This window comes from Macrobrachium rosenbergii, chromosome 14 (genome assembly GCF_040412425.1).
Source record: "Macrobrachium rosenbergii isolate ZJJX-2024 chromosome 14, ASM4041242v1, whole genome shotgun sequence".
NCBI classification, from domain to species: domain Eukaryota; kingdom Metazoa; phylum Arthropoda; class Malacostraca; order Decapoda; family Palaemonidae; genus Macrobrachium; species Macrobrachium rosenbergii.
In genome coordinates, this window is record NC_089754.1 from 47,712,271 (window position 1) to 47,837,270 (window position 125,000).

Below are 125,000 nucleotides of genomic sequence, written 5' to 3' on the forward strand. Positions count from 1 at the left end.
TTTTGATTATCTATCGCTGGAATATTGTGCTAGTTACATTCGAAATATAAAATTTTAAACATGAAAATGGATATCATCGAAATATGATTTTTGTCACTAGAGGTTACTGAAAAAATTGCATTTTATGATTTATTTCTCCTAATTTCTATGTATTTTTATATATTTTATTGCTTTTTTCTATTTATTTGTGATTTTCATCTTTATTCTATTTTCCACTTCACTTGGCTTTGTTCTTATTGTGTGTGTATAATACATATATACAGTATAAATATAAACATACACAAATATGTATATACTGTATATGTTGTATAACTGAATCACGACGATATGGAACGTGATGAATGTGTAAATAAAGGCAAATATCACGAAGGAAAAAGTGAAACAACGACGGATTGGTTGCCAGGCCTTTCGACTTACTGTCCTATACTTAGCCAGTAAAGGACAGTAAGTCGAAAGGCCTAGCAACCACTACGTTATTTCACTTTTACCCTCGTGGTATTTTTTACTATACATACATACATACATATATATATATATATATATATATATATATATATATATATATATATATATATATATATATATATATATACATAAGTTAAAGTATACCTTAGTTTAACCAGACCACTAGCTGATTAATATAGGATTATTTATTTTACTGGCTAGAACCAACTGGTTATATATATGGAATAATACATTACAGCGAGAAATATTTCTATCACCAGAAGTGAATTCTCTAATTATTCATGTATAGCTGAGAGAACGGTATATCCAATGATATATATATATATATATAATATATATTTATATATATATATATATATATATATATATATATATATATATATATATTCATTTCTGTGAAAGGTTACTCACGCAGTCAGTGACAATTATGGAACACCAAATGACGGCCACTAGGAAAGCCCCTAAAATTAGCATCGATATGAAATTAACAGGATGTCTATTATACACTTAGCTTAGTGTTGTTGCAGTTTTTTTTTTTTTATTAAAAGGTACATGAGAGAAATCTTGTCTATATCACAAAATAGAGATTTGTTCCTATTTTCATTAAATTTTAAAAAGATAATGAAGTAGTTTAGGATTCAGTTTTTAATTTCATTAATTTAACAATGTATTTTCCCACGCAGTTAAATACTAACTTTCATATCACTACACTTTTGAAGTTGCATTTTGTAAAGTTACAAACGACAGTTTCCTATTCAATTAAATATCGCATCATATACTGTCACATTTTCTTTCAATTTCTATTTTCTAAAGTTACAAAAACGGATACATTTCTATATAACAATAACGCCTTCAGCCGTAGCCAGGGTTACGGGGAACATCCCCAGGACACTGGAACGCCTCCTGAACGGCTAATTACCAAAAGGTGGACTAATTTCTTGCAGACCTCACCACGGTCGGCAGAGCGTGATCCCCGAAGCGTGGAGCATAAGGTCTCTGCTCGTTCCGAGCTCTCTCTCTCTCTCTCTCTCTCTCTCTCTCTCTCTCTCTCTCTCTCTCTCTCAATCTGCTGTTCGTTCGTCACGGCGGATGGTGACAACTTTATGAGTGGAAGCATGTTGTGGTTTGCGTAGGCCTAAAGTTCTCCCCGTCGTCGTTCCCTCCGAGTTATAATGGAGAGGGGAATATTTATGTGGCTGACCGCATGACGGTTATCCAGTGTAGTTTTCATCTCGGGTGGATGCTCAAGTTCATCTTTTCGGTTCTTTCTTCATCCTAATAAAATTTATTATTGAAAAAAAAAGTGTTGGTTTTATGATAAAAACCTGGAGAGGAAATTTTTGTGATTTATTTGCTGAAATGAAGTATGAGGCCTTTTTCTTGTCTTACTGCTATATTGAGAAGTTTTCGAAGGCAGTCCCATTAATGCTATACAGCTGCAAATATCCGGTATATAGCATACTTTACATGACGTCACAGACTATCACGTAAATACAATGTATAAATATTGCCTCTTTTTTTAAAAGACTATATATATATATATATATATATATATATATATATATATATATATATATATATATATATATATATATATATATATATATATATATATATATATATATATATATATATATATATATATGTATATATATATATATATATATATTACGGTAACTATGTACAGAACCTTTATGAGGAACGTGTATCATTGTTTGTACCTACATGCAACATATATATTAGAGAAAACATTTCTCTGCAAATACTGTACGATTATTCCCATCCCTCTCTATATGGAAAAATCACCGAATCTGGAGTACTGCATTAAAATCTTAAATTACATTTCACCATAAGATCTCTTTTGGCTCGTATATCCGTCAATTACCTGATTTATTTCACGTCGCATTAATGCGTCATGCCACGTTATATAGAATGCCAAACTTACTCTCAGACTTTCCACCGCCTAATTAGGATTTCTCTGGCGCCAAGGAGAAGAACAGCGTGAAGGAGAATTCCACGCCCATTTAGGTCACAATTGACCTTCCTCTCCACTCGACCACAATGCATACACAAGATCCATCGATGGTTAATGCCATACGAAATGGCGGCCTTCTTAACGGAACTCCGGGCCAATGAGAATTCGCAGAATCGAAAAGTATTCGCAGAAAGGCCAATCAGAATTCGAAGGCAGGTTTGTTTACGCATGTGTGACAAATAAGGAACCTGTACCTGCCGAGCGCATTAATCAATTGGATGTGTCTGCTCACTGGAGCTGATTACCGCAGCGATAACAATTACGTGAATCTGATGTTTTATGATTATTGTGGTTTCAGAAGGCCAAGGTTTCCCACTGCCTTTACTTTCTAGAGTGAGCGCTTGTTTCTTAGTGTATTCAGTTTTCTTCCTTATTTGGGTTTCGTCCACCCAGTGTTAAGATAGGGGTTTTATTTTTTTATATATCTTTTTGGCAAGCGCTGTTTCATCCGATTTTATTTAACTCAGTTTTGATGCATTCAGCTAATCCTTTTCTGAAACTGACAGGCGTATCTAAGATTTTTCTGTGTTATCACTTTGCATGATCACAGACAAGAGGAAGGACATTTTATTTAATTTGGAGAAAAATTATTACTTCCCCATATGAGAATACGCTTTTTTTATAAGCTTGAACAGTGCAACAATGGCTGCATTTTCAAAATAATAAGCTTTCTTTCCCCAATTTCTTTTTGACACGAGAACTGGCCTCGTTCTGAAACAGGAAACAAGCAGTGAAAAAAAATGAAAGGAAAGGAAAATAAAAGGGTCAGGGATATATACGAAATTAATGAAAATATAAAATAAACAAAGGAGATACTGAGAGACAGTAGTGAGCCAAGAGCAAATGATAATTTTACAAACGTTAATGATGTGTAAAGAAGGCCCTTAATAACTAATCAGTTATTATTATTATTATTATTATTATTATTATTATTATTATTATTATTATTATTATTATTACCACACAACATGCTCTGATATCAGCTTTCCAAGAAGCAATTAACTCGGAAAGAAGCCAAGTTAGCGTTCAAGCTAGAGCTCGTTAGGATGCTATTAAAATTCAGAATGTTCGCTCACTCTTACAGACCAAGTCGAAAGGTCATCCGCTTGACCATAAAACTTCCACCAAATGAGATACCAAGATATAATACAAGGAAAAGGGATGAGAGAGTAGGACGTGAGAGTAAAATTAAATACAGATAAGATTAGTAACATTCAGAGAACAATGCTCGTTCACACTCTCACTCCACTGGATTGTTGGACTTCTTTGTGACCCCATCGTGAAGTTTCAATCCAGCATGAAAGAACATCTTCAGTATTAAGCAGATGTATTATCACTCGAAAACGAATGGCCATAAGCTGAGAAAGTGTAAGTGAGATTTCTTCTACGCAAGAGGAACTAAACGTAACTGAAGATTGAGAGCTGACTCACGCAAGGGAACTAAAAAATAATTGGGTCTGAGGGTCCACCGAAGAAAAGACACTGAACATAACTGGAGGTTTGTGAGCATAATTATCCAAAGAAGGAACCTAAATATAACAGATTTTTTTAGTACACTTAATCAAAGAAACTGGACGTAACTGGGGTGTGAGATGCACTCATTAAAATGAACTAAAAATAAATGGGATTACAGGGCGCGCCCAAGCAGTGGAATCGACCACAACCGAGGTTTTGCGAACGCACCCTGAAGGAGAATTAAGCATAGCTTTGATATGAAACCACATCCATAGAAGGAAAATAACATTAAAATACCATAACTGGCGTTTGAGAATGAACGAAAGCAAAGGAATTGGCTTAACTGGGATTTAAGCGTACACCCATGAAAGAAAAGTAAGAATATCTGGACTTGCAAGCCCATCAGTGCAAGAGAACCAAATCATTTTTATTATACTCAAGCAAGGAAACTAAACATTACTGAGGTTTGACCATCTATCCAAGCATAGGATCTATACAAAAAGGGAGTTTGATAGTACAGCCAAGCAAAGAGCTAAACGTAACAAATGTCTGACAACATACCCAAACAAGGAAACTAAACTTAACCGAGGTCTGACGATACATTCAAGCAATGGAATTGAACATAACAAGGATTTGATCACAATCTCGAACTGTTCAGTATTTCTGCAAAAGGTCATTTCTATGTGTACAGTTAATAAACAACTAAATAGCAAGGCTATCCTACCACGCCACTCCTGACGGATTTCTAGCAAAACGAGACCTACCCGCTTTTCAGGTTTGACTGACAGTTCTTTGAAAAGAATGGGAAATGTATATCAGGTCCAAGGACAGTCAACTTTTCCTATTCATTAAGACTGATAGTTACCCGTTGAAGGCTAACAATTAGAAAATTTTGTTTTACAAGATTTCTGTTTTCATAAGGTGAAAAATTATTGTGTGATAGTTATACAAAATTATGAAGAATCAGACAAGTACATAAAACGGGAACTGATGTTTTTTAAATAGCTGCTATCAAAATGTCTCGAAACGGCAAGAAAATCATCACCTTCACAAACAACAATGTCAGTCTGAAATGAGATACCAGACTTGCCAAATAAACTAATTAAAAGAATGAATGCTCATTTGAAAGCGAGATCTACCTTATAATTGTGTCAAACTGGCGTCACAGTAACAAAGGTCACTGAAGATGGTTCACCGATAGCTAATGTTGACGCATTGCAACCGGGGAAATACTGACTCTTATAACTCCATCATGTTTCCTAAAAATGGGTAGTTGGTAAAATTACAGATACGAATTCGGTAGGCCCGCTGGGATTCCCCATTATAAGCTGTAGTAGACGAGATTCCATGCCTTATGTCTTCAAAAGCTGAGTGGATAGTGTTAGCCTGGCTTATAAATCACAGGTCATCAGTTCAAATCCTCAAGTTGGAGGTTTGATTTCTCAGCAACAACAACAACAACAATAATAATTATAATAATAATAATAATCACAATAATAATAATAATAATAATAATAATAATAATAATAATAATCACAATAATAATAATAATAATAATAATAATCACAATAATAATAATAATAACAATAATAATAATTTGCCACCAAATATATATTTCACATTCTACTGAGAGCCTTTGAAAGCCTGTTCTGCTCTCATTATCAAATCTAGGTAGCAAAATTAATGTACAATATATACTAAAGTAATATAGATGACAATAAAACCTATGTATTTTTTAATGACCTTTCTTGTTTTCTGCAATAAAGAAAGGAGACTCAGCAAATATTGGTTTCCCAATTATAAATTATATACGTCTTGCCCGACGACTTAGTAAACAACGAAAGTAAATAGCCGAATAAGCGTCACAAATGACTCTTAATCAAATCATTATGAGCTGGTGTGTCCGGGTGCTTGTGCACCTAACTTATTGGGCGTGTCTCTGCGATTGTATATTTGTCTCCTCTTTTTCGCTTTCTCTATATGTATATATATATATATATATATATATATATATATATATATATTAAATATATTTTATATTTATATATATATATATATAAATATATATATATATATATATATATATATATATATATATATATATATATATGTGTGTGTGTGTGTGTGTACCTATGTTTTAGTATGTATGTATGTAAGAAAATATATACATACATACATACATATATATATATATATATATATATATATATATATATATATATATATATAGTGTGTGTGCGTTACCAAGTAATCTAGCTGTCATCAGAGACATGCCAACAAGGTCATTAAACTGCAAACCAAACTTCCAAAGAACAGCATGCCAGTTTATGAACGCGACGGAAAATAAGCGGAAAAAATAATCAGTTCCGGAGAAAAACCTAGACAACGTTCGCTGCTATGTTCGTGCTTTAAATACTCAACGAAGGAGAAACTCTCACTGCTAAGAAATCGGCAACTTTGCATATTTTCATAGATGATTCAACAACCACCTAAAAGTAATGGGAATTTCATGTCTATTTTCTTGCAATGTCTCACTCAAATATATGTACATGTACATGTACATATATATATATATATATATATATATATATATATATATATATATATATATATATATATACACACACACATATAATGCACACATCTATATATATGCATATATATATATATATATATATATATATATATATATATATATATATATATATATATATATATATATATATAGCTATATAAAGGAGAGAGACAGACAGAAAGACAATATGTGTACACGTGCGCGTGTGCCTGCGTGCGTGTGCGTGTGTGTGTGTGTGTACGTACACTCAGACTGCTATCATTTACCCTAAATGCTAAATAGGAGGGGCGCAGTCAAAAGTCGCACTGACGTCATAGCAGAAACAATTGCCGTGGTTATAATGAATGAGTCAAGTTATTCGATGACGTCACCTGCCTCGATTTCACACCTCCAGTGACGTCTGAAGAAAATACTTGTCATTCCGCTTATCGAGGTTATTTTTCAACCGAAAGTCTTCGGTTTACTAGATTTGTTTGTTTCCGGCTCTTGAAGGATTATTTGATGGTTGGCACCTGCTGTGCTCTATTTCACAGATTCACGAGAATCAGGAAGTACAAAGTTGAGAGAGAGAGAGAGAGAGAGAGAGAGAGAGAGAGAGAGAGAGAGGGAGAGAGAGAGGGAGTAACTCCATCATAGCAAATGCACCTAGCTGTGTTTAGCAGTGATGCCATCAAGTTATTTGACTTCCTGGTGCCAATGGCTTTAGGATACACACACTTTGGCACACACACACGCGCACACACACACACGCGCACACACACACATATATATATATATATATATACATATATATATATATATATATATATATATATATATATAGTATATATAGATACAAGATATATAATATATTATATATTTATATAAACATATTACATATATATGTATATACATACATATAATATACTTATATACGTATATATATATATATATATATATATATATATATATATATATATATATATATATATATATATATATATATATATATATATATATATATATATATATATATATATAGAGAGAGAGAGAGAGAGAGAGAGAGAGAGAGAGAGAGAGAGAGAGAGAGAGAGAGATTGACCCGGTACTCGACAGACGACGTCGCGCTCAACCGAAAACGGAAATTCTTCAGAGTAAGTTTCCAGGAAGGTTCTTCAGAGTCGCGAAACTCCTATAATTAAGCAGTCGTCGAGAGAGGAATAACCGGTCCGTCTTGGGGATAATTTCCCCTTTCCCCTGTTCATATTTCTTCCGTGAAAGAAGAGAAGGAAAGCACATAAAGAAAGATGAGAGATAAAAGGTCCCTCTGAGAACCTTTTTCGTACCGGGCGATAAAGGGGAATGTTTCCTCATCATGTGGCTTAATCAACTCTAGAGGAGTGAAATTGTTTCCAAAAATTATGTTTGGAATATGGATACAGCAACGTTCTGCAAATGGCAGCTTGGTTCAGGATAAACGTTTTATATAATAATAATAATAATAATAATAATAATAATAATAATAATAATAATAATAATAACAGACCAGAAAACTAGAAAACACATGACAATACACAAAGCACTACACCCAAGAGCAAATACAGACAGACTATGCATAACACGAAAGGAAGGGGGGAGAGGACTACTAAGCATAGACGACTGCTTCAACATCGAGAGCAGAACACTGGGGCAATATCTGAAAACCAGTGAAGACGAGTGGCTAAGGAGTGCATGGGAAGAAGGACTGATGAAAGTAGACGAAGACTCAGCAATATACAGTGACAGGAGAGTGAAAAACATAACAGAGGAATGGCACAACAAACCAATGACAGTACTTGAGACAGACAAAAGCAACTGGCCAGAGATGAAACATGGCAATGGCTACAGAGGGGAGAACTCAAGAAGGAAACAGAAGGAATGCTAACAGCGGCACAAGATCAGGCCCTAAGAACCAGGTATGTCCAAAGAACAATAGATGGCAATAACATCTCACCCATATGCAGGAAGTGCAATATGAAAGACGAGACCATAAACCACATAGCAAGCTAATGCCCTGCGCTTGCACAGAACCAGTACAAAAAGAGGCATGACTCAGTAGCAAAAGCCCTCCACTAGAGCCTGTGCAAGAAACACCAGCTAGCTTGCAGTAATAAGTGGTATGAACACCAACCTGAGGGAGTGATAGAAAACGATCAGGCAAAGATCCTCTGGGACTATGGTATCAGAACAGAAAGGGTGATACGTGCCAATAGACCAGACGTGACGCTGATTGACAAAATCAAGAAGAAAGTATCACTCATTGATGTCGCAATACCATGGGACACCAGAGTAGATGAGAAAAAAGAGAAAAAATTGATAAGTATCAAGACCTGAAAATCGAAATAAGAGGGATATGGAATATGCCAGTGGAAATTGTACCCATAATCATAGGAACACTAGGCACGATCCCAAGATTCCTGAAAAGGAACCTGGAAAAACTTGATGCCGAAGCAGCTCCAGGACTCATGCAGAAAAGTGTGCTACTAGAGACAGCGCTCATAGTGAGAAAAGTGATGGACTCCTAAGGAGGCAGGATGCAACCCGAAACCCCACACTATAAAAAAAAACACCCAGTCGAATAGGATGACTGTGATTGACCAAAAAATAATAATAATAATAATAATAATAATAATAATAATTATTATTATTATTATTATTATTATTATTATTATTATTAGTAGTAGTATTAGTAGTATTTAATACGATGATGATACCAAGGAGTAATACAGCTAAGAGGATAAAAATGATTAAATTCTGCTTTGCATCTTGAAATATATTCATAAGACTTTTCTGAATTAAGGAAAAATCTCAATCGCCTATGCACCATTTCCTTTTCCCTTTCCTTAGTCACCAGTTTGTCTTCACTTCCTTCCTATATCAGACTATTTCTTGGAATCATGAATCCCTCGTCTTGCTGACACTTTATGATGGGTTTTCAAAGTCTCCTTATTTTTCGTAATACTGACTAACGCATTCCGTTCCGTTCTTCTGACGGAGGTTATAGAAAATGCCCTTTTTGACCCTGAAAACTACCCGGAAATCGGTAAGAGCCTAGCGCGGCCTATGGGGACTTCACAGCATCCTTTCAGGGCCCGGTACTCTCTCTCTCTCTATATATATATATATATATATATATATATACATATATATATATATATATATATATATATATATATATATATATATACATACATATATATATATATATATATATATATATATATATATATATATATATATATATATCATATATCCTCTGTCTGTCTGTCTGTCTTGTTTCTCTCTCTCTTCTCTCTCTCTCTCTCTCTCTCTCTCTCTCTCTCTCTCTCTGTGTTATGATAAGTTACAGAGTGTAATGACACTAGTATAGTCTTGTCAAAAATAAATTCCTTGTTTTCCTATCCTACATATCCAACTCTCCAGCCCATACCATACACTTTCGTTATTACCTGACATTAATTGCATACTTGCAAAACGAGACAATAAAAATCTTGTTGCCGGGAAGGGAGACCCATATTACGAGAAACGAGAGCAGTGATAACCCCACCTTGCATTTGACGGTGTATGACGTCATCGACTCTGCAAAAGCACCCCCCTCCTAACTCAAACGTCTTCTTAGAAAACGGGAGCTGCAGGATGTTTGCGAGTCGAAATTGCTTCCTTGAAAAGGATCACCTAATCTCATCATGCTGATATTGCCAAGACGTCACATACGTACACATCTCTCTTATTGCCATAAATTCATTTCCTTCCTGTTTGTTATTTGTTTAGATCGAGTTCTGGCAAACTTCGTGTGAATACAATGGATTTGTATTCGCATTCAACTCAGTAAGCTGTACAGTGACTGTTTCTGTGGTTTTCCTGCCAAACGTTAATATTTTAATTGGGTCCCAAAAACGAAACTGGGAGAAAGAAACCGGAAACTAAGCCGCGATTTCATCATTTCCTTCTGGGTGTAGCCCTGGAATGACACTAATGGGGTTCTCAAAAAACATTTCAGCTCACGTTTCTGTAATTATACAGCTCATAAAACGGTTATATTTAGATAACTAACAGACACATTCATAATTAGGTGATTACACACACACACACATATATATATACCTGCATATATATGTATGTGTGTGTTTGTGTATGTGTGTGTGTGTGAAACTAGGGAGTTTCACGAAATCCTTGAAATTTTCAGGGAATTCGTGAAATCACCAATTCACTTAGGAACATATGATCCCCGAGGGGCTAGTACTAAACACGGCGAAACAGTAATTCATCTACAGTGTTTCGCCGTGTATTTGATCCCCTAGGGATTAGTACTGAACACGGCGAAACACATTTGATCCCCGAGGAGCTAGTACTAAACACGGCGAAACAGTGTAGATGAATCACTGTTACGCCGTGTTTAGTACTAGCACCTCGGCGATCAAATGTCCCTAAGTGAATTGGTCATTTCAGGAATTCCCAGAAAACTTCAGGGATTTCGTGAAATCCCTGGTTTCACAGTTTTACTGTAACATACATATACATATACACACATATACATACATATATATGTATATATATGTATGTACATATGCAATTTTAACTAAAGGGTCATTTCCCTTTGATCCCCATTTCAGTCAGCAAGTTCCCTCAACTGGTTTATATCTGTAAACAAACAATGTGTTCAGATTAGCCTATATAAAAGGGATCATACTTCATGTCTGTTATTATTACCCTGTGCTTTTAAAACTTTTCTAATCACAACATTAGACAGACAGACAAACAGATAGATAGATAGATACACTGAAGAGTAGGGTATGATATAAAGCAACTTGCCCTGACAGTACTATCGCATAAACTAATTTAACACGACCTTTTATTTCACTTAGATGCTACATCATCAACTCCCCCTTAACCTTTGGATTTAAAATATGATTTGAAAAGGAAGAGAGGGGGGAAGGGAAATGATGATGATAAGGTTGGAGAGGGGTTCAAGATAAGGCGTAGGAGTAGCAGGAATGCTCTCTAGACTATTGTTGTCTTTGAGCGTATTTTGCAAGAAAACAATTGCGTATTGTCAAAACTGCGCAAAAAAGGGTGGCGTGGCAACAAACGGAGACAAATCTCAGGCGACCGAATAAACTCGCAGTGCTAGAAGTTTTCATTCTAGATAAGAAGCTTTATTCTTTAAATTATTTACGCAGTGAAGAGTCATCTACAGCTCTGAGTATGACTGTACAAATACTGTATAAAGGAGTTCAGGATACAATAGAATAGAATATAAGATGCAGGCCAAAGCCAAGCGCTGGGACCTATAAGGTTATTCAGTGCTGAACCGGAAATTGACAGTAAAAATGTTTGAGAGGTGTAAAAGGAGGAAAACCTCTAGTTGCATTACGAATCAATTAAGTGGATAGTAAAGTGGAAGATAAGGTGGAAGAAAGAGATTATGAACGGAGGTAGAGTAAAAGAAATGGAAGGGGTTGCAGCAAGGGGCCGAGGGGGCGCTGCTGCAAAGAACCTTATCGTAATGCCTACAGTGCACAGCATGAGGCGCACTGACGGCTCTAACCACCCCCACCAAGGGGATAAACGAGTTCAGAGCCAAGTTACAGTACATTTCAACACGTGACTCATGCACGGCCATCTTGAAAGGCGAATTCATTGTCGCAAGTGTCTGGTTGCAGAGTTTAATTGCGCTCAGACAACATCATCTTGCGTCTGTTAACTTCTCTCACGTACGCAAGTGGTTCCCTTCAGTCTTCTTTTTTTTTTTCTGTGTTCACAACGGCTCTTGTTCGTTGATAATTGCATCTTTTAACATTCAGTACAAAGCTGTAATGTTATCCAGGTACGGTAGATGAATTGAGAAATGACGCTGCCATTTCTTGATGCAAATGTGGCAAGAAATCCGTCTCGTATATTGCGACATAACTTCTCTCTCTCTCTCTCTCTCTCTCTCTCTCTCATATATATATATATATATATATATATATACATATATATATACATAAATATATATATATATATATATACATATAAATACATATATACATATATATATATATATATATATATATATATATATATATATATATATATATATATATCAATAGAAGAATCCACAGTGATACTCTTGTTTAGCAAGAAGAATGTATTTGCAGAAATATTTACAAAGCTTGAAGCTTTCGTCCATCTTCCTGTGGACTTGATCTAACTGAGAAGCACGATACGGTGTTTTTATATTTCATATATATATATATATATATATATATATATATATATATATATATATATATATATATATATAATTCATATATAAATATATATGTATATATATATATATATATATATATATATATATATATATATATATATTATATATATATATATATATATATATATATATATATATATATATATATATATATATATATATATATATATAATGCGTGAATAAAAATCGTTCTCAATAAAGTTTATCCAAGAATGTGTAACTCTTCCTCTGTTAGTTAAGATTTTGGGATTAAGAGGCAGGCCTATCGTACACTTCGTAATGAAGCCTAACCATTAGCATTTCTCCTTTTTCATTTGCCTTGGTTTCTCCTGGCCTGGGCTAGAAAAAGGCATCAGTGTGCTTCCAAAGTGTAAAAAAAAAAAAAAGAAAGTGAAGACAATTGGAAAGTTTTACAAGATAAACTGAAAATAATAGTATTTCATGCGGTGCACTGTAGGCATTACTTACTTAAGGTACTTTGCAGCATGCCTTCGGCCCCTAGCTGCAACCCCGTTCGTTCCTTTTACTGTACCTCTTTTCATATTCTCTTTCTTTCGTCTTAATTTCCACCGTCTCCTAACAATAGATTCACAGTACAACTGCTTTGAGGTTTTCCTCCTCTTACACCTTTCAAACCTTTTACTGTCAATTTCCGTTTCAGCGCTGAATGACTTCATAGGTCCCCCTGCTTGGCCTTTAGCCTAAATTCTATATTCAATTCAATTCAATTCAATTCACATGTTTTTATTGAGTAGGCCCACTTGAGTCTCCTTCCACAGTTTCAGTTATTTTACCTTATTTTCTTTTCTTTCTCATTGCACTTGCATAGTTTATTATTCACTTCTCTCTTTGCTTTCCTGTTCCGTGCTGCTTTGCCTTTTTGGATCCGCTGAACTTGTAGCATACTGCTTTTCCATCTACAGTGGCAGCTCTACTACTACTACTACTACTACTACTACTACTACTACTACTACTACTAATAATAATAATAATAATAATAATAATAATAATAATAATAATAATAATAAAGACAAACTTCCTATCTGGGGATTGCAACCCTGACCTTTCATTTACTAATCCTGTACGATATCCACTCATTCGCAAGTGGAATAAAAAGGTGCACCAGTTATGCTGCTGCATACACTTTGGGGGCCTACTGTACCCACTCCTTGCCCCAAGGGAGATTGCCCGCTTGCGAGATTGCCCGCTTCTTATAATAATAATAATAATAATAATAATAATAATAATAATAATAATAATAATAATAATAATAATAATTATTATTATTATTATTATTATTATTATTATTATTATTATTGTTGTTGTTGTTGTTGTTCTTGCCCTCAGGATTAAAATTTTTAGCATTCCCTCGTTATCTCTTCTGCAAAAGTCTCTCCCTCTCATCCGAAGACTGCAATAATAAATAAAAATAATGATAATAATTGTTGTTCTTGCCCTTATTAGCATTCCATCGTTATCTTTTATACAAAAGTCTCTCCCTCTGTCCTTGAAGTATTCATATAACATTTTGTTTCTCAATATCTCCGTTGTTCTGGGAATTCGCTGAGTTGTACTGGCTCGATCATTATAAGACTTATTTTCGACAACTCTTCCCGGACAAACTTTCCTCCAACATATTGTTTAAACTTCGCCCCCCAAGGACCTTCTCACCGACAAAATCACGCAGGAAGCAAGCGCCCAAAATGAGAAGCATTTAACCATGACCCTCTCTCCCACGGACCTATTTTCCTGCTCCCACAGTGATCTTCTGCGTATTACCAAAACCGTCTTCCAAGTACATGTAAATTTCAAGTGACTGGATGACATTACTCATCAAAAGTGGGAAACTTATGGATCACGATTAAACTTAAGAACGTGCCAAGTTGATGCATTAGCTCAAACCCTACGAAACTAACGTTTATGCTTTGATATAATGGGCTTTATAAATTGCATAACTGTGAGAATCTAACAGGAACATCTAGATATTTATTGCTTGCTTTTCAACAGAATTTAAGTGAATAAAAAAACGAGAAAATAAACTATATACAACCAGTCTTCACAAAGGAACGAAAACGGAAACGATAGAAGTGACGGAAAAATAGCAGAAGATAACTATACATAAACTAAGAACATATATACAAGTATTTTACGTGAAATGCTTGACTCATAGGAAAATTCAGCATTTATTCTCGGGTTGGTTTTCCCTGTCGCGTTGAAATTTCCCCGAACATATCATCTGCACCCTACCAGGAACGGCGAATAGAAGACCCGATCATGGCAATCGTAACACAGTAATCGACTGCCGTTGTTTTTTAACGTATTTTTGCTAGCAAGTATTTCTCAAGGTTTTATATTATTGCTCTGCGAGAAATATCCTCAGCGATGCCGTCTAAAAAAACACATTCGAAACTTTTCAACAGTATCATTTATTTATTTTTTCTTTACTAGTTTTAACATTAATTCGTATATGCGTAGAAGTACTAAAAAAGCTCGTATTTATTTGAACGTTCCTTGCTCTAAGTGGAAACAGAATAGCAGTATTTACAGGAAGCATGGTATAAAAAAATAAAAACTTCGAAGACTATTTGCAAGTAGCATGTACTCTACATATGCATACTTCTTTATTACTTCACTCTATAGGTAAAGGCAGAATAATAAAAAGTTGAGAAGAAATTAATTTTTGATTGGTAATTTAAAGACAGCTTCAAATGTTATCTATCAGTATTTCGTATTTTATTTAGGTTCTTTATATTAAAAAAATTCTAGTAACATAAAAAATACAATAAAAAAATACAATAAAATCACCGTCTGTGAGACCCTTCGCAACAAGAATTTTACCAATGGTGAGGAAAAAGAGAAACCCTTGAACGCAAAAAAAGAGAAAAAAGTCCTTGTGAGGGGAAAAAATGAAATAAATGAAGGTGCCAGGTCGTGGGAATGTAATGCTTAAGTCACGGGGAATAAAACGTTTGTCTTTTGTTTTCGTGGCCTCTGTGTAAAGCATTTTTCCTATTATTTATGTAGTAACAGTAGAAAATACAACGAAATTGGTACGCGAAGTAGGTGGCAATTATATGATATTTTAGGACCCAAAGAATTCTCCAGGAGAGAACAGCCTTGTGCTACTTTGATGGAATAGAAAGAGTTTTCAATGACCCCTGCCCTTCTGATTCTTCCAAAGTATACCACTCATTAATTAACATAATTTACTATCAATTAACGTAATTTTGGGGCGGCTTAACAATATCATGCAAAAATTACCGCATGATTCAAGCAACTGAAATACAGAACTACTCTCGTATGACACAGGAAGAGAAAGGTTAAAATTAACCAAGATATGTCATTATTTTTGTTCAACGGGTGATGTAATGTGATTGTGGTTTACCTAAGAAATCGTGCAGTTATTACCTTGTCCTTGCAGATGGTCACAGGCATAAATGAGAGAAAATTCAAGATGAACTGAAATTAAGAAGACGAATTCGAGAGATGAACTGGTGAATTAAGCATGAAATTTACCACAGCTCATTCCACGGGCGAGATCCAGACCAGACTGAAGCCTTGGCTGGTGTAATACTGAGGCCATGCTTAACTTTTCCATTATTATTATTATTATTATTATTATTATTATTATTATTATTATTATTATTATTGGTGACGAGATAAACAGCGGTGTAAGTGTGTTTATATTAGAAATATATACACTAACGAGAGCTTTCGAGAACCCGCTCGATTCTCCTCAATATCAATCGAGCTGTTTCTCGAAAGCTCTCTTTTGTATGTATATTTCTGTATTCACACTTACACCACTGTGGATTTCTTCACCATTTTAGTGACTCATGGTATGAGATTTTTATGGATGATGATGATGATGATGATGATGATGATGATGATGATGATGATGATGATGATGATGATGATGATTATTATTATTATTATTATTATTATTATTATTATTATTATTATTATTATTATTATTATTATTATTATTAACAAGGATTCATTCTCATGGAAACAGCCAAAATCCAGAACAGGATACTCTCATATGAAAATCCAAACTAGAAGAAACAAACCAAATGGAACTAAACTTAAATATGAAGAGTTACTAACACATTAAAGAATGACTGATGAATAAATGAATCATTTATGAATAAATAAACAAACAAATGAGAATGTGCATGCGTGGACCCTAAAGCAAGAAGGTCAAAAGCGAGTCTGCAGTGCCACGGTACAGAGACTGTCGCCCCGTCCTAATTCAAAACATCATTTGTCACTCGCCGGCGTTAAACAAGCAAATGTGACACTCAAGGACAATTATAAGCCAAAACTAACAGTGTATATATAATGCAGTCGATTAATACTACTTAAAGTCGCCAAAAAAAGGGGAGTTTTTTTCCCCTAAGAAAACATATCCAAAGCGAGGCAGATTTTAATGATTAGGATTTTCGCATTCGAGAAAAACCAACGACTCAAGGAATAATTATTAAAACATTAAAGGAATAAAAATCTCATTTTTGAAAGGGACCTACTGTAGTCTTCCCCAACCCTTATCGCCTAAGATATCTGATATCTCTGTGTTTGTGTGTACTGATATGAGTAACAAAGAAACATGTGTATATAAGACGAACGGTTGCAAACAAGGTCTTCGTCGAATGACATTCATTCTGAAACGCACAATATACAAAATGATGTTGCTAGCAGAAAGGTTATATTGAATATAGAATTTAGGCCAAAGACCAAGCACTGGGACCTATGAGGTCATTCAGAGCTGAAACGGAAATTAACAGTAAAAGGTTTGAAAGTGTAACAGGGGAAAACCTCGCAGTTGCACTATGAAACAAATGTTACGAGAGGGTGGAAAGTAAGATGGAAGAGAGAGAATATGAAAAGAGGTGCAGTAATAGGAACGAAGGGGCTGCAGCTATGTGCCAAAGACACGCTGCAGAGAACCTAAGTAATGCCTACTCACTGACGGCACTAACCCCCCCTACGGGGGAGGGGCAGAAAGCTTATAACGCACTGGGGGAATTGCGACACTCTACACGAAGTCTTTAATGCAGAGACGCATTATTTTCTTATTTGCGTTATTGACAGATAACTATATAGGCTATAATGCACTGTAGAAACGAGAATACTGTAAAAAAGAAACCCTTAGCGAATAACCTTTGTGTTAATGATAGAAAACTACATGTAAAGCAATGCTGAAACGAGAATACTATAAAAAAAAAAAACCTGTTAGAGAATAACCTTTGCGTTAATGATAGAAAACTATAAGTAAAGCAATGCAGAAACGTGAATACTGTAAATCCCCGTTTATAGAATATTCTTTGCGTTAATTGATAACTATAAAAAAACAATGTAGAAACGATAATACATTAAATCCCCCTTCGAGAATAACCTTGCATTTGTATTATGTAGAATTTGCTGAATAACATTTATGCGGGATAATCTGCAATTATTGAGATCGGAATAAAACTCAAAATTGGACGATCACGAAGAAAACATTTACGGCTTTGGATAAACTTTTTTTGTGTGTGTTGATACGCATCATACAAAGAAATCGTACAGGCTAGTGTCTCTTAGTAGAATATGATTGCTAATGATATTGGCAAAATGTTAAAACATATCCTACTTGCAAAAAAAAAAAAAAAAACACATGCACAAGAATCGTCAGGACTTATGCCTCAGAGATTTATGGATGTGCTTGACTGTGCGTGCATGGGAATAATAGAGAACATTTATGACCTGGGGGTCTCTTCTCGGACATTTTACTACATACTTCTCTCATAAATCTCTCTATCTCTCTCTCTTTCTCTCTTCTCAGAACGTACTGATGTGATTCATATTCGCCACTAAAACGGAGGTAATTGAAGGAAGATGCACACAAAGAATAAGACAAGTCGCGGGAAAGGTGGTGTATCAAGGGTCGTGGTAGAATTATTATTATTATTATTATTATTATTATTATTATTATTATTATTATTATTATTATTATTATACACATTTTACCTAGCCTTTATTCCTTAGAAGAGCACTTCACCAGCTTGGAACATCTTTTAATGTCTCTCCATAAAACCTCCCCATTAATATTTTTTAGAATTGAAGTTTCTGGATAAAAATTAAAAACGTACAATATCAATTCAGATTCTGTTACCAGATTCATGGACAGTTTGCAGTTAACCTTTTATTAGAATAACGATTGTTCCTACGGAGATGTTTCATTTCATTACATTTATCCAATGAGCTGAATGCTGCCTTCATGAAAAGCAGTCGAAACGCTCCAACATATTATAGAAATTTAGACAATTCACCGAGTTCACATATGCACGGTAATCTCCTTTTCTATACATAGCAACTGAAGAGCTATTGAAAGTAGGGTTCTCACTCAATTTTCCACTGAAGGAAAACACACCAAGTGGGATTCTAATCTAAACATAACAGGTTCTTGAATTCTACGGCTGTTCTGAGATACTTTTAACGGTAAATTAAGAAAGCTCTTTTTCAAAAAAAAATAAACACTACACCAGCATTCAAATGAATTTCCAGCGAACACCACCAAAAGAAGAAGAAGAGGAAGAAGAAGAAACCCCACGTCAATATCTACTTCCCAACGCCCTTGAATCTTTCGGCCCTCCCTCCCACTTCCCGCAAGAAAAGCCCCTGTTTAAATACACATCACAGCCGCAATTTGACAGGCAATGAATACTTTTGCACCTACTGGCTCACAACTACCTTTCCCCAAGCAATCCTTACCACACCACCCCCAAAGACACCCACCCCTCACCTTTATCAGCAAAAGCAACCCTGGCATTAAGTCAGCAAAGGAAGTAAAAAAAAAAAAAAAAAAAAAAGCGACAGCAGGAGTGGCAGGCGCAACGAGAAGCCGATGAATTCGCCCTTGGATATACAAAGGGATGACGGCAAATGCTTGGAACATGCAAGCCTGATAAGCAGGTCCGAGAAGAGATGCTATCGCGTTTCTATTATTGGGGGTTATTGCACGATTTGGGTTTAATCTGGCGTGATTGCTTGACGGGAGTTTAACGGTTATGTTCATCATGATGTTCTTTCAAACGTTCTTAGAGTCTTTCTTTTTTTTTTTTGGCATAGGAATTCCATCCGACTGTTCGATTTAATTCTAAAAGTCACATTCTTGAATTATTCTAACTTGGTTCACATGTCCAGTTCTCGAATAAAAGTTTAGTTCAAATAATCAGATCAAGTTTGAAAGTTACGTTTTTTAATAAAAACTCAGATTCAAATGTTTCGAATTACGCTACGTACTTAAAACAAAGTTTTTGAGTCAAAATTACGATCCAAATGTCTTTATCAAGTTGGCAAAGAGAATTCCCGAGTCAAATTTCCGATTGGTGTTCGAATCAAGTCTGCAGGTTCAAATGTCAAATGAAAATTTTGAGCCAAATGGTGAACTAAAGTATGCGATACATCGTTTACGGAATTATGTATACATACATGCATGCAAACATACATGCATGCATACATACATACATACATATATACATGTGTATATATATACAGTAGTATATATATATATATATACAATGTGTGTGTGTTAACGAAAATGCCCAAGCAGAAAAAGTGTGCATACACACGTCTGTCTACTCACACGAGCTATGCGTGACGTGGACTTCGCAAGCATTTTGTTTTCAAAAGAAGCGTTCGTAATTGGCGTGACACATTTACCGTGAGACAGAAAATAGTTTCTTTTTCTTTTCTTTTTTTCTTGCTTGCTTGCAAACCCTTTCTCGCGTTTCGTACATCCGGTAAGCATTTATGACTCCTTTGAAGCACGCTCGTAACCGCAGCTGGAAATCATAAACCTATATTCCACTATGGGGACCTTGAAGAAAATAGCAAGGAGGACATATTTCCTACTCTTATTGTTTGGGTTATTTCTTATAATTTTAATATGATTGTAATATTGATGATGTACATTAGTGTTATCATCATTCGGAAGGAGGAAAAGAAGAACTGGCCATTTTTAAAAGAATTGCCACATCCACATACGTAAAAGTTTAGTAATCATGACAAAGAAAAGAAAATATACTTTAAGAAAAGTAAAAATAAAAAAACCTCAAAAGCAATTGCAAAAGCAACTATTTAAGCTCAAGGGATTGGTTGCGTCACTGCATTGTTTGAAAGCAATACAGGTTTAACCCCCACCAAGTTATGGTAAAGGTTAATATTACAAATTTTATTTAAGCTGTTAGAAGAAACTGTATATCGGTTTTATGTGAAAGAACGACTAGCTTCTTCAGGGTGGCTCTAGATACCCGACTACATATTGTGATGTAAATACAGTTTATTTGTCCCTGTATGTTCAGAGAGAGAGAGAGAGAGAGAGAGAGAGAGAGAGAGAGAGAGAGAGAATCATGGTTGCAAGTGCAGCTGGAGTATAATTCTTTATTTTCAAATTCACCAAGCAATTTTTTTTTCAAATTTCTAAGCAAGACTTGCAACGTCTACACAATTCCTACACTCCTCAGTGAGAGAGAGAGAGAGAGAGAGAGAGAGAGAGAGAGAGAGAGAGAGAGAGAGAGAGAATCATTGTTGTAAATGCAACTGGATTACAATTCCCTATTTTCAAATTCCTCAAATACCGAATCTGTTTACAATTATAAGTTACTTTTGCAACGTCTAGACAATTCCTACACTCCTCAGTGAGAGAGAGAGAGAGAGAGAGAGAGAGAGAGAGAGAGAGAGAGAGAGAGAGAGAGAGAGAGAGAATCATTGCTGCAAATGCGACTGGATTATAATTCCATATTTTCAAATTCCTCAAATAACGAACCTGTTTACAATTATAAGTTACTTTTGCAACGTCTAGACAATTCCTAAACTCCTCAGCATTATCATCACAGCCAATCTAAATCTAGGCATGAAACAAGACTGGGCGTATTCCAGTTAAAGAGTCTCTTCCCCCCCGCCCCACTCCAGCACCTGCACATTCATCTTCTCAAAACACATTCAGTCACCCACACGCCCGGGAGTTTCATCAAGAGGGGATGACCCGCTGAGACGCCCGTGGCTGGCTGGCTGGTGGAGCTTGGACTGTCGGGCAGGCGGCGGCGGCTGCTGTCATGCACTGACCTTGAATTCAATTGTTGGTGTCGTCCGTCTGGTTGCGAGTTGCAACCTGCCTCCTTCACAGCCACTGACTGCAGCGATTCTCTCTCTCTCTCTCTCTCTCTCTCTCTCTCTCTCACTGAGGAGTGTAGGAATTGTGCAGACTTGCAAGTCTTGCTTAGAAATTGAAAAAAAAATTATTTGAGGAATTTGAAAATAAGGAATTATAGTCCAGTTGCATATGCAACAATGATCTCTCTCTCTTTCTCTCTCCCCATTTTCCATCATTTCTCTTGTATCTCCAATCTTCCCCTCTCCTCAGTTATCTTCAGTCTCTCTCTCTCTCTCTCTCTCTCTCCATTTTCCACCATTTCTCTTGTATCTCCACTCTTGCTCTCTCTCCTCAGTTATCTTCAGTTTTTATCTCTCTCTCTCTCATCTCTCTCTCTCTCTCTCTCACTCTCTCTCTCTCTCCATTTTCTGATATGTTTTAATCTCTCCTTTTCTGGTTGATTTACCCACTCCATTTTCTGACCTGGCTCTCTCTCTCTCTCTCTCTCTCTCACTCTCTCTCTCTCTCTCTCTCTCTCTCTCTCTCTCACACACACACACACACCCATACATACAGTATTTTCCTACTTTATCCTATCCACCACTGTGTCCATACAACAACTCGTATGACTTGATATAAAACAGGGTTTTTCTTCTGGCTTTGAAGTATTTTGACATTCAAATCTAACGGTTTAAAAAATATAATTATTTTCCATTTTTTTTTTTACTTCCGTCTACGAAACAAGAAAAGAATTCATTTCAACTCCAGCTGTTACTCTACTACAACAACAACCTCTCCTACAGGAACAATAAAACTGATGTAAATGATGTATTCATCCAGGCCGGTTATGTAAAGGACAAAGCTGACATTCTTTTATAGCCAATCCCAAAATCACGTAAAGACTTCGCTTATGGGTCGATTCATTCTTATCAAGACGTACTCTTTTTAAACAAAAATAACTGCTGGAAGGAAATGCTGCTCTATAAAGCGGAGTAATCTGACGTTCTCCCGGAATCTCCGGATGAGGATAGTCAAGTACAAAGAAACTGGATATGAATAGATAATGATTCCTACGAAGAACTGGACCGGAATAGATCATTCTGAATAAAAAAAAGACAGCTTCCAGAACCAGGTAATCAAGGGTACAGAGGCACCGACCAGAAATAGATACGTAGACTCCTGTGGGTACAAAGCCACTGGACAGAAACAGATAATCTCTGGTATAAAAAGAAGCTGGAATGTGATGGCGAATAACCTTAAGTTACAGATACGACTCTAGATAACGGCAGTATGGAAGAGGGAGGATGCAAATGCACCTAACAGGTGGCAGAGCGTTACACGGGGATACGGGGATACTACTACTACTACTACTACTGTACAACGCTGTGACGTAGGTGGTTTGCGAACACAAAAGGACTCCATTGCAAGGAATGTTTGCCGCGCGCCATTGTCTAAAACATTTCTGCATGAAGAACAATGAAGGGACTCTTTCATAACTACAGGCTGTCATTTGTAAGCGAAGTGCTGAAATAGAGAGCCACAGTGTGGTGTCTAAGCTGCGGATGAAATTCATGATTTATATGTATAAGATATAGTTAATGGTTATTTTTGATGACTAAATGCAAAGCGTTCGTGCATGTAATCTTTTAATACCTGCTTAGCCATCATATGCTTGTATAAATAGAATGTGAGTGCGCACACACATGCCCATGCATATGTATGTGTGTGTGTGTGTGTGTGTGAAATAATGCCAAAGCATGATACATTCAGTTATGGAATATTAGGACAAGAACTGTGGAAATGACATCACTGTAGAAAAGAGAAAATACATCGTCATTCCTTAAGGAGGAAAATGTGTCAATGTGACCAGTCATGAATGTACATAAAAGTAAAAAGAAATTGCAAATGAAGACTAACGCGAAAAACAAGGACGGGAATGTTAAGGATGAAGCAATGAATTCAGCTGAGAAGAAAAAAAAAAATCAAGAGAAGCAGAATTAAAAGAACAATATATAAATGAGTTATAATATCAGGGTCAGAAACGAAGTCGAAGGAGAAAAATATAAATGTGTTTTTCATAAAAATATTCAAAGCGCAGTTGATATATACATGTTGTACATAGAATATACAATTAAAGCTGAAGCCCAAGCGCTGGGACCTATGAGGTCATTCAGCGCTGAGAGGAAAATTGAGACTAAGAGTTTTAAAAGGTGTATTTAGAGAAAACCTCGCAGTTGCACTATGAAACAATTGGTAGAAGAGGGAAAAGAAGATGGAAGAAAGAATATGAATGGCGGTACAGTAAAAGGAATGAAAGGGGGTGCAGCTAGCGGCCGCAGGGACGCTGCAAAGAACCTCAAGTTATGCCTACAACATCGACAGATGCGAAGGCTACTTTTCCAGAAAGAAAGAGAGAAAAGAAAAAAAAAGAGAGAAGTAATCCGTGCGTCAAACCGGAGATGGAGTCTGACATAATGACACCTGTTAAATCATTATGACGTCAGTAACTGAGGCCACAACTTGACTTCCCAATTGTCATGATGATGAGGATGTTCCCTGAAGTATCTTTAATCAAGGGCCTTCAGATGGTTACTGATGTTGATATGCGAGAATATACTTGTTTCTTTCACGGGCATTTCTGTACTGCTGTGTGTTTCCAAGCAGGTGTTTTTATGTACAGTATGTATGTATGGATATATATATATATATATATATATATATATATATATATATATATATATATATATATATATATATATATATACATATATATAGATATAATCATATACATATAAACATAAATATATAGTATATAATATATATATATATATATATATATATATATATATATATATATATATATATATATATATATATATATATATATATATATATATATATATATATATATATATATATACTCACAATAATTTGGTGCATAAACATTTTCATACATTGGGATACCCATTTCTTAAAACAAGGGCATGAAAATCTACTTACAAATATGGAAACAAGACATTATACAATTCACGCTCATTTCCAAACTTAATGATTCCATACACGGCACCTTGATGCATAAACCTATTCAATTATAACATCAAGTAATACATGAGAAGAAAGCTGATATCATCTAGAATAACCTTCTAAAGGAGAAAGCGGAAGGTATACGAGGCGTGTATAAGTACGTCCTTCGTATGGTTTGCTGTGTCAGTGCTCAAACAGTCTTACAAAGTATGTTTATTTACAGTAACCTTCTAAATGACAGAGCGAAAAATAATTGCTTAAAAAAATAAATAAGTAAGAGTAACGGATAAGAAGGAAAAATAACATGTTCATAATGAAAGAGTCTTCATTAAATCTGAGAACAAACTTGGTGTGCGCATCAGAGGAGATTCTGTTTACAAGGCCACCCAAGATTTTTTTACCCCACCCTATAGCGGCTTCTTTACCAGCTTTTGATGAAAATGGCGCGATGTACCACAAAGAGGTCTTTGCTAAGACAGCAGATTAATCTATAAGATTCGCAAGACGTTCACTAATAACTGCAGCAAATGATTACAAAGCCAACTTGAAAGACTAACACCATATGGTTCGGGACACTTGTCACTCCTCCAAAAATAACGAAGTCAGTTTAGAAAATATCAAACTAAATTATCCAGTCACTTCAAGGACTATTGTTTGCTCAATGCTTCCTTGAACTTAGGAAAAATTCGGTCGCGCCTAACCTTCAGGATTTTTTTCGGAAGTTCTACAATTAACTAGAATCATTTACTGGCTGATGGGACAAGTCGCTCTCAATCATACTGAGATGAACCCGAGACTGTTCTTATAACAATAGTTCCCGATCCAGCATATTTATTTCATTATTTTTTTTTGTTTAATATTTCAGCTATCAGGTGCAAGTACTTGATATAATTATTTTATGTTTTAGTCATCTCACTTACCTCTGATCCACCTTGCGAATCTGTTTTGCCTACTGCTGTAGTACTAAAAGCAATGAAATAAAAAATAATCTCCCACTGACTTGCTTGCCCAAAAAAAAGTTAGGGTATCGTAAAGCCATCCCTATTACACTGTAGAGAAAAATCAGTGACGCTATCAACCAAGCATATCATATTCCCGTTATACTCCCTTGTTTAAAAAATTAAGTAAATATTAAATAGAATTTTCATGAAAGCAGACCAGCAAGAATGCTCCTTATAAGCTAATGATATAAAAGCTGTTTTTGTGTGTTTGTTTTGACGTGAGTGAGTGTTTGGGATTACTGATATGGATTCATACATCAGTTTATTTACTCTCACTTGCTGCCTTACCCTTTATTTGCTTTAGTTAGTTTATTTGCAATTGAATGATATAGATCTATCTACCTACCTATCTATAATATATATATATATATATATATATATATATATATATATTAGAACTATAAATTAACGCGTTATACGTATAAATCATCAAAAATTTTCTCGGAAACATAATGTGTTTGCGCGGTTTAAAATATGAATTCGAGCACACTCTCTCACACACACACAACGGCATAAAAAAATAATTCCTTTCTCCCAACTTCGATGGCGGATAATGTGAAGAGAAAGCTTGCGACCTCGGTACTGGCAATCTGCAGATTCAATTGTCAACATTGCATCGATAAAAATGGAACGAGCAGTTGGGAGGAAAATCAATCGAACATTGTTCCAGAATAGACTGCACTTTCCATTGCATTCCAAACCCAAATTGACCTTACTGCACTTTTCTGAATTATTTGCAATTTCTTGGTATGTGTGTTGGTGAAATCACGGTTGTATGTTGTTACCCTTGTTCACAGTAATATATGTAGGTTTATTTGGTTGTATGAGTGTGTCTATGCAACGTACCAACTACGAACTAGGCCTACATGCAACTGTTAACTGTTTATTTGTTGTATGCGCGTACCTATTTGTATTTTAATAAACAATCGTTAACTAATCGGAATATATGTGTTAAACAGCGATGTGTATTAGTTTACTTAGTTACAAGTTAGCGCTCATGCGCGCGCTCGAATGTTCATATCAATATATGAGGGTTTACCGGTCAACGCTAGTCTACACAATGATGTACCGACTAGGTTACCGAGTTCTATGTGTGATTTTGTTCTCAGTATTTGCTGCCTGAATGTTAGTGTAATCTCGGAACCAAGATAATATACTCAAGAGGAACGCGAAGGGAAAACCCAGAAATGAAACGAATTTTCATAAACATTTCAAAACTGTTAAAAAATACTGAATCACGTATTTCCTGTCTCTCGCGGTCGGTCGGCTGAGACGTGGGAAACCGGTACGAATTAATATTTGGCAAACCATTTTGCTCCTAGTATAATATGCACCTCTGCATTTACCGTTGAATCAATTTGAAATTGTGTGTGTGTGTGTGTGTGTGTGTGTGTGTGTGTGTGTGTGTGTGTGTGTATGCCCTGTTGCCAAAGGTACCAAACAATATGCGGTTAGATACGAGTGAGTATGCTCAAGTTCTGCCAAAAAACAATACCATGTTTATTGTAATTTTTCGCTTTCATTTAATTTTTGTTTGTATTACTCTCCAGGCTTTCTCTTGGATCTACAGTATTGACAGAGATAATGACAAGGTAAAACAGCATAAGACAGAAGTAAAAGTAGGAAAAATGCGGACAGATGAACGGGGCGAAAGCAAGTGAATTAGCAAGTGAAAAAGACTCGGGTTGATAGGCTACAATGGACGAGCGCTAGACCGATGGAAACCTCGACCAGAGAGAGAGTGAGGGCACAAGGGAAGAGGATGAGAAGCACATTCTAAACCGGCTGATGAAAAAATGTGGACGTTGTTAACCTTCGGATTTCTTACCGTCGGGCCTGCTTAGAGGAACCTCGCCCCGATACATCTTAGGCATGACAGATAGGATTATGATGATTATGATCCAGGATTAAAATATTTGCTCCGTCTCTCATGTCTCTGTTCTTTAAGGGATACGGGACACTAATGCTACTGATACTGGTACTATTACGCATTTTCAACTATTTTTGTTCAAATTGTATAAGCTCTCCTATGTATCCCACAAAGCACTAGAATAGCAAGCCTCTACCGTAAAAAAATTCCCATACGTAGAAAAAGAAGAAAAATAAATAAGAGGAGCATGAATAAATACTTATATCAAATAATGAATAGTCTGGCTATGATCAATCAATATATCAAGAAATGAAATTAAATATATGCAAATTATTAACGGGTAACAAGAAAAATTTAACAAATACATCAAGAAAACTGTGCTGGAGTGTATTAACAAGGAAACCTAAATCCAAAACTTGTGGAAGGTCGTGGAACAAAGCCTACTCCTTAAGCCAAGTTTTTGAGAACACCGCTTACAGGTCACCAGCGTGCGTAAGCTAAGCTGAAGGAGGCACAAACACCGTAGTCACAAATAACAACACACATACTCAATCAATCAAGTAAAGCATTGAAATGTAAGTATGAAGAGCTGGCACCAATTACCCTGCCACCGATGTGCAAGTCCGTTATGTGTAAATACTGGGGACAAAAATTACGGTATCAAAAGCTGTTTGGTAACGAAGAACGTTTCACCAAGGATATTTCAATCTACTCTGTATTGTTTCCTTGTTTAAACCAGGAAACAAGATAGAGTAAGGCGAGTTGCCTCGCAGGCTTCCGAGACGACGGTTGTGTTAAGTCAAGTCACTTGGTAGAGAGGGTGCTGACGCCTTTGGCTTTAAGCACAGTATTTATGAATATTACGCTGATTTCATCATGAACTCAGCAGTAAAATACAAATACAATATAATGAAAATAAAAGCCAAAATTAGATGTCATATGCACGAGAAACGTTCTAGTATCACCCCACCCGCTCCTCTCTCTCTCTCTCTCTCTCAATCACTTGTTACTAAATTGTCCCTTTCTTCACATTTAAGACATACAGCATGCCTATTTATCTGCAAGAAAAACCTTTTATAAAATTTTCCATTTTCATTGGCTGATATTACTTTCCGCTTTCCTTAACCCCACTCACAAATACTAAGCCTACTGAACTGAATATAGAATTATGCCAAAGGCCAAGCACTGAGACCTATGGGGTCATTCTGCGCTGAAACGGGAACTGACAGTGAAAGGGTTGAAAGGTATAACAGGAGGGAAACCTCGCAGTTGCACCATGAATCAACTGTTAGGAGAGGGTGGAAAGTAAGATGGAAGAAAGAGCATATGAGAGGAGGTACAGTAAAAAGAACGAAAGAGGGTGCAGCTAGGGGCTGAAGGCACACACTGCAAAGAACCTTAACTAATGCCTACCGTGTACTGCATGAGGTGCACTGACAGCACTAACCCCCTACGGAATACTAGGCCTATTCAAACACCCGAAAACAATTATAGTAAAATTTGCTCTCCCTCTCTGTCTCTAATGTGGTGACTCCCACTGTCCCTTTCCTCACCATAAAAAAAAAAAAAGTTCAGTACGCGTTTTCACATGCAATGAAAATTTTTTTGTAAAAATTTTCACTGATGGTTGACACCATTTCCCCTTCTATACACCCTCCCCAAGCACAAATACTAGGTCTACTTTATGGAAAGAAGAATAGATTAAAATTTGCTCTCTCTCTCTTTCTCATGCGTTGACTAGCATTTCCTCTTTGCAGTTGACCTTAACTACCACATAGGCCTAATGCCAATCTTAACCATTCGTAGCCTACATGGTCTGCCATCATTGAGGAATCGAGTGAATGTAAACAATTCTGTTCAATTGACAGAGGTATCCAAACAGGCCTATGGTTTATGCGCTTATCCAAAACGCTATACGCAACAGGTAAACCAAACTAACCTGAATCAACAGTACCGCCATTGTACAGGTGTCGATATAGGTCAAGTATGGCGTCTTGAAGTTAACGTTATCACCCCTGCGTACTTTCACCCAATTCCTGCTTGGTCTGGAATCCACGGGCAAACCATAAATATCACATATTACCATTGTAGTTACGTAATGAACCGTTAAAACATTATCACTTGTCGCCAAACGTGTTCTTTGCAAGCCAAGGACACAGGATTACTACTTCTGGGTACGAAATGACACCATGCGCAGAAGAATAAAACTGGGACCTCTGCGCATGTCTGCTTATTCCATCTTACCGCCAATATGTGTACGGCGGCACAGTTATGACAGTTACGGTTTGTGACGAGTTCCAGTTACCGAATATCACAGAAGAAATTGATGCTTTATTCGTGTACATTAAAATGACATGCCATGTACGTTTCCACCTCTGCGCAAATCTCCTCAGTCCATCTTGCCGCCAATGTGTGAAAGGCGGAAAAGCACTGGAACAGTTAAGACCGTCCTGATCTGACAAGTTTCATTTACAGAGTAGCATAGCAGAAATTGTTGATTATTTATTTGTGTACATTAAAATAATGGAATATGCAATGTTTTCAAGCCTAACGGCTCAGACTCATAAAAGCATGCTGTATGATTTACCGGGTCAACGCCGAGATATGTGGTAAAGTGGTGTTTATTAGAGTTTTTAGAAGATCTTGGTTGTACTTCCTCTGTTAGGGGTGGGGAAGGTGTTTAAAGAGCTATTAGTGTTCAGCTACCCAGAGTGGAACCTGATTTACGGTGTTTAATAGGAAGGTCGGAAAAGGTCTAGCCAATAGGAAAAATAAAGAGAGAAGTGCATCCCGAAGGCTTATAGACAGGTATGATTATTTGTACATTCTTCTTTATGTACTTACTGTATGTGCGTCTAAAACGGATACCTTTTTTTTTTGGTTAACTGGGGATTTGGGTCACCGGTAAATGCTTAATTACATCAGAATTTAAGCTCCTTTGGTTCGTAAAACTGGTTTTTAATGCAGCAATTCGTTCGTAAAACGGTCTATTTAAGAAACTATTCGTTCGTAATGCGTGAACTGATCAGATTGATTAAAATGCAAGCGTAAACTGGCGAAGAATTTATTTTACGTGATTCTATTAAATACCGTTTTTTTTTTAATTTATATAACTATCCATCATGGAAGGTAAACCCCTGCAAATAAGGGGAAGTTTTTCATTACGCACAGAATCCCACCAACCCTTTTATCTTTATCTTTATGCGCTAGTGGGTAGGATTAAAAAAGGGGGGGGTTGGTTGTGTCTGCTCTTCTTTCCCCTCTTGTGGCGACGTCACAAACACTCACCAACACTTTAGATCTAAAGTACATCAAGTGCTGTTTCGGTTATTCAAGATATACCAGCGGTCTGGGCTTCGTTATTACTTTTTTTTCTTTATTTCATTCTTCAGACTCGAAGATCCGGGTCATCTGAAAAAAAAATGGAAGGTGGTTGTCTCAACCGGCTTAAGCATGTCAACTAAAATGTAATATAATTTAGGATATTTGGAAACTAATTCAGCCTTGCGCTTTCACTAAGCTTTTTTTTAAATCTTGTGTATATGGATTTGGAGGCACCGGCAACACAAAGGACAGTGATGAGATTAAAGAAAGGTGATTGTTATATTTACAAATGTGCTTTACTTACCCGATACACAAAACACTAGTCTCATGTATAGTTAATGAAACTTGTCGTTGTTAAATTAAGGCCGGCCTTATGCCAGCAATATTGTTTTTCCCCCTTTTAGTCGATATACTTGTGAATAAAATGAGTTTTTTGTACACATTATTATAGTTAAAATAACTGATGATCTGTAATATACCTGAAGTTTCCCATTTGTTATTTCACAAAGACGTAGGCCTATGTCATGGTCTACGCGACAACACTACATACAGTAGTTGGATAAAAATACATTTTTTTTTTTAAATTGAAGAGACTATGAGGTGCACAGCTAACCAAACCACCTCAGCCACTGCATATACACGGAGGGATGAAGAGCACTTCATATTCTCTTATGAAGGTATGACGTGGTGCAATATGATTGAGGAAGTAACGGCGGCTTACGATCTGGAAGCTCTTGTAAACAAAGCCGATAGATTTTCTTTAGTACAATGATACAAAATAGTTTATGGATTGCTTTCATCCATGAAATTTGTTGTTAAGGTGATACTATAAATCATTGTTAATGTTTAGGAATCAAATAAAGGAACTTACGTAACGGAGAAAAGGGTGGATTTTCCAGCAAACCAAACTTGCGTCGAAAGATAAACGCCTCTCCTAATCAGTTCTACCTGAATGGTTTTAAACCTGTTCGTTCTTCTCCGTTCGCATCCCCCTTCGTTCGCGCCTTTCATATTTCTCTCTTTCGCTTTTCAGACCGAAAAACAAACCGCTAAGATAGATGTAATCTTTAAAAAAACAACTGCCACGCTACAACAACTCATCAGATCTGTCCGTCTCTCCCCTCATCCAAAAGTATCGATGGCAGGGATAGGACGATGTTATTCCCCATCACAGTAACAAGAAACTCCTTTTTTTTTTCGATCAAACAGGGGAAGGGGGTTATCTCGCTTCGAGGGCTTCCCCCGTCGATATAGAATGACGACGATGCTCATCCCCCAACATACACCCGGGCCCCTCGTGCACGTCCTGATCAGACACCTCGATTGTCGTCCTGTATCTTCTTCCTCGTCTTCTTCTTCTTCTTCTTCTTCTTCTTCTTCTTCAGAAGGCTACGCGGCTGATGCCCTCAGGACAGAGAGGCCTCACAAGCGGTGAAAAGTCGAGAGCGTAACCTGAGCATGATGCGGTGGGTGGAACAGAAGGCGATCGTATCTCCGAGCACATTTCAGTTGGCGTTGGGGTAATGGCCATACGTAGACGGTGCTTGTCTGTGTTACATTTAACTTAAGACAGGAGTTTCAACTTTCAAGTTTACTTAGGTTTCTGTGAATTTGGGCAACTTTATAAGGCAAGCTACCAAAACCAGAAGTTTGTTTACGTTCCCCTGAATCAACAATAATTGTCCTCCAACAAACTAAAGCGAATTTGTCAAAAACACCCAAGAAAATAAACCATCTCTCTCTCTCTCTCTCTCTCTCTCTCTCTCTCTCTCTCTCTCTCTCATTCGAGGTCACAGTCTCCAATTTTTAGCACAGGGAAGAGGAAATATGATCTTGGTACCACACCGCTATCTTAGCTGTCCTGGTTTTTACCACGAGTCTTGAAAAATACGATGAACCCTACGGTATAACTTTGCGTTGATAGGATCGTATGCATTTGGTAAACCGATATATTCGGGGTATCAACTTTGTTACGAAACATTGCTGCAAATGATACTGCTATGAGTCATGGCAAAAATAAGATAAACAAGAATTTTCCTTATAGACGGATTGCTTCATGTTCATTGTGGGATACACCCAAAATGGAATATTGCCTGTTGCTATTATCAGAGGAAACATCTCACAGACCTGTCAGAACATTAGCTGCTGCTGTTAGATCGCCTGCACCATTTTAACTGTGGACTAAACTAAGTAGAAAATGTTTTTAAGCCGGATTTTTATGGGCTTTTTAGGGACGGAAACACAACGGAGTGAAAAACAGACACTTGTATTAGAGCTATAAACCAAAGCTACCAGTCTTTGCTGGATCATTCTTTAACACAAAATTAAATTGAACAGGAATATAAACCAGTAGAGTATAACCTAATTAAGAATTCCTTTGCCTCAGTGTAGAATAAATATAGCTCCACTATTTTTAAACTGATTTTTGGGGATTTGCAGCAAAGGAAGCTCACCGAAATGACAACACTCTTGACTGAAGGGTGTTACTTTTAGACCTGTACATCATAGCTACCAGTCTTTGCTAGACATCAGGATCACTCTTTAACACAGGATTAAATGGAGCAGAAATATAAACCAGTACAGTATAGTCCAATGAAGATTCTCCTGCTCAGTGTAGAATAATATAGCCCCGACTCTTTTTAAACTGATTTTTTGGGCTTTGCAGTAAAGAAAACACACCGAAATGAAAAAGACGCTTGACTGAAGGGCGTTCATATTAGTCCTATACACCACAGCTCCCAGCCTTTGCTGGACACCAGGATCATTATTTGACGCAAAATTAAATCAAGCAAGAATATAAACCAGTATAACCTAATGAAGATTCCCTTGCTCAGTGTAGAATAAATATAGCACGAACACTGACCACATTCATACAGCATCTGCTTAACACAACGACTAATCCATCACGCGCTCAAGCATACAAGGGATCGCCTTTCGGTAACCCTTGACTCAGACACTCTTATTGCAGATGATGGAACCTCTCGAATTAGATCGATCGATTCTACGAGACTGAAAAGGAGAAACTAGGCTCGCGTTGGTGCATAAATGTTTATCTTTGATGAAACCTCTGGTGCCAAGTGGTACGCACCGGTTTACCTCAGTTGTTCCCTGTCGAGTAATCGAGTTGTCAGCTCACGTATTCATTAGTTATCTTGAAAGAGATGATGTAAGAATCACAGTAATTATGAAATAGCGATTTGATCAACAAATAAAAAGCTATTAAGACCTAGTAACAATATAAAAAAGAATGTACTTGGCAAACCAGCGTTGTAGAGCATTGAGTCTAGGGTAAGCTGGATATATGCCAGCATGGGATATTGCTCCTAGGCATCCAGTATATAGAGCATTATATAGTTGCTCAAGTAGGCAGAGTGAATCTTCTTATAGTGAGGACTCTCTTGAATGGACTGGGTATCGATGTTCTTGTTTACGGTAGTTACCGTAGCCATCTCTGTAGCACATTCTCAACATTTGTTGATGATTTCACTCATCACTGTACCCAACTTGGCTGCTTATCACCACATCTACCTACAGTATAAAGTGGCACACTTGAAGATTGCCACTGTCAAAAAGGCTTATGCTTCGAGAACCTCTCGTCAAATCAAAAAATAACATTAGCGGCAACCCTGGAGAGCATCTGCTCAACATTTCACCAAGGCACTTCATGGCACCTCTTACTAACCAAACAGAAACTCCCCCTGCCCCTATATTCCCCCTCCCCCTTCCATCCACCGCTAGCTCTTCTCACACTCCTGAAAACAAACCGTATTTTCGTTCACGAGGAGGAAATTTATTCATCACCTCGAAAGGCTGAACAGAAAAGAATCTATATCGGTTTCAGTTTGCCTTTAAAGCCCAGGGCATCGTGGGAGGTTTTCAATGGACGACTCCTCTCTAGTCTGAGGGAAATCAAAGGATGTAGATCAAGTGTAAATGTCACGAGGATGATTGACGAAAAGCCGATGTTGTTTTTATATTAAACTGGCCTTTTCCCAATAAGGACATTTTCTTTTTTTATAAGCAGATTGTAAAACAAGAGGGACCACAGGCCTTTTAACCGTCATTCAAAACACGTCGATAGCTCCAGGATAAAATAGTATCAATCCGATAGCATTTTAGGCTTACTAATAATAATAATAATAATAATAATAATAATAATAATAATAATAATAATAATAATAATAATAATAATAATAGCTAAGCAAATACACAATTATGTATATGTACATATATTTAAAGATAAATTTATGTACATATACATAACTGTGGATTTGCTTCTCCATTCTAAGACTCATGCTACTATGAATATTGTTTAATAATCATAATTATAATAATCTCTAATTTTACAAAATTCGGGCAGCATGGCTTCAGTTAATGATGGTGTTAACGTTTTAATGATGGTATCTTTTCAACAATCAAGGTATCTTTTCAACAATCAAGGTACCTTTTCAACAATCAACATTTCCTTCAACAATCTGGAAAGTTTGTTCAGCAAGTCCTCCCATCTGGTCTTTCCTTCAGAAATATTGACTTCCAGACTTCACTCCATGGCCAGTACATTTTCTCTACTCTACACTTTACTCTTATTTTTTTTTATTGAATATTAAAGCAATATATAATATACGATGCAGTAAGACTCGTAGGTAAATGACCACTTAAACGGTAGTGAAATAAAATATTTTTCATTGAAAAGGACTAGGTATCCTATTAGAGAAGCCGATTAGCCAGCCGGTGTTCACTGGGGTTAATTCATTTTCTAAAGATAAGTCTTAAAAGCTGAAAGCATCTGGGACTGAGCAATGACCTCCAAAAAGGGAGTTTAAAAAATAAAAATTGACCAGAACCGTATTGAATGCCGCGTGCAGGGACGCCTAGGCTCATTGAACACAATGTTAAGGAATCAGAAGTTTTCTCTCTCTCTCTCTCTCTCTCTCTCTCTCTCTCTCTCTCTCTCTCTCTCTCAAACTGCCAATCTCCTTTGCCGTCGAATAAATATTAAGATTTGTCAGGAGCCCAGCTGACACTATCACGTGATATTCTGCCAGTTAATAAAAATTTCTTTCACGTATAGGCCTATATATATATATATATATATATATATATATATATATATATATATATATATATATATATATATATATATATGGATAGATATAACTTCTCTTTCAAAACGTATATAAGAAGCAACAAGGACGTGATTGACTGGTGCCTTGAGATTCTGCTCATAAAAGAAAGAGATAAAAATAGTTTGCAGAATTGCTAGCACATTGATTCCACCCTACCAAGGATAGCGGATTACCTCGTCGCTGCCTGTATCAGTGTAGATTCGGTTATTATCTGTAACGGGGACTGAAAGAAACGATGACAGATTTGGCTTAGGAATTTGAATTGGAATGGAAACCTTTACTGAGACTGGTAAACTGATCGGTGACATCACGTCTTTGTTCGTCTGGCAGGGTGCTATTAATCCTGACGGCAGGATATCCAAGGGCTTATCTAAATTATTCATAAATATATGCGTTGATATGGTGATGATAATGTGCAATGTAGGAGATAATTCCATAGTTTCGAGGCCATGTTTGCGAATGTTTGCGAATGACAGAGCACGAGCATTCTCGGGTGGATTACGAGAGACAGTTGGAGTGCAAGGTCTCGTTGGGGTGGAGAACAAACGGCGCGAGATCTAAGCAAATTTTTCCGGTTTCAGGAGATGTACTTTCTGCTGTGTGAGCTGACCATACGAGGTCGTCAGAGATGATGACGGCTCCAAGGTCTTTGACTTGAAGATTGGTAGAAGTCAGTATTTAGGAATCCTTGATCGTAATGTTGGTGGTTCCATCTGGATTAAGACCTCGAATGAAATACCGCGAATTTCTTCCAAAATATTGTTTTTCTCAGATATCTCCCTACTAAGACCACTTTGCTCTTTTACGGTCAAGGGTAAATTGCTTGTTGTCTAGATCATTTTGAAACTGTTCCTGGTTTTCTTGCGAGTAAGATATGATTGAAAATCGAGGAGAGATAAATGAGCTTAGCAGGTATCTGTTAGGGAGAGGAGGAGTCCTTTCAGATATCCCCCCAAAAAAGGAACAAGTTCCTCTTAAAAATGATCCTTTCCTCCCAATTTCCATCTCCAAGACACCTCACGGAGAACCCCCATACCACAACAACAAGATTTACTATAACCTACACACACACACACACACACACACACACAAGCCCACCTTTCCTCTTCAGTGAGAGAAAGCCACACAGAGAAAGATAAGCCAGACAATGGTGTCCCAGGAGAAAGAGAGAGGAATTCTGAAAGCGACACCAGTCATGGATTAATTAACGTTAGGGCTAAACTCCGGTTAAGCCCAACAAGTACTATAAATAGTTCAGCCTACGCAGGACACGCATGTCCTCCGTTCTCTCAGATGGAGACAAATATGGAAATTAGTATTTTTTTTTTTTTTTTGTGGGGCCCTCCCAAAAGCTGCTTTATTGGACAACACCCTCGCGTCCTTTATGAATCGTAGCATTAGTGTCATGGGCTGATTATCAACTTCTGAAGGGCCTCCTTCCAAAAGCGCCCTTAGCAATTTATCGGCTAATTGTGAGGTTGTGATCCAAAACGTCTACTCACTAATTACAGGTATAGTCTATAGTTTCGATTGGATATGGTCTACCTGTAATAGAGTGATAATTGGATGCTTCCCATAATGATTACACAACACTCAGAAAATTCTCCCACGCTAGACTACGTCCCCGCTCCTCCACCTCCCCCTCCCCCGTCTCACCCAGTCCCTCAATCTTGGCTAGAAAATGTCGCTATAAAAGTTATAAAAATACCTCCTTACCTAACCTAACCTCACCTGGGACGACAGGCATCCTCCTTTAATTTGCGGAATTATGGAATAGGCCTAAGTAAATTTTAGGAGCACTGGGATCGACTGGTGCCAGGAGACTCCTTTTCGGAGATCTTTTGTATTATAAATTGAAAGATGGCATTGATTTCACACCTGTAGAAAATAAGGATCATGTGCACTTCATCCCATTATCTGCTAACTCCTGTCATCGTTTTTTTTTATCGTGGAATATATCGAACGATAAATTGTAATTTACAATATTTTGATATTTTTTCCTTACATAATATAACTAAAAAGTATTCGTTTGCAAAAAGTCACGCGTCTTCAATACACTATAATAGTTAGTATATACCGCATGCATTGGTCTAAATCACCGTCATTGTTAGTGTTATTATTATGAATTACGCTAATTGTTATTTCGTCCTCTTTTTACGAATATCAGGAAAAGCCCGGAATGTTCTCAAATAACATATACCATACTGTAAAAAAATAACATAACTGAAATTTAGGTCTCGGTTTGATAACACGAACAACCACTTAGCCTAAACAGCATCATGGAAGAGGGCAGCCAGTGGAACGGTACTCAAGTTCCTGGACTGAGCCCAAGTGTAGTACAAACAGGAGATCTGAGAGAGAGAGAGAGGTTGGGGGTGGATTTAAGGACAGGTAAGAATGGGGGAGTTATGATGTTTTTGAAAGGAAAGAGGGATGATGTTATACAAAAGGAAAGATTTTAGAGAGAGAGAGAGAAATGGGGGTTGGATATAGGGACTGGTAAGAATGGTGGAGTTATGACATTTGTGAAAGGAAAGAGGAATGATGTTATAGAAATTTCTTAGAGAGAGAGATAGATACAGGCAGAGAGAGGGAGAGAATGTTGAAACAAGAAGAGAAGGATTGTTGGAGTTACGGCGATTGTGAAAGAAGGGACGGAGCAATAGACCAAAGGAGGAGGGGTAGAGGGAGAACGGGATTTAGGGGGTGGGGAGGGCTTATGTTGAGGACGGTTAGGGGTGGGGGGACCCGTCTGTATGCTGAACCAATAGCTTTGCGGTCAACCAGGTGCGACAGCGACTGAAAATCGCCGTCGTGATCCTTGTGTACAATGTACAGGCATACCAACCGACACCTATAACTCCAAATAGATTTTATGAGGACATGCGCGATTGCTGGCCTTAGAGCCACGGGGTACAAGGTGTTGCAAGGATTAGTTATAAAATAGTTTACGTTTATTAGCTTCGACGTTAGGTTTACTGTTTTTTATACTATTGCCGTTTTTTTCTGCACGAGGGTATTCTCTTCTTTGAAAGATTGCATATTGAATGATTGAACTTTTGATTGGTGCCATCTTCTGAATAATCTTCTGAATAATAATAATAATAATAATAATAATAATAATAATAATAATAATAATAATAATAACAATAATAATAATATCGATCAAAATCCACAACTGAAAATGATAGCTATGCGAGACATAGACAAGTGAGTCTTCCAGATATATAAAGACATTTTTCCAAGACCACACAAGAGGGACAAGGGGCGTAACTAAAGAAAAGGGGGCCCGGTAGAAAGGTGAGAAGAAATTCTGGAGGAGAAAAAGTGTCTCGGGAGAGGTCGTTCAGACAAAGAAGAGAGAGAGAGAGAGAAAGGAAAGAAAATCCTGGCCGTATACCTCAGCGGGAGGCTTCTCTTCCGACATTCCTGAAGGATTTTCGTCGCCTTCCTAAGGGATGTTGGAAGTTTGTGTGTGTGTGTGGATGTTTGTTCGTGTAAGGATTTAAAAGGCTTGAAAGATATAACGTGCACTTAAGTACATGAAAATACAGAATATAAATAAGACAAGCAAAGAAACCAAACAGAAAGACTTACAGAAACCAAAATATAACAAAAGGTGATGGTCCTTATTTTCTGAAATGGAAAGCTTGTCGAATGGCACCTGTGGGTAATAGTAGACGTCGTCTTATCACCTTACCTGCGCTTTGCCTACCTGTAGATTTATAATGGTCGTCAGAGATAAGTGAGATTACTTATGGGTTCTAGGATCATAAACATCTTATAGACCAACGCCCGCCATATAGACTGTATCTATACTCTCTAGACCTTGGATTGCATGTCCCATATTCCACGACTTCCTAAGAGAATCATTTTTAATCGCAAATGATCTGAGAAAAATTTCCGGCAATCCTTATATTATTGATATATTTGTCACTAGACACAAAGATCCGAAAGTCTTTAGGAAACATATGCGATCAAATGAAAGATTTTTCCGTCGTATTTTACTGAGGAGTTCAAATAAAGTATTTTATTTTAAGACAGTCAGCGCCCATTTTAATCTTAGGGAACACTAGCGTTAACTGTGAAAAAAAAAATAGGTTAAAGAAAAATTTGACTCGGGAAAGAGTCACGAAAGAACGTTTCAACATTATTAAAACATTATGTAAACAAGTCGATAAGAACAACAACAACAACAGCTGTTAATAACAAACAAATAACATTTTCTGATAAAAATAGTAATTTTGGACTTGTTAGCTGAAGCAGACTAGTAGATTTTTTTATCTAATCTGGATATCCCAGAACAAGGTATTGGTAGGACCAACAAAACAAGCATGGGAATTATTAGAGAGACCTCGTATATATTTATTTAACGTAAAAAAAATGGGATGAACCACTAGTGGGATAAAATAAGTATATTTTTTTTAGAATTACATATTTTCCATTTGTGATTGTAACACAATGGTCAGAAAGTTAGATGGTGGCTGAGAAGGTCCTTGAAAATTTCCAGTTGCATAATTTTTAAGTCTGCCAGTTGTATTATTATTATAATTATTATAAATCAATGTAATCTAATGCTTTGCCTAATCACTGGTCTCAGCACTGAGCGAACTTGCCAAGGAGCAAGAGCCCGTGCAAAAGAAAAACTCATTTTAAGCTACAGTAGCAAATCCCAGCATGCCAGAAGCTCTGTTTCTAGATAAAACTAGTAGTCAAACGGTTGACTAGAAAGTCCCAGGAGGAAATCCCCTATGAATCATTATTTCCTTCGCAGTGTAAAAATGAACCGTCACATTCCGTAGTACTGACATAATTAGTCACACTAGCTATTGTTTAGAAAAGCAGACATAATAAAACTTTGCTTATACGTACAAGTATGAAGGTATGCAAAATAGATCATAAAACTTTAATAGCAATGTCTCTGGACAATATTTCTCTCTCTCTCTCTCTCTCTCTCTCTCTCTCTCTCTCTCTCTCTCTCTCTCTCTCTTTGTGTGTAGAAAAAGTATGCAGATAGATATAAACTTTATCAGCAATGTCTATTCTCTCTCTCTCTCTCTCTCTCTCTCTCTCTCTCTCTCTCTCTCTCTATATATCTATCTCTCTCTCTGTGTAGAAAAGGTATGCAGATAGATTACAAAGTTTTATCAGCAATGTCTTTGGACAACATTCTCTCTCTCTCTCTCTCTCTCTAGACCCACAAAACTGTATCAGCAATGTCTCTGGACAACATTCTCTCTCTTTCTCTCTCTCTCTCTCTCTCTGCGTGTGCATGTTTGTGACTGGATAAACCTAAAAATTTGCCCATTAAACAGGTAAATACAAGTAGGAAACAGAGCTTCCGGAAGACGGTTACATTGGATATGGAATGGTTTAAGGGCGGTGTGTACCAGATCTTCAGATGCGACACGGATGGGAGGCGAGATTTACTGGGAAAGCATGAAAGTGGTAAAGGGGAGTGGCAACATCTCTAAGTATACTGAGGCGAAAGTTTGTTTTGATCGTTTGACCTTGGGGAGTTTTTTTTGTTTTAGTTTACTGTAAAAGGAAACTATTGAGATGGCTATTTGTCTGTCCGTCCGCACTTTTTCCTCTCCGCCCTCAGATCTTAAAACTACTGAGGCTAGAGGGCTGCAAATTCGTATGTTGATCATCCACCCTATAATCATCAAGCATACCAAATTGCAGCCCTCTAGCCTCAGTAGTTTTATTTTATTTAAGGTTAAGGTTAGCCGTGGATCGTGCGTCTGGCAGCGGTTTCCGGAGGCGTCACATACGCACCTTCATTTGACCGCAACTGGGGAGTAACCGAGCGCTGCCCGGTCGTAGCTGAGAGTTTCATGCAGCATTATACGCTGTAAAGAAAAAGCATTTTATTTTTTTTTGCGTAGGCATCAAGGAAACAAATTTACTCCAACCATCTCTCGTATTTCTGTAATTACTGGGTTTTATAGTGGTTTTTAATGAGGTGCGGTTTCATTTGACCCGTTTTAAGCAAAATTTAGATTTAAATTCTACTAAGATAAACTGGATATGTTTTGTTTTTATTTGCTTATCGATAACTTTCCCTCCGTTACATTTTTATTGATACTATCATCTAATCTTAGTTTTTCTTGGCAGATTAATGAAAAACAAGTAAAAAATCATTTTAAACGATTCCTAAAAGTAGAAAGCGTTCAAATATACTGGACATATTTTGTTTTCATTTGCTTATCGATAAATTTTCCCCCCTCTACATTTTTATTGATACTATCTTCTAATTTTAAGTTTTCTTGACTGGTTTAAAGAAAAAAACATATAAAAAAATTTAACCGAAGCCTACAACGAGAAATCGTTACGAACAGAGATTGCTAAAGGAACAGAAGCACGTGCATGCAAGATTGATTTCATTCTAACAACAATAAGAAGCTTATATGTTGCAACAAAGCTGGGATTCTCGCAAGATCCTGCCGATCCTGCGCAGGAAGTGACTTCCACAGTATCGGAGTAAATTGCCAATAATGAGAGGCCAAATAGATTTCAGTCATCATTCTCTGTCTCTGTCTGTCTCTCTCTCTCTCGCTCGCTCGCTCTCTCTCTCTCTCTCTCTCTCTCTCTCTCTCTCTCTCTCTCTCTCTCTCTCTCTCTCTCTCTCGCCGTTTTCTTATAGCAATTTTTTTTATGGAGCCCTCGCCAGACAGAGAGAGAGAGAGAGAGAGGGTAGGGGGGGGCGGGGCAATGCCACCTTTGTCAGCCCAAAAGGACATAAAGACACTAAATCAAACAAACACTGTTTACTTTAGAAATTATTACAGAACTGAGAGACAACAATATTATATAACAATATTATATATATATATATATATATATATATATATATATATATATATATACATGAATACATATATGTATTTATATATATACACATATATTCATACATATTTATTAATAATATATTTATTTATTTATTTATTTATTTATTTATTTATTTATTTATAAAGAGCTTGGCAGTAACTCGGCATTTTACTTTTATACTGCAAAGCTTCAGACGAAAAACTTCAACACAAAACTCCAGCGACAAATAAAAGGACAGATAAATAACCTGTTCAAGGTCACTGCAGTGCAAAACAATAGCTAATGCTGACGTCTGTGAGATATACTCACAAGCTTCCTGCAACAAGGAGTCAGAGATTCATTAAATAGGTGAATATTTATAACAGATGCATGCATAAATTATATATATGATATTTATTGTTCTATAGGATTTATATATATATATATATATATATATATATATATATATATATATATATATATATATATAATATATATATAAAATAATATAAATATAAACACAGCTATATAAAAATTGATAAATTAAAGACAAGCATAGTATGTTGATGAATTGAAATAAATACAGTGTATGTATGAACTGAAATATACATACAGTGATTAATACACCATTATACATATTCATATATGATTAATTCATATATATATACATATTATATATATATGTATATATATATATATATATATATATACATATATTTGATAGCAAGAATATGATAGCATGTAATGTTTTTTCAAACTCTTCACTTCACTCTCTCCAACTCACTACCAAACATGAACGAATTTTTTTTTTATTTACTTTTTATTAAAAGGATTAAACTTATATTATTTACAGTACAATATTCACAGTATGATTACATTATAATATATAGGCAGAACGAATTAGGATGAGATGGACAGCATTTTCGAATGATTCGCAAACCTTCTTTAAAGCGAGAAATGATAAGTCGAATGGGGAAGTGACATCCTGCCACCATATCTCTCTCTCTCTCTCTCTCTCTCTCTCTCTCTCTCTCTCTCTCTCTCTCTCTCTCTCTCTCTCTCTCTCCAAAGTTCCGCCATTTTACAGCGAATTCGGTCGTTGTCACTCTGAAAGTGCAATAATCATAAAAATAGGAGCAATAAATACACGATGGCTTTATGTAATGCAACGCCCTCTGGGGCATAACTATTGTTTTATTATTTCCTATTAATTTATTTCTCTTCCCGTATTTCCTTTTGGTTGTTGTTTTTTCTCTTTTAATATATTTCTCTTGCTGTAATCCCTTTTGGTTATTGTTCTATCATTTGCTTCTTTCAATTTATTTCTGTTTCCCGTTTGAATTTAAAATATTTTTTTTATTTTCTTCTTTCAATTTTATTTCTATTCACTTATTCCAGTTTATGATACCCTTTCAGTTATTGCTATTTTTCTTTATCTTGAAATTTCTTTATGTTCCATTTTTTCCCATTTTTCCCTCCTTTCACTCATTTCTCCTCCTGCATTCCTTTTCATGATGCGCTTTCAGTTATTCCTTCTTTTTATTATTGATTTATTGTGTAAATATTCTTTTTAATTTTCCATTCCTGTACTGCCTTCTAAGTACATTGTACTTTCCTTTTCTCAGGAATAATAATAATAATAATAATAATAATAATAATAATAATAATAATAGCATGAGGAAAATCAATCACAGAGAATAATTCCAAATTCGTATTAATACTACATTTAAATGAATATATTAAAAGCTCTAGCAGCTGACAAATTCCACAGCGTTGACATAATGAATAGATATCTATAACTGAGATAAATTATACGAAATTCCTTTCAAAAATGAGGAAATTATGCCACCTGCCCTCGCTATCCGCTGCACACATAAAATCTGAAGGCGAGTCTTTAAAAATAAAAAAAGTAAAATAAAAAAATGAATAAAAAAGTACGCCCGAGGGCACCGTTGACAATACCATCTGATCTTGACGCGCTGAGCGATGGAGAGCGAAAGTCTGACTCGAGGTTTCGTCATACTTCTCACCTGTACAGGTCCCCGCAGAGGCACCTCACTGTACGCATTACTTTAAACTTTAAAGGGTCTTTGCAGCGTCCCTTCGGCCCCTAGCTGCAACCTCTTTCATTCATTTTACTGTACCTCCTTTCATATTTTCTTTCTTCCATCTGACTTTCGACCCTCTCCGAGCAATTGTTTCACAGTGTAACTGGGAGGTTTTCCTCCTGTTACACCTTTAAAACCCTCTTACTGTCAATTTCCCCTCCAGCGCTGAACGACCTCATAGGTCCCAGCGCTTTGGCATTTTGCCTAAATTTCTATATTCTGTTCTATTCTGTTCACCTGTACTGGTGAGCCTATAACAGGACGGGCCCCTCCTGTAACTGTAAAAAGTGCAGCAGACACCACCTGCAACTTGTTCCATTTCCCCGTTCACACGACCACGCACCTCTTGAACCGCTATGCTATAATAACCGAACTGCCTTGTTACAGATTGATCCGGGTTTGGCGTACATTCAGTCAGTTGGTTTTTACTATAGGCTGCTATGGTTTGTTGAAAGCTCCAACGACGTTTGATTATTCCTTCTCTTTTATCCGGTCTTGGGACCGACTTGAGTTTTAATTCCAGCCTTTACAAATCGATGAGGGAAAGGTTGCGGATGAAAACATGTTAGTTCCTTCTCTTTTAGTCGGTCTTGGGACCGACTTGAGTTTATAAATTCTCATGTCAGAGTTGTTACGTCAGTGCCCTGACTATAAATGAGCATACTAGATTTAATCCTTACAAACTGAAGACGGAAGCCTTGGAAGTAACTTTTTACGTTTTTACTTTAAAAACATAAGAGAAATCAGTACATAAACGTCACTTTTGATTTACAAGAATATGGGCACAGAACTCTAAAATATATAGGGGAATATAAAATATATATATATATATATATATATATATATATATATATATATATATATATATATATATATATATATATATATATATATATATATATATATATATATATATATATATATATATATATATATATATATATATATATATATATATATATATATATATATATACATACACATTCATTGTAATGCAAATTCAGAAATAACGCAGACTGCATATTAACCCAGAAAAACAATACAGAAATTAATTTTAGAAAGTAATTTCTGACCTATAAGACTTGGCAATGAACTTAGACGGTCATAATTACAGTTTAGTTTTTTCCTTGGATGTAAAAACGGGAAAAATATAATCTCTTAACGAGCCTCGTTAATTTGTCAATGTCAGCAATACATGTAAGCAAGTGCTTTAGGATGAGATTATATATATATATACCACATATATTGTATATATATATAATATTTACAATATATATATATATATATATATATATATATATGTAATACAATATAGGCTATATATATATATTATATATATATATATATATATATATATATATATATATATATATATATATATATATGTGTGTGCATCATCATAAAGTGAGAACAGGTACCTCCATAATTACCTGTTTTTCCGATTTTTCTTTGATTGAAATTCGTTTTATTTAAATCTTTATTGGAGATCCATTCATTATTTCATTTCCTTATACATTATCCTCTGCTCATTTCATTTTACCAGCTATTTAGAAACTGTTTTGTCTTCTCTGAAAAGTGTATCCTAGTTAGAAGTAATCAGTAACCCTAGCAATTTACAGTAGCATTTTTTTATTATATCAAGAAAATAACTGACATTCAATTCGAAATAACGATGCCGCAGACTACATGAAAACAGTACGACACTGTGCCCGGGCATAATGACAGACGTCACGCGTGGGCGGGGCGTCAAGCTGCGGAGTCATCAGGGTTGGTCTTTCTGTGAATTACCTATTGTGTACTTGCAAAAGACTATGACCTTGCAGTAAAGCTCGGAAGCAAAATGGAAGGAGTTGGCGGGTATTTTCGGCTAAAATTCGTGCTAGAAAGTTCTAAAGTTCTCTCTTGGCCTTCGAAATTATGGTTGGTAAACATGATTCGCCTTCGGCATCGTTGACCTCTGCCCTTGCGATGCCAGTTTGTTTTCTCTAATCAACCATATACAAGTGATTAACGAGAGCGTGCGTGCGGTTCGGTTATGGCAACGCCATACGTGTGAAAGTTGTACGGAGGTATCGTCTGTCGCTGGGCGTGAAAACTGGCTTCGCCTTTGGTACATATCGCAAATAAGGGAGAGAATAATTTGTAGATTATGTGAGTCATTCCTTCGAAGAATCGGCTTTGAGATCGGAAATGCTGCTCCGATTTTCCACTGAAGGGAGTTACAGCAGGCCTGCTGGTAAAATCTAATGTTTAGGAAAATTTAAAACATGAGTGGCTTTTTAAAACTAACCGATTTTCCACTGAAACAGGATTGCTGGTGAAATCCGATGTTTAGGAGAAATGTAATGCATGAGTGGCTTTTCGAACCTCCGATTTTCCACTGAAATTGGACTAACGGTGGAATCCAATGTTTAGGAAATATATAATACACGGGCGGCTTTTTAAAACACCGATTTTCCACTGAAATAGGACCAGCAGTGGAATTCAGTGTTTAGGAAATACGTAATACGCGAGTAGCTTTTCAAAACTCACTGAAGAAGTTCTGCGCAAGAAATGGCGACTTGTGGTCAAAATATAACTGAGAATATATCAGTTAGCTCAAATAAACTGCCTAAAAACCAGAGCAAATTTGTATAGAAAACGATTACTTTTTAGTTTTCTATACAGGAAAATTATTTTTCCGACTTTGTCCGTCCGTCCGCCCTCAGATCTTCAAAACTACTTAGGCTAGAGGGTTGCAAATTGGTATGTTGATCATCCACCCTCCAATCATCAAACATACCAAATTGCAGCCCTCTAGCCTCAGTAGTTTTCATTTTATTTAAGGTTAAAGTTAGCCAATAATCGTACTTCTGGCAGCGCTATAGGTACCAGCATAGGCCACCACCGGACCGTGCTGAGTTTCATGGGCCGTGGCTGAGGCCACCACAGAACAGAAAAAACTCTCTCTCTCTCTCTCTCTCTCTCTCTCTCTCTCTCTCTCTCTCTCTCTCTCTCTCTCTCTCTCTCTCTCTGTAATTACGATCGTATCTGTTGATTCAACGTTAGAGTGAAATAAGCATTGGTCCCACTTCGTTCTTGTTACACGGATCATTTTACAACCAGCTGATGTTTAGGGCATCGAATATACGCCAGGTTTCCTGAGCGTTTATCAATTTAGTTACTGCAGAAACTTGCAACAACGCAAGATTAGGTACCTTCGATATTATTATTATTATTATTATTATTATTATTATTATTATTATTATTATTATTATTATTATTATTATTCACAAGATGAACCCTATTCTTATGGAGCAAGCCCACAGGGGCCATTGACTTGAAATTCGACATTGAATTATTTTATTATTAATTATTATTATTACTACTACTATTATTATTATTATTATTATTATTATTATTATTATTATTATTATTAAAAGACTGAACCCTATCCATATGGAGCAAGCCCACAGGGGCCATTGGCTTGAAATTCAAGCTTCCAAAGAATGTGGTGTTCATTAGAAAGAAGCAACATTAGATAAAGGGAAATACAGAAAAAAAGGATCACTTATTAAAAAGGTAAAAGATAAATTAACAAGTTGATAAAGGAATAGATAAAAAATTTAAGTAAATTATTAAGATACGAGAATTGTATTAGGGTAGTAATGCATTGCATCTTCGCTTGAACTTAGGAGACTCTTCCACAGTCCAACGGTGTGAGAACACATCCGTATTGCAACTCACCCCGGATGATAAATTTCAATATGATGAAGTTGTAAAATTGAAATAATGTCTATATTAAATTGGAAATCATGTTGATTCTAAAAGATGCCAACGTACCTTAGCGCAGGGGATCTGGGGTCACGGAGCACACATATCAACAAACAAGAGATTATTCTGAGCGTGTCCAGTTGTAGTATTTTTCTTCTTTGCTTTATAAAATCGTTGTGTAGGTCCCATTGTTTCACGACGATCGCGATTCGGTTACTATGACAGTGCACTGCAGGCATTACTTAAGGTTCTTCGAAGCATTCCATTGGCCCCTAGCTGTAACCCCTTAACATTCCTTTTACTGTACGCCTCCGTTCATATTCTTTCTTCCATCTTCCTTTCCTCCCTCGCTAACACTTGATATATAGTGCGACTGCGAGGTTTTCCTCCTGTTACATCTTTCAAACCTTTTTAATGTCAATTTCCATTTCAGCGCTAAATGACCTCATAGGTCCCAGCGCTTGGCCTTTGGCCTAAATCCTATATTCTATTATTTTATTCTATTCTAGAACATCGAACAATAGATACTCTTTGAGATCCAAGCTCTTGCAGAGTCCCATATACACTACTCGAACGCATAAGAGGCCGGGCTGTCATAAGGCCTGCTTAACTAACTGCAATAACGATAGTAAAATGGCTCAGATTTCACGACATTCAAAAAGTCAACTAGACAGGCTACTCGGTGGCCAACGACGATGCGACACCTGTCTCATAAGGCTAATGAAATCACTCTGCATGCATGCCTTCATTTTTATTTCAATTTTGCAAAACAATTTTCAGTTCTCCACGGCTTTACTCTGACTCAAACCATCTTAGCGGAACGACGAAGTCTACTGAAGTATATGACAGCTTTTGGATCCTAAAAGAAAGTCATGTGTCTGAAACACCTTCATTATTCGAAGACCGCCATTACATTCATGACACCGTAATTCACTGGTTCTCCGTCGAGTCATGTCATTTATTACAGAGGAAGCACGACTGTTACAGCGCGAAACCCATTGCCATTCCTGAATGACAGAGGGCTTTGAATTGTATGCTTGCAAGCACTACTAGTCAAAAGACAGAGTAAGTGCAAGTTGCTTTTATGAAGACAGTAGTATTTACAGCACAAAGCTGACCTGTAATGCTTGTAATAATGAGTCTATACTTATAAGCCCTCCCCCCAACACACACCCTGAGAGGGGAGTTACTGACCCTTGTCCTCACCTCACGGTGCGACCCACAACAATCGACTTGGCATAAGGTCTCGAATTCACTGCTCAACTCGATTAAGACACGATGTGCTCCTCAGGAAACGGACCAAAATGGCTCTCTCTCTCTCTCTCTCTCTCTCTCTCTCTCTCTCTCTCTCTCTCTCTCTCTCTCTCTCTCTCTAGCCCTTTTAGACTGAAGGTCAACACCCGAAGATGTTAATCCAATTCCAGGTATTATTATACAGGGGAAAGGTTATCAGCCCCTGACTCCAGTTGACAAATTCTCTCTAGCTACCAGCACCATCTAAGGATCGAAGGTGGGCTCCCATATAAGTTAGCTCTCTTCGCCTATCGAACGGCGGGAGCGTATTATAAATGTTATAGATGACGACAACACACACACACACATATAATAAAGTTTATTTGTGTCCAGATTTGCACATATGAGTACAATGGAAGTCATACGTCAAGTATAAGCAACAATGAAAAAATCGACAGATTCTGGAGTTTGCAAACAATGGAAACACAGAGGAAAAAAAAAATAAGTTAATTAGCTTATTTTCTTTTTCCCTTGTGTTTACGTTCCTCGTAGAAGTCCAGAGTCTGTTGGTTTTTTATCATTGCTTCAACTTTAGTGTATGACTGCCATTGTACATGTAGCCTATGTGTAAATCTAAACAAAGAAACTATATTATATGTATGCGTAATATAATGTATATATGTGTGTGTGTATATATATATATATATATATATATATATATATATATATATATATATATATATATATATATATATATATATATATATATATATATATATATACATATATATATATATATATATATATATATATATATATATATATATATGTTGAAGTTAACTATAACACTTTTATCATACTCTCCCACCGTTCGACATATGAAGAGGAAAGAGACAGAAGTTTCCCTTAACAGAACAACACACACAAAGAGGTCAAAAACAAGCATTAAAAGGAGGAAGAACGAGTAAATATAAAACAAAAAAAAAAAAAACAAGAAATCGTAATCCTTGAAAAGGGAGAGGAAAGACTTCTTGGACACCGAAGGACCGACCTTCCATATAACCTTTCATTAAGGTTCGCATAACCGTGAGCAAGACACACATAGACAATCGCCTTTGCAGAAAATCTAGATGATACTGAACGGAGCTGAATCATTGGACGGAAAATTGCATCGTTGTTTATGACAACGGTGCTGAGTGCGGAATTGCGATTTTTCCCCCCTCTTTATTTTTGCTGACAAAGTCATTATTGCGAAAAAGACAAAGCTAGTTTCAGTAAGGGCGTTTCTCTCTCTCTCTCTCTCTCTCTCTCTCTCTCTCTCTCTCTCTCTCTCTCTCTCTCTCTCCTTTACACGCGCGCGCGCGCACACAAACATTTATATGTATTATATATACAAATACACACACATATATATATACTTATATATTATATATACATATATTATTATATATATATATATATGTATACTGTGTGTATGTATATATATATATATATATATATATATATATATATATATATATATATATATATATATATATATACACACATTCAAACTAACAGCTTTCTTAGCTACGTAAGATATGTAGACTCACTACATACGTACATGTGCATATGCGCATGCGTTCTTCTTCACCAGAAAAAAAGGGAAAAATAACACGGGCAATTGTTATTCATTTCACGTACGAAATCACTCGAGCCGAAAGACAGCGATTCCAAGGGCCTATTCCAATAGGTGCGCGATGGAGCGCGGATGCGCGCTTGATCGTGAAGTCTAACAGCTGACGTTCGACGTAGAAAGAAACTAGAATTAAGAGACGCCAAGGGAGACTTTAAAAGTTGAAAGAAACGTGAATTAAAAGAGACCAAGAGAGAAGTACGTCTACGTCGCTTGCATGAAGGTTGCTTTCTTCTCTCTGTTGTGCTTGGTAGCGTGTTGTGTTTTCCATCTTGGATGTTTCTGCTTTTATGTGCAACATAAGTAAATGATTCATAGCCAGGTGCAACGTATGTAAATACTTCCTGAGTTTAGAAAAATTCAATGCATAAGAGATATATAATGATTTACCGTTGTGATGCATAAGAGATATATAATGGGTCCATGTCAAGGGTTCGCGTCCCATATAATTTCATTTTATATATATTCCCCTTCAGTGATAATTCTAAATGTATGTATTTGATATTAAACGACATAGCTTCATGATTGTATATAAATATGATAAAAAATTTATATTTACTTATATATACAGTAAATGTATGTACATATAAATATATATATATATATATATATATATATATATATATATATACAGTAAATGTATATGTATGTATATATATATATATGTGTATATGTATGTATATGTATATATATATATATATATATATATATATATATATATATATATATATATATATATATATATATATACATACAATTACGAGAGGACACGTCTCTTGCTCTTGTATGTGATTTCCAAGTCAGAATCTCATGGAATCTTTAAGACAATTTAGACTTATAAACACATGCCGAATCTAGCCTAACCTCCGATAAAATGTAGTGGTTAAAGTTAATGCCTCTTGTTACCTTATTTTAATGATTAATTTATTCGTGATAGCTGCTATCTGTAGCCAATGGGTCAATCTCATAACATTTCTGTGTCTTGGACTCAGATTTTGGGCGGGCCATAGCCTCTGTACTAAGATGCTGCTTAGTCTAGATTGAGTTCCTTTTGAGTTCCCTTGTCTTTCACCAGCGTTTTCAACTGTAACATAAAATATTTTTTATAGCAAGTTGAGTAGAAAAGCAGAGAGAAAGTTTGATGAGAAAGGCAGCAGGAGCTGTACAGAAGATATGGAATGAAAGATGTATGACATGAGCTGTGTTAACGGATATTAATTTACTATAAGCATGTGGCATCGCGGTAACATCAAAATAATTCTGTTACAAAGTGTAACATCTTTCATTGTCGGTAGTGCTGCTGTTGCAACTAATGAGAGAGACAGAGAGAGATAGTTCAATGATATTCACAACATGCAAAATTACAGGTGGCCCAAGGACGGACTAAAAGCATGATCAGTCATAGTTGGCACTGACGACACTCAAAGCATTCATATCTTTGTTGGCAGTCACGCCCTCGGATGCCCTATGTACACATAGTTATTGTTACAACCTTCCGCATGAATAAAACATCTCGAAATTGAGCCTTTACTCTAACTCTCTCTGGCTCCTCTGTAGTCGAGGCAGGCGGAAAGAACAGTTCGGTATTCTGAGGTTCAATTTCGAGTCATTTCTTCAGGTGATGGTTGGTTTGGCGTTCCTCAGGGTCGGCGGCTCTTGCCCTTCTTTGTCGAAGGCTTTTTCGCAACGAAGTCCTTCCCCTCCATTCTTATCTTAGTACAAAAGGAAACTGGTTTGGTTCGGTTCTTCGCCGCTGCGTGAAGGAAATGAAACTGAATCTAGCCATTAATCTCGGCAGGAAAGAGAAAATAGGAGAGTCATCGAGACTGGGAGCCTTTAGTTACGTTCAAGGCTGAAGTCGAAATCATTACCCCTGTAGCAATAGTACTAGTAGTAGTCTCAGTAACAGCTATGATATTAACAACAATAGCTGACATATGACCCACACGTTTCACGCACATCCAACCTTTTCTGTACTGCACTGACTTTACTACTGCGAGACTACCTTCATGTGCTAATGAGACTGGCTTCGTGTGGTTTTATTTTAACTCTTTTTAATTTCCGATTGCCATTCGCTTCAGCTCACACCCCATTAGCACTATCTTTATGCTCTATAAAGTTTGACTGCATGCGTCTTGCGCATGTGCGTACTCAAAGCCAGCCGTAACAGATACATTTGCCAAGTCAGCTTGACGGGAATCTAAACGTGAATTCCTAACAGAAATCAAAAGGGAATATAAAGGTTTTAATTAGTGAATAACTTAGCTATATGGTGTATATTTTGAAATTAATCACTTGAAAGGCGATGTGTGCAGAATCTATGCAGTGTTTATATTTAAAGGTAATATTCAGGGTCAAATACCCCGCCCCCAACCCCCGATCAGAGTTGCCAAGGACACCGGACGAACATATGATAAAATGCTCATGTAAGTATGATTCTTGATGCTACGGTTAAAGAGGACACTCTGATCCCTCGAAGGCCATTTCGTTTTGTTACCGGATATGGGCTGTTCAAGGGAGCAAGAGCCTACGCTGGCGTAAGGATGGAGCTTAATCTAGCAACAAGTTCTATTGGCGTTTTACGAGGGTGTTTGCTATCTAGGATTTTGTTGAGTGGTACTGAAACTTATGATAAAGAATTTGATGTAGGTGTATAGTATAATATGATTAGTATCTGAAAAGGACAGAGGAAGAGAGAGAGTTTTCTGTTATTGACCACATTTGAGTAAATACAATTTAACCATCAAGAAAAAGCAATTAATTATCCTAATAAATTCAAAACAGACAGAACCCATAAAGACCAATGAATACCTTACTAAATCAGATGATATAGTAATTACATTGACCTTTCAGCAGTCACTATGGAACTTTGAAACTTGTAATTAAAGTACTTGATCTAATTAACATAATACAACTTTAAGAAAAGGGGAGAGAGAGAGAGAGAGAGAGAGAGAGAGTTTTCAGCATGAAACACATTTAGAGTAAATTCAACCAAATAATGTGATTTTTAGAAAAGAGGAGAGAGAGAAAGAGTTTTCAATATGGAAAAAACAATTTCAAGAAAAACCAGACAACCCTAAAATACAACACTAAAATATTCCCTGCACGATTTTTAGAAAAGGGAGAGAGCTCCAACCAAGAGTTTCATATTCTCTTTCTTCCATCTTACTTTCCACCCTCTCCTAACAATTGATTCATAGTGCACTTGAGAGATTTCCTCCTGTTACACCTTTCAAACCTTTTACTGTCAGTTTCCGTTTCGGCGCTGAATGACCTCATTGGTCCCAGTGCTTGGCCTTTGGCCTAAATTCTGTATTCAGTTTAATTCAAGGAAAACCAGTCAGAGCCCTGAAACACCAATGAATGCCTCACTAAATCATATGGCAGAGTTATTACACTTACCTTTCAGTAGGTCCTTTTGGTCGGGAGACCTCTGCAACGACGGTCGTCGCCGTCTGCGGTCTTAAATAAACTTCAAGGCTAAAAAATTATGGTTATCATCATCAATTACGGATGATATTTCAGACTCCCGCGGCGACTCTGAAGTTCTTGTAATCCTTTTTGTCGTACTCCAGGATCCTCAAGTTTCATACTAGATTTCCCTCGCGTCCTCCAAACGCCCTATTGAAAAAAGGTAAAGAAGAAACAGACTCACGTTTAGTGGTACCTTTCGGCAAAAGAAACAAGTAATAATGCGCCGAAGTTTCTTCGGCGCAAGTCGACCTTTCTGTACAGCCGCTACAGCGTATAATCAAGGCCACCGAAAATAGATCAATCTTTCGGGGTCTCGGTATAATGCTGTATGACCCGCGGCCCATGAAACCGTAACCACGGCCCGGTGGTAGCCTGTCCCATATCGTTGCCAGATGCGCGATTATAGCTAACTTTAACTTTGAAAAAAATAAAAACTATTGAGGAGGCTAGAGAGCTGCAATTTGGTATGTCTGATGACAGGATGGTGGATGATCAACATACCAATTTGCAGCCCTCTAGCCTCAGTAGTTTTTAAGATCTGAGGGCGGACAGAATAAAGTGAGGACGGACAGACAAAGCCGGCACAAAAGTTCCCCTTTACAGAAAACTAAAAAGGGAAAAGACCCATGCTGATTGCTACCTCGCAAGAAATATCGAAGAAATTAGACGCAATTGTTCCAGTCTCTGAGATTCTTCCTGCTCGCCTAAGCACAATGGGACTCCGTCTATAAAACCGGCACTTGTACCGACAATCACGTACTAATTACGTATTATTCGTACTTAGGCAAACAAGGCATGAGTTTAACCACCTGTGAGCAGAAGGCGGAAACTGCAATCATTGGGCGTTTAGAGGTTATCCTAAATGAGTGAATAATGGGCATGTGCCCCCCACGCCCCACCTCCAAAGAACGTTTAGGTCGCGACTCAAATTACCGAGAGAAAAGTGGCTTCGATGGTCGATGCGACTACGGGTCTTAAAACCCAAAACCGACCCATTTGCGCTAAGTGGGCGGCTGTTCGGAAGATCCAGGACCCACTAAAATCGGAATGTCTGTATTTATACCATCCGGGATGAGAGGTAACGCAAACACTGGGTTGGCGTAGTGGGTTTTATTTATTATTTTTTTTTTATGCTTAAATTTTGCGGCGAGAAACCAAAATCAAGATTGTGATGTTCATCAACGCGGTGGAGAACAAAATGCCGAATATTGAAACTACTGCTGATGCCTGGCTCTCTCTCTCTCTCTCTCTCTCTGTATATATATATATATATATATATATATATATATATATACAGAGAGATATATATATATATTTATATACATATATATATATATGCTTATACTATATATATTTATATAAATATATATATATATATATATATATATATATATATATATATATATATATATTATATATATATATATATATATATTTATTATACATATGTATGTATATATATATAATTATATATATATATATATATATATATATATATATATATATATATATATATATATATATATATATATATAGAGAGAGAGAGAGAGAGAGAGAGAGAGAGAGAGAGAGAGAGAGAGAGAGAGAGAGAGAGAACGGTCCATTCAGTCATGCAGACAAGTCACAAGAACAGCCATCGGATGACTGACTACCAACAAAGAGAGAATCTCGGCGAGGAATTGAAAAACAAAAGCTCCCTTTCTTTTCTAAGTCTCTTCCTGAACAAATTCTAAAAGTCTTCACGCACAGTTATTTTACTTTTTTTTATTTTTTTTTAGGGTTTGCGGTAACCCCAGGCAATGTTCAGACGTACTGACATATTCATGTGTGGTACACGTGTGTCGTCAGACATAGAAATTCCACACAGTATGTAGGTTAGGAATCGGAAGGGTAATTCTCTCTCTCTCTCTCTCTCTCTCTCTCTCTCTCTCTCTCTCTCTCTCTATATATATATATATATATATATATATATATATATATATATATATATATATATATTATATATATTTATTTATATATATATGTGTGTGTGCATATGTATGTATGTGCGTGTGTTTGTGTGCAGAGTATGCGTGATGGCATGGACACCCTCATTGTAATTCACTGAAAAATGTACCAGGAACCTGGTACACTTAGAAAGAGAAACAGAAAGAGAGAGATAAAAAAACTTCAAACAGAACTTTGCAATTTAAAGAGAGAGAGGGAGAGAGAACCTCCAAACAGAACTTCTCACACTTCGATTTACAGAGAGAGGGAGAGAAAACTTCAAAAAGAACTTCGTATACTTAGAGAGAGAGCGAATTTCAAACAGGATCTCGCGCACTTAGAGAGAGAGAGAACTTCAGACAGAACCTGGTACACTTAGACAGGCAGGAGAGAGAGAGAGAGAGAGAGAGAGAGAGAGAACTTCAAACAGAACCTCGCGCACTTAGAGAGAGAGAGAGAGAGAGAGAGAGAGAGAACTTCAAGCAGAAACACGTGCACTTAAACTTAGAGAGAGAGAAAGAGAACTTCAAACAGAAATACGTACACTTAGAGAGAGAGAGAAAAAGAGAGAGAACTTCAAACAGAACTCCTACACTTAGAGAGAGAGAGAGAAATCCCCAAACATTCTTGCGTAGCCTAGACTGACACAAGTGCTCAAAGTGCACGCAAAGAAAGCATGCTCTTAAGCAATCAGCCTCATGGAGTTAAAGTGACGAGGCACAGCAGAAAGTGAGGTTGCAAGTGTTCACTTAGGGTTAAAAGGAAAGAAGATGAAGAAGAAGGAGAAACGGTCAATTAGATAATCGCGTGAGAACGTCGCTCTGGGAGAAGAGACTATGGCAATGGCACCATCAGACTCTCTCTCTCTCTCTCTCTCTCTCTCTCTCTCTCTCTCTCTCTCTCTCTCTCTTCAAATGATGCGTCAGTGAACTACTTTTTTCCATCTCTTAATTGCTGATGTTATATGTGAAATTATTATTATTATTATTATTATTATTATTATTATTATTATTATTATTATTATTATAGCTGCACACTGAGTGTAATGCAATGTGATTCTCTCTCTCTCTCTCTCTCTCTCTCTCTCTCTCTCTCTCTCTCTCTCTCTCTCTCTCTCTCTTCAAACGGCGCGTCAGTGAACCAATTCTTTTCATCCCCTTTTAGATGCTGATGTTATTCGTGAAATTATTATTTTAATTATTATTATTATTACTGTTACTATTATTAAATGTGATATTATTCGTAGTGTAGCTTAAATAATTATAATAATAATACAATTAATATTATTATTATTATTATTATTATTATTATTATTATTATTATTATTATTATTATTATTATTATTATACATGATAAACTCTAGACATTGATCATAAAAAAAATTCGACCATTTCGAAGACATTCATAATCATAGAATCATAGTGATAATCAAAGGATCATAGTGATAAACGAAAGCCTCTTAGTTACCTGTGTCACTTCAGCACAAGTGGGTCCACCCCACCCCCAAAAAAAAAAATGAAGCCGTGTAACTTAGACAATACTCAGATATCGAAAGATGGTATTTATGCCCAGTTCTTGGCTATGTAACTGTAAAAAAATACGCGTGTTTATATACATACATATATGTGTATATATATGTATATATAATGTGTATAAATATATATATTTATATAACTATATGTATATACATAAATATATATAAATTTCTGACACATCAGGATCGAACCCAGTTCTTTCAATTGAAAGGCAAGGGCGCTGGCCTCTAGGCCATACAAGTCATTCAGGATCGAACCCAGGTCTTCCAATTGAAAGACCTGGGTTCGATCCTGATGTGAGTCAGAAATTTATTTCTGTTCCACACGTGATTGTGTGTTGATTTTATATATATATATATATATATATATATATATATATATATATATATATATATATATATATATATATATATATATATATATACTGTATTTGTGTGTGAGAGAGAGAGAAAGAGAGCAATGCATGCATATACAAAGGACAACATTCAAGCCCCCGTATAAAAAAAAAAAGCAAGACAAATAACTCTGAGAAGTAAAACAAGCGATAAGAACGCCTTGAAATCTGGGTTTACAAGAGTAATGGCATATTTACATACGTGTCAACGCAAGACTTTCTCCTCTCTTCAGAAGAGGTCACAGTTCTTTCCTCCTTCTCTACAATTACCCTTTTAATGAGGCCGGCGTCCTCACGTACCATTTCATACGCCGGAATTTTATACGTCGGAGCGAAAGAAAAAAAATGCGTAAGAGCCCGTATTCCGGGGCAATAATTGCCTCAAATTGCGGTAACAAAACCCCGATAAAAAAAAAAAAATTTAATCACTTTCGCCCACTTATCGTTTTGGTCTGAAGGCGACCCGGCGCTTCTGCTATCTTTCGAAATTGTCGCAGGAAATTAAGTACTTTCTTTATGGCTTCGGCGCACAATTTCATCACTCTTTTTGGCTTTCAGCTTCATTGATGACGCATTTTCGTTCGCCGCAGATACCTAAGGTTTGTTGCGACGTCCCTTTTTCATTTGAAATTGGGGCTGAAACGGGTTCACAATCTTTCACAGTACAATTCTCCTCTTTCGACAAAATCACAGGAGACATGTACACACACACACACACACACATATATATATATATATATATATATATATATATATATATATATATATATATATATATATATATATATATATATATGTATATATTAGTTAAGGTTAAAGTCCTCCTGGGCCTCTACAGGCTCATAGGGCAGGCGTTGATCTCCTATCTCCTGTTTCTTAGGGCGACAGCCAGTTGGAGACAGGTCCCATAATATATATATATATATATATATATATATATATATATATATATATATATATATATATATATATATATATATATATATATATATATATATACATACATAGATATGTATATATACATATACATATATATGTGTGTGTGTGAATGATCCCCAGGTGGAACAAGGAGAAGGCACATTTAGAGAAAACATATCTTTCCATATTTACATTACCTTCAGTCGATTTAGTCAGTTCTATGTACATTTACATCTGTCACAAAAGGATGCTACGTATCTCCTAATTAGTCCAGTTTCGTATCACTTAGGACAATAATTGTATTACCGTTTGTGAACAATACGTAACAACATGACAGAAATTGTCATTAGGGTTTCCTAATTGTGTTATTAAGTCGCAGGAGCACTAATTAGGAGATGAGGTGTGTAATCAACATAAAATGTAAAATGCCACAGAAAGATAAAAAGATATTCAAACTAAGAGAGAAAATGAGACAAATAGCAGATAATTTTCTTTGAAAATATGTAAGGAGTATTAAATATCTGTAAGATTTGTTGCCGGTAATAGCCGTTATTTACATAGCATGGCATAATTGTTGGTAATTGTTACCATCGCAGGAGACATGTACTTTTACGAACACTCACACGAACACTCACACACACACACACACACACACACACACATATATATATATATGTATGTGTATATATATATATAGTGTGTATATATATTATATATATATATATATATACATATATATATATATATATATATATATATATATATATATATATATATATATATATATATATATATATATATATATATATCAAAGTGACAAATTGCTTTGAAATACTTATATCTTAGACAAGAGTTTCATCACTTAAACAGCCAACTTATAAGTCAGAATACTAACAATCAAATATTGCAACACCGCAAAGATTCTACTGGACGTGATAATGCACACACCCTAAGAAACACGACCCTTGTGTCGTAACTAGTCTTTATCTAGTGACCTAGATGCCCTAGGGCCTTAACGAAGTGTCACTTGGCACTTGTTGCAAGTGCTCTAGTGGTCCATTTGCACATAAAGGAACCTATTATGGGTCCACCATACTTCTGCTGGTAGCCTTCGTATGGACTCTGTCCATACACATAAACACACATACACACACAGGTATATATAAATATATATACTATATATGTATATATATATATACATATATATTATATTATATATGTATATATATATATATATATATATATATATATATATATATATATATATATATATATATATATATATATATATATATATATATATATATGTATATATATATATATATATTATATATATATGTGTGTGTGTGTGTGTGTGTGTTTATGTATGTATGAATAGGTGTGTTCAGTTATACTTTTTCATTCAGATTGCGCTTTGTATACTATTTGTACAATAAGATAACAGACATATCTGCACCCAAGTATACTTGCTTCAACAGGGGTATACAAGAAGAAATGACGCATCAGCTGTAGAGTCTTCGTTTTATGAAAATCTCAAACAGTCTCCAGTCAAGTTCATCAGCTGAGAGTCATGTCCAATTAAGCATGAAGCATCATTAACTTAATCATTTTCCAGTCATTTTTCATACGCTCAATCATCCATGATATAGAAGACCTTCCGTTCTGTTACCCTGTCAATGAACACTTTCACTGCGTCTTTAATTTTCTGAAAAGAAAACTATTGTGCCGGCTTTGTCTGTCCGACCGCACTTTTTTCTGTCCGCCCTCAGATCTTAAAAACTACTGAGTCTAGAGGGCTGCAAATTGGTGTGGTGATCATCCACCCTCCAGTCATCAAACATACCAAATTGCAGCCCTCTAGCCTCAGTAGTTTTTGTTTTATTTAAGGTTAAAATTAGCCATAATCGTGCACCTGGCAACGATATAGGCCAGGCCACCAACGGACCAGTGGTTAAAATTTCATGGGCCGCGGCTCATACAGCATTATACCTAGACCACCGAAAGATTTGATCTATTTTCTGTGGCCTTGATTATACGATGTACAGAAAACTCGATTGCGCAAAAGAGACTTCGGCGCATTTTTTATGTTTCTTTCTGCTTCCCAAAACGCCTCATTTTTCAATCAGCACTAAACAGTGATGGAAACATGACACAACTTCATCCGAGACCTGTTTTCACGTCGAACTAGACATCCACACACGCACAAACACCCAAGCGCTTATTTGTATGTATTCATTTTATTAGAAGAACGGAAGTTGTGCATTTTTCACCAGCTCTTAATCATGAAATTAAATCCGTTACTTTTCGCTTTAAAAGTTAAGTCTACCTTAGTTTAACCAGACCACTGAGTTGATTAACAGCTCTCCTAGGGCTGGCCCGAAGGATTAGACTTATTTTACGTGGCTAAGAACCAATTGGTTACCTAGCGACGGGACCTACAGCTTATTGTGGAATCCGAACCACATTATAGCGAGAAATTAATTTCTATCACTAAAAATAAATTCCTCTAATTTCATTGGCCGTCCGGAGAATCGAGCGCGGGCCTAGCAGAATGCTAGCCGAGTACGATATCGACCCGCGTCCAAGTTCCCTATTTTCGCTTTAAAAACGAAAATAGGGAACTACAGAAAAACAAATACAGAAAATAGGAAAATAAAACACGACGAACGACGTCATACTCATAATAACAAAATCATTACGAGCGTGCTTTCGAAAAGGCCCCGAAGGGGTTTCCCGTTTAGGCTGGAAAAGTGCCCGCCGAAAGGACAACCGGAAACGCAGTATTGATTGACAGCTTCCGGCGTGCGGGGGAAAGGACGCGGGGATTTCTCGGGGCGGGGGGCGGGGCGGGGCGTTGGAGGAGGAGGGGTCGGGTGGGTGGAGATAGGGTGAAAGATACGTAATGGCGGAAGTTTCGGTATGAAAGCGAAAAGGATAACGGAGTTGGAATAACCACAGCGGAGTCAGTATCTTATTAGTATATTGAGTTCATCTCATTCTGAGCGGGAATTTGATGCTGTAACATTGCTGTACAGCATTGCTGAAAAAGCAGCAATGAAGTAACGTGTTTATATCTTTTGAAAATCTGCTAGTCTTCAAATAACTGCTTTAACATTTATCTTATTAGTATATTGAGTTCATCTCATTCTGAGCGGGAATTTGATGCTGTAACATTGCTATATAGCATTGCTGAAATAGCAGCAATGAAGTAACGTGTTTATATCTTTTGAAAATCTACTAATCTTCAAATAACTACTTTAACATTTATCTTATTAGTATATTGAGTTCATCTCATTCTGAGCGGGAATTTGATGCTGTAACATTGCTGTACAGCATTGCTGAAACAGCAGCAATGAAGTAACGTGTTTGTATCTTTTGAAAATCTACTAATCTTCAAATAATTGCTTCAACATTTAGTTACCAGCGAATACTGTTATTGCCAGTATGTGCAATACAACACCTTTAACCGGTATGAGCAAACAGTAGGATCTTTTGTTGATGCTAATCCACGTTCATTCCGGCTTTTATCATTAAGAAAAGAAATATACAATACATATATTTTTATCCTTGAAAATAGTAACGTATATACGTAACATGTGCCAAAATTTCTCTTCTCTCTCTCTCTCTCTCTCTCTCTCTCTCTCTCTCTCTCTCTCTCTCTATATATATATATATATATATATATATATATATATATATATATATATATATATATATATATATATATATATATATTTATATATATATATATATATATATATATATATATATATATATATATATATATATATATATATATATATATATTATGTGGGTGTGTGGCTGTGGGTGTGGCTGTGTCCTATATATGCGTGGGTTTGAGTGAGAATGAAAGAAATGACGTGGCAAAGTTAATATTAAATATTCTGTACGATACACAAAAAATATACTGTACAAATCACCGACCTCAGACGCTTCTTAAATCTTTTTTATTTCGTACAATTCTTGTTTATTATTTTTTAATGCCAACACAATAAAGAAAAAACATTAAAACCCTTCCCCAAACAGCTAGAATGGATTTACGATACCCAATAAAAGGGATACTTTCGTGGCTGTGAGCAAAGCAGTTTATGGGGATGGGAATAAAGACGGCGGGATTTAAATTAGCCAACCCTTCCCCACCCCTCCCCCACAACATTCTCTCTCTCTCTCTCTCTCTCTCTCTCTCTCTCTCTCTCTCTCTCTCTCTCTCTCTCTCTCTCTATATATATATATATATATATATATATATATATATATATATATATATATATATATATATATATATATATATATATATTTATTTAGTGTTTGAGTTGCATTCGTCTCCCATCCTCTCTCCTGATGTTCAAGTCTCTCTCTCTCTCTCTCTCTCTCTCTCTCTCTCTCTCTCTCTGACGTGAGAATTCATTGTACCTTTGTTTTGCCAATATTAATAAATAAACAAAACGAAACACCCTCGCACCATGGAGTACGAGGTAAGAAACTAGTGAAATATGGAAACGGCGATGAAATCAAATATCTGACTGATCTGAATTCCACTTACCACACAAAACCTACAAGATGTCTAGTATTTCACATTTCATAACTAGAGAGAAAAATAAAATAAAAGAAAAGCTAGTTGAAATTTTACGCGAACTTCACACGAGGAAAAGATACAGCAGTTTCCAATGGCTGTACAAAAGCGAACGACCTATTTACCAAGAATGACAATCGGCGTAGATAGCCTAGACGGCCAAGGAAATGCAAATCTATTAGTCTAGCATATGACGATGGTGGGGATAAGCAAGCGTAAGCTAAAGCGAAGAAACGTCGATAAAAGACGGAAGATCCGCAGGGGTAAGTATCATTTGGGAACGGGAAAATTATCTGAGGTTATAATGACAGATTCTGAGAACCTGTATTTGACTGTCCTCATAAGTGTTGCTCTAGAAAGCGTCGTGTATCCTTTATATAGTATAGTGAACTCTCTCATAAATAAAAATGAAGGTTGGGGATCGTCGTTTTAAAGTAAATCTAGCTATAGCAGTCAGCGAAGGAGTTTAATAACAGTAGCCTTTGGCTTGAAGATGTCATTGACACTGCAGACAGAGTTCATATGTATGCGCATATACCGTCGGTACCACTCTTAATGGTTGGCTGTTTATATCGAATTTTAATATTCGTACACTTTTATTTATTCCAAAGGGTGCCAAGAATAACGTAAAAAAAACTAGCCATGTAAATTGCTCGCTGAAGGTGGTTAGTTTCAAAAACCATACATCGATTTGAAAAAAAAAAAAAAAAAAAAAAAAAAATATATATATATATATATATATATATATATATATATATATATATATATATATATATATATATATATATATATATATATATATATATATACACACACAGTGTTAAGGCCTGTAGCATGCAAGATTCCACCACAGATAACGTGAAAAATACAATTGCAATACTGGGACAAAAGTTCTTAGAGCAAATCACCCTTTTGTTGTTCGTTGAAACACTCGTGTGTCAAAATGTTTTCATGACAGTGTACATGGGAAATGAAATACTTCACAAATAACAGCTACTTAACATGTGAAATGACTGAATATGAGAAACAAGTTTATCAAATTCAGTAGATATATAATACATTTTTATTTTTCACTGAAGACCTCAAGTTTTTCATTTTCTGTTTTCCTTTTCTCCACGCAACGAGGAAGTAATCCAATACATTCCGTGCTCCATTAAGTCATTTACACTCGACGAGAGAAGCTAATATTTGGCTTTTGTGATTTTTTTCCTCGTGGTAAAGAGAATGATGAGCTGCAATTTTACTTGAGTGGCGACCAGCTGGCTATCCTTGAGTCATGTGAACCGAAGTTTGATAAAGTGCCTTACTTGCAAAATACAATAAGTGAGTATGTTTTACGTATTTTTTTTTAAATTCGAGAATGAAATAAGCTGAAGTGATATGAAATGAATCTACCCCTTTGTTAAAAACTCCTTAGGTCTTATTTTGTTTCTTTATTGGTTTGCGAGATGGGCGATTTTCCGTGGCTCTTCAAAGAAGCTTACTTTTTGTTTATCAGATGTTGTTAGTGGTTTCAACACATGATAATGAAGTGCTGTATTTTAAACCTTCATCTTAATACTCTGACTTGATTTAATTACAAATACGTTAGTCGAGAGTTTAAGATAATGTATAAAATGCAGCAGCCGTTCGTCTCTCCCAAAAATCTCAGTCAAGTTTTGCTGAGGGTTTTAAATCACAGACAGCATCTGAAGCTGAACCAAAAAACCTATCTTATTTTAAAGCCCTATGTTTATGGCAATTTTATTTATGCCATCATGCATTAGATAAAATATGTTTCAATAAAAATCATTGTTAACATTTTTAAAATTTATTTTCTGTGATTTATGACATAGGAGACGCCATGGCTGTTAGGAAGCTTTTCTTGATAGACCAACAGCGCGACTTAAATCGAGCCTTCCCTTCGCCTCCAAGGACACTCCTGACTCCAGACGAAGAGAAAACAGTTCATGAAAGTCAGACCTGCGATAAGGAACTAATAAATCCATTTCTTATTCCGCTGAACTCTGAGAAATGTTCCCAACCAAACCCTGGCCTCTTCGGGGCACTAGATATATGCCTGGGTGTACCCGATACGTGCTTGGACCCTAACCTAATTCAGGAGATGCCACCGAAATGGGAGGAAACTCGGCTACCAACCAAACTCGGTCTAAATTTACAACCAAGCCCTACAGGTAATAGTGAAGAAGAATGAAGAATGACTCACAAGGACTGTACTTGCAAACCAACCAATTTGGAAGCGGTTCCTTTGGCGTTTTTTTAAGAGATGGGAATCAGGATCTTCCTAGTATTCCATAAAATATTGAAACCTTAGAATATCAGGCCAGAGAAAAGTACGCAAGTCCTACAAAGCATCCGTATTGCAAATGTTTATGTTCCTTAGCGCTATTTTGCAACTCTAAATAGTAAGCATAAGCAGAATTTATAAGATCTCATCTTCACTTGTAAGTCAGTCATGTACCATCTCTGTACCAGTACTATACATATGAAAATGTATGAAAGAAACACTCATTTTCCCACCAGTTTAAGTGACTATTCGCCAACCTCTTACATTGCTACATATGTATACAATTAGGTGAAACGCAAGAATGTGTTATCTAGTTTTTTCAGAATTATACCTTTTCTTTATATGTTTTGAGACTTAATTGATATTTATTTTCAGTGGCATCTTTTTGTTATGTATGTGTAATAAATAAAAGAGATTTCAAACTAAGTTTTCTGTTACGTCATAAGACTCTTGAGAGTTTTAAGATTATTGTCATCTTAACTGCTTTATGTCAGCCAGAAGAAATGACCATAAATTGTTCTCCTGTTGTTTCCTTTATCGTCTAATCCTCGATGCTGAATAATTTACAAAGGTCGAAGGATAAAATGCTGAAATCAAGTATATGACTCTTAGAAATTAGTAAGGAAGGGAAAATCTTGAAGAAAGTTGAGAAGTGTCTACTCGAAAAAGCATAACAGAAATATTTTCCAACTTCATGGTAATGGTAAAAAATTTCATGCTTCAGCACTTGCCTGGAAAACCACCTCATTTGAGTTACAAATGAGTGGTTAAAGTTGACCAATGGTGACGTGTTTAATGCAACAAATTAATCCCAATTGCAGAAGAGCTCCGATACCCATTTCCTGTAAACAATAAACTTAACATTTCAGTGCTTCTGAAAGATTCTATTGGTGTTTCCCCCTCCCGCCCTCCCCCTGTGTGCCTAGTAGCATCGACAAGGAAGCGCCATTAGCTACATGGCCCTTGTTATCTCTCAAGTTCTTACTTCCGCCCCTTTTTGATTAAAGGGGACTATCAAGAAATTAGTCCTGTTAAGTAGGTGCTCATTGCTACAGATTGTGTGGTAACCGAATTGTGTTTAAATTTGCACTTCCTTCCACCACAATCATCTTAGCGACAACAAACATTATATTTCAAACTACGCCAACAACCCCCACCCCTTTTCTTTCTCTCTTCGCCCCAAAAAATTAATTTTCGGGATTTTTTGTGGCCCGTTGCTACTTGCATCAGGCTCTATAGTCGGTTGCGAGTTTCAGTGCACTGTTTTATATGTAGGATTGTTAACGTACTTTTAATTTTTATTTTATCTGGACATGGAACGAGCAAGAGGGGCTGACTCCCCCTTCCAGACCCCGCATAAGGGGCCCCAGTCGACAAATGCGAAAAAGGAAACTGAGGTTGTAATGAACATAAAAGAAAACAATTCAAAAATTAGGATATATAAAAAAAATATTGCTCTTCAGGAACAACTTAAAATCATTCACACCAACACTGCATTTTTTTATACGAGATATTTACAAAACTATTTTTTACAACTATATATATACAGCATATACATAAATTTATATATATATATATATATATATATATTATTTATTTATTTATTTACCTGTTTGTGTGTGGATGGAGTTCTCATATGCCGCTGGTATTGCACTTCAAGAATGCTGTGCTCGTCAAAATTTCTACGTGGTATTAAAGAAAATGACAAAAACGACGTCCTTGAAAAATTTCGAATTGCACAGAGCGTTAAGAAGGGATTTTGAACTTCCCACCTTGTCTACGAATACAAGGGGGTAAGGAGGGTAAAACCCCAAAGTACCCTTTGACGTGACAAGACAGCAAACGGTCAAATGAGAAACAAGATACTGTTCAACAATCCGGTTGGGAAATCTTTCGATAGTTAACGACAGTTGCTCTCTTAAAACCTATTTTTGTAATCAAGAGAAAAAGCGGAGAAGTAAAAATGCGCACTGATTCTTAAGAGGCATTTTAGTTACTTACTTACTTGCTAAGTATAACGACGTGTTAGCCATGGGCAACAAACCTGGGTACCACAGAGTGAGTACAGACGGGAAGACTGATGACGCTGAAAGTAAGTTCTTGCTGGATTTGGTTTATTGTCTAGCTGTTGCCTGTCTCTTTCGTTTGATGTTCTTCTTTTGTTGGTGTTTTATAGTTAGTTGTGTTTACCGCCATCCTTAGTATGTGTAATTTTATATTTTGACTGAATTTTACTTAATAATACTTTAAAGTTTAAACCGTCAATGGAGAGAGAATAAATACATTTTTTCCTTGGTCTGTGAAGATCCTTGAAGGAATATTTTCTGCAATGCGTTCTACTCGTATTTCAGAGACTCGCAAACTTTACTGATTAAACTAAATACTTGTTTGATTATATGAACCGGCATAAGGGCTCCATTATCAAAAGTGCCTGAGATCACATTTTTCTGTTTACTGTGGCAAACCACTGTTATTGTACAGTACACACCACCTTCCGCCATTTAGCCTGATTTAACCTTACATATTTCAAAAATCTCTGTGGGACCATTGGAGGAGCTTCATTCTACTCCTTCAAATCATTACCTATAATGAATTTAACTTAAGATCATTATTAGTGGGTTTTTACGAAAATGTATTCTTGATTAATCCGCAGAAACGCCACTTGCCCCAGAAATTACAGAGTCTACAGAGTCTACTCAAAGTTGCAGCACAGCTGTAGAGGACCAGACAGTGGGGAGCCAAGTGAGGCCCCATGCCAGGCCAAAGGTCATTCTTGGGGAAAATTCCAGGAGTAAGTTAACGAATAGCTTAATTCGTAGTAGTAGGCCATTTCTAGTGATAGGCGTACTGGATGGTATCTGGTTATATTTAGAAAACTGTACGTATCTGTTTGTAAAGTGGAAAAATTTTGAGATTCTGCAGTGGAAGGGTTCATCCCTTCCTGAATGAATTGTCTTCAATATGCTCATTTTTATTGCAAAAACTACAATGAAGTTGCACGTCAAAGCATTCAAGCACATCGGACTTAATTTTGCCTTCTTCCATGTTCTTGATTATTTCAAAACTGATGTAGCTTCTCCTATGTCAAAGCATTCAAACTCAGTGGGTTTTTTCCCCTCAGCGCGCCACAGCTCGGCTAATACCCCGCTGCAAGATATTGAAAGCAGATTACCCCCCTTGTCCACCTCACATTCAGCATCCGCAGTGCCGGTAAGATCTCGGCACGCTTCTCTCCATTCTGACAGAGGGGCACCTAGGCCTGTTTTTGCTGACGAAACTCCTTTAGCAAGTCTGCAAGGAACAAGCCTAGTTGTACCTGCATATTCCCAGCTTCCTACAGTGGATGCCACTCCAGCGATGCGGTTTATCAGGCACTGCAGAAAATCAGAATCGCCAAAGAAAGACAAGAGCGTGGATTTGCCTGCCCGACGGCCATCACGAAGTCCTCCATCATTTGATCCTCCACTGACCGCGTCCTCCGAACTTGAGGAAGACACGGATCTTCTCCGGGAAAGCGAAGGGGCCAAAGGCGCCAAAAAGAAGCGGAAAGTTAACCGTCCAGGAAGCGCTCCTTATGGGGACTTGAATCCTGATTCCAGTGAAGGAGGCGGCGTCTCGTCAATGGCAGTGCCATGGCATTAGGCGGTTGTTTCAAAGGCAGTGAAGTTCACTGCCTTCATTACAGAGTACAAAGATTGGCTACAGCGTCAGATTTTACACTGTCCGAAACTTTTTAATGTCGATTCTTGTTTTTTAATTTTGTTTAGTTATTAAGTTTTACTTATTTTACATTTTGAATTTTTGAACGTTGAACATTCAAAGTTAGGCTTTATATTTGTATATATTTATACACTTAAAGTTGGTCTAAGTTGCTCAAGGTTACCCAGTTGTTATTAGGGCGTTTTTACCGTATCAGACAAGTATAAGGTTCTTATTTTTCAATGTTGACACTAACAGTGTTTTATTATGGGATCATCCGAACTGATTCCTTTTTAAAAGTTATTTGGCATTAATTTGCACATTAATTTCCTTTGAGCCGAAACGAGTTTCAAAACAACGTCTGCAATTAATTTACATTAAGCACAATCTTCGATCTAAGGGAATTAAGCAATATTTTTGGGATAGACCTATTCCTTATATATTTGTAACCTGTATTTGATTTTTTTTTAGATGGCCAAATGATGTTTGTGATTATTTAGAAAGTTTTAACCTTTGCATCAAAGACAAAAGTCTTTTGAAGTACTGTAGAATATTTTTTCTGGTAACTGTGGGTATACGATTTAAACATTGAAAGGCGAGCTTTGTGATGTCTTACATTGTTGCACATGTTAATGACCTTATTTGAATATAACTAATGTCTTAACCGTATTTTGTTTCATTTTAAGAATATTTATGAACGGTAATGGTTGTCAGTCGAGTAATACCATGACCCTAAAAGCGAGTGTGTCATCCCCTAAATTTAGCCATACTTGATACCGAGCAAAATATTCTTATAAAAACTCGTTTTTTGTGAAGCAAAGACAACGTTTGTATACTAAAGATCTAAGTGTATCCTATGAGGAAAGCTGCTTCGACCCCCTAGATCAAGACATCGAGAGACTTGAGACGCTTATTGGGAGTATAATTATTTGAATTATTGAAAGAAACAGGTGTTAAAAGGACAAAAATTTTGCTAAATAAAAGAATGATGTTATAAAAATTACTGCAATACAAATATGGCAATTACAGTCGATAACTCCGTATGGTTCTTGAAAATAACACAACAGCCGCTAGTAAACTTTGGGATCGGTAATTATTATTGTCAGAGGCATAGGATTCCCTCGCTTCATTTGTGCAAGACTTAAGGAACTGGATGTTGAATGATTTGGCATCTCTGCAGATGTGGTTGTTGATGCCCCGCAAGGCGAGCAACCTGGGCCTTATTTTAGTCACTAAATCCAAGAACAGGCGGACTGTCGAAACACACATTACGTGACTTCGGCTGTTTACTCTTACGTGTGATGAGGTTGTTTGTCCATGAAATACAATTTCAACAATGAAGTTCGTTGTTTTGTGTGTACACCCCAAATGCACAACTGAGATGTTGCTAATCAACAGGAACATATCACTAGGTAATGCAGTCAATGAGGCATGAAACGACTTTGTAAGACTTGGGATTTCATCGTCCGTTGTCAAAGATGTATGTAGCAAGACCGGTGTAACTTAGTAAGGGACCCCGTAGGGGGATAATGTCGTCAGGGCACCTCATGCGGTGCACTGTAGGCATTACTTGAATGTTCTTTGCAGCGTGCCTTCGGCCCCAAGCTGCAACCCCTTTCATTCATTTTGCTGTACCTCCGGATTAATATCTTTCTTCCATCTTGCTATCCACCCTCTCCTAACAATTAATTTATAGTGCAACTGCGAGGTTTTCCTCCTGTTAAACCTTTCAGACCTCCTGTCAATTTCCATTTCAGCGCTGAATGACCTCAGAGATCCCAGTACTTGGCCTTTGGCCTAAATTATCTATTCAATTCAATTCCATTCAACTTAGTAAGGGAGAATTAAATGAAAGATCACGAGGTAGACTGACTTCCCCCTCCAGTCTGTTTTGCAACTGTTTGTATTGCATAGGGATTAGTAGGTGTATGTAAATTGATGAATGGAATGGAATGGATTATAGAGTTTAGGCCAAAGGCCAAGCACTGGGACCTATGAGGTCATTCAGCGTTGGAAAGGAAATTGAGAGTAAAAGGTTTGAAAGGTGTAACGGGAGGAAAACCTCGCAGTTGCACTATGAATCAATTATTAGGAGAGAGTGGATAGGAAGATGGAAGAATGATAATATGAATGGAAGAACAGTAAAAGGTACGATAGGGGGGCCGAAGGGACGCTGCAAAGAACCTTTAGTAGTGCCTACAGTGCATTCCGTGAGGTGCACTGACGGCACTAACCACCCCTGTGGGGAAAATTGATGAACAATCTTTTGTCTGCTTAAAGGTAAGCTGAACTGTTGTAGATGGTGATTGAAATCTGTGTATGGAAATGAAACAAACATTTATAACTGATGTTTTTATCACTATCTTCAATTTTATCAATGGTAATATAAACGTTTTGGTTACTTTATATGTAAATTGATGCCATTTGTAAAGCATATCAACCAAAAAAGAAAGTTTGCTTTGCATAAACAACACCATATTCGATTATTTGGTGTTAAACCTGTCCAGCCAGTCTGTGTTTTTCATGTTACTATAAAAGCTACATCTGGTGCTTCCGGTAAACTGAGTATGTTTCAGAAAACTTCCAGTGTCTAAAGCAGTGGTTCTCAATCTTTTTTTTTTTTTAGTGATGGCACCCTAACTAATATAATCATTATTGTGGCACCCATTCTTCACCATCTCACCATATCATTGAGATGATTTAGCCAAGACAAAATTCATGACAATCTCGCGGCACCCCTGGGCACTGTCTGTGGCACCCAGTTCGAGAATCACTGTTAAAAGGATAATGGTGTTAAGGATAAGTGCTTCGTGTCCTTTCGTTTACTGTTGTTGCAACGCTGGTCGTCATTCCAGGTATTCGCAGCCTTGCTGGATCATTTGTTTTTTAAGACAAGGCTACTCGGAATACCAGTTACCTTTTGGAATGGAATGGAATATAGAATTTAGGCCAAAGGCCAAGCGCTGGGACCTATAAAGTCATTCAGCGCTGAAAGGGAAATTGACAGTAGAAAGGACTGAAAGGTGTAACAGGGAGGAAAACCTCGCAGTTACACTATGAAATAATTGTTAGGAGAGGGTGGACAGCAAGACGGAAGAAAGGGTTTATGAACGGAGGTAAAGTAAAAGGAATGAAATGGGTTGCAGCTAGGGGCCGAAGGCACGCTGCAAAAAACCGTTAGTAATGCCTACAGTGCACCACCTGAGGTGCTCTGACGGTAGTGAATATGTTTTAGACAATCACTGAAAGGTATTCTGTGATGTCATCTTTCACAAGCTCTCTTTATGCACGAAATTAACATTATTAATGTCGTGTGCTTTGAAAAAGATAAACAATCTCAGTCTGTCCAGGTGCCACATTGCCGGGAACTTGTAGATTGATTGACTGATTTGTTTATGTTAAACTTGCGTTACCACAGCCGTAGTTATATAACCGCCTAGAATATATATGCATATATTGGTCTAGCAGACTTCCTGTTGTTAAACAATGCATTGAACAGAAACTCATAATTGGCAAATATGAATTTCCTGGAAGCTGAATGATAAATTTCTAATTCGTAGCCACTATTTTTAGCCAAATGTACGCCGTTTCAAAAGTATATTCAGAAATTGAGTCTACAGTTCCGGCGCTGAAGCCGACTCAATATGGGAACGTTGTAAAATGGTTTACTAATAAACCAAATATATCTACAGAACAACAAAGGAATAATTATTGTGGTATGAACGAAAGATTTTGACTTCAGTTCCTGTCAATTGTCTTCAAATTATTTGTTAAAATAAGCAAATGTCTCATTGGCATCTCCAAGGCTGCAATTTACAAAATTACTTAAAATCTTATGCAAACAAAAAGACTGTCCAGACCCGAAGCCTCCAGCGTACGTAACCACGCGTTGCACTGCAAAACCAACATCAATTATACAGATTTTAAAATCATATCTTCCACGCAAGAAGAGGAGGAGCTATTTAAGAGTCCATCATAATGAAAACTCATCCCCTCGTTAAACACTCAGAGAGCCTCCACACAGCTATTTCTAGCATAACTAGTCGCTTGTTTATATTTTGGTCTGCGCTTCAACTTTTACTTAGCTTCTTTTTCAGATGTTTTAGTTTCTTTTTTAACTCAGTTTAGGTAGGTTATGTCTGTCTTTGTAGTGATTTTTTAATCATTTTACTTTTCCCACGCTCTTGTATAAGATATTAAATGCTTTTGTAAATTGCGGCCTTGAAGATGCAGTGAGATATTCCTAAACGCCGTTGGCAAAATAAACTCTTGTTTTTTTTATATACATGCTGCCTTTTCCTGGATGCCCCCTTGATAGTAACTATGAAGCTTACAGCTATATGACCTGTATATACTGTATATAGTGTTCAGATTATATACACCACAATAAGCTGTAAGTCCCGTTGCTAAGTAACCAATTGGTTCTTAGCCACGTTAAATAAGTCTAATCCTTCGGACCATAGGAGAGCTGTTAATCAGTTCAGTGGTCTGGTAAAACTAAGGTATACTTTACACCGAGACTGCTTAGGTAATGCTATTCTTCCTACCTATAGAACATAACAAAGCGATGGTTGTTTCTTCCTGTAGTGAATGATTCAATGGTTGTTTAAGGGTCGTTACGGCAAAACAGCAACAAAACTTCTGCTCAAAGTTTCATTCGAGGAACCAAGTCAGTAGGAGGCGAGATTCCTATAGGTGTGTTTATAAAAAGTCTCTGTAAATAGTAATGCTTAATCAGCATCTATCTGATGCTTTTGAGTTTTAGTTTTTATCCTAGTGTTTTATCGTTGTTTTTAGTGTATAAGATTTAATTGCTTTTTAAAATGGCGGAAGATCCTTCCGACGACAGTTTTGAATTTACTGCGTTGTTGCGAGGTAAGTTTCATGTTACTTGTTTGTAATCTTAGTTTTACCATATTTTCCTTATTTATTGCTCCCTGTCTCAACCTGATGGCCTAAGGGAATGGCAGATAACCTTAGTGTAATGCGAATATCGGATCATGTCAAGATTACCGAAGCCAACAACTCCATGTCGAGTACATCGAACCCAATGATCCCCATGTAAAGAATGGCCAACCCTTTCCGGTCCGAACTCCAATTCCACATGAGGGCTAGTACTAAACACGGCGAAACAGTGATTTATCTACACTGTTTCGCTGTGTTTAGTACTAACCCCTGGGGGTCAAATGTATTTCGCCTTGTTTAGTACTAGCCCCTGGGTGATCAAATGTCTGGTACCGAAGTGTTCATGTCTAGAAGAGCGAACCCGATTATTCCCATGTAAAGAACAATGAACCCAATAATCTTCTTGTAAAGAATAGCGAACCCTGCTGCGAGTGGGTTCGCTAATCTTGACATGATCCTGAAAATCTGGTCTTAACTAATAAACAAAAATCTAGGGCACCTAATGGGAAAGGTTAATTTCGAATCACAATACAATTTCGTTTGAATTTTTGGGTAACGGTCTTCAATTTGGGGGGAAATCGGAATGAATTTAAGTATTAGTGAGACTTTTAGAGGCGATTACGTGTGTTCAGTAACTTACATACAGCAGTATTAAGCCTTCCCAGAAGCACGTAAGAATTTAAATTCATACTTCGACGAATGAACCACGTGTCTCATTAGTTGTCATCATAAAACGATGTTTATCAGTACTACATTACAAATTCTACCTTATGAAGATTGTATAGTCTTAGCGTAACAGTGAAATCAAACTTAGAACGTTATAATGACTATAAATCACCGTGCTTACTAGTGCTACAGTGCAGGATCTACTGTGTGAATATTGTATAGTCGTAGCATAATAGTGAAATTAAGCCTATACTGAAACTGACATGAATGATCAGGGCTGGGGCATTTTCAGTCATAAAGCCTGGAAGAATATTAATTTTTGCATTCTCCACCAGAACTGTTGGAACATGACTGGGAAATTGATTCATTATCTGGCATTGAAGAAAGTGATCCTCAGTCAGTTACTGAGCCACTGGATGAAAAAGGTATACATGAAGTATTGAAATTATCCTACATTTCTGTATTCTACCAGTTCTTAAAGGGTCATTATTATTATTATTATTTTTAGTGTGCATACTTTACGCATAATGAATTTAACCCTAGAGAATAACTTGATTTCATAGCACAAAAAGGGCTATCTTTGGATGTAAAATAGCTATTGCTTATCGTATCGTTCTTAGGATGTATATTGGAAAACTTGAATCAGACATTCAGTGCAGAGTAGGATCTTTGTCTAGCATATACATTAGAAAAAACACTATTCACTGTCCGGTACAGATATTGACGATCCCAGAAAATGTTTATTCCCAGAAATATTGACCCACTTTTAGCAGCAACTTTACCCATAATTAAAATTAAAACAGTAAATTTCTGTTTTTATTTTTTTTTTTTAATCTCCTATTCCATTTCACTCTTCCTCCTCCTATACTTTTGTCAGAGACACAGGATCCAACCAAGTATATTGAAACGTCGTCAGAGTTTGAGGAGACTGAAAACGGTATAGGCCTACTTTTTGGGACTAGAGTAGATATTGGTAAGTCTATCTGAAATTTTGCTTTAATTACCAAAGGCCATGTACTGTACAATATTACTATGTACTGACTATTTTCTTTACCTTCATAACTTGAAGGATGCACTGAGCTTACGCTAGTGAATCTTATAATGTAAAAATAATGATAAACGTAGAATAACAGAAATGGTATAATTCATCCTTTCAAACTACCTACTAAGAGTATGAAGAATATTAAGGTTCTGTTAAGTTTGTCAATTTGAAAATCATTTATCCAGTACATATGCAGTGATTTCCAGTCATTACCAACGCTCTCCTCAATGTTTTATTGTTAATTACATCTAATTTTTGTGAGAATCTTCCCAGAAGAATCGGATGAAGATGATGAGGAGCTGTTGATCAGTAGACCATTCTATGAAGTATGTAAGTACTGGCCGAGCCGTGGCTTCATTTATTTGTTTTACCAGTTTTGCAGGTGATAAGAATCCGTTCTTTCGAAGCATAGGTATCCTACAACCCAAAAACAAGATGCTTTTAATTATGTTGTTAAACTGTAAAACTGCCGTCCTGACAGTGTTATTGATGCCGACATTCCCAAGTTTAAATCATATTACCTACTTATTCGTCTGTGTATGCATAACACGTCTGTGTATGCATTCAGCTCTATTCATCAGTTATTTTCCTGATTTTCTTCGCACGAGCATATTCTGCTCCGTGGAAGCTTGATTTGCAAGTTAATGTTTTAGGTTGGTTGCACTTCAATGTCATCCCTTCTGGAATTGAATGTGATAAGAATTCATTGCCTAAACCCTTGGTCAAGACAACGGAAGAATGTCTTATTTCTGAGGTTCTTCCATCGACCCTCAGTTGGTCCTTCAGGTAGGATTCTCTCTCTCTCTCTCTCTCTCTCTCTCTCTCTCTCTCTCTCTCTCTCTCTCTCTCTTTCCTCAACACTGCTTCTGCATATAGCAGTTAAGGATACCCCAGTTTGTTATTACTCTTTTAAGGCTTATTTGCAAGTGTTGGTCACTGAACAAAATAGTCTCGTCTGTGTAAATAAGTTCAAATATTTTAGCTCAGTTTTTCCTTATGATTCACTAGTTGACAGTCGTCTAGACTAAGCATGTCTTATTTATCGTAGCCTTTCTTCTTGTATTCTTAATCAGATTTACTCTGAGGAATATAAATACTCGATTTTTTGTATATTTACAATTTTTTTTCAGGCAACTTTGACCTAATTCACCAATCCTCCAACGTGCCCCTAACAAATGAAACTGCGCAAGACTTTACAGAAACCTGTGACAAAGAAGGTAAGTCATAAATGCAGACAGGTATCAATTACATTCCCATTTCCTCCTTTTTTGCAGTGACAGTGAAAGTTCAGAATACCAATACATTTTAAGCAAAAATTATATATACTTCTAACAGTTAGCTTTGTGATACCTAGACGACACAATTTCTCAAATTTCACCGAGTCAAGAATACAATATCCAGATGAATCTTTGGAGATTATATCAAATGTTGTAAATGGAGTCACATCATGGAGATTTTTTCAAAATCTTCCTGGTTGAATACAATAAGTAACTTTAAGCTCTCATATCTGCCTTCATTGTTCAATAGAGCGTAAATTTGATTTTTATTTGTTCTAATTTTCTTGAAAAACTTTTTATTTAGTGTCGTAACTACTTTGAAAAGTGTTTTTATATTCTAGTTTTTTTATGATTGCCAGAGGAATGGAGCAAATGATGGAATTTTTCATTAGTTTTAGCATAACTCCTGACAGTAAAATAACGTGCTTTGTATTCTAAGTTGTTCCTTGTAGCTCCTTACCCTTAAGAAATTACTTAAGAAGCTCTCCACTTACGAACCTAACATGGCAGTGAGTTTCATTCAAATTTTACAGATGCTTATCAGAAAACTTTTCTGGTCAGGCCATGTAGCCTGCATTTATACTTCTTTTTCTGTAAGGTTTTCCATTTAGTCCCTACTTTATTGTCTTGGAGTTTAGTGTCCAAGTTTCGCCACTGAAACAGTACTTAATGTATCTAAATAGTTCAAAATATCTACAGTAGCGTTTGTATTCCCACAAGGCTCATGTGACCAGGATGAAGGCAATTACGCACTAACTTTAATAGCGCCAGAAAGGGTCTCCCTGTATGATTCTTACGATGATCTGGGTAAGTTTCTGGTATTATTGGTTACTGATCATTTTTTTATTACTCCTTGTACTTCACTCCCTGTACTCTTATTATCATTAAAGGTCCTGAACGTCATTTATCGTACTTAGTGCATAACCGCAACGTTCAGTGTAGTTTAGAAAATCTGCCCAACACTTGTAATTTTAAAATGTGAAGGCCAATTGAACTGAATATAGAATTTAGGCCAAAGGCCAAGCGCTGGGACCTATGAGGTCATTCAGCGCTGAAACGCAAATTGATAGTAAAAGGTTTGAAAGGTGTAACTGGAGGAAAACCTCAAAGCAGTTGCACTATGAATCAACTGTTAGAAGAGGGTTAAGGAAAGTAAGATGGAAGAAAGAGAATATGAAAGGAGGTACAGTAAAAGGAGCGAACGGGGTTGCAGCTAGGGGCCGAAGGCAAGCTGCAAAGAACTTTTAAGTAATGCCTACAGTGCACCGCATGAGGCGCACTGACGGCACTACCTCCCCTTCTATGGGGGTGAAGGCCAATGAACTGGGAACTTAAGGACATCTCATCCAGCTCCGGCCCGAAGAAAATAAGATGAAGGAAAGAAAGAGCTGCCTTTCGCTGTTCTAGGAGCAAGAGCCCGTGCTGGCACAAGGCCAGCTAAATCTGAAACAACAACAACTGAATAGAGTTCAAGTGCAGTTTCACACTTGGAAACAACCTGCTGTCTCATGTCCAAAGTTTGATTTTTACTAGTTTCAGTGAGACAGATAATTTTTACTAGTTTCAGTTTCAGTTCCTGCCTTTGAAGACAGTTCTTTATTTTCTCTGAAACCTCAACATCAATGTATATTTTGCTGAAGCTTTGTAGACCTTAGAGACTTTTGAATCTTTTCCGTTGTTAAGTTTCTTTCATGACTACCATAGAAATTTGAGGATAATCTCCTCTTTCATCAACCAAACATCTAAGAAATACTGACTTTTTTCAGATTCCTTCGATTTTACTGAAGGTACTTCCGCGGTATCACTGCTGGACGAAATTGAAGAAGTCTCCCGTTCACGAATGCATGATAGGCAAGGTAAGTCACTCACATATTATTTTTTAAATTTGTTGGTATTATTTCTTGGTGCGTAGGGGCAATTTCTCTGGACGATATTTTTAACTATTTTTTTACTCGCTAGTGGCTATTTGGCTCTGAAACGGAAATGGTTCTTATGTGATATAATATTGCATATACATTTTTCCTAGTTCTGTATCCATGAATTTGAAACTCAGTGAATGTGCAAAGCATCAAATTAATAAACTTCCCACGAATGATTAAATGACCCGTTAAGACTAAACAAATCTGTTATCTGCAGGATCAAGTGTTGCCCATTGTGTTCAAGAAGGTTCAGAGAGTAATTTCACTTCTTATGGAGATATTATATCAGAGCTACAAAATCTGTCACTTCAGGTAAAAGAGGACTTTCAACACGAGCGAAGAAGGGCAGGCGTTAGTACTTTGCAGTCTTTTGCATCAGAAGCCCAAAAAACAAATCAAACAATAGATCTTGTGCCATATCCTTCATCAGAAACCCAAGAAACAAATCAAACAATAGATCTTGTGCCATATCCTTCATCAGAAACCCAAGAAACAAATCAAACAATAGATCTTGTGCCATATCCTTCATCAGAAACCCAAGAAACAAATCAAACAATAGATCTTGTGCCATATCCTTCATCAGAAACCCAAGAAACAAATCAAACAATAGATCTTGTGCCATATCCTTCATCAGAAACCCAAGAAACAAATCAAACAATAGATCTTGTGCCATATCCTTCATCAGAAACCCAAGGAACAAATCAAATAATAGATCTTATGCCATATCCTTCATCAGAAACCCAAGAAACAAATCAAATAATAGATCTTATGCCATATCCTTCATCAGAAACCCAAGAAACAAATCAAACAATAGATCTTATGCCATATCCTTCATCAGAAACCCAAGAAACAAATCAAATAATAGATCTTATGCGATATCCTTCATCAGAAACCCAAGGAACAAATCAAATAATAGATCTTATGCCATATCCTTCATCAGAAACCCAAGAAACAAATCAAATAATAGATCTTATGCCATATCCTTCATCAGAAACCCAAGAAACAAATCAAACAATAGATCTTATGCCATATCCTTCATCAGAAACCCAAGAAACAAATCAAATAATAGATCTTATGCCATATCCTTCATCAGAAACCCAAGAAACAAATCAAATAATAGATCTTATGCCATATCCTTCATCAGAAACCCAAGAAACAAATCAAACAATAGATCTTATGCCATATCCTTCATCAGAAACCCAAGAAACAAATCAAACAATAGATCTTATGCCATATCCTTCATCAGAAACCCAAGAAACAAATCAAATAATAGATCTTGTGCCATATCCTTTATTAGGAACCCAAAAAACAAATCAAACAATAGATCTTGTGCCATATCCTTCATCAGAAACCCAAGAAACAAATCAAATAATAGATCTTGTGCCATATCCTTCATCAGAAACCCAAGAAACAAATCAAATAATAGATCTTGTGCCATATCCTTCATCAGGAACCCAAGAAGCAAACCAAACAATAGATCTTGTGCCATATCCTTCATCAGAAACCCAAGAAACAAATCAAACAATAGATCTTGTGCCATATCCTTCATCAGAAACCCAAGAAACAAATCAAACAATAGATCTTATGCCATGTCCTTCATCAGAAACCCAAGAAACAAACCAAACAATAGATCTCATGCCATATTCTTCATCAGAAACCCAAGAAACAAATCAAACAATAGATCTTGTGCCATATCCTTCATCAGAAACCCAAGAAACAAATCAAATAATAGATCCTGTGCCATGTCCATCAGGAACCCAAGAAACAAATCAAATAATAGATCTTGTGCCATGTCCTTCATCAGGAACCCAAGAAACAAATCAAATAATAGATCTTGTGCCATGTCCTTCATCAGGAACCCAAGAAACAAATCAAATAATAGATCTTGTGCCATGTCCTTCATCAGGAACCCAAGAAACAAATCAAATAATAGATCTTGTGCCATGTCCTTCATCAGGAACCCAAGAAACAAATCAAATAATAGATCTTGTGCCATGTCCTTCATCAGGAACCCAAGAAACAAATCAAATAATAGATCTTGTGCCATGTCCTTCATCAGGAACCCAAGAAACAAATCAAATAATAGATCTTATGCCATATCCTTCATCAGAAACCCAAGAAACAAATCAAACAATAGATCTTATGCCATATCCTTCATCAGAAACCCAAGAAACAAATCAAACAATAGATCTTATGCCATATCCTTCATCAGAAATCCAAGAAACAAATCAAATAATAGATCTTGTGCCATATCCTTCATCAGGAACCCAAGAAACAAATCGAATAATAGATCTTGTGCCATATCCTTCATCAGGAACCCAAGAAACAAATCAAACAATAGATCTTGTGCCATATCCTTCATCAGGAACCCAAGAAACAAATCAAACAATAGATCTTGTGCCATATCCTTCATCAGAAACCCAAGAAACAAATCAAACAATAGATCTTGTGCCATATCCTTCATCAGAAACCCAAGGAACAAATCAAATAATAGATCTTATGCCATATCCTTCATCAGAAACCCAAGAAACAAATCAAATAATAGATCTTATGCCATATCCTTCATCAGAAACCCAAGAAACAAATCAAACAATAGATCTTGTGTCATATCTTTCATCAGAAACCCAAGAAACAAATCAAATAATAGATCTTGTGCCATATCCTTCATCAGGAACCCAAGAAACAAATCAAATAATAGCTCTTGTGCCATATCCTTCATCAGGAACCCAAGAAACAAATCAAATAATAGATCTTGTGCCATATCCTTCATCAGAAACTCAAGAAACAAATCAAACAATAGATCTTGTGCCATATCCTTCATCAGGAACCCAAGAAACAAATCAAATAATAGATCTTGTGCCATATCCTTCATCAGGAACCCAAGAAACAAATCAAACAATAGATCTTGTGCCATATCCTTCATCAGGAACCCAAGAAACAAATCAAATAATAGATCTTGTGCCATATCCTTCATCAGAAACCCAAGAAACAAATCACACAATAGATCTTGTGCCATATCCTTCATCAGGAACCCAAGAAACACTTCAAGCAGTGGATCTTGTGCCCTATCTTTCATCAGAAACCCAGCAAACAAATCAAACAGTAGATCTTGTGTCATATCATCCATCACAAGACCAGCAAATAATTCAAACAGCAACTCATTCTTTTTCATCAGAAACCCAGCAAACAAACCAAACAGTAGGTCATGTGTCATACCCTTCATCACATACCCAACAAACAAATCAAACTGTATCTATTGTGCCATATCCTTTTTCGTCACAAGCCCAACAAACAAATCGGACAGTAACTCTTGTGTCACACCATTCATCCCAAACCCAGGAAACAAATGGAACTATAACTCTTGTGCCCTATCCTTCATCACAAACCCAACAAAGAAATCGAACAGCAGCTCTTTTGCCATGTAATTCATCACAAACCCGGGCAAGAACTCTGAGAACTCTTGTGCCATACCCTTCTTCATCCCAAACTCAGGAAACAATTCAAACAGTAAGTCTTGTGCCATATCAGTCATCGCAAACCCATCAAAGATATCGAACAGTAGCTCTTGTGTCACATCCTTCATCACAAACCCGGGAAACAAGTGGAACCTTAACTCTTTTGCCATATCCTCCATCACAAACCCAGGAAACAAATGGAACAGCAACTCTTGTGCCATATCCTTCTTCATCACAAACCCGGGAAAGAAGTGGAACAGCAACTATTTTGCCATATCCTTCTTCATCACAAACCCGGGAAAGAAGTGGAACCTTAACTCTACTGCCATTTCCTTCTTCATCACAAACCCAGGAAACAAATGGAACAGTAACTATTGTGCCATATCCTTCTTCGTCACAAACCCAGCAACCAAATCCTGTGTCACGTCGGTCTGCAATGACTCAAACTTCAAGTGAAAGACCGGCGAATGAGACCCCTGCAGCTTTGCCCAGAACACCAAGTCTTCAAGAGAATGTAGTCGTGACAATACGGAGTAATTTTGCCCCGGGTCATACCATCAAGGTGTATCCTGTTAACAATCCAGGTAGCTTACCTGCACGCCATAATGCTCGCAACGACTCGCAAAGGGACGGTGATAATCCAGCACCAGAATCTTCAGCTGCCATGCATCCTATGGCTATTGAAGAAGATCAGACGGAATATATGTGTCAGATATGTCACCGCAAAATGTCTGACAAACAGTCCATGAAAGACCATTTGGAAATGCACAAGAACGTAATAAAACTGAAATGCAAGCTGTGTGGCAGACAGTTTATCAGTGCAGATACTCTGCGGCGTCACTTAGTGAGGGGTCATAAACTCACTGAAGGAGCAGAGCTGGACGAAAACCAAGGTTATTTCGAGTGCAGAGAGTGCGGTGAGAAATTTAACTCGAGGGATCATTACACGAGTCACCTTCAAGCACATGTTAGTGATTACCCTTTCAAGTGTGATAAGTGCTCTTGTTCATACCCTATTGAGAGTCACTTGATAACTCACAAAGTGCACGCTCATCAAGAGTCATATGTTGGTAGTCTTGAGTCACTGCAGGTGTTTATTGGCAGTCTTTAGTCTCTACAGGTGTGTGTTGACAGTCTTGAGTCTCTACTGGTGTATGCTGGCAGTCTTGAGTCTCTGCACGTGTATGTTGCCAGTCTTGAGTCTCTACAGGTGTATGCTGGCAGCTTTTGAGTCTACAGGTGCATGTTGGCAGTCCTGAGTCTCTACACGTGTATGTTGGCAGCCTTGAGTCTCTACACGTGTATGTTGGCAGCCTTGAGTCTCTACAGGTGTATGCTGGTAGTCTTGAGTCTACAGGTGTGTGTTGGCAGTCTTGAGTCTCTACACGTGTATGTTAGCAGTCTTGAGTCTCTACAGGTGTATGCTGGCAGTCTTGAGTCTACAGGTGCATGTTGGCAGTCTTGAGTCTCTATACGTGTATGTTGGCAGTCTTGAGTCTCCACAAGTGTATGCTGGTAGTCTTGAGTCCACAGGAGTATGTTGGCAGTCTTTAGTGTCTACAGGTGTATGCTGGCAGTCTTGAGTCTCTACAGGTGTATATGGTTTTTTTTTTTAAGTTGATTTACCTTAATTTATTAACTTTTGAGTTAGGCAGCATTCTCTGTCATAATTACTATAGGTTTTATCATAAGTTTTATGGATTTTTAACCATGTAACTTGAGTATCTTCGTTATTTTTGTACATAAGTATGTAAATTATATGTAATATTGAACTGCACATTTTTGTCACGAGTTCCTAGTGCTATGAGATCATGGTGACAGTTGGATATTGAAATATTCATTAATAAAGCGAGTCACGTCTGTACGATTCCGTAGATTTTTCAGTGTTAAATAAAAGAAATAATGAATCTTAAGTTTTGGTTTTATTGTCACTGACTGAATATTTTGGGTAAGCTTTTGATAGCCAATACAAAGTTTATGCTTAAGGTATGTAACTAAGCTTCATTTTCAGTCCCGAAGCCCAAAATCAGGTGGAACTTTTCGTAATAGACAATTTTCAAGAAATAGCGTTTGAGCTCCTAGGAGTATTTACCTTGAAGCTTATAACGACCGTCTGGAATATAAATTGAGCGGAGGCGAATTCATCTTAATGTTATTGATGTAAAATTTACTTCAGAAAAATAATTTCAGTTCGTCTAATCCAAAGGTTTCTGGCAATAGCTGGCAACTATTGACGGTTCTGCTTTAACTTCTTAATGGCTGTTAGGCGAATCAAAAACGTGAACTTTGTCTTTTGGGTACTTTGGTATAATGTAATAAGTTATATGCTTAAAGATCCTTGGATATAAGAGAAATCTAGAATTGAATTTTACACTTCCATGAGGTAAATGTTGTCGTTACGTTTTCAGACTGCTTACAGACGATACTAGAATGCTCTGGAAGAAACAGCCGAAAGCAAAAGAGAACAGTTTCTTTAAAAAATAGAATTTATTCAGAGAAATCAAACCGAAACTCGTAGTGTAATCTCACCTAAAACCGAAGACACTTTTCCGCAACCGCTCGTTGCCAGGGAGACGCAATGCGAAGCGAACTGACCGAAACAATTTGAACCTTAAGCCATTTCTAAGGTCCATGGATTTTCACTAAGTGGTGATTTAACTTATTTCGTGAGTAAACTAGTCTTGACTACCAGTTTTACTAGTACTGTGTCGTGCTTACGGCGTTTGAATCTCCTCTCACGGTAAATAATGCTTTCACTGGTGTACCAAAACATAATTTGTACTAACCCTAAGACTTGTATACTACATTTTGTGGGAGTCATCACTGTGTTATTTTGCCCCCTGTGTAAATAATGTAAATTCTGAGGTGTAAGAATAATCATGTCTGTCAGTATTAGCCAAGTGTTTAAAACTCTGATTAAGGTTTAATGAATTCACAAGGTCTCCCATTTCAAATTACCGTACAAATCGCTAAAACAGGCGGTTAGCGCTAAGTGGGCAATGAACGTCACTCTGAGTTGCTAGTGTTGGTATTGTACTGCAGTGTTCTCAATTAGTCCCTCGGCTCTGCTGTTGCACGTAACAGCATCTCGTCCTCAGCAGTTGGTTTCTGCTGTGCTTCCGGTCCAGGAGATTTTGACGAATGGGCGATTCCTTCACGTTCTAATCCAGTTTCCTTTTAAGCTGTGCTGACACCCATTTCATTTTTTTTTTTTTTGAGATTCGGTGCTGCTCTTTAACACCGGATGTGACCGGCAGTTTCCTATTTTGATCGCGTGGGGCAGGTAGTCGGTTCTTAGTTAAAACTATTTTTTTATACATTTAATGACTTATCCTGTTGCTTAGATGAATAAATTGACAGAGACATGGGGCCTCTCGCTCTCCTGGAAACATTTGAATTTTTGTTCTGGTGTATCAACTCTAACTTTTTAGGCCTATATTTAACTGAAATATGATTATTTTCTTCAGAGCTTTAGTTCTTCGTTGGTCGAGTGGGTTCCGTTCTCAGCTAGCACTCTGTTGGCCTCGAGTTCGAATCTCCGAGCGGCCAATGAAGAATAAGAGGAATTTATTTCTGGTGATAGAATTTCATTTCTCGTTATAATGTGGTTCGGATTCCACAATAAGCTGTAGGTCCCGTTGCTAGGTAACCAATTGGTTTTTAGCCATTTAAAATAAATCTTAATCCTTCGGGCCAGCCCTAGGAGAGCTGTTATCAGCTCAGTGGTCTGGTTAAACTGAGGTATACTTTTTTCTTCAGAGCTTTAAGGTGTAAAATTTAACAATGGTTAGTTGTTTGCTTTTTTCTTTCATTGACAGCATTGCCATAATTATTTTTCCCAGTATTTGCGAAAAATTCAGAAAAGCTGTCGTAACACAAAGCTACGGTTGTCGTGAGATGAACAATGAATTCATAACCTGGGCTCAGTTTTTAATGAAAGATTCCTACGTCACTGAAGAGGAAAAAATGCTTTGCATTTGCATCTTTGTTATTAGGGTCATAAATACGCCCAGAGACATTAATAAGATATGCCCCAAACATTCTATGGATGCACTTCGTTGATGGAAAATATGAGATTTCCTCCTTGGTTTTAAACTTTTATTGTCAGACTGTGATGGGTTTGGCATCACAAATCAATGTACAGTAAGTATAGCTATATGCAGGAATCAATTATCACTGGATTTACTTATGTGGAAGCGCCTGAAAACTTGCTGACATCTTGTATAGAAATGCATGCCCGTGTAAACAAACACTCGCTGACATTAACCCTGTTTTGTGAAATCTTTCATTTTTGCAAACTGGAAACTCAGGGACGTCACGCGTTGTTGCGGGGTAGGGGTTGTGGGGAGAGAATATTCACTTTCGCAAACTGAAAACTCAATAGCTACACGAGTAATTCCAGGAAATGCTTACTTGCTAAACCGAAAACTCGCATACGTCACGATATATTCCTGGGAAATGCCTACTTTCGCAAACTGAAAACTATTCTGACTATAATAGGATTGTCAGTCTCCCGCCATTTCCGCTAGAATCATCTGGGCCTCACGTCCAGACCTTGTATCCGGGAATTAAAAGAGCTAATAAAGAGCTGCCACTGAGGAATGCAGATGCCAGAGCACGTGCCAGAGCCCCGAATGAAAGGGAATGGTGGAACGTGCAAAATATACACGAGTAAATAAAAAAAGGAAGGGCAAAATCTATGAATGAGAAGTAGAGGGCTGAACGAGGCTACGGTGGGTAGGTGGTGGTTGTATCCTTGCCTCCACCAGGTGTTCCTGTCCTGCCGCTACAGGAGAGAGAGAGAGAGGGATGCACAGGATGAAAAGGGCGGGAGCATTAATCCGATGATGAGGGTGAGGATAAAAACAGGATAAGGAAAGGTTTACGGGGACTGAGAGGGTGGGATTGAGGAACGTTCCTGGGGTAGGGGGAGAATGAGGGAGAAAGGGAAGAGAGTTGTGGGGGGAGGGTTAGGCTGTGTGTTGGAGACTGACCGGACACACCTGCGCCGCTCCTGTGCATATGTATGTGTTCGCTTACACAAACGCGATGCCAGATATGCGTGTATACGTAGTATCTGTTTGTGTGTACGTGTTTTTTTTTTCCTTGTTTGAAAGGGCGGGGAGGACAGTGAGTAGCAATCTCGCCGTGTCATTTTCAGTGACTGGGTAATCTTGTCACAATGAAGTGCGCGGCTTTTTGTTTTATAATAATATACTGTAGACTTTTTATAAAGTGCTTTTAAATTTAAAATTAAGAGGTAGGGGAGTTAAGCCTCAGCTCAGCCCACTCTTTCATCCGGGTCTTGGGCCGGTATGAATTTGTAAACAATGAATGTAGGAGTATCATAATTATACTCAGAAAAATAATATGAGAGAATCATCTGCTTTCATGGACTGCGTTACGCTTTGCAAAGCCAATTACTGAATAATCTTTCCAGACGACAAATTTTTACCAGAGTATTAGACGGAATTTTTATTATCTTTTAATATTCACTCAAAAATAAATCAGGACTTTCTGTTATCTAATGTTGTTTTGGGAACTGAAGTCTTTCTGTATTTCTTATTACCTTCTATTGCTTCTTTCAAATGAACACCGTATTCTTTGTAAGCCTGAATTTCAAATCAGTGGCATGTTCCATATGAATAGGGTTCACCTGAGTAATAATAGTAGTTATACGTATTCAGTTCCTGTCTAAAAAGTGGCTTATATTCTGTTACTGTCTCTTGACAGGATGGACAGAATGCGTAGTGAGATACTTCCACCGAACTGGCTGTTATCGAGGGCCTGCAGTTTAGTGGTAGTCTGTGATAAGATTAAATCAGATAAGTTTAGATTAGATTGGATTAGACTGGGGATGTTTGATCTAAAGTAGGCCTAATCGGCTTATCTGGCAGTATGAAGTAAGAAGCTATGTTGGTGACTGATTTATTGAAAATGAGCTGAAATCACAGCAAAGTTATCCTTAAAAATGCCGGACTAGAGAATTATTGAATTGCCTAAAATGCAAAAATTACTGATGATTAAAGATACCAAATCTGTCAAAAGCTGGCACAGTTATTCTAGACATGCTCAGAAATGCGAGTTCTAGTGTTAATATCTATACATATTAATTCTAAGCGTGACTAATATTATTTATAATACAAATTTTTTCGACTAGCAATAGTCGTATGAGTGAATTTTTAGATGTCACCGGAATGTAAAATACCGTCACTTTCTTCAAGAATTTTAGACAGAGGCTCTATAGTCTATACCATCCCCCTCTTGGCCTTAGGGAAGAAAACGCCCTTCAAATTCTGCAAGACTGAGCAGTTTAACAACTAAGCGGTTAACAACTAAGGGGTCTGGGCAATCCTCACCAACGCCTTCATCAAGCATCTTTGGTCATGAGATAATCACCATCCTCATCCTGGCATTAGGGAGAAAACATCGGCTCAGTTCTGCAAGACTTGAGTATTCTAAAAAGAAAATGACTAATAGCTGAGTGGTCTAGGAGATCATTATAAGGTTGCTGGGCCTGTTAAGTAGTCCCTCATACATTTAGACCAATCCCGATATTCCAAGGAATAGCCTTCCATTTTCTTTGCATTTGTTGCCACTCCAAGGGGAAGCTCATTTGACTTTCCAGTGTTATCTGGTTATGCCAGTCATGTCCTCCCGTGAATGCTGTCTGTTTATCTTGATGCTTCTTTCAAATCAAGACTATTTTATTCGTGAGCTGTTTTAAACTTCTAAGTATCAGAAATAAACAAATGAAGTCTGACAGTGAGGGAACGAATCATAGTTACTTTCAGTATTGGAATCATAAAATTATGCGCTTACGTAGATCAGTTACTCGTTTATAAGATACTGATTCAAGAGATAAGTTGTGGAAATTCAACGGAGGCAAACTACCATTTTACATCTGCAGATCAACGTCCTCTCCGCTTGAGCAATGTCCCTACTACTTAACCAGATGATTTCGGCATTTTCAATTAGATCCGGGGACGCCGGCAGTGCTCTCACGTTACGCTGTCATGCAACTGCAAACAACAATGAGGGCTTTCACTGCAATCCACGAAAAAAGGGGAAGGGTATGCAGTCGAGGTTTAAAGCTTCGTAAGGATGGTTTCAGGAAATCTGAAGGTAATGAATTAATGATAACTGTAACTTATATTTGTGAGATATGTAAAACTTTATCATGAAAGTTTGGGTGCTTTGCGTGAGAGAAAAATGATGATTTGAGACATAATTGAGTAAAATGTGTGTAGCCACTACACGAGCATTTTTTATACTTGCCATTTTGAAGTGGTTGCTGTCATGTTTCTGAGAAGAAGAAAGTGGTCCATTTAGTTGACAGGACCTTAGAAGAATTTTTAAAAAAACCTTAGAAAGATATTCTTAGCCAATATTTGGTGGTGAAGCTTTACAGGAATGTGATTTAGATGTACTTCTGTACAAAAGGGAAACTTCCATCAAAGCTAAAAGTATGATATAAATGCTTACCAGGAATATGATTTAGACGTACTTCTGTACAAAAAGGAAACTTAGAAGCTAAAAGTAAGATATAAATGCTTATGATTTTATTGGTAACAAAAGGATTTGAAGAGTGCCATTTCATCCTTTATTTTTTAAATTATATTCCGCTTTCAAGAATTATTAACCACTGTGTGGTGAATACAATATAGCCTACTAGGCTAAACAACTGCTTCCAGTGGTGCTTGCTATCACCCTGTATTGAATCAGTCTACAACCACCCTTTAACTGCAAGCTACAGAACATAAGACTGATCATTCATCCAACAAGTGATGTTGGGCTAGCAGAACTATTCATTCAGTGGTGAATGAACACATTAGAATAGATAGGTTACTCAGGTTAGCTAAGTAATCACTGGCCTAGATGTTACTTATGAACTGTAAAGTTTCTGAGGTACTTAGTACTATACTAAATCTGTACATTGACAGGTACTGTAGTGGCTTACTCCCACTGGTACAATCACCATAAGTTCTAAGCTTAGGCTAACAACCCAACGCCTACCGTAGCTTGTTGACTTGATGCAAGATATAGCTACTACTATTAGGTCTAGGTTCAAATGAAAAGCTTGTTACAAATTTATAACAAAATATAATTAAGAAAAATATATATATCTAGTACACCAAAATTACATCACAGGCTTTAACGCTTCACCTTACTGAACATCACGTTTATTACTTAAATGTAACTGAAACATATATAGCTAGTATGAAAATCAAGAGTCCACTTGGTAGGTAAGCAATGTAAACACGAAATAGGCTATCAGGGTACTCTAGTTAATGAAAATCTCAAACAAGTCAGTCATAGGTAGGTATTACTAAAGCTTATTGCTAAGGTACCAAAATCTCAATGAATATAAGATTTACAAATATGATTCCCACAGCTACCAAGGTCTTGAGATAGGACATGACTATCTTTTCGAAAAACATAGTCTTACAAACATGGAAGACTTATCTGTAGCTGTTCCAGACGCCTTCTGCCTGCCGGGAAACAACGACATTAGAAATGACTCGTGGCAAATAAGTCACAGTTAAATAATGAGATAAGCGTTACAAAATGATATTGTCCCTTCATAAACTCAAATTAGCTTTACAAATTTAATACTTTCACTCATGACAAATGGAACATTACAATTTTGGTTTCATACTGATGATGACAAAGTTACAATCTCAAATATAAACTCAAGCACAGAAGGGCAATCTCATAACAAACTTTATGCCAAAATATACATTTTTTCATACAAACTAAAGTTCCAATACTTCTGCAAACTTAAACTTCACTTTTAGGTTACACAAACAAACAAAACAAATCAAGTCCTCAATCACAGAAACTCTGCATGGATTCACATATACACAGAAATTGTGTGTGGTTTCTCAAATCACCACACTCTCCCCCCAAAAAAGGGGTGTAGGACAAATCTAACTACTGTACGTAAGGCCTCACAAGAGATCATTATCTATTAAATCTCTGCGCAACTGTTCCGCTTTGCATGCGGCATGGCGTTTCGGCCTAGGCGGTGCATTGGGTACTGCCGGAGGAATCGGTGATGCTATGGGTTCCACATCAGGAATCACCTCATGATGCAATTCTAATGGAATTAATTTGGAAATAGGTCTCATATATTCTACATCTGCTGTATGAACTATCGCACTGGACAACATCATCATTGCCCTTTATTAACTGGGTAACTAACCCTAAAGGATAATTGGCTCTAGTCTTATTTTCTATTAGCACAAGTACTAAATCACCAACTTTCACCAAACAAGATTTGTCTTTGGCACAAGTTAAATGTCTTTCCTTCAGTGATGGAGGTAAGAATTCATCCACACTTTCTCATACTTCTTCAATAGGTCTGACAGTCGAGCATACTGTACTCTCAAATCCAAATTTTCTCTATATGGAACATCCGCTCCAAAGGAATTCAGAGGTGGGAACAGGGTTACTGTTCTTCCATATATCAGATGAGAAGGACTGAGATACTCCTCTCGGATGTCTTCTGACAAATAGGTAAGTGGACGAGAATTGATAATACACCAATTTCGCATAAAAGAGCGTAACTCATTAAATGAGATGCGTTTAAAGAGAGATTTATGAAGGCTACTCTTGACACTTCCAATCAGTCTCTCAAAGAAACCACCACCCATGGTGAACGAGGGGTGTTAAATTTCCACAGTATGTTGTTATCTTGCATATATGTTCTTACTTCTGGTTCATCTTTGATATCATTAAGAAATCTCTCTGCTCCTCTAAAATTGGTACCATTATCAGAAATGACAACAGATGGGACACCGAACCTTGCACCAAATCGGCGAAGGGCTAATAAGAATTCTGAGGTAGTAAGAGAAAACTACAGTTCTCTAGATGTACTGCTCTTGAGGTTGTACAGGTAAACAGGCAAACATATACTCGTTCACTGTCACTAGCAGTTGCAGCATCAACAATAGTTATAGATCCAGTAAAGTCTACTCCAACAGAACTGAATGGTCTGACATATCGGACTCTCTCTCTCTGGTAGGGGAGGTGGACCTGGTCGAGGGATAGTCTTACCAACTACCTTTCTACATAGCACACATTTACTAATGATATTCTTTATAATGACTCTGGCTTTTGATATCCAAAATTGCTGTCTAAGACCCAGCAATGTTTGACTTAACCCACAATGACAATGATGATTATGATAATGAGTTATGATTAATTTGGTCAAGGGATGTTTGGCAGGTAAATAAATTGACATTGTGTTTCAGGAGACAGATCTGAGTTCTGTAATCTACCTCCACAACAAATCAACTGGTCTTCATTCATAAACATATCAAGTTGCTTGGCCAAATTCAAAATTTCTGTAGCTGGTTTAGGACTCTTCTCTGGCTGTTTCAAATATTCAAATAAAGTAGGAAAACTCTGTAACTGAGCTAATCTTATGCAGGAATGTAAAGTATTCAACTTGAATTTATCAGGGAAATACTTATTACAAAATTTCATGACTTTTGATATCACTCTCATTACTTTAGTAAGAGTGGAATATCTTCCCATATCAAATACAGGACAAATAGGTTGGATTATGTTTGGTTCTACTAAAATTTCTGATACTACTGCAGAATTGCAAACAAATTCCTTCTGAGGCGGGTACTCCAAAGGATTACAAAAATGAAGGTCCATGTTTCCACATCAAACTGTTAGCTAACTTTGAAACGGTAACACTCGAGTTACTAAATCTGCAGAATTCTGACTGGAGGGGAACATGTAATATGCACAAATTATAATCTCTTCGTAAGGTGCGAATTTCAGCAACTCTATTTCTCACAAATACTTGAAGATTTATCATGATATACCCAACTAATTGTGACTTCACTATCAGTCCACAATGTACAACTTCTAAATCCAAATTCATTGTTGGATAAGAGGGTCTCAGCTAATCGTGTTGCAAGTGTGAGTGCAAGTAATTCTAATTTGGGAATGGTAAGTGGAGGGCTTGGTGCTACTCGAACTTTACTCATAAGGAGATTACTAGATTTGTTTCCTGAATCCACAGCATAAGCTACTAAACCATATGCTACTGCTGATGAATCACAAAAGATATGTAAATCTGAAATGTTTGGATTAATTACACATCTTGGGAATTTAATGGCAGAGATCTGACTGAGACTCTGGCAAATGCTCTGAAATTCTTGAACTAATGACTCGGGTAACTGTTCATCCCAAGAATATTTACATTTCCAAAGCTTCTGTATAAATAACTTTCCCTTGATCAAAACTGGTGACAAAAATCCTAATGGATCAAAACACTAGAAATTACAGATAATGCTAATCTTTGGTGATTTGATGATGCATACACTCCTCCTTACATACTTTCTTACTTTGGTATAATGATATTTCATCACTGACAGAATTCCATGAGATACCAAGAACATTAACATCATGTAAGTTTAGTTTCTCCTGATTAATACCAATATCTTCATTAAATTTTGAATTGTTACTCACCCAACATTGTAATGGCATAGATGCTTCAGACATAATAGCATTAATTTGAGGATAGTCACTCTTCAGCTGGTCTACATGTACATAAGTATGAGCAAAGTTGTCTACATAAAAACGTGAAATCAAAGTTTTTGCTAATGGATTAGAATGATTCTCTAGGTGATAGGTTAGTATTTTCTGAAGTAAAATGGAGATGATGTTACACCAAACAGGACTACTTTAAATCTATAGGTGACAACTTTCTGAAGCATTTGATCGTCATACCATAAAACCTACAATAGTCCCTTTACAATTTGGAGAAATACCTATGCGTAAAATGCTTTCGATATGTCTGCAATAACTGCTACTGGGTTAGTATGAAATTCAACAAGAGATTCAACAAGTTTACTGGTTAGGCTAGGTCCAGTTAACAAGCAATCATTCAAACTCTTTGACTTTGAGTCTGCTTTACTAGAAGCATTAAACACGACTCTAATTGGAGTGGTAGGGGAATTCTTGTACACTGAATGATACGGAAGATAATAAGTCAATCCATCTATGACTTCTGGGTTGTCTACTTTCTATGAATCCCAAATCTAAATACTCACTGAATATCTTGGAATACTGTTCATAAATTCCTGGACGAGCAGCAAAGGATTTGGAAAGTGACTTCAACTGACCATAAGCTTTACGATAATTAGTCGCTGGTCTTTCATCACTCTTGAATGGTAACTCGACAAAATATTGATTGCCTACCCTTTGGCAAGTAGATTCAAAGTGACGTACTGACTGAGTTTCCTCTGGTGTAAGGGTTTTGTCTTTATACCTACAACATCAAGTTTCCAAAGGTTTTCAATTTGATTCAATTCTGACTCTGGTAACTGAACTCCAATACGTGCGCAAAACGAATGCTGAACGCTAATGTTATTAACAGTCTGAGAGCCATCTGCCCATTTTGGCATAGGTCCAAAAATAATGGAACCTGCTGGACTACTTAAAAGTACAACCCTGAACAAAAAGTACTGTTTGTCACAAATCTAGAGTAATAATCAGCACCTATTACAAGTCCGATATCACTGATGACATCTGAGTTAATATATGGATCAGCAAGTTTAATTCCCTTTTCTTTGAGTTTCTTTGCAACATTAGCAATACCAGGTATATGTAACTCAGTATTCACTTCATCATAAACTACAGCAAAATAGGAATACGCTGTGTACCAACACGCACAACAACACGAACGACGTCACAGGTTACAGTCTGAACATGATTGCCAAATGCGATAAGTTTGAGCGAAATGGGGTACATAGGTTTCAACTTGAGACGGGATGCTAAAGCAGAATGAATAAAGGTGCGTTGGGCTCCAGTGTCTAAAAAGACACGAACTACTTCCCGGACACCTGATCCTGAAATCTTAACTATAGCGGTAGGAAGTGCTGTTGAGGTCAAAGAACTTTCTCGGTCTGAGTATCAGTCTGTACTGAACTGACAATACTGTTAGAATTTTCAGCTACAGTTACGGTTCTAGACCCTTTACCATTACCGACTAACACCTGACTGGTAGGAGACTCACTGCTACTTAGGTTAGATCCTTTATTAGATGTTACCTGGGAAGGGCTAGTTGTTACTTGGTTAATAGAGGCACTACCATTGATTAGTTTCATACAAAGAAATGTATGATGTTTTCCACTACAATGTCTACACTCTGGTGTTACATTCTACAATCTGAAGCTCTATGACCTTTTCTTCATACACACAAAACAACAATCTAAATCTCTTATTCTATTTTTCCTAGATTCCCATGTAGGATACTTTGAACAAAAGCTTAGAACTATGGGTTTCTGAACAAAACATACAAGGCCTATTCCATGAGGTCTGAACTTTAGATGAATTTGCCGTGTTAACATTTGACTTTTGGGAAGACACTGTTACTTGCTTGGAAATGCTATTGGTCTTATTAAAGTTTTGATTATGTCTTGTCTTTGAATGTGAACTTAAATTTGAAGTCTGATTACCCGTTGAGTTTACAGACTGATCTGAAAGGGACTGGGAACATTCCATGACTTTTATAAGATGACCAATTCCATTTGAAAGCTGTTGCAGTGTCAGGTCATAAGTACTGTACTTATTGAATAGATACTCTAAAGTTTGAACACTAAGTTTCTTGAAATTATATCTTTGAGCAAGTAGTCATCACAAGGTACTTTGGTTACACTTTCTATTTGCAATAACAAACGTTCAAATGTTAAACGAAAATCTGTTAAATCTTTAAGGGTATGTTCTGGGGTTTCATATTCATAAGCTGTAAATGTAGTTGTTGCAGCAATTGCTTATCATCTGCAAATCTAGACTTCAACAATTTAAGGGCAACACTATAATTATCATTTGTTATGGATAAGCCTTCTATGGTTCTATAGGCTTTACCTCTGAGATAGGATCTAAGCATATTAAATTTCAACACTGGATCAATGTCTTGACGACTATCAATGAGGCTACTAAAGGAATCCCAAAACTGTTCCAATGACTTAATTCCCCATTAAATTCAGGAATCTTTATTTCTGGTAACTTAGGATGGGGAAGGTGCTTTGCAGGTACTACCACTTGACTAGGAGTGGGATTAGAGAAAGTTTGTCCCACAGGGGTGACTGAGCTAATCTAGAGTCTATAGCAGACTTAAGATCCGTTTGTAGTTTCCATGCATTACGTTTCAATGCTCTGTGGTCTCTACACTCCTTATCATATTCAGAACTATCAATGGCATCTTGGCAAACTGGACCATAAAAGTTTCAAAGGACTCATATTCCCTTGCTAACTGAGATTCAGAAAACTGTAAAGAACGGAGGGTAGGTGAAGGAGTTACTTTAAGTTCATCTTCTAATAAGGAAATGATATCCTCAGGTCGTCACAAACAACCTTATATCTAAGATATGACTTGATTCATCAACCGCAGCAGCCATTACTACTGACAAGGTTAACAAAATATATCACAAAAATCAGATCACATACAAACATTCCCACTAAGGAACAAATCAGGTTTACGCACATAGGCTAGGCTATGCACAACACAAAATAAATGATAGTCAAAAGTAATTGACGTTACAAAATGGGTAATGTAGTAGGCTAGGCTACATAACAGTAACTTGGTACAAATTTCTTAAATCCTAGAAAAGGTACACAAAATCCAAACCAAGTAGGTAAATTTTCTCAAGCAAACATCTGCTCATAGCTAATCTGAACTTATTCTCCAGACCTAAGAAATCATATTTGTAAACACTGTCGCAAGTAGGTTAGGCTAATTAACATTATATCCGGTTCGAAGGACCAAAGTTCAAGGGTGTGGTGAATACAATATAGCCTACTAGGGCTAAACAACTGCTTCCAGTGGTGCTTGCTATCACCCTGTATTGAATCAGTCTACAACCACCCTTTAACTGCAAGCTACAGAACATAAGACTGATCATTCATCCAACAAGTGATGTTGGGTTAGCAGAACTATTCATTCAGTGGTGAATGAACACATTAGAATAGATAGGTTACTGTATTAGGTTAGCTAAGTAATCACTGGCCTAGATGTTACTTATGAACTGTAAAGTTTCTGAGGTATTTAGTACTATACTAAATCTGTACATTGACAGGTACTGTAGTGGCTTACTCCCACTGGTACAATCACCATAAGTTCTCTGCTTAGGCTAACAACCCAACGCCTACCGTAGCTTGTTGACTTGATGCAAGATAGCTACTACTATTAGGTCTAGGTTCAAATGAAAAGCTTGTTACAAATTTATAACAAAATATAATTAAGAAAAAATATATATATCTAGTACACCAAAATTACATCACAGGCTTTAACGTTTCACCTTACTGAACATCACGTTTATTACTTAAATGTAACTGAAACATATATAGCTAGTATGAAAATCAAGAGTCCACTTGGTAGGTAAGCAATGTAAACACGAAATAGGCTATCAGGATACTCTAGTTAATGAAAATTTCAAACAAGTCAGTCATAGGTAGGTATTACTAAAGCTTATTGCTAAGGTACTGAAATCTCAATGGATATAAGATTTACAAATATGATTCCCACAGCTACCAAGGTCTTGGAGATAGGACATGACTATCTTTTTCGAAAAAAGACAGTCTAACAAACATGGAAGACTTATCAGTAGCTGTTCCAGACGCCTTCTCCCTGCCGGGAAACGACACTAGAAATGACTCGTGGCAAATATGTCACAGTTAAATAATGAGATAAGCGTTACAAAATGATATTGTCCCTTCATAAACTCAAATTAGCTTTACAAATTTAATACTTTCACTCATGACAAATGGAACATTACAATTTTGGTTTCATACTGATGATGACAAAGTTACAATCTCAAATATAAACTCAAGCACAGAAGGCAATCTCATAACAAACTTTATGCCAAAATATACATTTTTTCATACAAACTAAAGTTCCAATACTTCTGCAAACTTAAACTTCACTTTTAGGTTACACAAACAAACAAAACAAATCAAGTCCTCAATCACAGAAACTCTGCATGGATTCACATATACACAGAAATTGTGTGTGGTTTCTCAAATCACCACACACTGAATTCAGCATGAAGGAGCCGTCTTGCTTACTTAATCTCCAAGCAGAATTCCACCACCATCACCACGCTAGCTGCGCATGTCCTCTTCACATTATCAATCTTCCTTGATACACGATGTTCCTCTTCTGGTGGGCTGTCGTTTTCATGCAACCATATTATTTGGCATTACAGACCAGTTCTGGCCCTTCCCTGTGTGACAAAAACTGGCAGAAATGTCAACTCCGTTATAAGTATGACTTAGGAAAAGAAACACAGAGCATTTCAAAAGGGAGAGGAGATATTTTTCAGTGAAGAAAATGGGTTTCTAATCTGCTAAAACACTGCCACGCCCGCTGGAAAGGGGATACAAGTTGCCAGTTTGAGGTTACGCAGAGGTTTTGGAAGCAAAACTATAGGCCTAATTCAACTTTGTGCGATTATTACAATCAAATGTCTGATCACAACAGCTAAAAAAACAAAGTAGAATTCAAGCTTGTAATTACGTCGACACTACAATAAAATCAGAATGCACAATTTTAAAGTGACAACGCTTTTTTATCGTTGTGGTCCAAATGGTCAGCAGTGATTAGAGGAAAGACGGGCCTGGAACGTCTTTAGCTGACCGTTGGTTGATGTTACAGATAAACCTCACCGACGATAATGCCCAAGCTTTCTACTTAGCTTTAGTCCTACTTGAGAAAACCACCTTCTCCTTCGGGTCATAAATTATTTCGGATTGCCTTCATGACAAAATTACTATGCTTCACTTCACTCACCATCCTTAAGTTTGCAGGGATGGTGAAGGAAATCATTTGTCCATTGAACGAAATACTGTCAGCTAGATTAGCCTTCTTCATTAGTGTTCGGTTATCAATTTCTTGGTTCTTTTTATCTGAAAATAATGTTCCATTTTCAACCACCGTAGAGATATCTACATCTCATATGATATTCGTTTTCAAACTGATAAGAAGTTCACGTCAAATGGGATTACGAGATCAAATGTGATAGACCGCTAACCACCAGAGAAAGAGAGAGAGAAGGGGGGTGGGGGTTAGACACGGGAGTCTTACAGGAGGTAGGTAAAAGAAAGTAGCAGATAACAGTAAAGATAGATGTAGTACCACATGCCAGGGAGAAAAACTAGACACACCCATACGCTGTCTTCGATTTCCACCCACTATACTGCAAGGCTACATTATAACTGTTGTCTTCATGTAACTTGGGATAAAATTACCGTTCACATCAGAGATGCGTCCGTTAATTTTTTCCTGTTTCATTCTTGCTGTGCGTGACGGTTGGAAAACAACGTAGGCCTAAGCTTACGTAATCTCTGAAACAGTGGTTCTTGATACAGTTAGCATTTTGACCCATTATTATATACGAAAATACTCCCTTATACCATATTCAAATCCACAAGCTAACTTTGCCTTATTCATTTCAAAAGTAAGCCAAACTACATGAGTCTACAAGTCAGTCTTGTGGCACTCCAAACAGCATGCTTGTGTTAACGCAGTAGAACCGTCTCCTTATTGACGTCTACGAAGCTACAGGTTTGTGCCGGTTAATACCCCTCGTTATTCTTGGTCACATCGGACCCAGATTAACAAGTCCTATACCGTGTTCGGTCGTTTAGATTACAGTCTTGTCCAAGCGATTCGAGCTTGAAAGCGCGCCTTGCATCATCTCAGCTCATGATTCAGTTCGTATGTGCTTCCCTCGTGTATAAGTCACTCTGGTTTAATTTCCGTCGTAAGGTATTGTGGCGTCTAAGATCCTGTATGGTACCTTGAACATTCAAATTCTAATGTCATTGCATAAATTATTTCACTCATAGTCTTCTTTTTCATCAAAGTTATATAATCAAGCAACTTATTTTATCAATGCATACATTAACATCATTTGCTCATGAAAACTAAAATCCCTATAGCTATATAGGTCTAAAACTCAACCCAGTTATTATTATTTTTGTCAGAGTTACACGGATTTTGATATGTCACCAACCACATAGCAATATAGGCTACACGTGTCTCGAGAGCAAAGCCATATTTAGACTAGGGCAAGCTTATTTTGGCCTATAGCACATTTATTTCCTTGAATGTTAGATTACCCAAATATCTTGCCTTCATCGCTGAAGGGAGAACACCCTTAACATTTGAGATGTGGAAAACAAAAGTAAGATTTTGTCTGCTTTTGTTTTGATGTTTTTATTTTTAAGTTTTAAATAAAAGTAAAGCATTGTAAAATATTATTCGCCATGTTCGTTGGAAATTGATTTCTTTATTTTGATTTGTTCCCAATATTGGCAATTTTTTATTGTTTATTTTCTGTTTTCAATATTGCTGGGAATTAGTTCGTCTGGAGATACTGTCCTCCATCTAAAAGAAAAAAAATAGACCTATTTATAATCGGACATCCACTTTACGCCCTTGAAGAATTAATCGCTATAAACCACTTGAAACGAAGTCAGAGTTGTTTGAAAAACATTACTCCAACGATGACGAAAGCATAACAGTTAAGAACCGAATTCCTTACACCCGTCAGCTGATTCTTGATGAAGTTACTTTGGAGCTAGTGCCCTTCTCCACTGCTCCGTTAGCACCTGACAGCAACACCAATTTCGGAAGAATTATTTATATTGCCTCTTCCCCGCAAGGAGGGGTGGGGCGGGGGGGAGGGGGTTGACACTAATGCTCTCTACGCCACACGGTGCACTGTAGGCATTACTTAAGGTTCTTTGCAGGGGGGGCTAATGCTGTCTACCCCACGCGGTGTACTGCAGGCGTTACTTAAGGTTCTTTGCAGTGTCCCTTCGGCTCCTAGTTGCAACCCCTTTCATTCCTTTTACAGTACCTCTGTTCATATTCTCTTTCTTCCATCTTACTTGTTTTAAAATCATTTTCAAGCATAGGTCACTTAGTGCTGCGTCCCTTGGCCTAAATTTTATATTCCAATATACTGTCTCTCACATTTCTTGGGCTATTGAAAGACTGATTACGATCATTTTTTTAAGTATGCTTTCACATCCTTGGGGTCACTTACGCATTGTTTATACACACACACACACACACACACACACACACACACACACACACACACACACACATATATATATATATATATATATATATTTATATATATATATATATATATAGGTGAAAAATATATATACTTTATATTGACGAAGGATATATCACAAATATATATATACAAGAACAGTATTCTTGTAGTATATATATTTGACTTCACTCAGTCCTTCGTCAATGGCTTGAAATAAAGTCGAAAACGGTCACCTACACCTGTTTCTTATTTTTCACCTGTAATGTGTGATAAATGAATCACACAAAAGTGATAATAATCATCATATATATATATATATATATATATATATATATATATATATATATATATATATATATAGTGTGTGTGTGTGTGTGTATAGCTCCAGTTCCTGCTACTGTTTTTTCATACCACGATAATACACTAATTGGCTGTGTAAGTGGGCAGAGCAGCGGTGTGAGGCGTTTACAGATGAGCTCCGATTCTTCATCCTGGCAACCCTGAGAACATTCTTATCCAGCTAAAATAATATTTCGTAGGTTATCGTACCTTTTTTTTATCTTTTATTAGAGAAAATATACAATATTTTACAGTTTTAACAGTATTACGAGCAGAATTTTATCAAGGTTGACTTAAATTTACCAAAAATTAAAAACAGAATTTTATCCTACCGTTATCGTAAGGGGGGGGAGGGGCGGGGAATACACTAAATTTGGAAAGCTTTCCATTTTTTACCATTCGTTTTCAATTTTTTTATATTAGGAACAAATGAACTGGGGAGATAACGCTGCTAAGTGTGAAAATAAACTACTGAGGCTAGAGGACTGCAAATTGGTATGTTTATCATCTACCCTCCAATCATCAAACATACCAAATTGCAGCCCTCTAGCCTCAGTAGTTTTTATCTAATTTAAAGTGAAAGTATTTATTTTATTTAAGGTTAAAGTTAGCTAGAATCGTGCGCCTGGCAACGCTGTAGGACATGCCACCACCGGGTCGTGGCTGAAAGCTTCATGGGCCGCGGTTCATACAGAAAACTCGATTACTCCGAGGAAACTTCGGCGCATTTTTTGTTTAAAATTACAGGAGGTATACGAATAGGGGCGATGGTTGCCTGTCATATGACCAAAAGTCAAGTTCCACTCTACCCTTGTTAGCCCAAAAAGTGACTTAGGTATTTGGTGGTCAGTTAACTGTGGTATGCCACAGCTAGTGTACAGGAGGGCATGAGGCTATCAACCTTTTCCATAAAAGACTCGCTGAGGCCCAGAACATAACAGGCATGTAATTATGGTTTTATTGTAGTCGATCAACTTGCATTAAAGTTGCAGTTAATCACATGTAAAGGAGATAATTCTGAACAAATTATTTTTATATTACTCCATTTGTTTTTGTCCCTTGTACACGTCCGTCTGTTCAGGGTAATTGAAGCCGGGAACCTTTACTTAAGAATTTGATAAATCGTCTCATTTAATAACATACAGAGAGACAGAGAGAGAGAGCTCTGCGATGTGAAGTAGCTTCTTATAGAATATAGCAATTAGTGAGAAAGTTGTTCTCCATTTAATGCATCCCGAAACAATTCCGTTATAGACAGTCTATCGATAAAGAATCTTCAGTGTAACTTTACCACAGTTCATCATTCCTTAGTAAGAAAACATCATCTTTTTATAGTTCAGTAACCATAAAAATGAAGGATCTTGTATAAACCAGATAGAGTTTTTATATAACTTTTTTATATACTGTACATTCAAGAATGTCATCACAAACATCTACGTATAAATAGATCTCTACCATCACACACAACCTCGCCCTTGTCTCGGTCATTCTACAGATAGACTTAGGAGGACGATGGAGGCGTTCGTCAGACGCTCAGTCCGCATACAAAGTAGGCCTAGAAGATGTTTTCACGCCTTAGTGTGGATTTCTTCCAACCATCTCTTTGTTCGTGTCTGTTCTTGTGCTTGAATGGTGCTTGCTATCGTCAGCTAAAAGTTATAAAAAATAAATTTTTGTAACAAGTTTAAAATGTGCTTTTCTTGCAAGCGTTGTGTATGTCATTGTTGGGTCGTGCGGTTGAAGAGGTTGGTCTAATGTCATAGCTGAATCTCATTAAGGCCTCGATACGTTGTGACCTGATTCTAATTCATCCTAACCTCTTTTCTTGCATGTGCTTGATGAAGTGAAGAAAACAAGAACAGCACATGACAAAAAAAAAAAAAAAACAAATGGGAGTCCTCTACGTGTTGTTTTAATTCCCTCCGTTGTTTTGATTTCTTGAAGCTGTTGTGATGTGAGTCTTTATGTGCAGTCATGACTGGTTTCTCTACCCATGTTTCTCAGACTCTTTTGAAATCGTTAGAAATTCCTTTTGTCATTCTTTGACGAATTATCTCTTGAATAACTTTTACAAACACACAGACGCACACACATGCACACAAACACACCCACAAACACACACACACACCTGCGCACACATTTTCTTCAGCTTACTTTGTAATCAAGTGAAGGGTTTTGGTTGTTTTAATGATCGAGTGTCTCTTGATAATCTTAAGATCGGAATATCGTAAACCTGTTCTGCTTCCCAGCAGTCTCTCTCTCTCTCTCTCTCTCTCTCTCTCTCTCTCTCTCTCTCTCTCTCTCTCTCTCTCTCCTCTCCTTGCAACTTGACAATGTGTTAAGTTTTAATTATACGATATCGTTACAGGTGGCAGTCCTCCCATCTTTTAATATATTACTAATCAGAAAGTTTTCTTTATTGTGGACTTTCATGACAAACATTATCATACGTCTTAGAACAAGTGGTCCTAACTGATGACAGAATTCAGAGTTAGTTGCCTTTTTTCCGTTCTAGAAATGGTGTCTTCTTTTGTTGCATTTCACAGCTACAATTTTCGACATGCGCGACCGTGTGAGTGCATGACTCAATAAAAATGCAGGTAGTGAGACGAGGTAAAAGATATGCAGTCTCCCTTTGGGAGACTGGCTGCCCTGTCCCTCTTTGGATTCCAACCGGCGCGCTGGAATCTTGAGCTAAGCATATGGCCACCCTGTCTCTTTGGTCCTTGTGCTCTGGAGGTTATAAAGGAGAGAAATTATAATCATGTACGCACCCAGATTGTGTTATCATGGGTGGCGGCCATCGTCGGTACTTTTCCAACCCGCAAAAGGGGCAAGGGTTTTATTGGATTTGCACCAAAAGTGGTCAGCCGGGAGGGCTGGGGTGACGGGTATGGATGGCTCGGGGCTCGTGGGAGGCAGACGGGACCCAAGGCACTCCCAAATGACCTTCTTCGGCGAGAGTTCGCCCCACTCCGCCCTGACCGTTAAGACAACGTCCACAGCCGAAGTGATCTGACGGAAATGCCTTCTTTAAGACCTTCTTATTCAGTGCATTCGGGCTTGCCAGGTTTATGTCCGTAAAAGTACGACTGAAACTTAATTCCGACTGTGCTGTTGAAGTGAGAAATGAGGATATGGAGGGGCGGTAATGTAGGAATTTCTGAAGTTATGGCGGGGCGGTAATGTAGGAATTTCTGAAGTTATGGCCTTGATATCGGTCAGGCTTAGCTTACGATTCGAGTTGGGTGCCCAGGCATAATATCCACTGTATTTTTTACCATATGTAACAGACCTATAACTATGCAGACATTTTAGCAAATGGTGCGATTTCAGAATGTTTTTAGCATCAGCTGAACGAAACGATATAAAACTTCCAAAACAAAATATACAACTAGAGGTTCCCTCTTCATTTTCACCATAACTTCTCAAAAGCCATTTTTATAACTCTGGAAAGAGTGACTTTTGGAATTACATTAAAATGACCGTATTATCAAACTGATAGGATGTGAACGCCATCTTTCCATCTTCTATCTTCTTATGCCCAAATTATGAAGGCAAGAAACGCGGAGCTCGCCTCTCTGCGTCCGTTAACAGTACGGTCTAGCAAGTGGATAACAGAAACGCATCAATCACCGCATTAAGTTGTTTACGGAAATTTAAGAAGTTCGGTAATTGCATGATGGACTTACAGATGAGGCCGAAAACGAAAGGCCAGGGCGCGAGAGATTGCTGGTTGCCATGCACGTCTGGTTTACTGTCCCTTTAGGCCGGGTTTACTTTGATAGCAACTGGACAGTTCTCGTAGGGGAGTTCTCACTACTAAATAAACAATGGTGATAAGCAAGACAGTAGAATCTGCAAAGAAGGTTAGAGAAGCAAAGAATGTTGATACTAGAGGGGAAACTGGAGAGTAAGAATATGAAGGAAAAACGATATCTAACGTGGAAAGAACGTACTCCCCCGCTTATAGCAATACGTCTAGACCGTGCGCCTAGTCAGGTCCCCTTTTTTTTTTTTTTTTTTTTTTTTTTTTTTTACGAAGTCTGCTGTCCGACCAAACTTTTGTTAAATCGACATTCCTGTCTGGCACGGTGAAGAGGATCAGGTTACTGAGCTTTGTGGATCACCGTGAGTTTTGACAGCGTGTTACCTGACGTTGAGAATGAAAAACAAATAAATCCACATCCAGTCTCTTATACCTGGGACGTTTTGTGGTCTATTTTAGCCGAGGCTTATTTCCTTATTTTGGGTCTTATCAGTATTCATCTGTTCATTCTGTTATTGTTATTTATTAACTATATATATGTACATTAATCGGTTTAGCTTCACATGTGGTCATTCTGTTCTGTAAAAATCCGTGGCCTTTCGACTTGCTTAATAATAATAATAATAATTAATAATAATAATAATAATAATAATAATAATAATAATAATAAATAGGGTTAGTGTTTTATTTGGATTCAACCTGAGCATGGATGTTTGTATACACTGTTGTATGCAGCTTCGGTCTAAGGAGCAAGGCAGTGATCCGTGCAACTCAAGGAGTTCTTGTGCTTGTTGTTGACTCACGCTTATTTATCTTGAAGGAGAAGACTTGTTCCTGTGCAACGCTTACACGCACACTCAAACGCACAAAATACACCCCCGCCGTAAATGCAGGTACAGTAACAACCCTTGTGTGAATTACAGCATACACGGTTTTTCGTATCTTTCGACTTTTACGCAAGAGCAATGTCACGGCGTATACGTTTGAGATCGGTGCAATTTCTCCGAATGACAGCGTTCTTGGGACGGAAAAAGAACGACGAAGGGCGACTTTCATTGTTGATGATAACGATCATTTGCGTCTAGCTTGCGTCGAGTAAAAGTTCTGCCAAATCGTTCCGTCATTACCAGAGTGGGTCCTCTGTTTCATGGCCACGAAAAGGGAAGATCACAAAAAAGTACTCCCGCTTTTACCTTCCGAGGGTTGTTCTTGCAGCATGTCGGTCTAGAGAGCGAAAGTCCACGGGTTGAAAGGGCGCGAAAAATACTGGACTATTAGAGAAATGGCAATGGCATCATTATCATTATTCTTAGTAGTAGTAGCAGTGGTACTAGTAGTAGTAGTAGCTAGAAAAAGAACATAGTGAATAATTTGCTGATTCTGTGATAAGATGTCCTTTTTTTTTTTAAACTAGTCTTGTGATTTTCCTGCTAAACAACATTCGAATAAACTAAAAAAAAAAAATAAATGAGAGACACAGAGTGACTAATGAGAAGGTCAACCACTTCCCCTTTTCCATACAAGTTTATTCAGTATATGGAACAGATATATCTACGAAAAACTAGACGCAGAACTGAAAAAAAAAACGTTCCCACATCGTTATAAAAAGTCACTTGAATAAAAGACAAAAATACTTATGCCTAATCTTCCGCGTTCGAGCTTGGTAACACAAAATGATAAAAATGAAACTGAAAAGATGAAATAGAAGAATATCTGCTGATATCTGATAGGGATTCCGGAGGCCGAGTTGTGTGCTGGCGCCATCTACAGTGCGGTTGTTAGTTAGTTTGTTTCTTGTATAGTGGTCGTTTCCTTGTTGTAGTGTCACTGATGATGATTGGCTTCGTTTCATCATTAAAAGCCGTGATATGAAAGTCATCGTGATCTGCCGTATATAGATATAGAGGAATTCAAACCCTGCCAAGAAGGTTCTTACATTCAAACTCTACCAAGAGGGTTCATACACTCAAACGCGTATGTTTTTTAAAAGAAAAGTGACAAAGAATGCAGTAAGCCCTAGCGATCATATGCAAGCGGCAATTAGTCACAACGACCCCCCAAAAGCGATGAAGTAAGGAAGTAAAGATGGCTAAAAAAAATAATAATAATGTATTGATCGACTGAATACATTTTGTAATTGTGTTAAAGGATTTAGCACCTCAAGGACATAATAATCCCTCATACTGCAAGAGACATATATTATAAAAAAAAAAAAATGGATGAATGTCAGAGTTTGGTGTCATAAGGACAGAAGAAGCTAAAGATGAATGACTCTTTAAACATTATTGAGAGATCTCAGCGTTCTTTTACCCCTTGGTCTAAGGCTACGATTACCCCGTAATCGAGGCTCAAGTTGTGTCCCGCAATCCAGCAACATCCGGTGCGTATCATTTTCTAAATCCAGGCGATTTTTTCAGGGTCCTCGTTCATTCCTGTAATTGCCCTGAGATAGTGGACCCAATACCGTGAAAAGACGGTAATAAAACAGAGGATCGAGACGGCAAGTCCCATCCTAGGTACATTCAATCTACGTATTGAAATTAAGGACAGTGGTGAGAGAGGCTATCCCTAGGCTGAGCGTTGCCTTTTTATATAGACTATTATCACTTTTGACAAAATAAGATCGTTTTCTTGAGGATAATTCTTGATATATTGGTAAAGATAGACTGATTATCCTTCACCTTTTCGAGGACCATCATCAAGGGGAATGAGTCTGTCTTTAGAAATTTATTAAGAATTACACTTAAAGATAAAGGTCTTATTTATCCTTATCTTTAAAGAACGTTCTCTTCTGTAAAGTCTGTTCTTCATATTATTATTATTATTATTATTGATTTTTAAAATTTTTTTTTCAAATCTATTTTCATTCGTTTTTTCGCTGTTTGAATTTATTATTATTATTATTATTATTATTATTATTATTATTATTATTATTATTATTAGCCACTGTGTGAAGCGTTAAATGATTAAATATACTTTTATGTGTAGATATATATATATATATATATATATATATATATATATATATATATATATATATATATATATATATATACATATATAAAGTCGACATCCTCCAGACTTATCGATGACTTATATTGTCTACCGATCCGAACTTCTTCCTTTCTTTCTTCTTTCTATTGCCGTTTGAGACGCGAATCGTCATCACGAAGTATAATCAAGCAGAACGATTTTTGAGGGATGCCTCGTCATCCTAAATCATATGTATACTTCGACTTAAAATAGAGGCTTTACGAATATGTCATCACCAAGTGTGATGACACATTGCGGCGTTATTCGTAGTGGTACAGCAGGCCAATGATAGTTCTGTAGTAGCAGTAGTAGTAGTAATGGTAGTAATAGGAGTAAAAATGAATTGGCACAGGTCCTTGTAAATTTTACTTTCATATTTTTCATCGCGTCCTTCTCCAAGAATTTCATTTTGCCCGCGTGGCTGGAAACTGGGCTACTGAATAAAAACTTTTTTTTTTATTTTTACTTAATTTCAGTACACGATAATAATTTTAGCACATAAAAATAATTTCACCTCGCCAAAATTATTTGTAAAGTTAAATCGTAAAAGAGATAACAGCCTTTTGTTCTTTACCAGTCCAAAAAAAAAAAAAACATGCACACAAACGACTTTGCTACAAATAAGTAAAGTTATGACTTAACAGGACTTGGTTGGAAAAATGTTATTGAATATTAAGCCAAATATCATCGATCTCATTATGTTAGCTGAAGGTCAGAGTGACGTCACGGTTCGTAATTAAAGGGACGTGAGAATGATACCGAATGAAAGTGAAGTTATGAGAAGTTGAAGAAAAGGCGTTTAACGAAAACTGATACAATCTGTGACGAAGGAAATTTTTTTTTTAATTAAAAATAAATCTGTTCTCTTGAGTGACGCTTAAAAACAGAAGACAAATCAAAGGCGTGAGAATGTACTGAAATAAAAGAGGAAGTAAAAAAATATGGAAAGATAAATTTTAATGGAATTTGGTGTCATCTGTAATAGAAATGAAGAATTAAATGACCATCTTAATCTCAAGCTTAAATCAAAATCTCTCTTGAGTGACGCTGAAAAACAGAAGACAAATCAAAGGCGTGAGAATGTATTGCAATAAAAGAGGAAGTAAAAGATATGAAAAGATAAATTTTAATGGAATTTGGTGTCATCTGTAATAGATAAGAAGAATTAAATGACCATCTTAAGCTTAAATCAGCTGACAGTTATTGTGACGTCATTGAGCAATAAACACCTACTGCAGAATGTGTCTTGTAGTGTCAAAAACTCGACTAGTATTTAGCATAAAAAATTTAACGTAGTATTATAACAGTTAATTATAAAAAATGCTATTAATCGAAAGATGAATCTTTCAAATTTCAATGTTCTTGGACAAAGGTTGACATTAGCGAGTCATTAGTATATAAAAGAAGCATTCAACGACAGAGATTACTCATGACATCAAAAGGCAGATAATTCAACGAGACAAAGGTGAACCGTGGTACCGAAAGAGACATCTCATTCAGTGACAAAGTTGAGAACAGATGATGGGATCTCTTAAATGAGACTACGGGTGGTTCGGCTGACCTCTCTCTACTCTCTCAGATATGCAAGAGATAATCGTGGGATGAAAATGGCTGGGATTTAGAAAATATCCAATCATCAGTTATAATTAGGATTGGAAATTGAGATGGGTAATTAGGCCCGTGAACTGCTGACATCATTAAATGATTTTGAAACTAAAACAGGGGTAACTTTCTCTTTTGGCTTTTGACTGCTAAAAAAAAGAAAAAAAAATTAGGCACCTCAACCTTTTTTTTTTTTTATTTTGACACGAGTTTCGCAAGCTTTTCTCCACACTGTGATTTTGTCTTTCCTAAGGTATAGGAGGGTAGTAATATGCAGAAGATGCAAGTTTCGCAAAAAAAAAAAAAAAATAGTATCGTGACAAGGTGCAATTTTCATACCTGGTTGTAATCTTTGATGTGACGTGATAAGATGGACTGACGCAAGCATCTCCGAATTTCATGGTTTCTCGCTCATGAGTTGCTATTTTTATATATAAAAAAATACTGCTACTGCTAAAATGAAAATAGCAAATCATCATCAATAATAATAATAATAATAATAATAATAATAATAATAATATTATTATTATTATTAATAATAATATTATTATTATTATTATTATTATTACTATTATTATTATTAAATCTTTAACACCCCTTAGATACCCTAACCTTGAAAATTTATTATTTTCAATAAAAAAAACATTAACGTTTTCTAATTTGGATCTCTTTTGAAGTATTTAATAGTAAAAACTAGATTCAACAGCGGATTGGACCGAGGGTATAAAGCGCAGGAGAGAGAGAGAGAGAGAGAGAGAGAGAGAGAGAGAGAGAGAGAGAGAGAGAGAGAGGGGCAAACCCTTTTTGCATTTTTGTGGCCATTCAAGGCTATCGGTTTTTACCTGAAAAACTGCCTATATTTCAATAGGTTTTAAGTTCTGTTCTGTTCCTCTAAATATATTGTAATGTCTTATATTAAAAGAAAAAAATCACCATCCTAAGGTTTCTGTCGTAACTTTTTTTTTTTATCATTATCCCTGAGTGATATCTTTATGGAACACAAGGTTCCTTTCTTAACTTTTTTTGTAACAATTGCTCCTTCTGGATAAGCCAGGGGAGGGGGTTCCTGAATAAGCTGGAACGAACGGCCTGGAAACGGTACGAATTGAGCAAAAAGAAAAACAACAACTAATTTTAGTTCGGTAAAAAGAATCATAATGCTGAAAGGAATGGGTGAAAAAAATCCGAATTTTTTAGTTTTTTTTTTTCTATTCGAATTTCAAGATTTTTTTTTATCGGAGAAGGATGAGTAGAATTTCAGTGCATCGTACTTTAAGGAAGTTAAAGATGAACATAATTCCGTGACGGTACTGTTTTAAAATAAAACAATTTCAGTCCAAATTTATGTATCTTCAAAAACAAACGTAACCATCTTGGAGCTGAAAGGAACGCGTCAAGAAATTTCCGTTTTCGTTTTGTCATCTCGGTTACTAACCTTGTGTGTGTGTGTTTGTGCATGCGTATGTATGTGTGTGTATGTGTGTACTCTCGTGCGTGTGTGTATGTGTACATTCTCGTGACGGGTGTGTACACTTTCGTGATGGGTGTGTGTGCCCTTTTTTGCATGTGTGTGTATGTGTGTGTGCTTTCGTGTGCATGTGTTTGTACGTGTGTGTACGCTCTCGTGATGGGTGTGTATGTGTGAACTCTCAAGTGCATGTGTGTGTCTATGTACGCTCCCATGACGTGTGTGTGTGTGCGCGCGCGCTCGTGCGTCTGCAAGCACTAAAGAAAAGTGCCCTGTATCACGAAGATACCCCGAGGAGATGTGACGTCGTAGGAATCTGACTCACGGTCAATAGAAGGACTTCTTATTACTTTACGACTTGCTGAACGAAAATATGGAATGTGTAAGACAGGGGACGTAGATGAAAAACCTTTTTTAAATATGATTAATCCTAAAGGTTGGCAAAAAGAGTTTCATTTATTATTTTCATCGTTTATAGAATTTTGTTTGTTGCCCGACAAACATTTTCCTCCTTTGACATTGCAAATTAGTAAATGATTTGTAGCTTGTTTGTTGTTGGCTGGCATATAATTTATTCCTTTGGCACAAATTTAGTCAGTGAGTGAAATGATTTAATGCTTCACAGTATTTAATGGTAAAATGGTAGAGATAAATAGAAATGAACCCCAAATCGAAAATATTAATGAATCGCTAAGACTAGTCAGAGCCCTAGTTGCATGCCGTGACGTCACGCGCTACAAATCCCCGCTCTAACTGTTTATGGGTAGACCTTTTATTCTTTAGATCCTTGGTATAAGACTTACTTTAGGCTTGTATGAATCTCTTGTGGGAGGCGAAAGGGACCGTCCATCCCCTCTTGTAAAGAGACGATACAAGTAAAGGTGTAAACATAAAGTAAAAGTATAGATTAGATTTCTTGGTCATTTTTGTTTTTCAGCCCGAGCGTCTTTTCAAATGTATTAATGGTGATCAAACGTCAGTGAGAATTTAGTATTGTAATGGCAGCCTTCTTGTATTTTAAACTTTATATCTTGTATCTGCAAAGGGGTAAGTGATTTATAACAAGTAACTTGAATAAATTTATTACACATGGTAGTATTATACACACACATATATATATATATATATATATATATATATATATATATATATATATATATATATATATATATATATATATATAAATATACTCTCGGTAATTGGGCGGCTACTTGAAAATCTTAGCTTAATGATGAATAATATTGCCAAGACCAGGAAGAACATTCTTTATTGTACGAGCTTTCGAGGTATAAAACCTCATCATCAGGCTGAAAAAACCGACAAGGATGAGAATCAATAAAATTACAATAAAATGAATTGTCATAATAAATCTTCAGCAAAAATACTAACGAAATATATAAAATGAACAAGTAAATACAAACTAAAAGGGTGAGACGTAAAATAACGAAAAATTAAAAACACAAACATAAAAATAAAAATAAAACTAAAGTGAAATGTAAACAAACTACCACTCACAAAGTAAAATATTTAACGACCTAATTGAGTACCTACTATGAAATTACACGATAGCTAGTTGAATACCAGACGAGTTGTTGTTCAATTCCGGCTTCATCTTTTTAATAGTCAGCGACTCTGAAATTAAAAGGTCCAGTCTACTTGAACAAAAGACAGTACCCGAAAATCCAGGTCAGTGAAAGGATGGTCCTGTGCTAAACTGTGTTCTCTAATGGCAGAAAAGGGTGGTTTGGAAAGGGGAAACCTAGTTCTAATAGAAAGACCTCTGTGTTCCAAAATTGTGTGTCTGAGCCAGCGGGAACTAGATCCCACGTATCGCAGACCACACTGCGAACAAGTGAACAAGTAAACGACACAGGAATTAAGGTCCACAGGCAGAGTAGGCTTCTCTCTCAAAAGTGATCTCATTGTAAAAGGATTACAGAAAACAAACCGGAAACTGATTTGAGGGAAACAATGCTTAAGTATTTCTTGTAACCTTTTTCGGACCATATAGCTACTATGACCAAGGTAAGGCAATTTAATGTACTTTACATCTTTACTAGCAGTACTGTACACCGGTCTGGGACAAAACTTTTCATTTAAAAAATTTGTCAGAACTTTGTAGAATACAAAAATGGGATATGAGTTTTCAGAAAAATAATTCTGGAGGAAAACCATATCTTAATGAAATAAATTAAAATCACAACAAACATTGTAGGCTCTATTAATCAAAATGCGTATTGAGTTCATCTTATACAACTTTGGCGAAAAACTGAGGTAATTCAATCCCAAGCCAGTAAAAGTACCTTTCCTATAAACAGAGGTCTCAAATTTGCCACTATTTCTGTATACCTGTACATCTAAAAATGACAACTTATTATCCTGTTCCGTCTCACAAGTAAAAGAAATGTTAGGGTGACGAGAATTAAAATATTCAAAAAACATATCAACATGTGATAATTCCTTAAACACAAGGAAAGTATCATCTACATACCTACGGTAATACAAAGGTTTGAAAGCACTAGGGCATTCAGACATCCAAATCCTTTCACAATAACCCATGAAGCAATCCGCATATACAGGTCCAAGGGAATTTCCCATAGCTACTCCACCTATTTGATTATATAATTTACCATCAAAAGTAAAAATGCCATCAGCAGTTGCTAAATGTAATAATTTTTGCAAGTCTATTTTATTAAGTCCAAACACTGATAAATGGTTTTCACATATATTATTAAGAATAATTGGGGAAGCTACATATAGCTCTTTATTTGCTTCAGGGTCTAAGCCTGGTTATTTGTACGGTCTGCCTAAGGTACATATAATAGGAAACCCTTTAAGACCTATTATTTTCAATTGGTACTTTTAGTTATAACCTGTCTAAGTTTTTGGTTCCAGTTTTAAACCTTCTAACTTTAAGTGAATTTAACATCTCTAATTCTTCCAAATTTGTTAAAGAATTATGCTCTTTCAATTTTAACCAAGATGTTGTAATGGCTAGTTTCGATGTAACCTCTTTTTCACCAATATCCCATTAAAAGAAACAACCGACATTACTCTTAATAATATATGTGAAAACCATTCATCAGTGTTTGGACTTAATAAAATAGACTTGCAAAAATTATTACATTTAGCAACTGCTGAATTTTTTACTTTTGATGGTAAATTATATAATCAAATAGATGGAGTAGCTATGGGAAATTCCCTTGGACCTGTATATACGGATTGCTTCATGGGTTATTGTGAAAGGATTTAGATGTCTGAATGCCCTAGTGCTTTCAAACCTTTGTATTACCGTAGGTATGTAGATGATATTTTCCTTGTGTTTAAGGAATTATCACATGTTGATTTGTTTTTTGAATATTTTAATTCTCGTCACCCTAACATTTCTTTTACTTGTGAGACGGAACAGGATAATAAGTTGTCATTTTTAGATGTACAGGTATACAGAAATAGTGGCAAATTTGAGACCTCTGTTTATAGGAAAAGTACTTTTACTGGTTTGGGATTGAATTACCTCAGTTTTTCGCCAAAGTTGTATAAGATGAACTCAATACGCACTTTGATTAATAGAGCCTACAATGTTTGTTGTGATTTTAATTTATTTCATCAAGATATGGTTTTCCTCCAGAATTATTTTTCTGACAACTCATATCCCATTTTTGTATTTTACAAAGTTCTGAAAAATTTTTTAAATTAAAAGTTTTGTCCCAGACCGGTGTACAGTACTGCTAGTAAAGATGTAAAGTAATTAAATTGCCTTACCTTGGTCATAGTAGCTATATGGTCCGAAAAAGGTTACAAGAAATATTTAAGCATTGTTTCCCTCAAATCAGTTTCCGGTTTGTTTTCTGTAATCCTTTTACAATAAGATCACTTTTGAGAGAGAAGCCTACTCTGCCTGTGGACCTTAATTCCTGTGTCGTTTACTTGTTCACTTGTTCGCAGTGTGGTCTGCGATACGTGGGATCTAGTTCCCGCTGGCTCAGACACAGAATTTTGGAACACAGAGGTCTTTCTATTAGAACTAGGTTTCCCTTTCCAAACCACCCTTTTCTGCCATTAGAGAACACAGTTTAGCACAGGACCATCCTTTCACTGACCTGGATTTTCGGGTACTGTCTTTTGTTCAAATAGACTGGATCTTTTAATTTCAGAGTCGCTGACTATTAAAAAGATGAAGCCGGAATTGAACAACAACTCGTCTGGTATTCAACTAGCTATCGTGTAATTTCATAGTAGGTACTCAATTAGGTTGTTAAATATTTTACTTTGTGAGTGGTAGTTTGTTTACATTTCACTTTAGTTTTATTTTCATATTTTTATGTTTGTGTTTTTAATTTTTCGTTATTTTACATCTCACCCTTTTAGTTTGTATTTACTTGTTCATTTTATATATTTCGTTAGTATTTTATTGTAATTTTATTGATTCACATCCTTGTCGGTTTTTTCAGCCTGATGATGAGGTTTTATACCTCGAAAGCTCGTACAATAAAGAATGTTCTTCCTGGTCTTGGCAATATTATTTATCATTAAGCTATATATATATATATATATATATATATATATATATATATATATATATATATATATATATATATATATATATATATGTATATATTATATATATATATTTATACATACATACATATGTATTTATATGTGTGTGTGTGTATTTCCCTGTGTTAATAAACTTATTAAACTTGATTGTTAACAAGTAAAAAATGCACCGAAGTTTCTTCGGCGCAATCGAGTTCTGTACAGCGTATAATCAAGGCCGAAAATAGATCTATCTTCAGGGGTCTCCGTATAATGCTGTATGATTCTTTAACCAGGGCCCGGTGGTGGCCTGTCCTATATCTTTGCCAGACGCACGATCATGGCTAACTCTAACCTTAAATAAAATAAAAAATAATGAGGCTAGAGGGCTGCAATTAGGTATGTTTTATGACTGGAGGGTAGATGATCAATATACCAATTTGCAGCCCTCTAGCCTCAGTAGTTTTTAAGATATGAAGGCGGACGGACAGACAAAGCCGGCACAATAGTTTTCTTTTACAGGAAAACTAAAAATGAATTACTTCTGCGGAGGTACAAGATGTACTGTACATAGTTTAAAATACAAGACGACAATATGACTGCTGTATAACATTGATATTTTTAAATTGAAGTTTGAGAATTCAGAAACATTTTTCTACCAAAAACGAAAAAATGATTTCATAAAACGTGCGCGCCGAAAAACTCACCGTTATTGAGAGAATTTATTATAAGGTCATCGTGGCCGCAATGTTTTTAGGACTGTAAATTTCACTGGAAATGAACGAAGTTTCAAATGATTTCGAAACTGAAGTGAACGTTCATCGTTTGGTTATAATGAATAAGTGTCACGTCAATATCCGAGTGGCAAATGTCATTTATACCTAAAGCAAAAATAAATAGATAAATAAATAAATAAAATGGCATCACTATGGCAAATATCATTAACTCCTAAAGTAGAAAATGAAAGAAAATTATTAAATCAATTGGGTTCAAATCACGTAAGCTGGTTCGATGTTTGCCATTGACAATTTCAGTTTACATAAACTTGTAAATAATCAAATCAGTCTTAAATATAATTACGCATTTCATCGGAGTAATAAAGATCAAATCATCTAAAGAATGTTCTCCAGAAATCAACTGAAAAAGACAATTTTTCTCGGCACATTTCCAGCTGTGTCCTGAATTAGAAAAAAAAAAAAAAAATCCTTTCCAAGAACCTTGAACAAAGGATAATAATTACAGCCCGCGAGAGGAAATGTCTACAGAAATAATCTGGAAATTGGTCATTAGACATACAGAGGCCGAGTAGACGTCCATGAATCTCGGATATTACTCAAGCAAATACCAAGCAGTCAGAGGAACTGAGTAATCACGGACAAATGGCCCGGGATGTCCAGCTTATTTAAGGAAGAGATGAATCACATGAACACAAGACCAGCTTGGAAATTGCGTGGAATAAGTCTCCCACCATTTTGGAAAAAGATTGTCGTGGTTCCATGGGAAGTTGCCATGATAATCTGTTTTTTTTTTTTTTTTTAGTTAAAGCCGATTTTTTGGCGATCTCAAACCTTTTCGAGAAGCTACAATCGGGTCCCAATTAGTCCCTGTCACAACCGGCCTGACTTTCCGATGAGAGCCGCCGTTTTCCAATTGTTCTCCTCGTGACGCAAGAGAGATGGTACCCAGAAGTCCAAAAGGAAGCGTTCCTTGGTATTGTTTGGAGATAAAGTACGCAGATGACAAATCTTTTTTGTTGGTTTCTACTGCATATTTACTCTTTTCTTGTCTCGGTTTTAATAAGGAAGTTTTCATGTGTCAGTGTACGCCTATTTGTGTTTTTATCGTATTTCCTCATCAGTTATTGATCATTCTTTCATTTTGGTTATCTTTAATATTATTTAGTCATTTCTTGTCTCGATTTTCATAAGAAAAACTCATGTTTCTTTTTTTTTTTTTTTGGTTCGTCTTAATATTATTTTATCATTTCCAGTCTCAGTTTTCCTGAGAAATTTTCATGCGTTTTTAAAAACGTGTTCACTTTTATCAAGGAAACCTAACGGATTTTAAAATAGATTCGTGTTTTTATCTCACTTCCTTATTACTCAATTTACTACTGGGTACACACCTTATTCTTCTTCACCTTCTTGCTCATCAACCTTACGATATAGCGGACCACCTCACCCTGTCTAAAACCGGTCACAGGATGACCTGATTTAATTGCCTCTCCCCGGGGCGCCTTTTGCCTGCAGACAAGTAGCCGAAGGGGATTCGGTTTTTCATCCCTTTTCTCTCAACAGATTGCGGTCGAGGGCTTATTGGCACTTGGGAGGCGAGGTCTTCTCTCAGAGGCACGCCAGAGCCTAAGGCTTAAGAGAAGACAAGAGGCAGAGAGAATAAAAAAAGAAAAGAGAAAAAAATAATAACTTGGATGTGTAATAAAGGTTAGAGGGAGGAGCGTGTGGTTTCTAGCAACATTTAAGGGCTTTTTATTATTATTGCCCTTAATTAACTCGGTGATGATTACATTTATTTTTATTCCGCTGCAGTTTTCCCACGTAGCGCAAAAGAACATTTTATTTGTGTATCAGAAGTCCATGCAAAGATTCATTATCACTAATGTTATTGGTTTTCTTGCAACTGTCATCACTGTCATGTCATTATTACTGCTATTTAGTAGTAGTAGTAGTAGTAGTAGTAGTCACAAATGTTTGGTTCTGACGTAGGCAAAAATCTAAAGGTAATATCTTTTTTTTTTCTTTATTCAATAAATTATTAACAACAGAATACAACAAATCTCGAACTATATAATTTGGATCTAGAAATCATTGCTTTCAGTGTTACAAAAATCCTTTGTGAAATGCTTTAACAATCTGTCTTGTAAAATGGCTTTGATATCTCTTTGGTTTCGCATAATGGACTCTTTTATTCTGTTTGTAATATCAAGTAGATATCACCATGTTTCTCGTTCTGATGCATGCAACCCCACCGAGGAACATTACAAGTTAATTGGCAGCAGGTCACAGATCCTCCCCTTGAGGCTTCTGATTCAGGATTTTTTCTCTCTCTCTCTCTCTCTCTCTCTCTCTCTCTCTCTCTCTCTCTCTCTCTCTCTCTCTTCCCGGTAACGATAATGACGTCATTATTGTAAGCCCGAACGTGAGATAATGCAGACGTGTCTTTCCTCTGAAGGCTCGTGAGATTGAGCAGAGACCAAGAACAGTCGCAACTCTCTCTCTCTCTCTCTCTCTCTCTCTCTCTCTCTCTCTCTTCTTTTGCTCCTTGACCTGAGATGCTCCTGTGTGCGTTTGTGCCTTTCAGAAGGGTTTAGGCTGAGGAAGTGTATTTGTGTTTGTTTCAATATCGATTACATACTGTCTTTTATCGTGCGTTTGTGTGAGATTATGGAGTTATGTTTGTGTCGAATGCTTCCCATTTCATAAATTATGTTAGTTCATGTACCATTTGACTGTCACTGGCTGTAGATATGCATTTATAACTTGTAATAAATTAACTTTATCTCACTCAAAATAGATAATATAGCACGCTGAAACTACAATATAAGCAAAAGCAAGAATCTATGTACAGTTTTATGAAGCAATTTAGCCTTATATCCATCCGTAAATGTCTCGACATTTGCTTAATAATAATAATAATAATAATAATAATAATAATAATAATAATATTACTGATTACTATTACTGTTATTATTGTTATTCAATCATTTCTTTCGCCGTACATCCTACAAAACCAAAATTTAAAAAATAGAAAAAATTTAAATAACCACTGGAATAAATTTCCATCTGCATACGTGTTAAAAGTCATTTATCTTACCTAAAAAAACCGTTGCTTTTATTGCCCGTTCTTTTTTTATCTTTTTTATGATACGTAATAAATCATTACCTTTAAAAAAAAACCCGGGGACGGCGTTGGGTATAGAGCCATAAAAAAAAAAAGAATCTTCATAGGAACTTTCCCATAGACGCCTTTCTTCTTCTTCTTCTTCTTCTTCTTCTTCTTCTTCTTCTTCTTCTTGTACGAATCTGCAGAACCTTCGAGTAAAGTAACTGAGAGCCCGCAGTGGAAATACCTTTTTTTTTTTTTTTTTTTTTGCTGACGGCGTCGCACGAAGGTACGTCGGCTATAATAGCGTTTGATGATGATGGTATTTGCGAAAGGTTAGTGCAGTTTAGAAGATATATATATATATATATATATATATATATATATATATATATATATATATATATATATATATATATAATCTATATATACAGTATGTGTGTGTATTATACATATATATATATATATATATATATATATATATATATATGTATATATATATATATATATTATGCATATATATATGTGTGTGTGTGTGTGTGTGTAACATGTATCAGAAGAAGGAAATGCAGGTTGGAATCAGAGTACTATTCATATGAAGTGTCTCCTGAATCAGGAGTGTATCTACTCACAAAAATATTGTGCTTACTTTGTTTTTGTCATCTAACCCGTTCGTTGCGGAAGAGGAAAAAAATAGCTTACGATTCAAATGATTATGAAGGCTATACACATGAATATCTATCATGCGGAATGTGAATGATTGGTTATGAGACACATACTAAGTATTCGTAAAGTTCTTGTAACTGCCGTGAATTTACAAAAAAAATTCAATTCCACTTATAAGGTACTACAAGTCCAAATAACAGACAATATTGTTATAAAAAAATCACAAAAAAAAAAAGAAATTCATGTCTAAAAATCTTGCTGATGTTCCTCTTCGCCAAAATTTCTTCTGGGCATAAATCTTTCAGAGAAGGAAATATCAGCGACCCACTTACCGTCCTTATCAATCTCGACCGTGTTGAAAAACCCTGTCACAGGTATTAATTTGAGAGAGAGAGAGAGAGAGAGAGAGAGAGAGAGAGAGAGAGAGAGAGAGAGAGAGAGAGAGAGAGAGAGAGAGAGAGAGAGAGAGAGAGAGAGAGAGAATTGCATGTCTCTTTGCGGTCTACAGCGAAGTCCTGTCAGCCAGGCTGAGACCGATTGGTATCTCAAGACGAATCGCATTTCATGATCGGCGGTTTCGTCATTACCGCCCTCTCCCTCTTCCTCTCTCTTCGTCCTTTTGTCTCGAAAAAAAAAAAATATTACCTCTAATCCCTTCCCCCTGGAGTATGCGGTTGGGATATGGACAGGTCGGTTCGGATTATTAGACGTTATATCATCTTTTGTATGTCTCCCTTGGTAAACTAACTGCGCTGGCTCTCTGGCCTGTATGTGACCCACTGCCTTTTGCCTATAAAAATCTCGCTAAGGGTTTCAATAAAACCTGAACGTTAGGTTTGCTATAAACATTTTCTTTCTTTTAGTCTATTTGGGTCTTAATAAGTGTATAAACTCTCGTGTCAGTTTTTGCTTTTTATTTTTGTTGTGAATCGAGTCCAAGGAATCTTATTTTTTATGGGAATCGAGTCCAAGGAATTTTATTTTTTGACGGGAATCAAGTCCAAGGAATTTTATTTTTGATGGGAATCAAGTCCAAAGAATTTTATTTTTGATGGGAATCAAGTCCAAAGAATTTTATTTTTGATGGGAATCAAGTCAAAGTAATTTTAATTTTGATGGGAATCAAGTCCAATGAATTTTATTTTTGATGGAAATCAAGTCTAAGGAATTTTTTTTTGATGGAAATCAAGTCCAAGGATTTTTTATTTTTTTTGATGGGAGTCAGGTCCAAGGAATTTTATTGTTGATGGGAATCAAGTCCAATGAATTTTATTTTTGATGGGAGTCAGGTCCAAGGAATTTTATTGTTGATGGGAACCAAATCCAAGGAATTTTATTTTTGATGGGAATCAAGTCCAAGGAATTTTATTTTTGATGGGAATCGAGTCCGAGGAGTTTTATTTTTATGGGAATCAGGTCGAAGGAATTTCACTTTTGATGGAAATCAAGTCGAAGGAATTTTACTTTGATGGGAATCGAGTCTAAGGAATTTTATTTTGATGGGAATCAAGCTCAAGGAATTTTATTTTTGATGGGAATCAAGTCCAAGGAATTTTACTTTTGATGGGCAAGTCCAAGGAATTTTATTTTTGATGGGAATCAATTCCATGGAATTTTATTTTTGGTGTGAATCAAGCCAAAGTAATTTTATTTTTGACGGGAATCAAGTCCAAGGTATTTTAAGTTAGTCATCCCCCCCAACTCCTTTATTAAAAAAAAAAAAAAAAAAAAGTTTGGGGCTGATGACTTTCAACTTCAGCAGTTTTTCTACCGTCGCAATTTACCTGGATTTCACGCAAGTGAAGGACTCATCAGTCACCGATCGATGCCGCTTGTCGACTCAGATTCCGAATACAGTCCGTTAAAAACAGGCCACGTTGAATTGCGTGGATGTGCCTCATTTTCGTCGATCAAAACCTCAGTGCACCGTTTCAAAGACATCTTTCTTTTATTCTTCCATTAAATCTTCAGCCGAAACCCAGTTGGATAGAGTCAATGGACTATAAACCCAAGATGGCTCCAAAGGAAAATCAGACTTCGGAGAGAGAAAAGTCACAGGAAAAGGCAATAAATGAATAAATATGAAGGAATAGGAAATAAAACTGACGCGCCTGAAATTCAGGAGACACCAGCAGAGAGAGGGAATGAATTTGCTCCTGCTTAGGAATATCAAGGTTTTTCGTGAAGCCGAAAAAAATTACGGATTTATTTTCCGTACCTGAATAAATAGGACACATTTTATCAGTCATATACACAGACGGATAGGTTGACCTCCATAAAGCTTCTATTTTCGTCAACAATTTCCGTAATTACTGAAATTACTGAATACCATCCAAGAACGTCAATCTATCTTCTTAAAAAACAAGTCTTGTGAGTTCGCGGCAAAAAGAACGAGAAATCAAGAAATAAAAATGGAAAAAAAGACGGAAATAAAGGTAAAACAAAGAAGAGTGTTGACTGCAATGAATAGCTCTTTGTTTAGCTACTTCTGGTGGTTTACCGGAGTTCAGAGGTCGGGGACGAATTTCGGTAACTATTGGTGCATTCGCGGGTGTCCCGCAAGGCGCTTTAACACCCCCCACACCCTTTTGTTCCACTCTCTCTCTCTCTCTCTCTCTCTCTCTCTCTCTCTCTCTCTCTC

The 125,000-nt window shown here is 36.6% G+C and overlaps 2 protein-coding genes and 1 long non-coding RNA gene across 11 annotated transcripts; all 3 read left to right on the top strand.

Annotated features, from left to right (window-relative positions):
* Positions 1–64,902: 64,902 nt before the first annotated feature.
* Positions 64,903–67,523, top strand: LOC136846099 (uncharacterized). Its single transcript, XR_010855323.1, has 3 exons — positions 64,903–65,025; positions 65,984–66,085; positions 66,598–67,523. It is a non-coding gene; the product is annotated as an uncharacterized lncRNA (long non-coding RNA).
* A 1,459-nt stretch (positions 67,524–68,982) lies between these two features.
* LOC136846098 (uncharacterized) lies at positions 68,983–71,413 on the top strand. Its single transcript, XM_067116818.1, has 3 exons — positions 68,983–69,141; positions 69,703–69,840; positions 70,171–71,413. Exons 1-3 carry the CDS (start codon positions 69,081–69,083, stop codon positions 70,689–70,691), a joined length of 720 nt encoding a protein of 239 aa, XP_066972919.1. The 5' UTR covers positions 68,983–69,080; the 3' UTR covers positions 70,692–71,413.
* A 4,002-nt stretch (positions 71,414–75,415) lies between these two features.
* Positions 75,416–85,922, top strand: LOC136846100 (mucin-2-like). 9 transcript variants are annotated; one of them, XM_067116820.1, is made up of 8 exons: positions 75,416–75,623; positions 76,655–76,744; positions 77,197–77,292; positions 77,635–77,691; positions 78,492–78,578; positions 79,359–79,445; positions 80,405–80,494; positions 80,775–85,922. In XM_067116820.1, the coding sequence occupies exons 1-8, from the start codon at positions 75,572–75,574 to the stop codon at positions 85,121–85,123; spliced, it is 4,908 nt and encodes a 1,635-aa protein (XP_066972921.1). In that variant the 5' UTR covers positions 75,416–75,571; the 3' UTR covers positions 85,124–85,922. The 9 variants fall into 9 exon arrangements, with proteins under 9 accessions (XP_066972921.1, XP_066972922.1, XP_066972923.1 ...); XM_067116821.1 differs by having other exon boundaries at positions 75,424–75,623; positions 77,638–77,691; XM_067116822.1 differs by having other exon boundaries at positions 75,424–75,623; positions 77,205–77,292.
* The last annotated feature ends 39,078 nt before the right edge of the window (positions 85,923–125,000 follow it).

What these genes read in the sequence shown, in the direction of transcription:
- LOC136846100 (XM_067116820.1), top strand. Translation starts at nt 75,572, where the DNA reads ATGGCGGAAGATCCTTCCGACGACAGTTTTGAATTTACTGCGTTGTTG. An exon ending in TAGACCATTCTATGAAGTAT is followed by an intron (nt 77,692 to 78,491) that starts GTAAGTACTGGC and finishes ATTTTTTTTCAG; the next exon opens with GCAACTTTGACCTAATTCAC. An exon ending in ACGAATGCATGATAGGCAAG is followed by an intron (nt 80,495 to 80,774) that starts GTAAGTCACTCA and finishes TGTTATCTGCAG; the next exon opens with GATCAAGTGTTGCCCATTGT.
- LOC136846098 (XM_067116818.1), top strand. Translation starts at nt 69,081, where the DNA reads ATGGGCAACAAACCTGGGTACCACAGAGTGAGTACAGACGGGAAGACT. An exon ending in GAAGACTGATGACGCTGAAA is followed by an intron (nt 69,142 to 69,702) that starts GTAAGTTCTTGC and finishes ATTAATCCGCAG; the next exon opens with AAACGCCACTTGCCCCAGAA. An exon ending in TCTTGGGGAAAATTCCAGGA is followed by an intron (nt 69,841 to 70,170) that starts GTAAGTTAACGA and finishes TTTTCCCCTCAG; the next exon opens with CGCGCCACAGCTCGGCTAAT.